General features: G+C 35.0%; 10 protein-coding genes across 10 annotated transcripts; 3 read left to right on the forward strand and 7 right to left on the reverse strand.

Moving 5' to 3' along the window:
• Positions 1 to 9: 9 nt before the first annotated feature.
• Positions 10 to 3,056, reverse strand: LOC132558372 (ATP-binding cassette sub-family C member 10-like; the record flags this gene model as incomplete). The annotated part of the gene is made up of 7 exons (XM_060222919.1): positions 1,959 to 3,056; positions 1,556 to 1,783; positions 1,259 to 1,421; positions 967 to 1,145; positions 598 to 849; positions 375 to 473; positions 10 to 199 (listed from the first exon to the last, which is right to left on the reverse strand). Coding segments are annotated over exons 1-7 (2,209 nt in total), but the record flags the coding sequence as incomplete, so codon positions are not given.
• A 4,393-nt stretch (positions 3,057 to 7,449) lies between these two features.
• LOC132558369 (ATP-binding cassette sub-family C member 10-like) lies at positions 7,450 to 14,317 on the reverse strand. The gene is made up of 17 exons (XM_060222914.1): positions 13,220 to 14,317; positions 12,798 to 13,025; positions 12,501 to 12,663; positions 12,209 to 12,387; positions 11,840 to 12,091; positions 11,617 to 11,715; positions 11,254 to 11,443; positions 10,864 to 11,088; positions 10,582 to 10,702; positions 10,254 to 10,446; positions 9,913 to 10,128; positions 9,586 to 9,713; positions 9,184 to 9,353; positions 8,866 to 9,023; positions 8,471 to 8,724; positions 8,063 to 8,306; positions 7,450 to 7,701 (listed from the first exon to the last, which is right to left on the reverse strand). Exons 1-17 carry the CDS (start codon positions 14,315 to 14,317, stop codon positions 7,450 to 7,452), a joined length of 4,170 nt encoding a protein of 1,389 aa, XP_060078897.1.
• Positions 14,318 to 19,472: 5,155 nt separating this feature from the next.
• Positions 19,473 to 26,357, reverse strand: LOC132558370 (ATP-binding cassette sub-family C member 10-like). Its single transcript, XM_060222916.1, has 17 exons — positions 25,260 to 26,357; positions 24,838 to 25,065; positions 24,541 to 24,703; positions 24,249 to 24,427; positions 23,875 to 24,126; positions 23,652 to 23,750; positions 23,288 to 23,477; positions 22,897 to 23,121; positions 22,615 to 22,735; positions 22,287 to 22,479; positions 21,946 to 22,161; positions 21,619 to 21,746; positions 21,218 to 21,387; positions 20,899 to 21,056; positions 20,504 to 20,757; positions 20,096 to 20,339; positions 19,473 to 19,724 (listed from the first exon to the last, which is right to left on the reverse strand). The coding sequence occupies exons 1-17, from the start codon at positions 26,355 to 26,357 to the stop codon at positions 19,473 to 19,475; spliced, it is 4,170 nt and encodes a 1,389-aa protein (XP_060078899.1).
• A 3,886-nt stretch (positions 26,358 to 30,243) lies between these two features.
• LOC132558368 (ATP-binding cassette sub-family C member 10-like) lies at positions 30,244 to 37,258 on the reverse strand. The gene is made up of 17 exons (XM_060222913.1): positions 36,179 to 37,258; positions 35,718 to 35,945; positions 35,389 to 35,551; positions 35,088 to 35,266; positions 34,715 to 34,966; positions 34,483 to 34,581; positions 34,127 to 34,316; positions 33,726 to 33,950; positions 33,407 to 33,527; positions 33,096 to 33,288; positions 32,738 to 32,953; positions 32,395 to 32,522; positions 31,868 to 32,037; positions 31,588 to 31,745; positions 31,169 to 31,422; positions 30,612 to 30,855; positions 30,244 to 30,498 (listed from the first exon to the last, which is right to left on the reverse strand). The coding sequence occupies exons 1-17, from the start codon at positions 37,256 to 37,258 to the stop codon at positions 30,244 to 30,246; spliced, it is 4,155 nt and encodes a 1,384-aa protein (XP_060078896.1).
• Positions 37,259 to 45,157: 7,899 nt separating this feature from the next.
• On the forward strand, positions 45,158 to 54,651 carry LOC132558358 (ATP-binding cassette sub-family C member 10-like). The gene is made up of 17 exons (XM_060222903.1): positions 45,158 to 46,219; positions 46,694 to 46,921; positions 47,500 to 47,662; positions 47,990 to 48,156; positions 48,469 to 48,720; positions 48,873 to 48,971; positions 49,478 to 49,667; positions 50,074 to 50,298; positions 51,000 to 51,120; positions 51,566 to 51,758; positions 51,902 to 52,117; positions 52,317 to 52,444; positions 52,636 to 52,805; positions 52,917 to 53,074; positions 53,182 to 53,435; positions 53,947 to 54,190; positions 54,403 to 54,651. The coding sequence occupies exons 1-17, from the start codon at positions 45,158 to 45,160 to the stop codon at positions 54,649 to 54,651; spliced, it is 4,119 nt and encodes a 1,372-aa protein (XP_060078886.1).
• A 7,778-nt stretch (positions 54,652 to 62,429) lies between these two features.
• LOC132558364 (ATP-binding cassette sub-family C member 10-like) lies at positions 62,430 to 77,091 on the reverse strand. Its single transcript, XM_060222910.1, has 17 exons — positions 75,529 to 77,091; positions 74,998 to 75,225; positions 74,530 to 74,692; positions 73,763 to 74,025; positions 72,862 to 73,113; positions 72,425 to 72,523; positions 71,724 to 71,913; positions 71,244 to 71,477; positions 70,262 to 70,400; positions 69,623 to 69,830; positions 68,441 to 68,656; positions 67,594 to 67,721; positions 67,158 to 67,327; positions 66,266 to 66,426; positions 64,945 to 65,198; positions 63,251 to 63,494; positions 62,430 to 62,819 (listed from the first exon to the last, which is right to left on the reverse strand). The coding sequence occupies exons 1-17, from the start codon at positions 77,089 to 77,091 to the stop codon at positions 62,574 to 62,576; spliced, it is 4,758 nt and encodes a 1,585-aa protein (XP_060078893.1). The 3' UTR covers positions 62,430 to 62,573.
• Positions 77,092 to 79,225: 2,134 nt separating this feature from the next.
• LOC132558365 (post-GPI attachment to proteins factor 4-like) lies at positions 79,226 to 82,902 on the forward strand. The gene has a single exon (XM_060222911.1). The coding sequence runs from the start codon at positions 79,258 to 79,260 to the stop codon at positions 80,575 to 80,577; it is 1,320 nt and encodes a 439-aa protein (XP_060078894.1). The 5' UTR covers positions 79,226 to 79,257; the 3' UTR covers positions 80,578 to 82,902.
• An 873-nt stretch (positions 82,903 to 83,775) lies between these two features.
• On the reverse strand, positions 83,776 to 89,916 carry LOC132558359 (protein SpAN-like). The gene is made up of 10 exons (XM_060222904.1): positions 89,842 to 89,916; positions 88,738 to 88,996; positions 88,110 to 88,242; positions 87,461 to 87,533; positions 86,772 to 86,972; positions 86,246 to 86,375; positions 85,628 to 85,747; positions 85,363 to 85,469; positions 84,544 to 84,662; positions 83,776 to 83,899 (listed from the first exon to the last, which is right to left on the reverse strand). The coding sequence occupies exons 1-10, from the start codon at positions 89,914 to 89,916 to the stop codon at positions 83,776 to 83,778; spliced, it is 1,341 nt and encodes a 446-aa protein (XP_060078887.1).
• Positions 89,917 to 94,469: 4,553 nt separating this feature from the next.
• LOC132558374 (leucine-rich repeat-containing protein 74A-like) lies at positions 94,470 to 103,819 on the forward strand. The gene is made up of 12 exons (XM_060222920.1): positions 94,470 to 94,929; positions 97,580 to 97,776; positions 98,296 to 98,403; positions 98,836 to 98,929; positions 99,120 to 99,169; positions 99,345 to 99,426; positions 99,761 to 99,846; positions 100,919 to 101,113; positions 101,464 to 101,559; positions 101,760 to 102,005; positions 102,681 to 102,766; positions 103,636 to 103,819. Exons 1-12 carry the CDS (start codon positions 94,470 to 94,472, stop codon positions 103,817 to 103,819), a joined length of 1,884 nt encoding a protein of 627 aa, XP_060078903.1.
• A 9,883-nt stretch (positions 103,820 to 113,702) lies between these two features.
• Positions 113,703 to 114,595, reverse strand: LOC132558363 (peptidyl-prolyl cis-trans isomerase-like). Its single transcript, XM_060222909.1, has one exon. The coding sequence runs from the start codon at positions 114,543 to 114,545 to the stop codon at positions 114,051 to 114,053; it is 495 nt and encodes a 164-aa protein (XP_060078892.1). The 5' UTR covers positions 114,546 to 114,595; the 3' UTR covers positions 113,703 to 114,050.
• Between the last annotated feature and the right edge of the window lie 6,789 nt (positions 114,596 to 121,384).

Raw genomic sequence — 121,384 nt, forward strand, 5'->3', positions numbered from 1 at the left:
TTGACTTACCCATTTTTGAAATTATTCCGTCATCCATGGCTATGACTAAATCTGCTTCACCAAGGAATTGAGTGTGATGTGTGCAAAGGATTCTGGTCTTGTGCTTTAGTAATCCCATGATGCATTTGTCATACATTTGTTGTGCCACGTGAGCGTCGACGGCTGCTAAAGGGTCATCGAGAAGGTACACATCTTTATCCTGTAAGAGTAAGATATCAAGTTATACATGTACAAATTGACAATGAGTTTGTTTCATCGCCTTAGGATAATAATACATCACCGAAAAAAGTATAACAACGTTACAAATTGGCTTTATCTATTTCTGAATGTTACAATGAGTATTATAACAGTAAATAATAACAAACAGTGTTTACCTGATATAATGCCCTAGCTAGAGCAAGTCGAGCTTTCTGACCTCCGCTTAGTGTTACGCCATTCTCACCAACTTCCGTCTTATCTCCAGCTGGTAACATCTAAAAGAGTAAATCAAGAGCGTGTTGATATTTCTGCAGTTGTTGCATCGTCCATTTCATAGAACAATACAATTGGTTGATAACAAACGCAAAAGTATTATTTATTTACATTGTTCATACAAACCTCGATATCTTTTTTAAGAGATGCGGCGTCAACAACCTCGGCGTATTTTCCCGCGTTATACGGACTGCCAAAGATAATGTTGTCTCGGACAGATGCCTGTTGTATCCAAGGTTCCTGATCCGCCAAAGCAAACCCGTTTTTCAGATTAGACACAGAGATTTCGCCTTCTTTCCGAGCCATTTCGGCAAGTATAGCGTTGAGGAAGGAACTTTTACCAGAGCCAACTTTCCCAATCACTCCTATGAATTGACCCTATTAATGAAATAAATGTTTGTTGAAATTTAATTTTGTGTTGATAAAATTAAAAAAAATGATATAAATTACTCTTTATTTCGGCTAGACTTATATTGATCAATATTTGCTACTCACTTGAGTAATGTCAACGGTTATATCCCGAAGACAAAGTGTTCCTGATTTACTGGTTGTCTCCCCTGACTCGCATTTTGGTTTTATCTCGTTTTCGTTTGAATCAGTGTTATCCACCTTCTCTCCTTCCCAAGTAAATCGTCCAGTATTTACCGAAATCACACTGTCGCATTTCCTCGATTCTGTAATCAAAGAATTACATCAAAATCAGATATATTAATGTTAAATCATAACAACTTTCTAATCGCGTATAGCTACTTAGTACCGTTTCATCTGCATTAACATTAAATTTTACCTTTCATTGTTTCGTAATAAGCATCAAGGTCAATATCTTCCAATGCCACGAATTTCTCTATCCTTCCAAGTGAAATGACGGCTTCCATTATGCCATTGAATACCCAAGGGAGATGATTAAGTGATCCAAGGAGTTTTAGAAACAATGCCAGACTTGCAAACATCTGTAAAAATTCACAAAAGTAGAGAACATTGGTAACGTAACATTCCAAACATCTTCGAGCTTTAGATATAAAGTTGAATATTTCCAAACAATTTCAAATGTAACAGCAGAGAATTTATATTCTATGGTTTTTACCTTTGAAGCGGACAGGGTATTTCCCATCATTGAGTAGGAGCTGAATGTCAGTACGGTCATAAAGATCGGAGTCAGAGTCCACAAGTATCCAGTTATGGCTCCAATTACTTTTCTTCGTTTAATGATCTGCAACTCAGCGTCACGAAGTTCATTAATCATCTTTTGAAAGTGGTCTTCCCAGGTGTAAAGTTTGATGATCTTTATTCCGCCAAGCACCTCGTTCATCAACTATGGAAGCAAAATAAATCATCAATATATCAATGATATTGCTGTCGATCTGAGAATGAAAGGTTATCAAAACCAAAATAAATTTGGATATGAAACACCTATCCGAGTCAAGATTACAATCCAAGGAATCGATTTTTTATCTTTTTAAAAATCTATAGATTGGAATAATACATACCTTCGTTCTCTTGTCTTTCTGTTCCATTAGCACTTTGCCTAGTGCAATTTGTTTCGTTGATATGATCTTGTTTATGGGAACGAGAATCAGGGCAACAACTAGTCCTCCCAACATTGCAATTCCAACCAGTTGATACAGAATATACATACATATAATGGTTTCGAAAGGTAGACTCCATAAAGCATGGAAACAATGACAGAAGCCCATCATTCTATCAGTATCAGTCCCGAGAAAATTGACAATCTCACCAGTACTGAATTTCGATAAAGACACGGTGCTTATACGCAAGGCTTTCTTATAAATAGCTGTCATAATCGAAATTCTCACTTTGAAAAAGACATGCATACGGGTGAAATGAAATTTGCTGTCTAGCAGAGCTTTTCCAAAACTCGACAAGAACAACAGGAAGGCATAGCGATATCCGGTGTGTGATGGCTCGTCACCATTTTCGAAAAATGACAACAATAAACCAAGTGAGATAGGACCTGTGAAATTAATCAGGTGCGCTACCAACTCTAGAAGACCACAAAGAAGAAAGTATTCTAGTCCGTAGGCTTTGTATAATGCACTAAGTAAGGTCGGGTTCTTCTTGTCTGTTTTCATACCAATATTCACTCCTGGTTTCAGTTTTTTGGAAAACTCCTCCTGTACTTTCTTTACGTTAAGACTGTTTGGCATTTTAAACATGTCTTCAGACGACAGACTGGTCGTTTTACTGTCCTTCATCAGAAGGGGTTGTACCCAGTTATAGGTTAACCTGGACAGAATGGAGACATCATCCTCATTGGCCGGGTAACTGACTGCGCAGGAGGTTGGATCCGTCTCTTCATCCTGATTTTCCTTCTGATTGGAAGACCTTTTTTCTTGTGATAATTTCTTAGTGAGGAAATAGATAATGAACGCACTGATGAGAGTTACCAGAACATTGACAACGGTTGACGCTGTAGTTGTAAAATGTTCCTCTGTAACAATGCCATGATGAACTATAGATTGGTTACTTTGCAGCAATTTTATATTAGCTTGATTGTACAAAGTGACGTTGTTGTCATTCACCGTGATTTCTTTCAGACGCAAAGTTCTCCAGAATGTGTGCTCCATCTTTTCTATCTGAAAATAAACAGATCATATAATTATATGTAACTTATAATAAATATCGTATACTTAATTAAATTCATACGTAAATTATAGAACATTTTTGGTTGTAAAATGCCGTTTACATGGTACATCACCGTTCTTGCATGTCTTTCATTCAAGAAATAAGCAAAATCTTATCAATAATATCATAATCAGATTGAGGCTTTGTTAGGTCTATTTCACACGTTAATAAACTAACATCAGTACTATATCAATGTGAATTTTAATTATCAACTATATGTTTTATCCATAGCTACATAGGTCTAATTTACATTAAGTGTTGCATATATTGAAATGTGTTACTTCTTACTGTCAAACAATGGTTTACAATTTGGTTTTATATCTAAAAATATTTCTGATTTGATTTCTCTTTGGTTCACTTTAAATCACAACTTGTGATATAAATAGTTACCTTTAGAGAACGTACCTGCAAGATTTACTGATTGTGGTTTCAGCGATAAATTGAAGGCTACAAGTTCTTTCTTGGTCCGTACCAGCCGAGCTGTATGACCAAGTTAGTGCTACCCGTCATTTATATAACTATCTGGTACAAAAAACCCGAATTCATGACTCTTTCTGATTTCCCTGATTCTATACTAAGGGGATTTTTTTAGACGTAAATAGAACTGGCATTTGTGACGTAGGTGTATGACCTAGTATAGATCGAACACCCATTCAATGAAGTGAGTTTAAATGGCTCGTGTATTGGAGACATGGTTACTATTTACTTGTGTTGTCGTTCAGAGTTCGTCACTCAGATATACATGATCCAGCTTTCATCTGTATTTTCCGGAGAAATTTACAAAGTGGAGATACATGCATATATTGCAAAATATGTGTGATATCAGATATAATCAATAAATGTTTGACCTCGTTAAATAGGGTTTCATATCGAATATTCATTCATGATGTGTATACACATACCATCATGTGCTATACATACATATTGACAATAAGCTTTGTATACCAGAATTGTAATAGTTATATCGCAGCTCTGACGGTTGTACGAAAATCCAACACCCGATTCAACATTAAGCGTTGATCAAATGTTATAAACCAGTTCGAGATATAGACAGTATTTTTCTGTCTAACTCTTCCTCATTGTATACAGATATTCTGTATCTTCATTAGTGAATCATTTTACGATTAGCCAATAATTTACATATACACTATCGATGACCTCCATGCAGGCAGGTAGAGAAGTGGTTAATTTATTTATTCGAAATATTTAAAAGAAAATTGGGAAAAAAATAGTTATTGGTCACTCACCAATTTGTTTGAAAGTAAAAAAAAACAGTAAATATATATATATCTATTTGTTTATTTACTTATCGGAAAAAAGATATTATACTTCACGCAGTGTATTTAATGGAATGTATGGATGATTTAGTTTTCAGATAAAAACAAAACCACACATGTAGTTTTAAATTCGATGTTGAACAAAACCATGATAAGAAAGTTTCGGTAAACAAAAAGCTAATTTGAAACAGCATTATCTTCATCTGATGGAATCTTATATTTACATTCTTTACACTCTGAAGATTTCCTTGTGAAAACAGCTTGGACGTTAGTGTAATCGTTATGATTGAAAGGTACTGAATATGGACAGTTGAGGTTTTCTGTACCCGATACATATAAGAATGTGCTGACGTTTGAATGGTTTGTGATTACCTATCCCCGGGAATTACATGGAAAAACCAGGGTAAAGGTAACTCTCGATTGGAATCCAGTGAACCGTGACTAGACCGACTTAAACCGGGCTATACAATACACTGACCAGTCAACACTCATGTGAAGGTGGTACCTTTCATTACTAGATACCCATGTATGTCAGTGTGACTATCGCTAGAGTGCTGATGATGTGTGAATGGTGTTAGCTATCAGTTCGATCATATGTCATAATTTTCCTAGTTATAAATGGGACAACTATTAAAACTTGTTTCTTTATGTTTTTTAAATAAATGAAATAAATATATATCTACATACCACTATGACAAGAAATTATATTCCCAGACACAAGATAAAATAAAACTTATTAGAGTTTTTATACACATTATCAATACTGTAATCATGATGCGTTCGCTTTGCCTGAGGTTACGACTAACGAATCTACACATGTTCAAATGGTTCCAAGGTTGTTACAGTTTCCTTTTGTAAACAAGATTTCCAACCTGTCGGTAAAACTAATGGATGTATGCCATCATTTTTACATTTAATTTTGTTTACTTTCTAATGAAACGAAAAGAAACGATACCAACAGACATTTTCCTTGTTTCTGAACCATTAGTACTTTAGTCATTGTTTCAGTAATAACGTATAACCTACATTATAGATATCAAAGTTAGACAGCTGATTTCTTTATTGTCATATTAATTCTCTTGCAATTGATGCCTGCTCTGAGTAAAGACGTGTTAGCTAGATATTGGGAAACTCGGGATTTCAGGAGGTGCGGGTTGATGAAGATTATGGAAGTTTATTGTCGTCACAATAATTTCATTGAGAAACATTAATTTCATATTTCTTCTTGCGATATGACGTCGGTGATGAATGATGATCGTGAATGCCTGTTAGTTCCATTATTGTTTACCTTGTTCTCATTTGGAAACGTGACATGACTTACCTGGATTGAATAAATTATTTATTTATATATCTATAGAGGGGTGCAATATGATGATATTACCAGTATTTTGCATAAAACTGGAACCTTATTAATCATAATCACTTATCATTAAACAAGATATTATACATTGTAGGCCGTTTTGTATTGGTGACATTTTACGTTGACGTATTGGTAATTATTTGTTATTGACAGTATGTAAATGATGAAAGACATCTAATACACGCATTAAGTCAATAAAAAGTAGTAGTATATTGTTGTTTTATAGCTATCGTTAATAGGTGACTAGTGGAGGAAAAGTCTGAATAATCTGCATTGATATATTTATTACACACAAGTTTTAAACAGAATAGAAAAACTGAAAACACGTTATTATTTCAATTATTTATTAAATGTGACATGTTTAGGAGATTATCAAAAACGCATTAAGCACCATGAAGAAAATATTAACATTTGAAATACTAACAAACCACCATTTATTCATATCTTTATCACTCTTTCCTTTGTACATATACACCAATCATGTGCCATATTACAGTCCATTTTATAAACAAATAAACATTCCTGTCTCGCTTGCTCACAAACACACAATCTAAACCCTTTCATAACCATACATCCGCACCATGGTAAACACTTTTTTCAATGTTTCCATTACAACATACATATACAAAATAATTACCCTGCTTTATATCGATGTTTAACTGATAACAGAAAACAATAACACTATTTCTGCGCACAAAAATAAACATCACATGTATTACAATAAACAAAATAATAAAAACAACACTGATGACCGATCTATACATAAACTTAACAAACACACAATCTAAACCCTTTCATAACCATACATCCGCACCATGGTAAACACTTTTTTTCAATGTTTCCATTACAACATACATATACAAAATAATTACCCTGCTTTATATCGATGTTTAACTGATAACAGAAAACAATAACACTATTTCTGCGCACAAAAATAAACATCACATGTATTACAATGTTAAAAACAAAATAATAAAAACAACACTGATGACCGATCTATACATAAACTTAACAAACACACAATCTAAACCCTTTCATAACCATACATCCGCACCATGGTAAACACTTTTTTTCAATGTTTCCATTACAACATACATATACAAAATAATTACCCTGCTTTATATCGATGTTTAACTGATAACAGAAAACAATAACACTATTTCTGCGCACAAAAATAAACATCACATGTATTACAATGTTAAAAACAAAATAATAAAAACAACACTGATAACCGATCTATACATAAACTTAACAATAAATAACTTGGGTATATGACAAAAAATATTAACCCATTAAAAATAATATTGAACACCTCATATCAATTCCTGACGAACATTCCCGATTGTTAATAAAAACCACAGTTTCGTCGATGTAGGATTACATTTTACATTTGGTAGATGTATTTGCTGTGACTTTGGAACATGGATTCTTTAAAGTTACATGCTTCATTTCAATAACAACTAATTCATCACACATAAACATAGAGATTGACAAATATCATTAATATTGATATTGTAGTATATTGTCTGTATTTAGAAATAATATTCTTGGAGCGAAACATCTCAGATGGCAAGATTGCAATTGGTCACTTTTTGTGTTTATAGCACGCATCAATGTCGATCTTAATGTATCTGGTATAGAACAGTGATGGTATTGCTAAGCCCAGAGAAAAGATCAGAAGGTAAGAATCAGTTTTTTTTACTCGGATGGTTTTCCGTGAACTAACTGGTAGAACTCAGACTGTGGATTTTTGAGAAGATTTTCTGGAGAGTCCAGTTCAGACACTTGACCCTGGTCCATCACCAACACCCTGTCACTGTCCATTATGGTGTTGATTCTATGGGCAATGGTCAACACTGTACTCTCCACAAACTCCTGGCGGATTGTTTCTTGTATTAATTTGTCTGTCTCCAGGTCTACACTGGCCGTAGCTTCATCTATACACAACACCTGGAAACAGAAAACTTCATTCTGAATACACAATTCACAGATACATCATTATCGTTCTGTTCACACTGAAATGAATTACATTTCGGTTTTTTTTTTTTTTTTTTTTTCATTCTACTAATCATTCAATTATCAATTTTTTTGTTGGCATTCTTTCAATGACTTCATTACCGGAGAACTGCATTATCATTTTCTCCGTCGATTTCAAATTGTTGTCAACTATTTAAAATAAAATCCCTTAATAAGTACTGTTTTATTCAGCAAATTATTGTTTTCTATGGGCAGTGATATAAAAATTATTATTGTGTTTTTATTTGTCACTAATATTCCTATACTTGTCTTTAAGAAGCTGTATATAAATTACCTTGGCCTTCGTTAGTAGAGCCCTTGCCAGACACATAAGTTGTTTCTGTCCTACAGAAAAATGTCGTCCTTTCTCTCCCACCTCTCCCTTGAGACCTCCCAGTCTGTCTACAGGTAGGCGAAGATGACATCTGTCAAGGACACCCCACAGTTCTTCATCACTGTAACAAGACGTGGGGTCGAGATTCTCCCTGACGGTACCACTAAAAAGGAATGGGTCTTGAGGAATCACAGCCAGATGACGCCTGAAAGTATTTTCGTTTATATCAAATACTGACGAAGAATTAACCTTTGCTTCATTATCTATCGATTAATCAAAAACAAAATGTCAGTTACTTCAAGCTGTGTTTATAGAAACGACAAATAAAATGACAACTACATGTATTATGATAATTATATTGGTATTTACCTGACGTCTTTGAGCTCCAGTTGCTGTATATTCACTCCATCAATGGTAATATCACCAGAGTTTATCTCTACAGTACGGAACAGTGTCTGGAAGAGACTTGACTTCCCGGACCCTGTCCGTCCCACAATTCCAATCTTCTCAGCATGACGTGTAGTGAACGTAAGGCCTTTGAGGACATTAGGTAAGCCTTCCCGATATTTCATGAAGACGTCACTATAGCTGAGAACTCCAGCAGCAGGCCAGGAAGGAGAAGGCTGTAAGTACGGTAAATACGGTAATTAAATGGTTTGCATATCAATATTTGATTAATGTGATAATAAGCTATATATATATAATACTTATTTAAGTTCGTCATAATTCCTCAAAACGATTGCTCTTTTTTTATATGTTCTTACCTGTGTTCCGTCCCATTTCTCACTGGGTGTGTCTTCTATGTATTGATAAACTCTCTCCACACTGACCATTTGTTTCTCTGTCTCTGTCACGCAGTTGACCATTCCATTTAAAAGACCAGATAATGATAAAATGTAGGAAATGGCCAGTCCAACTACTCCTGTAACATAGAATTGATTATTGATTATATCAGAGATTTGTAATACAAATTTAAAAAAAAAACTCTTTACTGAAATTGTTTTCAATTTTTAATTCTGATATCTCTTCTCATACTCCGTGAACTAAACATATGGACAAAAGTGAAATATAAGAATTCCTACCTGGATCAATACCATAAAAGTTGTGTTGGATAACAGCCATCGTTGCAATTCCGGTCACCATGACGATTCCAACCAACTGCGTTCGAAGCCATAGCCACATGCCTATGTTATGGGCTGTATAGTGAGTTTTTAACCAGTTGTCTATGTGGTTTATATGTTGGTCTGTAAATCTGTAAGAATATGACTATCATTTTAATACATTCCAAATATTTCACACTGTGTAAATGAAATCAAAGTTACGTTTCGAGATTATATTCTATTGAAATCACAATTCTTAATTAAGTTCAAATATATATGAATACAAATAAATGCCTTTTTCGATTAATGTTTTGTACCTCTGCCAGCCATTAATAAAAAAAAATCAAAATTAAATTCTGATTTCATGTGGATAAGTAGACTGACCTTTCGGATTCCCGAAATGCTCGAATAGTGACCAATCCTGACACCGTCTCCGAGAAGTGGGAGAAGATGGGAGAGCGGTTAAGGCTTGAAATTCGTCTGACTTCGCGAGATGTGTGACGGTATCTCTCCTGTAAACATTTATTGACATTAGTTTGAATGTAAATTGAAACTTGATTATCAAAAGATAAACAAAATTTACAAAATTTGTAGCATGACGTTGCAAGAGTCATTTACGAATTGTCCCCGAAAAACCGTTAAAATTAGACCCAGAAAAAATGCAATGAATAGAGAATATTATTGATCTTTTAAATAATTAATATACTTTACCTGCAGCCGATAGTAGATGGTACCCAGGGGCAACAGCAAAACTATGAACCAAGGCATTCCGTAACACACCATTGCTATTGTTCCAACAACTTCAAAAACTTGACTCAGAACCACCATAACCATGTGACTTATGGAGTCGTCTATTGTTCCCATGTCTGACGAAAATCTGTTGAGAATTCGGCCTACAGGAGTCACATCATAGAAGGACATGGGCGCCTACAAACACAAATCACAAAAATAATTAGATAAACAATTCACGAAACACATTGAAAAAGACATCAAATTTTGATTTACGGATCACTTTTGCTTTATGCTTGATTCTTTAAGCAATGGTCTCTTACCTTCAGAATTGTGTTGAGAAGGTTACTGTGTATGGTCTTAGCAACACTCATTCCACTATAGGCAAAGAGAATTTCTCTGGCCAAAGAGAAAAGAGCATAAACAGCGGAGAGACAGGCGTAAACCACCATGTAGTAAAGAAGACTGGATTGTCTGGATGTTTCTTGAGGCACGGAATCAAAACGTTGATCAAAACTGAAACAAATATTAACCATTGTAGATGAAAAAAGACACAGTTTTAAAAACAATCATATATTTCTGTAAAATGTCAGTTGTTTTGTTTCCTTAGATATTTGTATCTTTAAATGTCAATTGAAAAGCAGTCAATACCTTCTTGGTGAGGACATGTTGTCATGGAAACAGAGATATCCGGAGTCCGAAGTATTGGTATCGTCTAATTTAGAACTAGAAACCCAATGTGTCAGCCACCAGTCCTTCATCAACTCCGACACTGAAATGGAGACCAACACAAAAGTTGTATTTCATTCATTTACTAGCATATTTTCTATCAACACAATTGTATATAGCAGTTTATAGTAAGACACATTCTGTGAATACTCCAAGGAATCTTATTCTCATATATTTCCTACTAATTATGCTGCATCAACTTACCTTGCATGCATACGACAGTCATGATCATTGCCAGGGCAAGCCATTTACCGAGTGCTGTCAAATACGCTTTATACACTCCTAACTTCACTTCCCCAGTTTCCTTTGTCTCATCTCCCAGTTTACCGTCCTTTTCGTTACTGTCGTTGTCTGTCACATCCTCGTTTTCCTCATCAGATGATTTACGCCCAGCAAATTTTACATCGGGGAGTATCTCATTCGGAGGACCTAGAAAAGACATCATCTTCTACTGAGACTTGATCATAACAATTATTCGTAATACTGATTCAAATAAACTTGGGATTGATTGGATGTTAACTTATCGATATGAAATGGGTTTTTTCCAATGCGCTTTTTACTCATTGACAAATCACAATTTGTATTTTGACTTACCCATTTTCGAAATTATTCCGTCATCCATGGCTATGACTAAATCTGCTTCACCAAGGAATTGAGTGTGATGTGTGCAAAGGATTCTGGTCTTGTGCTTTAGTAATCCCATGATGCATTTGTCATACATTTGTTGTGCCACGTGAGCGTCGACGGCTGCTAAAGGGTCATCGAGAAGGTACACATCTTTATCCTGTAAGAGTAAGATATCAAGTTATACATGTACAATGACAATGAGTTTGTTTCATCGCCTTAGGATAATAATACATCACCGAAAAAAGTATAACAACGTTACAAATTGGCTTTATCTATTTCTGAATGTTACAATGAGTATTATAACAGTAAATAATAACAAACAGTGTTTACCTGATATAATGCCCTAGCTAGAGCAAGTCGAGCTTTCTGACCTCCGCTTAGTGTTACGCCATTCTCACCAACTTCCGTCTTATCTCCAGCTGGTAACATCTAAAAGAGTAAATCAAGAGCGTGTTGATATTTCTGCAGTTGTTGCATCGTCCATTTCATAGAACAATACAATTGGTTGATAACAAACGCAAAAGTATTATTTATTTACATTGTTCATACAAACCTCGATATCTTTTTTAAGAGATGCGGCGTCAACAACCTCGGCGTATTTTCCCGCGTTATACGGACTGCCAAAGATAATGTTGTCTCGGACAGATGCCTGTTGTATCCAAGGTTCCTGATCCGCCAAAGCAAACCCGTTTTTCAGATTAGACACAGAGATTTCGCCTTCTTTCCGAGCCATTTCGGCAAGTATAGCGTTGAGGAAGGAACTTTTACCAGAGCCAACCTTGCCAATCACTCCTATGAATTGACCCTATTAATGAAATAAATGTTTGTTGAAATTTAATTTTGTGTTGATAAAATTAAAAAAAATGATATAAATTACTCTTTATTTCGGCTAGACTTATATTGATCAATATTTGCTACTCACTTGAGTAATGTCAACGGTTATATCCCGAAGACAAAGTGTTCCTGATTTACTGGTTGTCTCCCCTGACTCGCATTTTAGTTTTATCTCGTTTTCGTTTGAGTCAGTGTTATCCACCTTCTCTCCTTCCCAAGTAAATCGTCCAGTATTTACCGAAATCACACTGTCGCATTTCCTCGATTCTGTAATCAAAGAATTACATCAAAATCAGATATATTAATGTTAAATCATAACAACTTTCTAATCGCGTATAGCTACTTAGTACTGTTTCATCTGCATTAACATTAAATTTTACCTTTCATTGTTTCGTAATAAGCATCAAGGTCAATATCTTCCAATGCCACGAATTTCTCTATCCTTCCAAGTGAAATGACGGCTTCCATTATGCCATTGAATACCCAAGGGAGATGATTAAGTGATCCAAGGAGTTTTAGAAACAATGCCAGACTTGCAAACATCTGTAAAAATTCACAAAAGTAGAGAACATTGGTAACGTAACATTCCAAACATCTTCGAGCTTTAGATATAAAGTTGAATATTTCCAAACAATTTCAAATGTAACAGCAGAGAATTTATATTCTATGGTTTTTACCTTTGAAGCGGACAGGGTATTTCCCATCATTGAGTAGGAGCTGAATGTCAGTACGGTCATAAAGATCGGAGTCAGAGTCCACAAGTATCCAGTTATGGCTCCAATTACTTTTCTTCGTTTAATGATCTGCAACTCAGCGTCACGAAGTTCATTAATCATCTTTTGAAAGTGGTCTTCCCAGGTGTAAAGTTTGATGATCTTTATTCCGCCAAGCACCTCGTTCATCAACTATGGAAGCCAACAAAAATCATACTAATTATGCATCTCATTTTCATCAATATATCAATGATATTGCTGTCGATCTGAGAATGAAAGGTTATCAAAACCAAAAATAAATTTGGATATGAAACGCTTATCCGAATAAAGATTACATCTCAAGGAATCGATTTGTAAATTGAGCTATATATTAGAATAATACATACCTTCGTTCTCTTGTCTTTCTGTTCCATTAGCACTTTGCCTAGTGCAATTTGTTTCGTTGATATGATCTTGTTTATGGGAACGAGAATCAGGGCAACAACTAGTCCTCCCAACATTGCAATTCCAACCAGTTGATACAGAATATACATACATATAATGGTTTCGAAAGGTAGACTCCATAAAGCATGGAAACAATGACAGAAGCCCATCATTCTATCAGTATCAGTCCCGAGAAAATTGACAATCTCACCAGTACTGAATTTCGATAAAGACACGGTGCTTATACGCAAGGCTTTCTTATAAATAGCTGTCATAATCGAAATTCTCACTTTGAAAAAGACATGCATACGGGTGAAATGAAATTTGCTGTCTAGCAGAGCTTTTCCAAAACTCGACAAGAACAACAGGAAGGCATAGCGATATCCGGTGTGTGATGGCTCGTCACCATTTTCGAAAAATGACAACAATAAACCAAGTGAGATAGGACCTGTGAAATTAATCAGGTGCGCTACCAACTCTAGAAGACCACAAAGAAGAAAGTATTCTAGTCCGTAGGCTTTGTATAATGCACTAAGTAAGGTCGGGTTCTTCTTGTCTGTTTTCATACCAATATTCACTCCTGGTTTCAGTTTTTTGGAAAACTCCTCCTGTACTTTCTTTACGTTAAGACTGTTTGGCATTTTAAACATGTCTTCAGACGACAGACTGGTCGTTTTACTGTCCTTCATCAGAAGGGGTTGTACCCAGTTATAGGTTAACCTGGACAGAATGGAGACATCATCCTCATTGGCCGGGTAACTGACTGCGCAGGAGGTTGGATCCGTCTCTTCATCCTGATTTTCCTTCTGATTGGAAGACCTTTTTTCTTGTGATAATTTCTTAGTGAGGAAATAGATAATGAACGCACTGATGAGAGTTACCAGAACATTGACAACGGTTGACGCTGTAGTTGTAAAATGTTCCTCTGTAACAATGCCATGATGAACTATAGATTGGTTACTTTGCAGCAATTTTATATTAGCTTGATTGTACAAAGTGACGTTGTTGTCATTCACCGTGATTTCTTTCAGACGCAAAGTTCTCCAGAATGTGTGCTCCATCTTTTCTATCTGAAAATAAACAGATCATATAATTATATGTAACTTATAATAAATATCGTATACTTAATTAAATTCATACGTAAATTTTAGAAAATTTTTGGTTGTAAAATGACGTTAACATGGTACATCACCGTTCTTGCATGTCTTTCATTTAAGAAATAAGCAAAATCTTATCAATAATATCATAATCAGATTGAGGCTTTGTTAGGTCTATTTCACACGTTAATAAACTAACATCAATACTATATCAATGTGAATTTTAATTATCAACTATATGTTTTATCCATAGCTACATAGGTCTAATTTACATTAAGTGTTGCATATATTGAAATGTGTTACTTCTTACTGTCAAACAATGGTTTACAATTTGGTTTTATATCTAAAAATATTTCTGATTTGATTTCTCTTTGGTTCACTTTAAATCACAACTTGTGATATAAATAGTTACCTTTAGAGAACGTACCTGCAAGATTTACTGATTGTGGTTTCAGCGATAAATTGAAGGCTACAAGTTCTTTCTTGGTCCGTACCAGCCGAGCTGTATGACCAAGTTAGTGCTACCCGTCATTTATATAACTATCTGGTACAAAAAACCCGAATTCATGACTCTTTCTGATTTCCCTGATTCTATACTAAGGGGATTTTTTTAGACGTAAATAGAACTGGCATTTGTGACGTAGGTGTATGACCTAGTATAGATCGAACACCCATTCAATGAAGTGAGTTTAAATGGCTCGTGTATTGGAGACATGGTTACTATTTACTTGTGTTGTCGTTCAGAGTTCGTCACTCAGATATACATGATCCAGCTTTCATCTGTATTTTCCGGAGAAATTTACAAAGTGGAGATACATGCATATATTGCAAAATATGTGTGATATCAGATATAATCAATAAATGTTTGACCTCGTTAAATAGGGTTTGATATCGAATATTCATTCATGATGTGTATACACATACTGATCACGTGATATACATACATATTGACAATAAGCTTTGTATACCAGAATTGTAATAGTTATATCGCAGCTCTGACGGTTGTACGAAAATCCAACACCCGATTCAACATTAAGCGATGATCAAATGTTATAAACCAGTTCGAGATATAGACAGTATTTTTCTGTCTAACTCTTCCTCATTGTATACAGATATTCTGTATCTTCATTAGTGAATCATTTTACGATTAGCCAATAATTTACATATACACTATCGATGACCTCCATGCAGGCACGTAGAGAAGTGATAATTTTATTTATTCGAAATATTTAAAAGAAAATTGGGAAAAAAATAGTTATTGGTCACTCACCAATTTGTTTGAAAGTATACAAACGGTAATACATATATATATTTCTTTATTCGTTTATTTATTGGAAAAAGATATTACACTTCACACTTTGTATTTAATGGAATGTATGGATGATTTTGTTTTCAGATCAAAACAAAACCCCACACACATATGTAGTTTTTAATTCGATGTTGAACAAAAACATGGTAAGTAAGTTTAGGTAAACAAAAAGCTAATTTGAAACAGCATTATCTTCATCTGATGGAATCTTATATTTACATTTTTTTCACTCTGAAGATTTCCTTGTGCAAATAGCTTGGACGTTCGTGTAATCGTTATGATTGAAAGGTACTGAATGTGGACAGTTGAGGTTTTCTGTACCTGATACATATAAGAATGTGCTGACGTTTGAATGGTTTGTGATTACCTATCCCCGGGAATCACATGGAAAAACCAGGGTAAATGTAACTCTCTAATGGAAAACAGTAAGACGGCATTTACAGCGTTGACAAAAGTATTAGTGAACCGTGACTAGGGTGACCTTAACCTTGCTATACAATACACTGACCAGTCAACACTCATGTGAAGGTGGTACCTTTCATTACTAGATACACACGTATGTCAGTGTGAATAACGCTAGAGTGCTGAGGATGTGTGAATGGTGTTAGCTACCAGTTCGATCATATGTCATAATTTTCCTAGTTATGAATGGGACAACTATTAATAACTTGTCTCTTTATGATTTTATATAAATGAAATAAATATATATCTACATACCACTATGACAAGAAATTACATTCCCAGACACAAGATAATATAAAACTTGTTAGATTGTATCAGTTTTCAGTTATTTGTTTGTTTCATTATATAACTAATGGGTCAAATAAATACATCAGAAAGATCAGAATTATTACAGTTTTTATACACATTCTCAATACTACAATCATGATGCGTTCGCTTTGCCTGAGGTTACGACTAACGAAACTACACATGTTCAAATGGTTCCAAAGTTGTTACAGTTTCCTTTGTAAACAAGATTTCTAATCTGACGGTAAAATTAATGGATGTATGCGACTTCTTTTACATTTATTTATTTTTTACCTTAAAATAAAACGATACCAATAGACATTTTTCCTTGTTTCTGAACCATTGGTACTTTAGTCATTGTTTCTCTAACAACGTATGACCTACGTTATAGATACCAAAGTTAGGCAACTGATTTTTTTATTGTCATATTAATTCTTTTGCAATTAGTAACCATGATTACTTTATATAATTATAGATTATCATATTGTATTATATCAAATTCATAACATTGATCCTTAATTAGTGGCAATATGAACCATATACAAATGTATCATATGATAGATTGTTGCTATATATGCAGTATTTTGTATCAAGAATCAGGAAGTTCAAAGATCAGCAATTAAATGTATATCATTTTTAAAAAAAGTTTTGAGGCTCTGATTTCTGTCAATATTTGATTTTGAATAAAAACATAAAAAATTTAATATTTTTAATTTCCTAACATTCATTTGGGATATATATAACGTTTCGGCTTCATACTTACCTTAATTGTATTAACTAGATTATTTAGTTATAAATCTGTTGATATGATTTCATGTAGTATTCTTTATTGAAACCACTGAATGTTTATATACTTTGAAATACGAGTTATGTTTTTTATATAAAGGTTTTCTAATAGTTATATTAATATTTTTATTTATTATCCATTTTCATTCTGCAATATTCTGACTTTAAGATTATTGTTTAATCTATTATATATATATATATATTTACAACTCCTGCTATTTGTTTTCATATTGTTGCTTATATAAGACGTTGGTAATCTATATATGTTTATTGGTATGACACATTGATAATTAACGCCCCTGATTCAATATCAGACATTTTGAATCAAGCTATTGATCCTGACCTGACTAAGATATTAACTGGTAATAAATGTTGAACACTGATTTGCTGCCTATTATTGTGTAAGGATATACTATTGTAAGGTGTACATTCCGATGACGTTACATTAAGCGTTTGTAAAGCGGCCGTTTTATACTTATTATCTTATAGTTGAGTACTCACGTCTTTGCTAAATAAATTAAGTTAATGCTGTTTTAGTACAAAAAAATCGATAATACGGTATTTCTACCACAAAACTTCAAACACCACGATTGTCGGTACCGATAAAAATTGTTTATTTTTTGGAAATTTCAATTTAATTGGACATATGGGGATAAATATAGGGTATATTTGATGAGAATGTGACAAATACGATTACATTGAAAATGATAGCTAACATAATCCATTCATGTTTATTGCATTTTGCGTGGAGTGTTCTTGAGTAGGTCTATGATATGCAACGTCGCAACAACTCGTGAACTTATTAAGGCTTAGCGCTTTCCCAATCATCAATTTAAACAATAATGTTTCGATGTGATCAGTTTCAGATTATCATATCATTATGTGAGATGATGCAGCAAAGTGATGAGATTTTTATATCATACATTGATGATTAAAGTCTGTTTTCAGTGTTAGACAAAGGTAATTTACGACACACGTGATTAGCATTTGAGGAGAACCAAACAACAAACTAAACTACATTGTACAGCTGATTCGTTCTTCTGCAACTTGCGTCGAGGCATATATAATGAAGCCTATTTGGAATAGCCAAACTGATGGAAAATAATATCTAGATTTAGAGAAGACGGTGAACTTTTTATATTAGTGTTAATTTGAAGTCTTGTTTCTATATCAGACATTGGTAAAATATGTATAGCGTTTACTTTTGCAGTGTAAACAAGATTAAAATGATATATTTCTGTTTCATCATTAGTCGTAGTAGTATTCATGTATAAACAAGATATGAGACATTGTAGGCCGTTTTGTATTGGTGACATTTTACGTTGACGTATTGGTAATTATTGGTAATTGACAGTATGTAAATGATGAAAGACATCTTATACACGCATTAAGTCAATAAAAAGTAGTAGTATATTGTTGTATTATCTAGCTATCGTTAATAGGTGACTAGTGGAGGAAAAGTCTGAATAATCTGCATTGATGTATTTATTACACACAAGTTTTGAACAGAATAGAAAAACTGAAAACACGTTATTATTTCAATTATTTATTAAATGTGACATGTTTACGAGATTATCGAAAACCTTTTAAGCACCATGAAGAAAATATTAACATTTGAAATACTAACAAACAACCATTTATTCATATCTTTATCACTCTTTCCTTTGTACATATACACCAATCATGTATCTTATTACAGTCCATTTTATAAACAAATAAACATTCCTGTCTCGCTTGTTCAGAAACACACAATCTAAACCCTTTCATAACCATATATCCGCACCATGATAAACACTTTTTTCAATATTTCCATTACAACATACATATACAAAATAATTACCCTGCTTTATATCGATGTTTAACTATTTCTGCGCACAAGAATAAACATCACATGTATTACAATGTTAAAAACAAAATAATAAAAACAACACTGATGACCGATTTTACATTTTAACAATAAATAACTTTGTATATGACAAAAAATATTAACCCATTAAAAATAATATTGAAAGTCATATCATGCTTCATTTCAATAACAACTAATTCATCACACATAAACATAGAGATCGACAAATATCATTAATATTGATATTGTAGTGTATTGTCTGTATTTAGAAATAATATTCTTGGAGCGAAACGTCTCAGATGGCAAGATTGCAATTGGTTACTTTTTGTGTTTATAGCACGCATCAATGTCGATCTTAATGTATCTGGTATAGAACAGTGGTGGTATTGCTAAACCCAGAGAAAAGATCAGAAGGTAAGAATCAGTTTTTTTTACTCGGATGGTTTTCCGTGAACTAACTGGTAGAACTGAGACTGTGGATTTTTGAGAAGATTTTCTGGAGAGTCCAGTTCAGCCACTTGACCCTGGTCCATCACCAACACCCTGTCACTGTCCATTATGGTGTTGATTCTATGGGCAATGGTCAACACTGTACTCTCCACAAACTCCTTGCGGATTGTTTCTTGTATTAATTTGTCTGTCTCCAGGTCTACACTGGCCGTAGCTTCATCTATACACAACACCTGGAAATAGAAAACTTCATTCTGAATACACAATTCACAGATACATCATTATCGTTCTGTTCACACTGAAATGAATTACATTTGTTTTTCTTTTCTTTTTTTTTTTTTTTTTTTATTTTCCTCTACTAATCATTCAATTATCAATTTTTTTTCTTGGCATTCTTTCAATGACTTCATTACCGGAGAAGTGCATTATCATTTTCTCCGTCGATTTCAAATTGTCGTCAATTATTTAAAATAAAAATCCCTTAATAAATATTGTTTTATTCAGCAAATTATTGTTTTCTATGGGCAGTGATATAAAAATTATTGTGTTTTTATTTGTCACTAATATTCCTATACTTGTCTTTAAGAAGCTGTATATAAATTACCTTGGCCTTCGTTAGTAGAGCCCTTGCCAGACACATAAGTTGTTTCTGTCCTACAGAAAAATGTCGTCCTTTCTCTCCCACCTCTCCCTTGAGACCTCCCAGTCTGTCTACAGGTAGGCGGAGATGACATCTGTCAAGGACACCCCACAGTTCCTCATCACTGTAACAAGACGTGGGGTCGAGATTCTCCCTGACGGTACCACTAAAGAGGAATGGGTCTTGAGGAATCACAGCCAGATGACGCCTGAAAGTATTTTCGTTTATATCAAATACTGACGAATAATTTAGCTTTGCTTCATTATCTATCGATTAATCAAAAACAAAATGTCAGTTACTTCACGCTGTGTTTATAGAAACGACAAATAAAATGACAACTACATGTATTATGATAATTATATTGGTATTTACCTGACGTCTTTGAGCTCCAGTTGCTGTATATTCACTCCATCAATGGTAATATCACCAGAGTTTATCTCTACAGTACGGAACAGTGTCTGGAAGAGACTTGACTTCCCGGACCCTGTCCGTCCCACAATTCCAATCTTCTCAGCATGACGTGTAGTGAACGTGAGGCCTTTGAGGACACTAGGTAAGCCTTCCCGATATTTCATGAAGACGTCACTATAGCTGAGAACTCCAGCAGCAGGCCAGGAAGGAGAAGGCTGTAAGTACGGTAAATACGGTAATTAAATGGTTTGCATATCAATATTTGATTAATGTGATAATAAGCTATATATATATAATACTTATTTAAGTTCGTCATAATTCCTCAAAACGATTGCTCTTTTTTTATATGTTCTTACCTGTGTTCCGTCCCATTTCTCACTGGGTGTGTCTTCTATGTATTGATAAACTCTCTCCACACTGACCATTTGTTTCTCTGTCTCTGTCACGCAGTTGACCATTCCATTTAAAAGACCAGATAATGATAAAATGTAGGAAATGGCCAGTCCAACTACTCCTGTAATATAGAATTGATTATTGATTATATCAGAGATTTGTAATACAAATTTTCAAAAAACAACTCTTTACTGAAATTGTTTTCAATTTTTAATTCTGATATCTCTTCTCATATTTCGTGAACTAAACATATGGACAAAAGTGAAATATAAGAATTCCTACCTGGATCAATACCATAAAAGTTGTGTTGGATAACAGCCATCGTTGCAATTCCGGTCACCATGACGATTCCAACCAACTGCGTTCGAAGCCATAGCCACATGCCTATGTTATGGGCTGTATAGTGAGTTTTTAACCAGTTGTCTATGTGGTTTATATGTTGGTCTGTAAATCTGTAAGAATATGACTATCATTTTAATACATTCCAAATATTTCACACTGTGTAAATGAAATCAAAGTTACGTTTCGAGATTACATTCTATTGAAATCACAATTCTTAATTAAGTTCAAATATATATGAATACAAATAAATGCCTTTTTCGATGAATATTTTGTACTACTGCCAGCCATTAATAAAAAAAATCTAAATAAAATTCTGATTTCATGTGGATAAGTAGACTGACCTTTCGGATTCCCGAAATGCTCGAATAGTGACCAATCCTGACACCGTCTCCGAGAAGTGGGAGAAGATGGGAGAGCGGTTAAGGCTTGAAATTCGTCTGACTTCGCGAGATGTGTGACGGTATCTCTCCTGTAAACATTTATTGACATTAGTTTGAATGTTAATTGAAAATCCATTATCAAAAGATAAACAAAATTTACAAAATTTGTAGCATGACGTTGCAAGAGTCATTTACGAATTGTCCCCGAAAAACCGTTAAAATTAGACTCAGAAAAAATGCAATGAATAGAGAATATTATTGATCTTTTAAATAATCAATCTACTTTACCTGCAGCCGATAGTAGATGGCACCCAGGGGCAACAGCAAAACTATGAACCAAGGCATTCCGTAACACACCATTGCTATTGTTCCAACAACTTCAAAAACTTGACTCAGAACCACCATAACCATGTGACTTATGGAGTCGTCTATTGTTCCCATGTCTGACGAAAATCTGTTGAGAATTCGGCCTACAGGAGTCACATCATAGAAGGACATGGGCGCCTACAAACACAAATCACAAAAACAATTAGATAAACAATTCACGAAACACGTTGAAAAAGACATCAAATTTTGACTTACGGATCACTTTTGCTTTATGCTTTATTCTTTAATCAATGGTCTCTTACCTTCAGAATTGTGTTGAGAAGGTTACTGTGTATGGTCTTAGCAACACTCATTCCACTATAGGCAAAGAGAATTTCTCTGGCCAAAGAGAAAAGAGCATAAACAGCGGAGAGACAGGCGTAAACCACCATGTAGTAAAGAAGACTGGAATGTCTGGATGTTTCTTGAGGCACGGAATCAAAACGTTGATCAAAACTGAAACAAATATTAACCATTGTAGAAGAAAAAAGACACAGTTTTAAAAACAATCATATATTTCTGTAAAATGTCAGTCGTTTTGTTTCCTTAGATATTTGTATCTTTAGCTGTCAATTGAAAAGCAGTCAATACCTTCTTGGTGAGGACATGTTGTCATGGAAACAGAGATATCCGGAGTCCGAAGTATTGGTATCGTCTAATTTAGAACTAGAAACCCAATGTGTCAGCCACCAGTCCTTCATCAACTCCGACACTGAAATAGAGACCAACACCAAAATTGTATTTCATTCACCTACTAGCATGTTTTCTATCAACACAATTGTTTATAGCAGTTTATAGTAAGACACATTCTGTGAATACTCCAAGGAATCTTATTCTCATATATTTCCTTCAAATTATGCAGCATCAACTTACCTTGCATGCATACGACAGTCATGATCATTGCCAGGGCAAGCCATTTACCGAGTGCTGTCAAATACGCTTTATACACTCCTAACTTCACTTCCCCAGTTTCCTTTGTCTCATCTCCCAGTTTACCGTCCTTTTCGTTACTGTTGTTGTCTGTCACATCCTCGTTTTCCTTATCAGATGATTTACGTCCAGCAAATTTTACATCGGGGAGTATCTCATTCGGAGGACCTAGAAAAGACATCATCTTCTACTGAGACTTGATCATAACAGTTATTCGTAATATTGATTTAACTAAAAATTAGGGATTGATTGGATTTTAACTTATCGATATGAAATGGTCTCTTCTCCAATGCACTTTTCTCATTGACAAATCACAACGTGTATCTTGACTTACCCATTTTTGAAATTATTCCGTCATCCATGGCTATGACTAGATCTGCTTCACCAAGGAATTGAGTGTGATGTGTGCAAAGGATTCTGGTCTTGTGCTTTAGTAATCCCATGATGCATTTGTCATACATTTGTTGTGCCACGTGAGCGTCGACGGCTGCTAAAGGGTCATCGAGAAGGTACACATCTTTATCCTGTAAGAGTAAGATATCAAGTTATACATGTACAAATTGACAATGAGTTTGTTTCATCGCCTTAGGATAATAATACATCACCGAAAAAGTATAACAACGTTACATATTGGCTATATCTATTTCTGAATGTTACAATGAGTATTATAACAGTAAATAATAATAAACAGTGTTTACCTGATATAATGCCCTAGCTAGAGCAAGTCGAGCTTTCTGACCTCCGCTTAGTGTTACGCCATTCTCACCAACTTCCGTCTTATCTCCAGCTGGTAACATCTAAAAGAGTAAATCAAGAGCGTGTTGATATTTCTGCAGTTGTTGCATCGTCCATTTCATAGAACAATACAATTGGTTGATAACAAACGCAAAAGTATTATTTATTTACATTGTTCATACAAACCTCGATATCTTTTTTAAGAGATGCGGCGTCAACAACCTCGGCGTATTTTCCCGCGTTATACGGACTGCCAAAGATAATGTTGTCTCGGACAGATGCCTGTTGTATCCAAGGTTCCTGATCCGCCAAAGCAAACCCGTTTTTCAGATTAGACACAGAGATTTCGCCTTCTTTCCGAGCCATTTCGGCAAGTATAGCGTTGAGGAAGGAACTTTTACCAGAGCCAACCTTGCCAATCACTCCTATGAATTGACCCTATTAATGAAATAAATGTTTGTTGAAATTTAATTTTGTGTTGAAAAATGAAAAAAATGATAATGATAATGAATGACTCGTTCTTTTCGCTAGACTTATATTGATCAATATTTGCTACTCACTTGAGTAATGTCAACGGTTATATCCCGAAGACAAAGTGTTCCGGATTTACTGGTTGTCTCCCCTGACTCGCATTTTGGTTTTCTCTCGTTTTCTTTTGAGTCAGTGTTTTCTACCTTCTCTCCTTCCCAAGTAAATCGTCCAGTATTTACCGAAATCACACTGTCGCATTTCCTCGATTCTGTAATCAAAGAATTACATCAAAATCAGATATATTAATGTTAAATCATAACAACTTTCTAATCGCGTATAGCTACTTAGTACCGTTTCATCTGCATTAACATTAAATTTTACCTTTCATTGTTTCGTAATAAGCATCAAGGTCAATATCTTCCAATGCCACGAATTTCTCTATCCTTCCAAGTGAAATGACGGCTTCCATTATGCCATTGAATACCCAAGGGAGATGATTAAGTGATCCAAGGAGTTTTAGAAACAATGCCAGACTTGCAAACATCTGTAAAATATAACAAAAGTAGAGTACATTGGTAACTTAACATTCAAAACATCTTCGAGCTTTAAATATAAAGTTGAATATTTCCAAACAATTTCAAATGTAACAGCAGAGAATTTATATTCTATGGTTTTTACCTTTGAAGCAGACAGGGTATTTCCCATCATTGAGTAGGAGCTGAATGTCAATACGGTCATAAAGATCGGAGTCAGAGTCCACAAGTATCCAGTTATGGCTCCAATTACTTTTCTTCGTTTAATGATCTGCAACTCAGCGTCACGAAGTTCATTAATCATCTTTTGAAAGTGGTCTTCCCAGGTGTAAAGTTTGATGATCTTTATTCCGCCAAGCACCTCGTTCATCAACTATGGAAGCAAACGAAAATCATACTAATTATGCATCTCATTTTCATCAATATATCAATGATATTGCTGTCGATCTGAGAATGAAAGGTTATCAAAACCAAAAATAAATTTGGATATGAAACGCTTATCCGAATAAAGATTACATCTCAAGGAATCGATTTGTAAATTGAGCTATATATTAGAATAATACATACCTTCGTTCTCTTGTCTTTCTGTTCCATTAGCACTTTGCCTAGTGCAATTTGTTTCGTTGATATGATCTTGTTTATGGGAACGAGAATCAGGGCAACAACTAGTCCTCCCAACATTGCAATTCCAACCAGTTGATACAGAATATACATACATATAATGGTTTCGAAAGGTAGACTCCATAAAGCATGGAAACAATGACAGAAGCCCATCATTCTATCAGTATCAGTCCCGAGAAAATTGACAATCTCACCAGTACTGAATTTCGATAAAGACACGGTGCTTATACGCAAGGCTTTCTTATAAATAGCTGTCATAATCGAAATTCTCACTTTGAAAAAGACATGCATACGGGTGAAATGAAATTTGCTGTCTAGCAGAGCTTTTCCAAAACTCGACAAGAACAACAGGAAGGCATAGCGATATCCGGTGTGTGATGGCTCGTCACCATTTTCGAAAAATGACAACAATAAACCAAGTGAGATAGGACCTGTGAAATTAATCAGGTGCGCTACCAACTCTAGAAGACCACAAAGAAGAAAGTATTCTAGTCCGTAGGCTTTGTATAATGCACTAAGTAAGGTCGGGTTCTTCTTGTCTGTTTTCATACCAATATTCACTCCTGGTTTCAGTTTTTTGGAAAACTCCTCCTGTACTTTCTTTACGTTAAGACTGTTTGGCATTTTAAACATGTCTTCAGACGACAGACTGGTCGTTTTACTGTCCTTCATCAGAAGGGGTTGTACCCAGTTATAGGTTAACCTGGACAGAATGGAGACATCATCCTCATTGGCCGGGTAACTGACTGCGCAGGAGGTTGGATCCGTCTCTTCATCCTGATTTTCCTTCTGATTGGAAGACCTTTTTTCTTGTGATAATTTCTTAGTGAGGAAGTAGATAATGAACGCACTGATGACAGTTACCAGAACATTGACAACGGTTGATGCTGTAGTTGTAAAATGTTCCTCTGTAACAATGCCATGATGAACTATAGATTGGTTACTTTGCAGCAATTTTATATTAGCTTGATTGTACAAAGTGACGTTGTTGTCATTCAATGTGATTTCTTTAAGGGGCAAAGTTCTCCAGAATGTGTGCTCCATCTTTTCTATCTGAAAATAAACAGATCATATAATTATATGTAACTTATAATAAATATCGTATACTTAATTAAATTCATACGTAAATTTTAGAAAACTTTTGGTTGTAAAATGACGTTAACATGGTACATCACCGTTCTTGCATGTCTTTCATTTAAGAAATAAGCAAAATCTTATCAATAATATCATAATCAGATTGAGGCTTTGTTAGGTCTATTTCACACGTTAATAAACTAACATCATTACTATATCAATGTGAATTTTAATTATCAACTATATGTTTTATCCATAGCTACATAGGTCTAATTTACATTAAGTGTTGCATATATTGAAATGTGTTATTTCTTACCGTCAAACAATGGTTTACAATTTGGTTTTATATCTGAAGAAATATTTTTGATTTGATTTCTCTTTGGTTCACTTTAAATCACAACTTGTGATATAAATAGTTACCTTTAGAGAACGTACCTGCAAGATTTACTGATTGTGGTTTCAGCGATAAATTGAAGGCTACAAGTTCTTTCTTGGTCCGTACCAGCCGAGCTGTATGACCAAGTTAGTGATAACCGTCATTTATATAACTATCTGGTACCAAAAAAAACCCGAATTCATGACTCTTTCTGATTTCCCTGATTCTATACTAAGGGGATTTTTTTAGACGTAAATAGAACTGGCATTTGTGACGTAGTCGTATGACCTAGTATAGATCGAACACCCATTCAATGAAGTGAGTTTAAATGGCTCGTGTATTGGAGACATGGTTACTATTTACTTGTGTTGTCGTTCAGAGTTCGTCACTCAGATATACATGATCCAGCTTTCATCTGTATTTTCCGGAGAAATTTACAAAGTGGAGATACATGCATATATTGCAAAATATGTGTGATATCAGATATAATCAATAAATGTTTGACCTCGTTAAATAGGGTTTGATATCGAATATTCATTCATGATGTGTATACACATACCAATCACGTGATATACATACATATTGACCTTAAGCTTTGTATACCAGAATTGTAATAGTTATATCGTAGCTCTGGCGATTGTGCGAAAATCCAACACCGGATTCAACATTAAGAGAAGATAAAATGTTATAAAACAGTTCGAGATAGAGACAATATTTTTCTGCCTAACTCTGCCTTATTGTTTGATGCCTTCACATTTGCATTGCCCGTATATACGGAAGTATACGAATAATAAATACATATATTTATTTAACTATTTGAGAAAAGACATAACACTTCACACTTTGTATTTAATGGAATGTATGGATTATTTTGTTTTCAGCTAAAAACAAAACCACACACACATATATAGTTTTCATGTCGATGTTGAACAAAAACATGGTAAGTAAATTTAGGTAAACAAGAGACTAAGTTGACAAGTACTATCTTCATCTGATTAAATCTTATATTTACATTCTCTTTACTCTGACGATTTCCTTGTGCAAATAGCTTGCACGTTATTGTAATCGTTATGATTGAAAGGTACTGAATATGGACAGTTGAGGTTTTCTGTACCTGATACATATAAGAATGTGCTGACGTTTGAATGGTTTGTGATTACCTATCCCCGGGAATTACATGGAAAAACCAAGGTAAAGGTAACTCTCGATTGGAATCCAGTAATACGTCGTTGATAGGGTCAACGAAACCATTAGTAAGCATTGAATAGGATGGGCTTAATCTTAAATTTAAATACCAGTCAAGAGTCATGTGAAGGTTATACCTTTATTACTGGACCACACGTGATATGCCGGTGTAGATCTCTGCATTCTTACTTGACCATAGTGTCAGTAATTAATTCTATCAACTTATCTCTTTCAGAATTCAATTGTGATATCATAACAGTAAAGTTATGTCATAATTAAAAACGGCACAATAAGATAGCTACATGAGCGTGTTTGTGTCATTATTTTACCTGGATCTTGTTTTCATTTCATTTGGGATGTTATGAAACTCGTCTAATAGTTTTAGTTTTTGCTCGACAAGATTGTAAAACACTATTGAGAATCGTTTTATTATAGATATATATGTATGGTTAATAATATACACATATATATTATATACAGTGAGGGTGTGTGTGTGTGTGTGTGTGTGTGTGTGTGTGTGTGTGTGTGTGTGTGTGTGTGTGTGTGTGTGTGTGTGTGTGTGTGTGTGTGTGTGTGTGTGTGTGTGTGTGTGTGTGTGTGTGTGTGTGTGTGTGTGTGTGCATAAAGAGAGAGAGTCGTTTTATTAAATTCATGAAAAATGATAACCTATTTAAGATCATATCATGCGTTTTTGAGGTCTTGTCTGTATCAAACAATTGTTTTGTGTCAGTATTATACATTAGTTATTGAAGTCTTGTCTCTATATCAGACATTGGCATTCAAGCATTAGTCTCAGAATCAGATCTTGGTATGTGATGTTTCGTCCATATATTAGAAAATGTTATTTAAAGTCTTGTCTCTGCATCAGACATTGTTATTTGAAATCTTGTCTCTGTCTCTGTATTTGAAGTTGCGTCCCTGTATCAGAAATTGGTAATTAAGGTCTTATATCTATATAAGGCTTTACGTATTATCGTTGGTTTCCGTTTTAGGAGTTGGCAAATGATACTGGTTCTGTATTTCAGTGTTAACAAGTTGTTACCTATAGAATTATTGTCCGTGATTTCTTTTAAACACACTAGGTCTTAGTATCATGATGAGCCCTAGAAGGACGAAACAACTGCATTCAGTACCGTTTAAATCAGATACACTAGAACTCAATAATGAATAAAAATAAATTGTTTTCACCCTTCTAGGAATTGTCACTGAAACAAAGCGTATCCCAGATTCTGAACTGCTTGAATATTCTTTGTATTAAGTACTTGATTTTTGTTACATAAAACACACAATACAACAACATGTTAATATTTCAATCATTTATTAAATATAACGTATCTATTCCAGTCATGTGTCGTACAAAATTCCATATCATAATCACAATAACTCATCATTCCTTCTCTACTCATCAGCACACAAAAATACACTTTGATAATGTTTCGTCCACACACTGGTATACATAATTTTAACATTTTTCATGTATTCAAAAGGACATTACTTCATATTGGACTATGTTTTGTTTACAATACACAAATGATCTACCCAGTTATTGTTATTGTTTAATTGAAAACATTTCCTCATACAATAATAAACATAACATGTAATACTCAAAACAAAATAAAAACAAAATGAAAAGCGGCATTGATAACCCCATACATTGTATGTATATATATTGTTTGTTGTATACATGTATATATTTGTATGTATATATATTGTATTGTATGTATATACATTGTATGTATATACATTGTATGTTGTATTGTATGTATATACATTGTATGTATATATATTGTATGTTGTATTGTATGTATAAACATTGTATGTATATACGTACGAAAAAAATGGTCGAACTTTAATACTGAACACTAATTTATTAATCCCTGAATAATTAACCCGGTTGTTGAAAACAAGTTTTTTTCTTCACTTGTTTTTCTGTTTTTTTGTTAATGCGGGATTTAACCTTAACCTTAGATTTGGTAGGCGATTGTACAGAGGCTTTGAAACCTTTATTCTCCAAAGCGACATGTTTAATTTTCATGACAACTAATTTATCAAACAATGACATTATTGAAAAAATAGCCTCAAATTGATATTTTAGCATGTTGTCAAAAGCATATCCCCTGTCTACTGTATTGAAATGTCTGTTATATCAAAGTCGCATTCTTGGAGCAAATGTTTCTGTCGGCATGATTGCAATAGGTTACCCTTTGTGCCAATATCACCCATGTAAATGTAACTGGGATAGAACACTGATGATATTGCGAATCCCACGAAAACTCAACGGATAAAGATCAGTTTCTATTCCTCGGACGGTTTTCCGTGAACTAACTGGTAGAACTGAGATTGTGGATTTTTGAGAAGATTTTCTGGAGAGTCCAATTCAGCCACTTGACCTTGGTCCATCACCAACACCCTGTCACTGTCCATTATGGTGTTGATTCTATGGGCAATGGTCAACACTGTACTCTCCACAAACTCCTGGCGGATTGTTTCTTGTATTAATTTGTCTGTCTCCAGGTCTACACTGGCTGTAGCTTCATCTATACACAACACCTGGAAATAGAAAAAAAAACATAATTTACGCGCAATTTACTTAGGTATCATTATTGTTTTTATTTGTCACTAATATACCTATACTTGTCTTTAAGAATCTGTATATACATTACCTTGGCCTTCGTTAGAAGAGCCCTTGCCAGACACATGAGTTGTTTCTGTCCTACTGAAAACTGTCGCCCCTTCTCTACCACCTCTCCCTCGAGACCTCCCAGTCTGTCTACAGGTAGGCGGAGATGACATCTGTCAAGGACACCCCACAGTTCTTCGTCACTGTAACAAGACGTGGGGTCGAGATTTTTCCTGACATTACCACTAAACAGGAAGGGGTCCTGAGGAATCACAGCCAACTTCCGCCTGAAAATATTTGAATGTATAAAAATATGACAAAGTAAGCACATTTTCCTTTTCAATTCATTTTTCATTGAAAACGAAATCATAGTAATGGCACGCTGTGTTATTATATGATATAGTAAATACTGACAAAGAAATAAACTTTGTTTCTTTATCTATTGATTAATCAAATACAAAACTCAGTCTCTCTGTGTTTTTATATAGCATTATAAATGCATAAATATACAATAGCACGTATCTAGCCTTTATTCTATCTGTATTACCAAATAAATAAAATGACCACTACATGTATTATTATATTCATAGTGGTATTTACCTGACGTCTTTGAGCTCCAGTTGCTGTATATTCACTCCATCAATGGTAATATCACCAGAGTTTATCTCTACAGTACGGAACAATGTCTGGAAGATACTTGACTTCCCGGACCCTGTCCGTCCCACAATTCCAACCTTTTCAGCATGACGTGTAGTGAACGTGAGGCCTTTGAGGACATTAGGTAGGCCTTCCCGATATTTCATAAAGACGTCACTATAGCTGAGAACACCTTCAGCGGGCCATGAAGGGGAAGGCTGTAAGTCGCAAAGACAATACGGTAATTATAAGGTTTGTGAATCAAAATGAGAAAGCACGTCAATGCAATTCATTAATTCGAACTAGAAAGGCTATTTGTTTGATAAGGTGTTTTACATTTCACAATCCTGTAAGTGTACCGATTTCATTTTTGATATAATTACCTGTGTTCCGTCCCATTTCTCACTGGGTGTGTCTTCTATGTATTGACAAACTCTCTCCACACTGACCATTTGTTTCTCTGTCTCTGTCACGCAGCGAACCATTCCATTTAAAAGACCAGATAATGATAAAATGTAGGAAATGGCCAGTCCAACTACTCCTGTAATATATAGAATTAGTGTGTTGTTAATAAGAAATGTTCACCAAAATCTTTAATTAATCTTTTAATTTTGATAGATCGCCTTATATTTCGTGCACAAAAAAATGTGAAACTATTCTTACCTGGATCGATGCCATAAAAGTTGTGTTCGATAACAGCGATTGTAGCTATTCCAGTCACCATGACGATTCCAACAAATAGTATTCGTTGCCATAGCCACATCCCTATGTTATGGGCTGTATAGTGAGTTTTTAACCAGTTGTCTATATGCTGTGTGTGTTCGTCTGTAAATCTGTAAAAAAAAAATGATTATCAATCAAACATTGTACAGATAGCACATTATCAATTTCTATCAAATAAGCGCAATGCTAAATTTGCTAATCCGCCGTTAGGTATATGTGTTAGTAAACACACTACAATTGGTGCATTCATATATAAGTTCAATACTTTGAGCTCAGAAAACCTAAAATATCATTTCTCTCAAAATATGTATGTTTTCAATATATTTGAGCACTTTGTTTAGTGAAAATGACATCATTTATCAATTCATTATTTTTTAAAGTACGCATTCTAATAAACATGATAAGTATTGATAAAGATTGTAATCCGTAGATATATATATACATATATTGACGAAAAGAAAACTAACCTTTCAGACTCCCGAAATGCCCTAATAGTGACCAATCCCGACACCGTCTCTGAGAAGTGGGAGAAGATCGGTGAACGATTCAGGCTTGCAATTCTTCTGACTTCACGAGATGTGTGACGGTATTTCTCCTGTTAATAAATATGGTATCAATGTTGACAACCTCAATGATTCCATCGAAGTTATTCACCACACTCGCAGACACTACTTTTATTATCTTTATAAAAGCAAAGTATTTTGTGATACATATTCATAATTTCAGGGCAGGTAGATTAAAATCTTACTTTCGTCGAAGACCATATAAGAAAGAACATATCAAATCTTCGATGTATAAAATGTTTGTTACCTGTAGCTTAAAGTAGATTCTGCCCAAGGGTAAAAGCAAAACTATGAACCAAGGCATTCCGTAGCACACCATTGCTATTGTTCCAACAACTTCAAAAACTTGACTCAAAACCACCATAACCATGTGAGTTATGGAGTCATCTATTGTTCCCATGTCTGACGAAAATCTGTTGAGAATTCGGCCTACTGGAGTCACATCATAGAAGGACATGGGTGCCTGCAAACATTAAGCACCTATTTTGAAGAAGAAATCAATTACATAAAAATAGCAAAGTGTATAGGTTTCTCAGAGAGCACAAACCAGGTATTGAAAGACGCCAAATTTTGACATTTGCACCATCCAATCAAAATTGACTTACCTTAAGAATAGTTTGGAGTAGGTTCCTGTGAATGGTCTTAGCAACATTTATTCCACTGTAAGCGAAGATAATTTCTCTGATCAGTGAGAAAAGAGAATACACACCAGAGAGACAGGCGTAAACCACCATGTAGTAAAGGAGACTGGATTGTCTGGATGTTTCCTGAGGCACGGAATCAAAAGGTTGATCAAAGCTGCAATAAATATCACAATTGTTTATCTATCGCAACATACACAACATAAAAAGCTCTCAAAAGCAATTATATGTTTTCTATAAAATTGCATTGTTTCCCTAGACACGCGCGTCAGTACCTTACTGGTGAGGACATGTTGTCATGGAAACAGAGATATTCAAAGTCCGAAGTATTGGTATCGTCTAATTTAGAACTGGAAACCCAATGCGTCAGCCACCAGTCCTTCATCATCTCCGACACTGAAATAGAGACAAACACCAAAATTGTATTTTATTCATTTACTAGCATGTTTCCTATCAACATGAATGCATATAGTCCTTCATCGTCCTCGACACTAAGATAGGATAAATATCAAAATTGAATTTTAATTTTAAGCTATTTAAGGTGCCAGTATCAAATTTACATATTTATTTTAAAAATATATATCTTAAACTTACCTTGCATGCATACGACAGACATGACCATCGCCACGGCAAGCCATTTACCGAGCGCTGTCAAATACGCTTTATACACTCCTAACTTCACTTCACCGGTAGCTTTTGTTTCATCTCCCAGCTTCCCGTCATTTTCGTTCCTGTCACTGTCTTGCACATCCTCGTTTTCTTTATTAGTTGCTTTACGTTCAGCAAATTTCATAGCAGGTAGTATATCAGTTGGAGAACCTACAAAACACGTTTATGCATTCAAGAAAGAATTAGTATTTACATTTCTCATTCATTTTAAATGTACCGTTTTGGACTGGGTTGAATTCTAACTGATGTGCACAATATTACGTGCTTTTCGATACGCATTATTTGCAAACAGAAAATCACCTGACCGAAAAGATATCTTGGCTTACCCATTTTTGAGATCACTCCGTCATCCATGACTACGACTAAATCAGCTTCTCCGAGGAACTTGGTGTGATGTGTACAAAGGATTCTGGTCTTGTGCTTTAGTAATCCCATGATGCATTTATCATACATTTGTTGTGCCACGTGAGCGTCTACGGCTGCTAAAGGATCATCGAGAAGGTACACATCTTTATCCTGTTACAGGAAGATATCAAATTATGCATGAACAAATTTTCAATGAGTCTGTTTCTTTGCGTAACAATGCATCACTCGAAAGTATCACACATTACAAATTGGCAATGTATATTTCTGAATATTACAATGAGCATTATAAAAGTAAATAATAATAAACAGTGTTTACCTGATATAATGCCCTAGCTAGAGCAAGTCGAGCTTTCTGACCTCCGCTCAGTGTTACGCCATTCTCACCAACTTCCGTCTTATCTCCAGCTGGTAATATCTGTAAAATTATATCAAGAATAGTTCTATTTTACCTTTGTTGCTTAAAAGATCAGCAGGAATAATTGACAACTTAAAAGTTTATCTCTCCAAAACTATGTGCCATCGTTTATCTTAACGAAACACATACGAACCTCGATGTCTTTTGTCAGGGACGCTGCATCAAGAACATCGGCGTATTTTCTGGCGTTAAATGAACTGCCAAATGTAATATTGTCTCGCACGGATGCCTGTTGTATCCAAGGTTCCTGATCCGCCAAAGCAAACCCGTTTTTCAGATTAGACACAGAGATTTCGCCTTCTTTTCGAGCCATTTCGGCTAGTATAGCGTTAAGGAAGGAACTTTTGCCGGAACCAACCTTGCCAATCACCCCTATAAATTGACCCTATTAAGGAAATAAATGTTTGTTAAAATCAAATTTTGTTAATTTGTATTGAAAAATAAATAATGACATAGATGACTTTTTATTTCAGTTAGACTTGTGTAGATCAAAATTGGTTACTCACTTGTGCAATATCAACAGTAATATCCCGAAGACTAAGTGTTCCTGATCCACTGGCTGTCTCCCCTGACACGCTTTTTGGCTTATTTCCTTTTTCTTTTGCGTCATTTTCATCCGCCTTCTTTCTTTCCCAAGTAAATCTTCCAGTATTTATCGAAATCACACTGTCGCATTTCTTCGATTCTGTAATCAAATGATTGTTTTCAATGAGTGTCATTGATTTCTTTTTTAAAAAGCTCAAAACTACTTTTTATCAGCACATGTTTACTTTGTGTCTTTTCATTTTCATTAATATTTGAACTTACCTTTCATTGTTTCGTAATAAGCATCAAGGTCAATATCTTCCAATGCCACGAATTTCTCTATCCTTTCAAGTGAAATGAAGGCTTCCATTACGCCATTGAATACCCAAGGGAGATGATTCAGTGATCCAAGGAGTTTTAGAAATAACGCCAGACTTGCAAACATCTGGAAAATCACAAATTTGGATGGTTAGCAAACTAATTCTACAGATTACATGGTGAATAAAGCACTCCAAACACACCTTTATTCGTATTTGTGCTTGGAATTTAAAGTTGTTGAATGTATCCAAAATTTAAAATTACTACAGAGAACTTATGGCCTCTGGTTTTACCTTTGAAGCGGACAGGGTATTTCCCATCATTGAGTAGGAGCTGAATGTCAGTACGGTCATAAAGATCGGAGTCAGAGTCCACAAGTATCCAGTTATGGCTCCAATTACTTTTCTTCGTTTAATGATCTGCAACTCAGCGTCACGAAGTTCATTAATCATCTTTTGAAAGTGGTCTTCCCAGGTGTAAAGTTTGATGATCTTTATTCCGCCAAGCACCTCGTTCATCAACTGTGATAATGAAATTATCAATTATCATAATTAAGCATGTTACCTGCATAACTTTCCTCAATGAACATCAGTCTTTCTTTATTTGGCTTGCTCTTTTACTATTTTTTTTTTTTTTAGGTTGGTGACAGATTCACGAAAACTTAAATACATCTGGGTATAACGTTTATATTAGAGCAAAATTAAGAATATCAAATTAAATCTAATTATGATTTTTAAACAGGATTAAAACATACCTTTGTTCTCTTGTCTTTCTGTTCCATTAGCACTTTGCCTAGTGCAATTTGTTTCGTTGATATGATCTTGTTTATGGGAACGAGAATCAGGGCAACAACTAGTCCTCCCAACATTGCAATTCCAACCAGTTGATACAGAATATACATACATATAATGGTTTCGAAAGGTAGACTCCATAAAGCATGGAAACAATGACAGAAGCCCATCATTCTATCAGTATCAGTCCCGAGAAAATTGACAATCTCACCAGTACTGAATTTCGATAAAGACACAGTATTTATTCGCAAGGCTTTCTTATAAATAGTTGTCATAATCGAAATTCTTACTCTGAAAAAGACATGCATACGAGTAGAATGAAATGTGCTCTCTATAAGAGCTTTTCCAAAACTCGACAAGAACAACAAAAAGGCATAGCGATATCCAGTGTGTGATGGTTCGTCGTCATTTTCGAAAAATGACAACAACAAACCAAGTGAGATTGGACCTGTGAAGCTAATCAGCTGTGCAATTATTTCTAGAACTCCACAAAGAATAAAAAAGTCCCGTCCATAGGCTTTATATAATGCTTTAAGTAGGGTAGGATTCTTCTTGTCTGCTTCTTGTTTGAGTTTTTGGGAGAACGCCTCCTGTACTCTCTTTACATTAAGAATGTCTGGCATTTTAAACATGTCTTCAGTTGACAGACTGGTCGTTTTACTGTCCTTCATCAGAAGGGGTTGAACCCAGCTAAAGGTTAACCTTGACAGCACTGATGCCTCATCCGCATTAACCGGGTGATTGGCTTCAAAAGAAGTTTGATTCGTCTCTTGGTTTTGATTTTCCTTTTGATCAACAAATATTTTCCTTTGTGTTAATTTCTTCGTAAGGAAATAGATGGTGAACGCACTTATAAGAGTTAGCAGAACATTAACAATGTTTGACGCTATCTCTGTAAACTCAGCATCCATAGCAATATCCTCATGAAGTTTGGAATCATAGCTCTGAAGTGTTGTTATATTTGCATCTTCATACAAAATAGTGTTTTCATCCACCATCGTGTTCCCTTTAATGCACACTGTTCTTAAGAACGGGTAACCCATATTAGGTTTCTGAAAGTAAGATTCAATGATTAATTAATACAAACACCTTTGGTAAAAGCGAATGATGTTATTATTTTTATGATTCCAGGCTTTATTTACGAAGAATGTGCGAATAATTAGTTGTCATAGATTTATTTACATACATATGTATGTTTTCACCATTCTTGAAATATGAAAATATCTTGAGACATCGGTTTGATGTGGTGTATGGGTAAAGTGTGTTTGTTCATTGTAAATCAATAAGAAGATCGTTTTGTTCTCATCCAGTCTTGCCTGAATAAATTTTAATATACATTAAATATGTAAAATTTATTTCGGAGTTCCTTCTATTGCTGAGAATTATATCTTCACAGAAGTGATCTTATATCTTACTAATATTCAGTTTGAAGAATTGTTTTAGAAATAATACGTCGACAGAGTATTAATTTTTATTATCAATATCGTCTTCTTTTGAACCATGATCGATCGTTTAATAATATATGATAATATGACTCACCAGTAGGTCCTGCTGACAATTCTCCAGCAGGATATTCTAAATTGCTTAATCTAAGTTGTTTTAAGTGTAATCCAGCCCAACTGAATGACCCGGCGTATGCGATATCTCAATTTATATGTGAAGCTGGTTAAATACCAGTATTCAACATGCTGCTGATTACCCGGGGAATCGAGTAAGGGGATTTTTTTTCGGACGAAAATAGACATTACATATTTATTGTAGCCACTATAACGACATCGAGTCTGTGTGACGTAGCCTATACGTTCTTAAAATAGAACGAATCTCCTATCACTCAAGTTTGTTTAAATACCACGTGGACTGGAGGTATGATTACTGTTTACTTGTGTTGTTTATTGTTCGTCAGCTTCCCTCTGTATTTTCCAGAGAAAGCACATTATGCGTAAGACATATGATGAACTTGATGTTAGAGTATACCTTATTTTGTCGGTCATATTATCATTATCAATTCATGGCAATAACACACATGCCGAGAATGCGGCATTTAAAGCGACGGACACTTGTTCTAGACAGAAAATGAGCTCAGTATAACATAAGATAACGTTTGCTTTTTCATATCTGTTTATCAATAGACCATGTAATGGAGGACAACATAAAGGTCAAATATACGTTAGTCGTCTACCACTAGCCCTATTAGGATTTATAAAGGACTTTGAGGAAAATACTGGAATTAATTACGACAGAAAAAGACAACATATGAATCTTCAATTTATATTTGTGTGGTGTTAGGGTATTTAATGTTAACAATTTAAAAATAAAAAACCGGACACATCATTTTCCGTTTCTTGTTTTGTTTTGAAATATATTATCATCAAAATATCATTCTTTTGAAATCCTTTGATTATTAAATAAGTATTTGGACATTATTACAACTAACTTAACAAATCATTACTCAAAATGGTTACGTCCAATACAGCACATTTTGTTAGATCTATTTGATGTCACACAGTGGTAAAAGGAATTCACTTTATGATAATCGTATGTTATCGTTTTTGTCTTTAAGCCAGTGTTAACACTGAGAAGTCTCAGTTTGTATTAACATGTAATAGATTGGCGAATACATCAATTATGGCGTAGATTTGATACTTACCACTTGTAAAAATGGGGGTTTGATCAATAACGCCACTTTTCGTTAATGTATAGATAATAATTTTGTAATATAGTTCTGTCGAACAAACTACTACCACAAAGAGTACCTATTATTTATTTTATTCATATCAATATCGAGTTAAATGCCGTGATCAAATTTAATGCAATCATCAGTTAAAACATGACACTCCTGTTTTCTATAAACAAGTTTAAGTAAATGTTGAATGGTGAAATTACATACAGGTAACCTTACCAGTATCAGGTACTGTTTGGTCCCTATATCATACGTTCACACCGCTGGTGTAATGATGAATAAGTGATGAGTGAATGAAATAGGACTTATATGTATATAGCTAGTGAGAAAACGTCTCCGGGGAATTCCATATTTATGTAACACGTGACTGGTGCGTGGGACCCAGTGTATTACAACTGATTGTGAAATCGACATAACAGCCTCATTCTGTTGAACGGAGATTGTGATAGATGGGGTCATCATCAAATTGAGAATTTCTGTCCTTTTCGGAGGTGTGTCACCTGTGGTAGCTTACGTTTTCAAGATAAAGTCATATATATCGATTGCATTTAAAATATAATCAGTATGACTTTCCTGTGAAGACCAGTTTTCAGCATTTAAATCTTATATTAGTTTTACTATAGATTCTTGTTTATTTTCAAATAACATTGTTATAGTATTAACTTATTTGCAAGTTTTCTTACATATTAATATGTAGGCATAAAACATCTCTCAATAACTTATATGTTCCTTTTACTTCACGTAAAATATCGATGACCTCTTGGTGATAATTTGCAAAATCATAAAGGAACATATAAAACTTTATTATTCAACAGGTCCAATTATTTATAGCATGTTAATGTGCGTTTTCGTAATGAAAGATCATAGAGAAAAGCTCTTGCATACTGACGAGGTTTTTATCTGGTAATCAACATGAACAAGAATGCACACATGAGCATTACTGCTGTGTTGATTTCATTATTTGAAGCCATGGTGATATTGATCTCACAATTACTATTACATTTTAGGTATACTAAAAGATTTGCTGTGTTGATAGTACCCCACGTGAGGGTGTATCCAATACAAATAGCATTTTATCCATAAGATTCGTTCCTGGCCAGGGGGAATCACATGGAAAACCCAGAGAAAAACACTCTCGATTCCGATATCGTTAACCGTCACTGGGGTAGTTGGCAATAACAGAACTAAATAGTGACTATTAAACCTGACTCATGCTGGCATTATACTACAATGAAAGAGCCGTATGACAATAGTGGTAGTAGTAGTAGTAGTACACATTACAAGGGACGTGTCATTAAGTTGGCGTATTGATATTGCTGCCATAAACAGTATGCACATGCTTCAGTTCGACCAGACATATCACTTGATTGAGGGTTCAAATATCAGGACTGCTTATTGATTAGTCTTTTAGATATATAAAAGGGTTTTTTCTCGATTAACAATACTTGAGCGCTCGTATCGCTGTTCCGAAGCGTTCGCTGATTATTTTGGTATTTATATTAAATATGTATATATTATAGTGTTTGTTGTCAGTAATTTGCATTTGTAATAGCGTCGTACCAATACTGGTAATGATCTTATTTCTAATTAAATTTTCTGGTGAGAAAAAAGACATATTAATATTAAATACGTATTGAAATCGCTTTCCGGAAGAAATCGTGAAATCGGATCCAATATTACGTTTTGTATTAATTTTCTATTTCTATAAATGATATTGTGTTAAATGTGAAAATTAGCATTCCGTTGAGCTATTTCAATAAAGGATAAAATAAACCTATGTAAAACATGTAACATATATATTATAAAAAAATTACAGTTCTTCAGCTAACCGTCTAGCATGTGGCTAAATCAAAGTGTAAAGTATGGACACATTGATTCGAAATACTTTGAAGTCTGAGCCAGTTGTGAGAAAAACAAATCCTATTTCATAGGCCGTGGGCGCTAGGAGTGTTACTAAATATGACATATAAACACATGATAAGCTCTCAAACAATCTATAATACGATTATTTTTTCCTGTAGAACCCAAACTAATATACCTCAAATATTGTCTTTACATAGAATTGATTTAATCTTTACAACGAACGAAAATGATTGCAATACAATTCCTCCGTAATCGTGTTTACGGAAATTTCGGCAGATATTGTAGCTAACAAAAATACAAATTTCTACATCTGACAATCAAAAACTATAAAAAGTAATATAGAAGTATTTCAACTGAAATATTTATTTCATTAATACGATTCGATGAAGGGAGATAACTCCTCCGGTCAGTCTAGGAAATCAACACACGATTCTTTTTTTATCATCAGAGGCAGTATCACAATTCAAATTATGCAATGCTTATACACTTAGGGGGAAACAATATACTGTATACCGGGAAGTTTCCGACCCCGTTTAATTTTCATATTTTTCGTCCATGAACAGGGAGAATGAATTTAAGATAGCGGCGAACATTTGTTACACTTATATAAGCTTTTTACATAATAATCAGAGGGCGAATTCGTATATTATGTAACAAGGGAGAAAATAACCTCTGGCGAAAAAATATCCCAATATACAGTATGTGCTCATTTTCGATTAATCCCCAAAATTCCTGACAAAATGAGAAATTTAGTAAAATATTACATTCGTAGCAGTGGTCCAAAACAAATCTAAATAATCACACGACTTAACATTACATTTCCGGAGTTTAAACGTCCAATACTTGCTCGGACTTCCGCTTCCTCTTCAATATACATGAATAAGTATTAATCGATTCCTATTATATTCTTACTGTGGATGAATAATCGTATCTCAATTACATATGACAATCAAGGAATGCCACATTTATGATTACAAATAGTGCGGGATATTCCAGCACGCATATAATTTGCATAGAACGTAACTTGTACATTATGTGTGCATGTATTAACATGTAGTATAAATATGATTGATAATAAAGAGTGTGGCACATATTCAAACATTTTCCATTAATGACTCTATATTTCGTTATTTCATCAGACAGCGACTGAGCAAATTGAACATGAATCAATAGTAAATGAAACACGGTATTGATATTTACTGATATATAGCTATATAAGTTATTTATTGAAAAAGTCAATGATTTTCGGTTATATCATATTAGTTAATCTCTAACAAACTCGAGAGAGAACAGGAAAGACGTGGTCGATTAACATTCTCAATCATTTATCAATCAAAAAATCTAATCTGTAGGCCATATATTAAATGTCAATTGTTACTTACTTTGTCAATGGTGGGACGTATGTTAAGCCTGTATGATTCCCATTAATTTCCGGTGTTGTTTTGTTTGCTTAACGGTTTTCTTAAATTTGTATTGAAATTTACATTTTCAGTACTTGCACTCCATTCCCATAAAACACAATTTCCAAATCGATGTCATTCTTGTTATTGCATTTGTCATACCTTTATATTCAGTGATGTGTAATCCTGATATACAGAGATATACTGCATTGCTATGTACATAAAGAGATTCCGATGTTTGTACAATCTAGTCTTCTTACATTTCCGTATATTGCACATTTTCTGCATTCTAGAAGGACTTTGCAATAAAATGATCTTTTGAGATAAAAATATTTACTTCTAATATTTTTTTAAGTATTTCATTTCGAACGTGATAAGCATTCTATGACCAGGAATAAAACAAAAACATTTTAACTCTTTAAAATGACTTCGGAAGAATATAATTAGACGATTATTATTTGTAATCCATGTCATAATGTTCTTGAGTGCGATAATATTAACTGCAAATTTCATTGCTCATGCCAAGCGTTTTCGAGATCTTCATCCAGGTATTGACGTATTAATTAAGCATAAACCTTGTGTACATATACATATAAAACACTTATGACTTAAGGAATTAAAAGTCTACAGCTCCACAAAAGTTATTATTAAATGTTTGACACAGTTTAACTTCTGGAGGAAATGTTTTCTAATAAATTATATTCATTTTTTGTTTACATTACGTTAACTATTCTTTAAACAATAAGTATCTATCTATTTTGATAAAAAATCTTGATTACGATCATTTCAATTGTTCGTAACTTTTGGAAATAACCTTGTCAAGCAGCAAGCCCTGTTCACCTAAACATACAAATCATGAATGGTTACACAATGCTCCCGTTCAATTACCTTTTAGTGGGATCCATCGTTGACATCAGGGGTGTATGCAATTATATCAGCTGTTATTACCATATAAATACCAAAATGTTTTAATAAATTGATCTTGTTATATTTGTGATAAGATGACCTCCGATGTTTCCAATGGTTCTCAGTATTAATATATTAATATACAGATACATTAAATATTGCTAGGACATGAATTTGTATTGTATACCAATCGTCATCCACTGAAAACTGTGTCATATCCTTGTCCACAGATTGTGTATCAGACAACTCAATCTACTGGCATAGTAAACCTGAGCCAGCCGTGTATTTCACCATCAGTTGTAATATGTTACACATACACTCACCGGTCACGTGATATAAGTTTATATATACTGCTACAGTTACAGTGATCGAATCACATTCACAAACCGGTTAAGTTTAACTACACCGGCGGTGTGAACGTGTGGTGTAAGGAGGGAACAGTAACCGATCCTTGGTAAGGTTACGTTACATCACCCTTCATATGTGCACTGATTCCTCTACAGATGTTTTCAACCCGATTAAAACGTAATAGAGTTGCAGTGTTTAAATGAAAGAAGCTGCTGTTGAATGTCCAATGATTGTGGAATTTTAATGAATCGACACATCTGGAATATTGGGTTCACATAGGTAAATACAATAAACTACATATTAAATGCATTGATTAAGATCATATCATGTGTCCCTTATCATTAAGAGATAAAAACAAATCCGAAATTTGTTTTAGTGGCTTTTGAGTGTTTTTTTTTCATAAATAGTAAGTTTAAATATTCACAAAATATGTTATCATCTTTTTGAAACTAAACGTGTGGTCGATCGGGTTTCCATTGTCAAATTACCGTCGCCTTTCACTTCGGTGACCTGAGGTTGATTCCCGATCGGAAGTAAAAACACGTTGCGCATTCACACGGGTTTCTCCCGAGTACACCTATTCCCTCCTACAAGAAGTCCCCTCGCGAACTTTCACTTGCGCCATGAAGGGTAATCTATGTAAGCTAATATCTTCTTTCAAAATTGTTGTAAAATAACAAAACGTATGAAAAAAACAAATCATAATGTTATCTACATTAATCACTTTAATGAATAGATCATTTAATTACCGACATCATTACTAATATAAAGAATAAAATATCTACACTATCTAGTATATGGCTCGACATTTGACTATATTTTCATTTTCAAACTTTTAATGGTATGTACAATATCCACTCCAATCATTTTGATAGAATTAAGAAAATACATGTTCTAAGCTCTGGTAAATACTTTCTCTAAAATACTCATTTTTATATTTTTGTGTTGAAGATTAAAACATAAAGGTGAAAAACTATAAAAAATATTTGGTAAGGTTATAAACGTTCAGTCCAGAAAAGACCCTTTAAACCTTCTACGAATAACTTTTGTTTCAAACAATACTAACACTATAGATATGAAAACAAAAAGAGAGGAAAGGACACTCTGGTGTGCTTAAGATATAGTGATACTGTACTGAAGAAATTGATTTTAATATTAGTAACAAGATACGTAGATATTATATAGCACACTGATTAATCAGCAATCGATTGTAAGTCATGGTTGTACTTTTATTCATATATTTGTGTAATTGATACCATTTTGAGGGAGAATACTTGATTAATAATGCAAACATCTTTAAATCATGTAAATATAGAACATTTTTCACGTTTATGTTTATAAAAAATCATTACTATATAGAATGTGGGAACAAATATATCAACATTAATATTTACGTTCAATTTGTAATCTGATATTTATTTTGGCAATGGATAAAACAATATATCAAATTGTTGTCAGCATTTACATCTCCAAACTAAATAAAATCTTATCATCAACTTGGGCTATCTTGATACATTATCATTATATTACGATGTCGTAAGAGATATTTTTAAACTAACTACAGTGACCTTTGATCTTCAGTTTTACCTTCAACCTACATATGATCTGATTATACCCTATCTGTAAAGTAATGGTAACATTACATCTAACACTGTATTAAATTTTCGGCGTATGTGTTTACCTTGGTCATTCATCATCAGATAAATCCTGTCTGTATATTTTTTTCAGATATGGAAAGCATCACGATGGAAAATCACCGATCAATTGTCCAAGAAAATGCAACACTTTGTTTAAAAAACAGCGAATACATGATTTTTCAAGGCATTTTCACAAAGGTGACAATTGGCGGTTTAACATTATCAGTACTGAATGTCACGTTAGCAGTCATTAGTATGTTCGTCGTGTATTTCCTCACATGTAAAACTTTCAGGGGAAAACAAGGCGTCAGTGACAACGGAAAGAAATCTCAAATCTCAAATAAACGTCAACGGGATAACGATGGTGTAGACGATTACCCCTTAAATGAAGACGAGGTATCTCTGTTATCAATGTTAACATATAGCTGGGTAGAACATCTTCTGGAGAGAGGAAGCAGCACGGTCAGTTTATCAACAAAGGACTTGTTCACCCTGCCGAACAGTCTCAACATTAGGAAAGTTCATCAACAATTCTGTAAAACTCTCAAAGGTGCTGAGGAAAGCAATGCGCACGGGGAAGTAAAAAAGCCTACTTTACTTCAGGGCCTATACAAAGCATATGGGCTACACTTTTTCCTTCTTTGTGGTTCGCTAGAGTTGCTTGCTCACCTTATCGACTTTACTGGTCCAATAACACTAAATTCCTTGATATCCTTTTTCGAAAATGACGATGAACCGGCCTATGTCGGATATCGTTATTCATTTCTATTATTCTTGTCGTGTTTTGGAAAAACTCTTGTGGACTGTAGATTTCACTTTGTTCGGGTGCATGTCATATTAAAAGTTAGAATTTCTATAATGACAACTATCTTTAAGAAAGCCTTACAGATCAATACCGTGTCTCTATCGAAATTCAGCACAGGTGAGATCGTCAATTTTCTCGGAACTGATACGAATCGAATATTACAAATGCTTTCGTGTTTCCATGCTCTGTGGAGTCTTCCGATTGAAACAATTTTAAGTATGTATATCCTGTATCAACTGGTAGGGCTTGCTTTTTTGGGAGGACTGGTTGTTGCTTTGATACTTATCCCAATTAACAAGGTCATGTCAACGAAACAGATTGCACTAGGCAAAGAGTTAATGACACAAAAAGACAAGAGAACAAAGGTAGGTATCATGACGTTACAATTCGTATTCTACCATAATAAAAATTTAACTATTCTGAAATTGAATTTACCTGTTCTATATGTGCATTTTTTACCCCATTTGTTGGGCGTGATGATATGACCTTTTAAGAAAATGCCGCCAATTAATATAGAAAATTGACGAATTCATAAGATATTATAACTAGAAATAAATTGGTTTGTTATCTTCAAAAGCAAAACAGGATAGAAATACAAATTTTTAAATAAAAATCTACAAAATGAATCGTAAACTTCTTATTACGCGATCTAATTATCGTGAGTGGATGAAGCGCTCTTTCATTAAAAGTTCTATCATGAATTCAAGACACGTTAGAATGTTATATTATAATAATTATTATTATAGTGGTATAACATGTATGTTGGAATGAAAAATTGCTACCTTGGGAGTAAGCGCAAGAGAGAAAAGGGTTTAGTCATATTCCATTGCCTTCCTCAGATAATGAGCGAGTTGATAGGAGGAATAAAGACAATCAAACTTTACACTTGGGAAGACCACTTCAAGGTAGTGATTGACAAGCTTCGTGATGCGGAGTTACGTACTATCAGGAAGAGGAAGATGATTTCCGCCGTCGGATCTTTCCTATTGTTATCATCACCTATCTTGATGACCGCTCTGACCTTCAGCATATATTCTCTAATGGGAAATGTGCTGACAGCAGCTAAGGTAATGATAAAGTCATAATTATGAAAGTGTAGACACAATTGCGGATATTGATAACAAGAAAATCAACATGCCTTTTTTAAAATCTAAAACAAAATATTTCTTCTGATAAAAGGGCACTATATAAACCATGTTTTCCATTGGACTTAAAACTTTCCATTTAGTGAAGCATACTTAAAAACAAATTGATCCAGAAATGATTACAGTGTGCCCTGTACTGCAACTTAAAATCAGGTAAGATATTAATAGGCACCTGCTATAATCTTCACAGACAAAATACATCGTTCTTATTATCGTTTGGATAGTTTTCATATCAATCATGAATATAAAAAAAGAATATAATGAATTGAATTCAATTAATTAGGACACAGTGTTTCAATGTGTAGTAAATATGGAAAACGAATATTTCGCATGAGCACGAGATTCATGTCGATGTGCATAATGGCTGCACATAAGTAAGAGATTATCATCTTTAAACTGAAAAAAAAAGAAAATATTCTGTTGATCTCCGCATCTATTTCATATTGCTACTATACACGTCGGCTATCCATTTTTAAAGTATACATGTAATTATATTACAGTTGTTTACCAGTCTGTCGCTATTTTTAAAACTATTTGGATCCCTGAATGACCTCCCTTGGCATTTTAATACAGTAATGCAGGCAGTGATTTCCCTTGAAAGGCTCGAGAGATTTGTAGCGTTAGAAGATATTGATTTCTCCGAATATTACCAGCATAAACATGGTAAATATGATTTTCTTTTACGTACTTTTTCTGTACTTTTAAAAGAAAAGTGTATTTGTATTTAAAGAAGATGAAATCACAACTTTTGACAATCACTTTTGCTCTCTGCATCCCTGGAACATGTCATGGCAAAATTGTAGGTTCCATATACGACACCTCTTGGACAAGTCGAAAAGACTAGTTTGATCCTTTGATGTACGTCTCGTGGTCGCATAACGGATGAACCTTTGACAAATAAAGTGACTGAATATTGAAGTATTGCAATATCAAGAACATCAGCCAGAAAACATGTACGGATCTTATTTGTTTTCAATTATTCTAATGTAGCATCCAGGAATAACAAAAGTGTGATATCGGCAAATGCCGGACAATTCACATGGGAAGACGAAACGAAACCGAAAGCAAATGAGAGTGAACATTCAGGCAAACGCTTTGAGGCAACCAGTGAATCTGGTACACTCACTCTGCGAGACATTAATTTCCGGATATCAAAGGTGAGCAATGTATCCCGACATTTTTTCTGTTCATTGTAATCTTTGTTCTTATTTTGATATTTTTGATGACTGATTATAAGGACAACAAGCTCTGTATTTTAAATGTTTTTGACTTCCTTATGTATTGCATGTGTATATTGTAAAAGTGTTACGAGTTACTACTGTATATTTGCTTGTAAAATGTCTTGAGAATTACGAAAAGAATCACCAACAAGTTGAGTGTCTTTTTTGCTGTACGTTTTACGTCATGGGAATTCTTTATTGTCCTAACAAAGACTGTACATAATTTGATTGGCATTGTTCATTGGATAGGGACAGTTCATAGGAGTGATTGGCAAGGTTGGTTCTGGTAAAAGTTCCTTACTGAACGCTATACTTGCCGAGATGGCTCGGAAAGAAGGCGAAATCTCTGTGTCTAACCTTGAAAATGGCTTTGCTCTTGTGGGTCAAGAACCTTGGATACAACAGGCTACCGTTCGAGATAATATAACATTTGGCAATCCATTTAACCAAAGGAAATACACAGAGGTTATGCATGCAGCTTCTCTCAAGAAAGATATCTCGGTAAGTATGGATTATGTTTAAAAAAGTCAAATCATTTGTAGATCCAATTGTTTTTTAATTATGCTAAGATAATTGTATAACTCACTTGACAGTTCGAACAAACCTCATTTTCAATTTCTGAAGCGCTGATACATTTTTATATATACATTTAGATTTTACCAGCTGGAGACCAGACAGAAGTTGGTGAGAATGGCGTTACACTGAGCGGAGGTCAGAAAGCTCGACTAGCACTTGCTAGAGCTTTGTATCAGGTAAATTACAATTGAAATCATACGACTGGTGGTTTTGTATGTTACCATTTGACCAGTTAATATCTGGCAAGGCTGCGTAAAAGCAAGGACAACTCTGAAGGATGATCACCAACAGAAAGACGTAAAACACAAGGAACACACGGAAGGAATAAGGAATCTAGATATATGTATAATTGTACATTTGAAGAAATGAGAAAAAATGTCGAGTGTTCTCCAAATTATCCAGTGTGTAGGATACATGCACTTCTACTAGGCCCGTCTAATTATGTTTTTACAGTTTTGTTTCTGAGTAATCATCCGAAGTTTTCAATGCCGTATTTTGTTTAACATTGGTAACGTGTAGTATTGGCGCCATATAATAACACGTGATATTTGTTCAATAATTGTGATAAAATCTTGATGTGTATTGATATCTGAATAATGATATAAATCTTACCGATATGTTTTTACTTCATACTAATTTTTATGAGATGCAAACTCAGCATTTTAAATCACTCTGTCATTAGGATAAGGACGTGTATCTTCTTGACGACCCATTAGCTGCTGTAGACGCTCACGTGGCACAACATGTATATGACAAATGCATCATGGGGTTACTCAAGACAAAAACCAGAATCCTATGCACTCATCACACAAAATTTCTTGGCAAGGCAGATTTGGTTATACTAATGGATGACGGAGTTATTTTAAAAATGGGTGAGATTTTTTTTAGATATTGGGTGTCTAGGTTTGTAAGCTTTCGTAATCATAGACGCTTTAAAAAAAAGTTTGTAAAAATATTTTAAACGTGTTAAGGAATAATCAGTTCATTCAAAGTAATCAATTAATTAGCACATGCATTTTTTCAGAATACCAAATTCACTTTAATATCTACAAGCAAAACATACCTTACACACTCTACAGGTCAACTACAACATTTCTGCATCTCAAATATTATACGAACTGCAAACCCAAACTTTCTCGTACATGAGATACTACAGACAAAGATAATATGCACATCTATCTCATACATTCACGTGTATTTCTATACTGAATGATTTAAATGTCCGACTCTACCAACCGCTTTGCAACGTAATCTTTTTTTCGAAATACATCTTAACAGGTCCTCCCTCTGATATTCTTCCTGATATAAAATTTGCTGAACACAAACCATCCAACAAAAACAAGTTGGATCTCGGTGAAATTGGCAATACCGACAATGACGGAACGCTTGGAGAAGAAACCAAGGCCACTGGCAAAGTAAAACTTTTGGTGTACAAGACCTATTTGGCGGCGCTCGATAAATGGTTAGCTCCAGCCATTTTGGTGTCTTTCGTCTTAATGCAAGGTAATGTTATGCATTCCTTTCCGATATAGGTCTCTCTAATATACTGTCAACACAAAGTGTAATTTGGTACGTCCGACCGTTTGATTCTTTACATCGATTGCTGTAATTGTATAAGTTCAAAAGCATAAATATTGCTTCAAGATATAAAATGTTGAAGACTGAATCTTGCATAGTTTGAATTGCATTAGATTTGGTGGTTAACAGTGGTTTCAATCAAGCAAAAGCGCAAATTTCTGTTTGTGAAAACATTTCATCGACCACTTTTTTTCTTAATACCTTAATTACTGTATAATTATTACTAATATGGTAACGTAAAAGGATGTCCCGGAGATTTGCCGTAACCTGCATGTCCCGTTTTAATTCATACACATGTACTCGACGTTTTTATATATTATCTGACATATGTAAATTACGAAATTTATCTAATTATGGGCTGCTACACCTCCCAGTCTAGATTTTGACTTTCCTTTCGAAAACTTTGGATTTTCCTCAGTTGCCTCTTAGGCTTCAAAATCTATACCCTTAACATCCTTGATTAGTCCCAGAAGGACAAAACAGCTGTATGGTATAATTTAAATCATTGTTTGTCTCTACTGTATCTAACTCCAAACTATTAAAATCTGCCATTCACTTTCGTGTCTTTTGTAAATCTTCGTAAAGCAAGTTGAAATCAAAATCATGAAAATTTGAACATTATTCAGCTTTTGAGAAATTGAAGAGCTGGTGGTTAACGAAGTGGGTTTCCAGCATGACTTTTGAAAACAACAACACTTTTATTTCCGTACATCGCTGTTTCCATGACAATATGTCTACACCGAAAAGGTACGACGCTTTATGAACAATTTAATAACGATATCTTTTTCTGAACGTAAATTGCCCTCTCCATAGGGTCCTATTTGAAGTTTCATTTTTCATTCGTATGAGGCTGATAAAGAGAGTCTTGTAATTTACGCCATTCTAGCCAATATCGTGAAAGCAAAATTGTTGCCAGTTTCTTGTATCACTTGGAAACTGAAAGATCATTTTATTACACAGTCAAGATTTTTTTCCCGGAGGGTTTAAAGAATTACACTTTTGTGTGTGTTTTATGTTTCACAACATGCTAACATTATGAGGTCAAGCAAGAAAAACTAACATTATCTGCCAGCATGTCAAGTAGTTAATTCGTAGAAATACGATATATAAGTACTTCATGAATAGCAGGCAATCATTTGATCAATGTTATACTTCACCTAGGTTACAGTACATATGATCATTTCCACTTCAGCTTCTATCAGGAATATGACGCGACAGGCCATATAACGCTCAACCAAACTAGTCTGGGATTCTACATGATGGTGTACCTATGTCTAGCCTGTGTTTATGCTATTTCATCGCTAGCAAGAGAAATCCTCATTGTCTATGCTGGGATGAGTGTTGCTAAGACCATACATAGTGACTTGCTCAATACTATACTGAAGGTGAGTGCTTCGCAGTATATGCAAAAAGAATACATTTCATATGATACTTATGCTATGTAATTACATAGAAGGATCAATTTGATCATTCCCTTTGACGATACCATCACATTTTTTTCGTTGACAGGGTTATTGGTTGTTTGCAGGCTCCGATGTCGTTTTACGATGTGACTCCTGTTGGCCGAATTTTAAACAGATTTTCATCTGATATGGACACCATTGACGAACCAATCAGCAACATGGTCAAGGTTGTCCTATCTCAACTGTCCGGTGTGGTAGCAGGTATCGCTGTCGCTTGTTATGGCATGCCCTGGTTCATCCTTCTGATACTGCCCGTGTCAATGATCTACTACCAGATACAGGTATGGCACAGTCAGAATAGCTATGTACATATTTTATATCGTTATAAGTACATATAACATTAAGTGTCCCAATAACAACACGAAAAACTTGAACAACGACACTGGATTTTCCCTATGTATAGTTTTGGTGAAAACAACATTCTTTAACTCACTAGTTCCTATTCCATAAATGGTCACTCGTTCTGCTATTTGTTTACAGGAGAGATATCGACACACATCTCGGGAGGTTAGGCGATTAACAAGCCTAAATCGCTCGCCAATCTTTTCCCATTTCTCAGAGACAGTTTCGGGAGCGGTCACCATCAGGGCATTTCGAGAAACAGAAAGGTTCGGGGTGTTCTGTGTTTTTGATAATGCATTCAATAAGAGATAATATACTCTTGCATTATATCTATACTAGCAATAGTTTTGAATCACCGTTGTATTTCAACGAGTATTCAACAAAATGGTACTTGAAATCAGTCAGATTGGTCAGTTTTATCTGTCAGTGACTAAATTCATTATAATGAACCTTGCAGATTTAAAACCCAACATATGGATCGTGTGGAGAAGTGGCTGAGAGCACATTATACAGCCCATAATATGAATATTTGGCTCCTACTACGGACGCAAGTCGTTGGCATTTTCATGGTGACTGGAATTTCTATTTTGGCTTTATTGGAACACAGCATATTTCGCATTGATCCAGGTATCATCTCCTTTCTCTCTTTCAATGGCTATGTTTTCAGAATGAATTCTAATGAAATTATTTATGCTAAGATACATCAGAATATTAAATGTCACTGTCAATATATCACAGGGTTGGCGGGACTTGCCATTTCTTACACCCTGACACTGTCTGGTCGACTTAACCGAGTGGTTACCTGTGTCACGGAAGTGGAAAAGCAAATGGTCAGTGTTGAGAGAGTACACCAATATATAGAAAGCACTTCCAGTGAGAAATGGAAAGGTTTACAGGTGAGTCAGAAATTTTCTTTTTTCTTTCTGAAACATCGAAATATTAACATATGACAACCTACTTGAATGTTATTCAATATGGTATATGGGTATATGTTTTGCTATAGCCATCACCGTCCTGGCCGGCAGCAGGAGTTATCACTTATAACGATGTCTATATGAAGTACCGGGATGGGCTACCTCTTGTACTGAAAGGTCTCACGTTCAGCACTCACCATGCGGAAAAAGTGGGAATTGTGGGACGGACAGGGTCCGGGAAGTCAAGTCTCTTCCAGACATTGTTCCGTACTGTAGAGATAAGCTCTGGTGTTATTACCATTGATGGAGAGAACGTACAGAAATTGGATCTCAAAGACGTCAGGTAAATGTTATCATGATATAAGTGTACCCGACGTTCGTTTACCTCCCCATCTAGATTTTGATATTTCCTTCAATGTTTGCTTTTCTTCAGTCGCCTCAAAGATTTTTTTTTAAAAAAAACCGGACTATTGGCATCATTGAGTAGTCCTAGAAGGACGAAACAGATATATGTATGTATGTGTGTATGTATGTATGTATGTATGTATGTGTGTGTGTGTGTGTGTGTGTGTGTGTGTGTGTGTGTATTTTGTATCTGATTCACTGGTATTCACATGTGTGTCTTCCGTACAATTCTCATAAAAAATCACTCTCCTTTTCTAATTTTTTTATTTCATTTCAAGAACAATAGTAACAGTGGTATATTCTCGTTTTATTCGTTTTATTCTATTCTATGAAATTAGAAGACTAAAATAGCGACAGCTTCTGCTGGACAAAAAGAAACTTTTAATGACATGGTCACTATACTTTGGAATTCATCCACAATTTGAAGGTTATTCTGTATACAATTTCAGGCGTCATCTGGCTGTGATTCCTCAGGACCCATTCCTCTTTAGTGGTACCGTCAGGGAGAATCTCGACCCCACGTCTTGTTACAGTGACGAGGAACTGTGGGGTGTCCTTGACAGATGCCATCTCCGCCTACCTGTAGACAGACTGGGAGGACTCGAGGGAGAGGTGGGAGAAAAAGGACGACATTTTTCTGTAGGACAGAAACAACTCATGTGTCTTGCAAGGGCGCTCCTTGAGAAATCTAAAGTAAGTATGGCATTGTCTCGACCTACTACTTGCTGTGCATAACGATAATGAGGACGTTTCTGCTTTGCATATTGTTTTAATGTTAGGGAACAAAAATAGCGATTTTTGATAACCAATATAACTTAATATTTTCGTGTCCGTTTGCTCGATTTTGACAATAAAAATGATCATTTCAATTCAAATTTTCTATTCGTTGTTCCTTTTCACTCCAGGTGTTGTGTATTGATGAAGCTACGGCCAGTGTAGACCTGGAGACAGACAAATTAATACAAGAAACAATCCGCCAGGAGTTTGTGGAGAGTACAGTGTTGACCATTGCCCATAGAATCAACACCATAATGGACAGTGACAGGGTGTTGGTGATGGACCAGGGTCAAGTGGCTGAACTGGACTCTCCAGAAAAACTTCTAAAAAACCCGGAGTCTGCATTCTACAAGCTAGTTCACGGAGAGAACATTTGAGTCATGCGGGCACAATTTCATCATCATAATCATTCTCCAATGTTTGTTCTTCTTACAAACACTCGGTACATATTTTTGCAGTAACATTGTCGGGGTAAAAAGTATCGTATGACCTTTTTAAGTGGATAACTTGGCTCCAACTTATTAGTTCAACTTTGCTTCTGGTGGATGCGGTGTTAGTCATTCCAACTTCTGCATTGGCCAAATGATCAATAGGAACAACCTTCACGAATCTGCTTTCTTTAGTCCATAACGTTGGAATATCGGATTTCGGAAAACGATACGGTGATTGTTAATCTCCTGATTCAGAAGTGATTCTCGAATATGTTGAATTTTGACAGCTAACAGTATACTGACTGATGTGTCGACCATTTTCCTTGTATGTGTATTTGTTATATTGATATATCAGGTATTGAAGGCTTGTTACATTGATATATGGTACGGTTGGAAGGTCTTTAATCAAACAGCAGGAAAAAAAGGTGTACCTGATAACACACCAAACTTTGCTCCCGAAATATTGTCGACAACGCCTACAGGACCTCTCTTTTCAGGTTTAACGTCGGATTTTACATTTCCATTATCCGTCTCTGAAAGCTCGTTGGGAAGAGGATACACAAACGGATATACTGTAATTTCTATTTTGATAACGACATCCTCTATACTCCATTAGTTACGCTCACTGTCGCTCTCTGCATACCTGGAGTATTTCATGGCAAAACTGACTTCAGGTCCATGTGCGGCCATTCTGGACAAGACTAGTTTGATCCTTTGATGTACATCAAGCGCATATCGGGGTCGGATAACGGTATGTAGTACAGGCTTTAGAGTTGAAAGTCGCCCCTTTGTAATATTCAGTCTGTAATTGGTCCTTTCTCCTGAAACACGCTATAGACCAATCAAATCACTTCGCCTATCCTTCAATTTGGCCAGGAAATGTATAGGTGCCGAGAGCGAAAGTAATCATAACTCTTTAAGTATCGAGGATATAATAACGGATTTGATCTGATGAATTATTTGAGCTATAATTGAATATATCACTGAGTGACTGTCATTATGTAAATGTAAAAGTTCTATCCAAGCAAGTCGAGCGAAACTTTCAGCACACCTCTTCTTCTCTATCCCATCCTTGAAAGCAAGGTAAATAGTGTATGGTAATTTACGAAAGACAATTATTAGAACTATCTTGTAAACGACAGTATTCGTATGGGACCAGACCTAAGGCCCCAACCTTTGCAGTTCTCACTTTGTCTGGGGTATTAGAAATTCTTATACTTAAGTATATGACACTTATATCGTATACTAACACAGAATACGGAAAGTTTAAATGTATTATTATCATTTAGAGTATATAACGATTAACACCTACACATACCCCACAGAAAAATGGCTTAACTAAATAGCTATGCAAACTCTGACGTGTTGAGAGAGTCTTCATTCATTCAAACTCGAGCTACACGAGGACAAATATGTACCGCAATAGTATAAGCTTTTTAGTAACATCTATGACATCCCCATATAGATCTGGTCTAATGCAGAGATGCAATGACACGTTTCAAACTGTGAATCAGGTTTATATAACAAAACCTCCGACCCTATCAATTGAGCATGAATATATACATCAACGTTGACCCAGGTCGTTGTCGTCAAACCGGTGTTATCTCTTGACAGAGAAACGCCACTTTTAACATGCCTTGAACCAGGATGTGCCTAGATAGTTATCATAAAGACAGATAATGCTATATCATAGTGGTTATTCCTGTATTATGTTATCAAACTGAGATATCGTTATCTATCAAACAACAGGTATTAGTTGTGGACCGATATGATGAACGATATAGAAAAGGTCATGGTCCTAATGATATGATTTAATACCAATCAGAATGAAGCAAATGGGATACAATTTTGTCATCGGTCAAATTGTCACGAATTTGCAGAGTGCAATCGGTTAATTAATGTACAAATGACACGTGCTTAAAACCATTACAGTATCGTTACACCACTTAGTAAGAAACTGATTTATACATTAAGCACTGTATGCAGATTATTTCATGGTAAACCCCTTTTTTATTTGCCTCTGTGATAAAAAAGACAATTCTTCCATTTCATCGTTGAAATTACACATAAATGTTGATAAATTAAAGCTTCCCTCGTACTTTAATGTTGATAGACATACGGGACAAATCGATCATGATCGTTTAAAATGAAATTCTTCTTAAGAACGTCTTTCCAAAAAAAACATTCTTATTGAAAATCCAAGTGTGTTCCTGTAGTTTAATTGAATCAGTTCAGATTTATCTTCTTGAGTTCTAATATAGCGTCCCATGTCGTCAGTATAATCTTCCTACCATAAGTTTATACTTTAATCGTTTTATGTGGTGATGATTCAGCGAGTATCGTAGCAGATAATCCCGATATGTCTAAGGCTGTTCAGACAATTCATTAGGAAAGTAAACGCCTCGTTCCTCTCTAATCAATTATATACACCCACCACCATTGTATTAAAGCGTATCCAGTATTTAATACAATGTGAAAATTTACAACCTTGACAAATTTTGGCACCGAACTGATTTGATTCGGAGGTGTATGTTTGTCCTACTGGTTCCTAAAGGACACGATTGAGCATGGAGAAGGATTCAGACGAAATATAATGAACTAGATATGTAGTCTGATTTAAAAGCGATATTTTTACTTCCCAGATCTAGTCTGGGTTGTGCCATGTAGACCTGTCATACTATTTAATAGATAGTATGTAATAGATATATACACATTTATCACAAAGATACCACTGTATGGCTGTCTCCGCCGTATGAAATTGATATATAATATTCGTGCCAAATCGTTTGGTTTTATAATGCATATACTTAAATGCCTACAGACCAGTTGTTGTGTTGGGCTCGTTTTCATACAACGTAATGTATTTCCGCGGGTTACCATGGCAGCTGTACTTTGTGAAAGTTTATTGGATGAGAAGACAAATTAGTATATGTCTGTAAGTTTTTCTTTTTTAATTCACTGTGTTGAATTGTCCGTTATTGTATATACTGAATTAAATCAATAAATTTTGTTCAAACAAAACCTTTGTTTAGTATGAAATCGATTTTCATTAATATCCATATTGGTAAGTTACACAGAATATGTAAAAACACTCCATTTAAATCGTGCATGTTCAACACTGCTTTAAATTGCCACGTCACAAAAGTGTGACATCATACGATTTGGTTCTGTTGACAGTGTTAAACCTTATGACGACTAAAGTCGACCCTATGTTTGTTACAGGTCATGTACGTACCTTTAATGTTCTATAAATACAAAACCACTTGATTTTTAAGATTTAGCATAAAAAAGTCTACAGACAAAACATTTGACACACTCAAGAAACCATTAAACAGGGTACTTGACGGTAACTATGCAAACACACCGCGCGTGTTGATTTCACCCGATCACCTGGGGACACAAAATCTTTGTAGATTTAATACGAAGTTCTGACATACTTATTAACCCCAGAGACGTATATCGCCGAATCATCGTCAACAGTGCAACATGTTTTTAAAAGATTTTGCAAACGACATACAGGTCCATTTAGTACTTCTCAAGAAATACCAATAACAAACTGTACTGGGCGAAATCCAAGATGGCCGCCTGTCGGCCATTTTGTTTTTCTGATCAAACCCAAAATCAAACGACACAACTAGAGACCAAGAGAATCTTAGATGTGAAATAAACAATATTTCTTGAACAGTGATAGTAAGATATGTTTTCAAGAAGCTAGATGGTTTCTGTTTCATAGATGAAACCACTCTTTTTTCTGTCACCATCTGCAATATTAACGATGACTTTTCTTAATCATCGCAAGCTTGTAGCTTTATAAGGCTAAGAAAATCATCTACAACCATTCATTTTCTCAATGAACAAACAGAAGCTGCGGAACCTAGCTTTAACATTTAAAAGAAAATTAAAGTATTGGTTTAAAGCATCAAATAATTTATTTTCAAAATACATGTACCTACAAAATGGAATCTATTGCTATCACTTAAAATTGGAGATAAATTGGCATGAAAATGACAAAAAAAACACTGAATTAAAAACTACTAACATATTGCACAAACTGAAATTCATTGTAACTTTATGTCGAGCTTGAAATTTAAAAAGAAGACCTAGAATCAGAAGAATATATGAAATAAAACTACTTATTATCATTAAATATATGTATAATATTTGATCACCTGGAAATCTGATATTTAGTGCAGGGAATACTGTAATAGATGTTGATTCCATTTGTTCCAGTTTTTGTAATTTTACCAAAAGCTTTATGCCAATGGTACATATTTTCACCTAAGTATTGAAAAAAAACACTATAAGTATATTTAAAGTATCCTCTTTCACCCTCAAAAACCGCAAGAAAAAGAGGACCCATATAAGATGACAATTTTCTTAATAAGAGAAAATATTGTACATATAAATATCTATATATATTAGAACAGAGACACTGTTTTCTCTTTTTTTTTTCTTTCATTTTATACACTAGATAAAAAATTCCAACTGTGGTTCTCATAATACTAGTGTTATGGTATTGAGTGATTAATACATAATACTAGTGTTATTGTATTGAGTGATTAAAACATAATACTAGTGTTATTGTATTGAGTGATTAAAACATAATACAAGTGATATGTGAAACATAATGAGAACATTATATATAGTGTATAAAGTAAATTCTCTTTTCAATTATTCAAGAGGACAAACAACAACAAATACAAAAATGTATTTCACTGCGACTGAGACATTGCGACTGATTTATTAAATAAATCAATTCATTTTCAAACAAGAATATGCTTCATAGACAAAAAAGGCATATATGTATATGCACCTGCAAGAAAAAATGCATAACCATAGCTTAACAGATCAAATACTGAATATTATTTCCAAATTACTTGTTGTATAACTATTTTAAGAGGATATCAACAACAAATCTACACAGTTAAGAAAACAAAAGTAATATAAAGAGTGTCTGTCTGTCACTACCTGTGTTGCCTGAATGACACCTACAGGTAACACGAGGTATGAATTTGCACATGTAAATCTCAGACCATCACGCCACCTATTGGCGATGCACAACATAAAGAAAATAGTTTCAACCTAATTCAAACTGGTCAAATGGTTGAAATTAGATATTTTCACAGTACTTTGTTGAAGATAGCACTATAAAATGGTAAAAAAAAAAAACACAAAAACTTCACATTTCTTAAGTATAATTTATCCTTTTTGTTCTTATGAATGCACATGAGTATTACAAGTAAAACGTTTACATAATTCAAGTATTCTATTCCAACATATATCTATTGTCATGCTCACTTTTTACAAAAAGTCTATCTAACCCTAATCTCCAAAGGACTCTCAAAATTGAACCAAGTTCATTATTTCAAAAATCCAATGAGTCCCCCAAACAAGTAGTTAAACTACCTTGTCTAAAGGTATTGATTTTTGAAAAAAAAATATAAAATACAAAATAAATAAATAAATAAAGCACATATCTCAGTTTGGACATTTTGAACGTACACAATCTACCTTTATGACCTGATGCGCAGACAAAATTGAAAGTAGACGTTTCTTTTGATATTTTCCACCAATTACGTTCACAATTTGAACTCTTCCAAAACTAATGCTACAAATACTTTTTTTTATACCTTTTCTACATATATAAAACATTGATTCATTTGTTTGGTTGCACTTCAAATTCACTGGAAGCTAATATTTTTAAAAAATGAAACCAGACATGACAGATATAATTTGAAGCAGTTTCATGTTACTAAAGGTATGATTTGGAGTAATTATGTAAAAATAAAAAAAAAATATTGATGCATTATCACCTGGTCGTTCTGATAAGCACTTTCCTGGTCACAGTTTTCCAAACCATTCCTAAAGTAAGGAAACTCACCATAAAACCAGACATTTACATATGTATCTCCCATAAATACTATTAATTAGAAGATATGGACTAATTAAATCACAGTGACCAGAATGTACAAGTTGCTGAATTATCTATGACAATGACAGTTTGAAAATTCTAAAACCAAGTCAGGCTTCATTCATGTATAAGTAACTTTACTCTCATCCCATTCATTGCACTTCTTTTGTTAAAGTTGTCTGACATACAAAATGTACATTATGTACTATAAATTCGGTTAACATGCTGAAAGTGATTTCACCAGCAGATCACAACACATTTGAGAGGTAGAAAATAAGCGTATTTGAGTGAATATTTATCTAGATACCTCTTTGAATGAACAAGAACATATTTCAGAGAAAACTTCCGTACGTAAAAACCACCTTTTTAAAGGGGCAAGTGCAGTGCAGTCATGGATACTCCTAGCAACAACATCGATTTTACAATCATAGGTATCATGCTGATTCAGGTGCTAAGCACCCATGTATTTTCCTTAACATTTTTAAATACACCAATAGATACAGTTACATCACAGGTGATTATTGTACTTATAATACAATACGCAAAGCAATCAATGTTAAGTTTCAATCACAACACACACTGAGTGCCACTAGTGAGTGGGATATCTATATTTACTGATCGACTAGTTTCAGCTCTGATGCGAGGCTTCATCAGGGCACTCATACAGTACTTCAGTACTTCAAAGACAAAATCTTATGTATTCGTGCCCTGATGGAGCCTCACATCTAAGGCAAAATTAGTGAGCAAATGAATAACCCATAGACTGACGATAACACATGGGGTGTGTTGTGACTGATACTAACTTGGATTAATTTTTATATATTGTTTCATCGCCCTGAATACCTTTGGGTATCCACACCCAACACTGGTCCCTCTTAACTGTTGAAGAAATATTCTAAAATGTCAAACCACACACTATGTGTAACTTTCTATCAATATCAGTTTAGAAACACCCAGTAGCATACCTTTACACTAAGTTATGTGAAATTATCAAACGATTTTAAAGATAAATATGTATCACAGACAAAGAACATTACATATATATAACATAAATATACCTGCAGTAAGTGATGATAATACGGAGCCCGTTAACTGACATGCTCCATACTTATATTATTTCGATAAAACGAATTATTATTTCAAAAAAACGAAATAATATTTCGAAAAAACGAATTAATATTTCGAAAAAACGAAATAATATTTCGTTTAAATGAATTGTTATTTCGAAAAAACGAAACAATATTTCTAATAAACGAATTAATATTTCGTTTAAACGAAATAATATTTCGAAAAAACGAAATAAAATAAGTATGGAGCATGTCAGTTAACGGGCTCCGTATGATAATTACATGTAGCAACATAATTTTTTATTTATATAAAATCCCTTTTGTAAAATCTTTATCACTGGTTTCAATGCATGTCCACCTGTAAAAACATTACACACGTGTATGTATTTGTAGGTGTGTTTTTCATTGATATGAGACACTTTTCAGGTAAACCTGTATATATGTATATATGTAGGTAGACAGCTACAATATTTCAGTATGTCAATTTTAATGTAAGAAGATAAAGTTTCCTATAACACTTTGAAAGTATACACCACATCTGGTCATCACTTTACAATAGAAGGGGCCAGAATTTAATCATTTCTATGTCTAACCTTCTTGTAAGCTATCATATCAATTTGGATTTCTGCTGTAAATTTAGAGTAGATAAAATGCACTGAATGTCATGATTCATAAACAAAATTAGAAAGCTTAAGAAGTAAGCAAATGTTTTGATTAAAACCTAAAAGATTTCTCATACCCTTAAAATAATTGATAATCTGTACATCTTCTCATATGCATAATGCCTTTTTCCTATATATGTGTCATTTAAAATCTTTTCTATAATCAGGTTCAAATCTTAATTTTCTGATGGCTATGAGATCTGTTGAAACAGCTACTTTAAATTGGTGTTAACTTTCACCATGTACCAGTTTGTAAAACAAAGAGTGCGAGTTTTGTAGCAGGACCCTCGGAGAGTCCAGTTCAGCCACTTGACCCTGGTCCATCACCAACACCCTGTCACTGTCCATTATGGTGTTGATTCTATGGGCAATGGTCAACACTGTACTCTCCACAAACTCCTGGCGGATTGTTTCTTGTATCAGCATGTCCGTCTCCAGATCTACACTGGCTGTAGCTTCATCTATACAAAGTACCTTAAACGGATGAAAGCAACGATTACATATCCATATCACTATCAACATGATAAACCACATGTCCACAGCAAGGTTCAGATACAAAATACAAACAAACTGGTTTTGTTTTATTTTCTGATCAAGCCAAAATTATCATCTATTGATAGTTTATGCTTAACCATTATCAGAAAACGTTTGCTATAAACTTTGTGTTCATGTATGACACAAACTCTGAGCAGTCCTTCAGAGCAGAAAATACAATAAAATTCTACATGATATGGATGCCAATGACAGAGAAGAAAACAAATCTTCATAAGCAGCTGCTTTTTATTTGTCTTATCATTCTTTCTAAGGGTTCTACAAGCACACCTTTCTTTTGTTCAAACTTTGCTCTTTTCTCAACAACTCTAAAACAGATTTGTTAGTACTTCAGAACTTCAGAATTTCCCCACCTTTGCTTTGGTAAGAAGTGCCCTTGCCAGACACATAAGTTGCCTCTGACCAACAGAAAAGTGCCGTCCCTTTTCTGCCACCTCCCCCTCGAGTCCTCCAAGTCTGTCTACAGGTAGGCGAAGGTGGCATCTGTCCAGGACACCCCACAGTTCCTCGTCACTGTAACAAGACGTGGGGTCGAGATTCTCCCTGACGGTACCACTAAAGAGGAATGGGTCCTGAGGAATCACAGCCAGATGTCGTCTAATAAAAATTAAAATGTTTCACAAATCAAAATCATCGCCACATCAAACATATTTTCATGGTCATTTATTTTTTAGCTCGGCAAATGTTTTAAAACATCTGTCTCCTCTATAAAGCCTACTGATAAATCTTAAAGCAAATATTTCAGCAATTGTCAACTGAACATACATCAATACAGGACAAATCCATCAACACAGTTATAGAAATCTTGTATCAGTCATTATTGTCACCGTAATCCAATGTCAGTATTCTACGACCTCACAACCAACCAGTGGTTTTAATCATTTCAACACACACTTGAATGTTATGATGAAGAAGAAACTAACTGCAGCTTACGTGTAGATGGGTGTTTAATCTGTCTACTAGTTTCACCTCTATCACAGAGGCTTCATCAGGACAAATTTTGCTGACGGAAACCCTCTGAAGTATTCTTCAGGAAGAAAACTTTTAATTGTTAACTGCGATATAATGTACAATAGACAATTCTCAAGGGCAGGTGAGAGCCTTAATGTTCACACAGGTCATGTTTCTTTTAAAGTTTGAAGCAGTTATCAATTAAAACTATGGTAATGAAATATCATAACCAGTGTTATCTTTTAGCTCTCCTGCTTTTACTGTCCAAGGTTTTGCTCAAGAACCTAGAGTTAAGGGCCTATAAGAAGGAGGTTAATTCCTCTTGGGTGTCGGGCCATATGAAAAATATTTTGTCTATACATCTCCACCAAGCAATAGGTTCTTACAGGGCAGCTAGAAAACTTTGTTCTAAAAAGTAAATAGGAATTCAATGTGATGTTTACATCTTTTCAACAGGACTGATAAATTCCTATACACTCTAAAGTGTGGTTCTATGTTGGCCAGGATGTTAATTCTTTCTGAGTCTTTCTCTACTCTAGGTCTCTTCTTCTCTGGATAGTTTGGTGGGTTGTCAGAGTTGTAAGTTGTAATGTATGTCATGAATCAATCACATATCTAACTCACAATCATGAGCAGTTTTGTGTATCTTTAACATTACCCAGAACCAGTGTCACCTACCTCACATCCGTACATTACCCAGAACCAGTGTGACCTACCTCACATCTGTACATTACCCAGAACCAGTGTGACCTACCTCACATCCGTACATTACCCACAACCAGTGTGACCTACCTCACATCCCTACATTACCCACACCCAGTGTGACCTACCTCACATCCCTACATTACCCACAACCAGTGTGACCTACCTCACATCCGTACATTACCCACAACCAGTCTGACCTACCTCACATCCGAACATTACCCACAACCAATGTGACCTACCTCACATCCGTACATTACCCACAACCAGTCTGACCTACCTAACATCCTAACATTACCCACAACCAGTGTGACCTACCTCACATCCGTACATTACCCACAACCAGTGTGACCTACCTCACATCCATACATTACCCACAACCAGTGTGACCTACCTCACATCCGTAAGATCCAAATGTTGAATATTCATCCCATCAATCTGAATTTCTCCATGACTTATTTCTACAATGCGAAACAGTGCCAGAAAGAGGCTAGATTTCCCTGACCCAGTACGCCCAACAATGCCAAGTTTCTCCGCTGAGTATGTACTGAAGGAGATTCCATTCAAAGCATCAGGTAAGCCAAGTCGGTACTTGAGGTGTACATCCTTAAACTTGATCAACCCAGACTCTGGCCATGTCTGTGATACCTAAAGAAATCATGTAACGAATCGTTATAATCATTATAACTCTATAGTAGTATACTCAATACTCCAAGGGTCCTGATCTCTTTCACTCTCTGCACTCCTGGATCAGGTCATGGCAAAATTGAAAGAACAAGTAATTTGATAGATCAACGCCATTACCTTGAGATTTGTTTGATGTACATCAAATGGTCAGACTAGTGTTTTTTGTCTTGTTGTCCATGGAACCTTCAATTTTGCCATAACATGTTCCAGAGTGCAGACAGAGAAAGTGATTGTAACCCCTGGAGTATTGTCAAGATGGGGAAGATTTTACTATGACATGTTCCAGAGTGCAGACAGAGAAAGTGATTGTAACCCCTGGAGTATTGTCAAGATGGGGAAGAACCCAATAATTGTTAAGTACAGACAATGATCTGTTTACAATGTAATATTAATTATTAGCTCTCCTAACTCTCCCATACAAAAACCTAGGAGAGGATTAAACAGACACCTTAAATCAAGGGGAATCATGTCAGGAGGTAGTGTTCCTATCTCACAACCCTACGGATTTACAACTTACTTTTTCATGTGCTAGACTGCGGCTGCATCAAAGTCAAAATATCTCATCAAAAGGAAAGCTTTAATGTTAAAATCATGACACATGTCATTACATACTGTTCCTGTGATCCTGATATTGGTCACTTTCCTCACTGCCTAGTTCATACATATCTATGGTTTTCTCTAGATATCTGAAATAGCATCAAATCTTTGATAATACAAACTCAGAAAGTGGAAACTCTCCTCCTCCCATTCCTGCAATGAACAAAGGACAGAGCAACCCCACCCTCCATACAGAAATGGCTTATAACAAGAAAACCCTTATCCCTAAAAATCAAGGATAAAACAAAAAAAAAAGTCCTTTCTATCTTTATAAGCCTTACAAAGCGCGAGTATTCTCACATCTCAGTCCTAGAGAAAGTATGAAACAGAAAGCCCCCCTCTCCCCAACCTTATAGCACCCCTAGGATGAGAGCCTTCCACCTAAAAACAGAAGACAAACAAAACAAGTGCATTTCACCAAGATGACTTACAAATAGGGAGCCATCCCATCTCTCCTGTGGAATGTTATCAAGATACTGTTGAACTCTCTCCACACTGACCATCTGTTTCTCTGTCTCAGTAAAGGAATTGACAACACCACTCAAAAGATTTGTCACGGACAAGGCATAGGAAATGGCCAGACCCACAAGACCTATACAAAATCAAAATGCATAGATACAAATACAAAAATAAACGAAAATTTTTTGTACAAAGTAACAATTTTAATTCTTTATCATTTTATTGCCATTTCAACAAGTTCTGTATATCTAAACATTTAATTCAATAATATTACCAATAGATTAGAAAACACTGATAGAAGTATAATCATTGTAATTTAACTGAGACCTACAGGATTTTAAAAGAACTCAAACTTTTGCCAGTTATCTCCCTTCAATAGCCAGCTCATGAAGATAGAGTAACGTAGAGAAGGAAAACTTTGGCCATATTTATCCTTCAGTAAACCCCGGGAAAGAAACGTTTAAACTTCGACTCAGATTCAAGGGCTGGACATTTACAGAACAATGGATCTGCATGTAACTATTATGAACCATAAAAAATATCAGGGGGTTTGTTATCAGGCATAAGCTTATTGTATGATAAATATGTGTATCAATCTACATACTGACAAACAGTTTCTAGTCAGTTTGTGCAGAATTTGAATATAATTTAACAAACAGGATTGCATTTCACTTTCGAACATGAACTTCACAAGCAATTTTGATCATATTTTCTTAAAAAACCAACCAGTTTATGACATTGAGCCTTAGAGACCAAATACAACCTACTTGGAAATTACAGCACCAACAACAGTCAGCGATAATACGAAATACACAGCTTCTAGTGTACAGCTTGAAGCTGAAGTCTTTGTATTGAGTGGTGTACCTGGGTTTACTGATTGGAAGTGATGTTGTAAGACAGCGATGAACGCTATCCCAGCCACCATGATAACACCCATCATCTGTAGACGAAACCCCAACCAGCTTCCAACAGCCCCTGCTACAAACTGAGCCCTCTGGTTCAGGTCAAGGCGACGCAGATTCTCTGTCTGGAATCTACAAATAGACATCACAAAAATCAGAGCAGGCATCCTTTCAACAATCATCTTTATAATAGTCAATACTTCAACCAACCAAAAACCTGAATATGCATATACATGTGTTTCAGAGCATCAACTTCAAATTACAAAAAATTGAAAACAACAGAGCCTCACTCTCAACATCAGACATTATTTTGAATTATAATTTGTTTCCCTGTAAGCATGAGCACATTCTGTAACCTGAATGATGAACGACAAAAAAAAAAAAGATCGAACGCTGACCTTGGTGTCTGCCTGAAGGCACGGATGGTGACAAGTCCAGACACTGTCTCAGAGAAGTGGGCATACATAGGAGAAAGTGTAATGCTGGATATTCTCTTTAATTCTCGAGAAGTATGGCGGTAATATTGCTGCAAATAATCAACACAGTTATGAATTCAAGTAAAACAGTATATCAGTAAATTATATATATCATTATTACAGTGTTCTAAACTATCTAGGATAAGTCACTATGAGTTGCTCTCCAATACATTATACATTCAATACAATAAACTCTTATCACACAAACATTGAAGATTTTACATGCACTTCCTTATCAATCCTACTTACTATAAACATGAAAATATTTTAGAAATTCTTAATTCAGCACTTTTCGTGCCTGAAAGTATAGCATTAAAAAATGACTGTGGTAATTGTAGTTTCTGTTAGTTGTTTATATAGTAATCATCATGTATGTGCTAATTAATCACTATGCTTATTCATCACTATGCTAATGTATCACTGTGCTAATTCATTAATATGCTAATTCTTCATTGTGCTTATTTGCCAAAAATTGATGATGTGCTAAAATTGTGCCAAAGTATGAAAATCATTATATACCAGTAAACACTGTTTAAGCAAACTACAGAAATATAAGGCCTACATATAGACTCAATAATTACATACTAAATCTGTCATAACTAATTGCACAGAGATGTACAGATGACTAACAAGCTGCTTCCAGCATAAATCTACCTTCCTAAAAAACAATCAAAATTGTGTATCTTGTTCAGAAAACTAATGCTTGAAATGACAGTTTATCATCATAATACATTAGCTTTACAAAGCAGAGAAAGAGATTGCCTTATACCTGTATTTTGTAGTAAATAGCTCCAAGTGGAACGAGAAGTAGGGCGAACCATGGCAACCCATAGCATGTGATGGCTATGGTACCAAGGATTCCATAGAGCTGGGCCAGGAAGATGTTCATGATGAAGGGCAAAGAATCGTCAATGGCATAGAGATCAGATGAAAATCGGTTCAGGATCCGACCTATGGGAGTGATGTCAAAAAACGACATAGGTGCCTGAAACATAGATACATACGTAAACATTTTAATCAAACCTTTTTCTTCACAGTGAGAGTGGGTGGTTGGGTTGATTGTTGTTTTATATCCTACAAGCATACAGGGTCATTTATGGATGTGCCAGGTTTGTGTGGTGTAGGAAAGCCACCAACCAGTGGCCAATATCTTGCAAATACCCAACAATGGCCTCAAACCTGCGATCCAGAGGAGGAGAGAAAATGACAAAGACAGTCAAATGCCCTAACCACTTGGCCACAGCAGCCCCTGAGAGTGGGCGTAGCTGCAATCAATTCAATAAGACCAGCCTTCTGTCAAAACCTAAATATTCTCAATAACATATATGTATACAATACACAGTTTATTATACCCTTCACAGTAAAAGTGAAGGCTATATGTCTACTGTACATGTTACTGCAATGATTCTCCTGTATCAATCAGTGACTTTGTATTATGTTTACATACATTTGAAACTAGTAGGTCAAGGTCATTTCTATACAAATAAGTAAGAATCTACAAGTTAAACACATCTATTACATGAAGCTATAATGGTATAATCTCCTTGATCAAGCTTTTTCTAGAGCTTCACAAAAATTTAACTACATACTAGAAGGTTCCTGAAAATGCTGAAAAAAAATGAAAATTTGAAGACATTTACCTATGTGATATTTCGTTTAAATAACCAGTGCTAAAACAAAAATAAAGACATCAAAAACGTTTAAAAAATAATATCCTGGCCTCGAGTGCCTGTGTGTGAGACATCAAAAATAAGTCCATGTATTTCATTTGAATATTAAATACCATCCTCAACCAAAATATGCTATATATTGTACATTATGTCAATGCAGTCATTGTACACTCCTAGTTCTGTAAATAAAATCACATTTTCTTTAGCTTTTATCAAGATGAATGCTATACATGCTATAATGTAAGATTGGATGGATGTACTGATGTGTAATGTAGATTTACCCGCAAGATTTTTTCAAGCAACTTGTGATGAAGGATTTTTGCAGCACATATCCCTCCATATGCAAATAGAAATGCGCGGGCCAGGGTGAAGAGTGAGTTGGCTCCTGCCAAACAACCATAAACTGTTAGGTAAAACCTGATGTCATCTTCACTGCTTGTAGCATTGTTACTACTCACTCCTAAATCAGAATCCACAGGTAGGGTCAGTCTGAAATCATTAACCAATTCTCAAATTTATAAATCACTGTTATCTAGGGTAACAAATCTGTTTGATATCAAAAGACTGCATGATAATGTAAATCATTTATAATCACAAGGGATTATATTTCACATTTATTTGCAAGCAGTATCATTTGCAAATTCAAACCCCTTGGGAACATACTTTTGCTGATTTTGTACTTAAATAAATGATTTTTGAAGTATAGTTCCTGCAAAATCATGTATTCACGAATCAGACAGTCACTTCTCTTCCGCAAAATTAAATACTCACTGAAATAAAGTAATTTACAGTAACTGAATTAGGTTTCATTATAACAACAGGTAGATTACACATAAGTATATTTTTACAATAGATACTGTTTATACTCTCACATGAAAGATAATTACAATTATATGAGAGCTATTATTTTATCAACATACCCACTGAAGGTGACTTCTGATCCAGAACTGGCCCCACTAGACAAAGAGGACCAGGACGAGTTGCCAGAGTTTCCATTGGTGGTACTGTTGCTGTTTGACACCCAGTAAGACAACCACCAATCATTGATGTTTCTCGAGGCTAAAAAAGGGTACATTACCATATGTGGTGTCATATTTGACAAAAGAATGCATTTGTTACAAAAGACGGAGATGAGATAATCGCATCAATCACAGAACAGAACAAACCATACTATGAGGAACACATCATTTTGATCAAAACTGAGGATGCTTTAGGATGCATTAAAAGTTTACTTAATTTTTTGTGTTCATGAGAGAAATGCACATATAAAGCTGCATGAATTCATCAATCTGTAAGCATTTCATCTGTATTTTGAGAAAAAACATAAAAAACAAAGATCACTGACCATTTTGAGAATATTTAACAAAAAAAAAACATACATTTTGATATCTATTTTGTTCCTTTGTTTATCTAGAACTGTACTATTCGAACAGAGATATCAACTTCTTTGAAATATAAAAGCATTACGAAGTATTATGCTAGAATATGAAAAGCATACTATGTATGTTCTATTTCAGTGTTGATTTCGTGAAATGGAATCCAAAACATAGTCAATAAGAAATTATTGAATCAAGATGAATGTCAAAGCTGAATTTTCAGTTTGTGAAAGTCTGATACTTGCAATTGTTTGTTCTTACCCTGAGATTTAAATTTATACAAAATGAAATTTAGAGTAACACTGCTATTTGGCATTAAAATAACGTTCAGCACATAATCATATATGTGTTGTTCTTCCGAAAAGGAGTTTCAGATATAGAAAACTGTCAATTTCTTAAAATGTTCTAATTTTCATGCCTTTTCCTGACAGTTCAACACAAAAATTTCAAAATTTCAAAATTTCACAGGTTAAAAGGGTAGCCGATATCATGAAATATAAAGTTTTACCTATGCTTTGAAACAAACCTTGCATGAAGAGAAGAGCCAGGAGTACAGATGGTGCTAAACAGTTGCCTACAGCTCTCCAGTATGACTTGTACACAGATAGTTTGACCACACCAGTCTCCTTCTCCTCATCACCAACAAGTGCCCCATCTTGACCACTATCTAACTGGTCAGTCTCATCCTTTCCATCGTTGTCCTTACCGGACATCTGATTTTCTGCAAACTTGATGTCAACAAGCACTTCTGAGGGAGGACCTTAAACAGGATAATGATACATGTCTATTAGGATTCCTGTATCACAAATGACCATCAGCAGGAAGGTTAGAAAGTGTTAGTCTGCTTCTGTATCACAATGAGCAGGTGACCTTTAAGTTTACCTTTATCATGAAAACCTAATCAAGCAGGTGTTTCACTGTATTAATCGATATTGTACATGATATTGTGATACAAGTATGTACAAACAAATGCCGACATAACTCTATAAAGCTGATGAAGACTCACCAATGTTAGTGATAACACCATCATCCATGACAACAACAAGGTCAGCTTTTCCCAGAAATTTGGTGTGATGTGTGCATAGGATTCTAGTCTTGTTCTTGAGCAGTCCCATAATGCATCTTTCATATAAATGTTGCGCTACATGGGCGTCGACTGCTGCTAACGGATCATCTAATAGGTAAATTTCTTTATCCTATCAAAAATAAACAAACATCCAGTAGGTAAACTAGGAGTATATACATTGTTTTTTATTGTTGTTGTTTTTTGGGAGGCTTGTGGTATACCAAACAAGCCTCCAGAAACATTGTTACATACCCCTGTGTAACACACATTCTGTACAATAAAATGAAAACAGCTTTATCAGGGTGTCATTTGTATTACTTGGTAATTACCTTTTGGTTTGATGGTTTCACTTGTTTCTGTAGCATGGCTGTTTTTAGCCGTTATTTTTGTACAGAAACATACCAAAGCAACAAGACTTTTTTTCCTGCCTCCATATATACTTTTGTAACAACAATGGTACACGAAGAGGTGAATTTTCACATATTTTTGCATCACACAGAAGGGTAACATGGTACAAAAATATATGAACACTCCTATCATTTTGTCAGGCTATTGTCGGCCACCATTGGTAGGGGACACCTACATCTGAACCCCAATATATGATATATAAAGATATAGAGATCTCCAATTCTTACAAATACCTGATACAAGGCCCTTGCCAGTGACACTCTAGCCTTCTGACCCCCACTCAATGTCACACCATTTTCACCAACTTCTGTCTTGTCTCCAGCTGGTAGCATCTACAAGAAAATTTTATTCTGACGTTTTCAAATTGATGTAACACTATTGTTCATATATGGCATCACAATTGATTTCTGACAATTACAGCTGATGAAAATCACTCTCGGGTTTATCATACCACACGATATATACTGTATACAAACAATTATAAAATGTGCTAATTCATTGGATAACAAGCGATATCTGAAAATTAATTCACATTTTTTTGTAGCTAGTAATATGCAAAATTCTTTGACAGGTTTAGGAAAACCACACTCATCATTAGAAAAAAATGACAAAAATCAGAAAACAGAAACCTTATTGCTAACCTTATTGTGACTGAATCACTCATATTTACCCTGAGGTCCATATTGAGAGCTGCTGCCTCCAGCACAGACTCATACTTCTTGGTGTTGAAGGTTTGACCAAACAGGATGTTGTCACGTATTGTGGCATGCTGTATCCATGCCTCCTGAGCCACTAGAGCAAACCCGCTATGAAGATCTCTTAATGAGATCTGACCCTCCTCGCGACACATCTCAGCCAGAACAGCATGAAGCAGAGAGCTCTTTCCAGACCCAACCTTTCCAATCACTCCTATCAACTGACCCTAGTACATAAGAAAGTTTAATTGTGTTCAGGAACAAACTGAACATCACACTGGTCTCTGGTTTCACAAATAAAAAACTTATATATTTAGCTGGTAATTTTCAAGGGTGAAATTATTTGCTATTTTTTTTTAAACAATCAAATTATTTTTTAACAAATAAGAAATTTGTGATGTTGATGTAGAAGGACATCTATACACACAAACATGTCTCATTTCATGGATCATATTTTGGCAATCACATCAATGTATAACGAAACAGCAAAAACTTCCCCGCGAAAATATCCAACTAAATCGGATATAAATCCAATATGATTTTTCAAAGAGCTAACTCAATCATCAATAATATATGTCTTTAGGAATAGAATTTTTAAAAATTTTAATATATCTCTTGAAAGAGCCATATATACTGTACATTGCGACTATGTGCTTAATTCTGAAATATGATACTGATGTTTTTAAAATAAAAGTATACTGTATTGAGCTAATTTTTAACACACACAAAAATTCAGATATAGCTGTTGTACCTTGTACATGGAGAATAAGACCATATGTTTCAGAAGAGTAAGTGTTATCTGTTTCATTGATGACACCCGCCTGATACAACTGACATTTCACACAAGTTTTTAAATATAATTACGGTTGTACTCACTTGTTCTATATCAATATTAATATTTCTAAGTTTAAGTGTCCCTGATAGGCTAGTCACAGGGTCATGTTCTGTTTGGCTGGACTCAGTGCCAGGCGCTGATTGGCTGGACTCAGTGCCAGGTGCTGATTGGCTGGAACCAGTGCCATTTTCTGGTTGGTTTCTCAGTTCTTTAGTTCCAAGGGCAACAGAGGATAAAGTCTGCTCATTTTGCCAAGAAAATCTGCCTGACTTGATGGATATCATTCTTTCAGCGCTATATAAATCTGAAAGCAAATGTAAACATTTAAATAACTGTACTAATCAAGCAGAGAAGAATAAACCTACAGTAGGCTTATTTCTTCAATGATTTGTGATGGAATAAAATATGACTTAATTTGTCAATTATCGGAATGCATATTTTCATATTTCATCAAACACTGTTTTAAGCATTCCTTGTGTAGAAGTTGAAAGTACACATCACCTAACTAGCCTGAACTAGTGGGAATTTCCCACAAGTTGAAGTTGCTAGTTCCATTACTCCTTGTTATTACACATCTGGTGCCATAACAATAGGAGATTGAGTTGCTTCCTTGGAGATATCAATACTGGGTTGTTGTTTTCTTGGGGGTCAAAGACTTTGTGACGGAGGGAGTAGTGTAGTAAATTTAACTAAATTTCTCATTGATCAATTTGAAAACTGAACATTAGTTAGACCAGCTTATAAACATAAAGCCAGTATACCAATGGTATACAGTAGTGTGTCTGGATTTGTAAAATATGCACAATACCCTCAGATGTTTTGTAATAACTTCTCATGTCCAAGTCAGTGAGGGCTACATATTCCTGAACACGTCGCAAGGAGACCCAGGCTTCCATCAGACCATTTATCACCCAGGGGAAGGCATTCAGGGGGCTTATCAGCATCATAAACAGAGACAAACTTGTAAACACCTGTCAAAGAAAAGAAACACAATTTTTTTTTAAACTGCCTGACAGATACAGGTCCATGTATTTGTCACATTTTTTTATATATATTCAAAACTTCTATTGGTCAGAAAAGTGCATTTTGACAATGCAATTGCTTTCAATATATCATAAACTGTTCTTTCTAGTGAACTTATGGGTTTTTGAAAATATGAACAACTTATAAGCTTTATTGATAGTTCTGTCTAAAATTGGGGCCAGAAATTAAAGGTCTCCTCCTACATAACATGTATATTTGTAAATAAATATAGGTTAGAATATGAAGTACACACCTTGGCTGCTGTCAGGGGATTCCCCATCAGTGAGTAGGTAGTGAAGGTAAGTATAGATATGAGGACAGGTGTAGTCGCCCAAAAATACACACACATTGCATCAAGATACTTCCGTCCCTTTAAGCTCTTCAGCTCAGCATTTCTCAGCCTCTGGATCTCGGAACGGAAATGGTTTTCCCAGGTGTAGAACTTCACAATTCTCATCCCAAACAAGACTTCATTCATCATCTGTACACAGAGGAGTTCACCAGATCATAAACTGACTTCTTATCATGTTAAAAAATTTCTTTTCAAATGGTAAAATGCAATATATTCTTTCTACAGGAATGACATCTCATATAAAACATATCCTTTCAAGATGATTGCTCTTCACTAAACAACACATAGCAGGTTTTCATGTAAGGAAACTGTATTTTTTTTCACTCTGCTAGATAATTTTTCAACGACAAGTTAGCAGAATACTCTTCAGCTTTTGAATATGGAAGTTTATAACATATTTTTTACGTAAATTTTCCTCAATGATTTCATTACCTTAACCCTGGCGTCTTTCTGTTCCATCATATCCTTACTCAGCTCTCCTATCTTGTTGGCAAGCCACCTGTTGATCGGGATAAGGAGGAGAGCAAACCCTAGCCCAGCAAGGAAAGCTAGCCCCACTTGTAGATAAAGGAGATACAGAGATACTCCTATCTGGAAAGGTAAACTCCACATGGCATGGAAACTTGGACAAAAATTCACCATTCTGTCTGTATCAGTGCTCATAAAGTTTACAATTTCACCTGTACTAAACTTTGCGATGGATACACTGCCCACAGACAATGCTTTCCGGTAGATGGTAGTGATGACTGCACATCTCATTTTGAACCCTACATTTCGACAATGATAATCAAACTGACTAGAGCACAAAGCGCCAATGAGAGTCGACATCAACAGTCCACTAGCATACAAGTATCCATGCTGTTCCGGCTCATCTTTGTTCTCTATATATGTCACTAGCAGATTTAGCAGCATCGGTCCAGCAAAACCTACACAATCAGCTATCAGTTTTAAAATACCAAGGAGATAATACTCCCACCCAAATGCTCTATGTAAAGCCTTTAATAATGTTGGGGTTTCCTGTTGTCTGGTTCTTTGTTGTCCAGGCCTGATGTAGACATTTGGTGTCAAAAGGGTATCCTCACTGCTTTCATCATAATCATACAATGATGTCCCTCGTCTAGATGATGTCAGGATTTTTATAAACTTTTCCTCTAAATACATTGTGTTAAGTTTATTGGGCAGCAGGTATACATCAGATGCAGACGTTATTAACTTTTTGTAGCCTTTTACCATGAGAGGTTGTACCCAGTGGAATGTAAGTTTTGACAGAAATGATGACCCGTCCTCAGCAACAGTTACCATTCCTTGTGAACTTGTAATGGATCCATAATCAGTCGTCCCAGGAAACATCAGGCGCTCAGTTTCAGAGGGAGATATATTTAAACTATGACGAAGATAACTGTCACTCACAAGTCGATCACCAGTTGATTTGAGAGTGAGAATGTAAACAAGATGACAGAAAACAGTTATGTAAACACAATATTCCTCAGCTAAGTTATGAAGTGGAGAATTATAAATATGTATTCTGATGACACTGTAGCAGTGGAGACCATCAGACACAAAAGTCAGGAGATAAAGGAGTATCACACACAGAGGGCCTCGATATGTCTCCCAATACATGTGCTTGAGGTGGTAGGTGTATATACCATGTAACAACCAACTGGCACTTACCACACCTACATACACACTGTCTGCTATACTCGGCTGAATCTCCAGGACCATGGACATCCCTATCAATTGAGCTAGTGGTAGTAATAGCAACAATACAATAGTAATCAGTCGTAGTGTAACAAACCAAGGCATCCTTAATGATGAAGTAGTACTGGAGAATCTACGATGCACCTGCGCTCCTTGGTATGTACTCACTATAGCTAGAAGTACATGAGCTGGTATTATTAATGCTATTTTCTCAAAGCATGGACCGAAGTCATTTTTTCTCCAAGCTGTGAAGTTTTCATTGTGGCCACACATGGAGTGCCAAAATGTGGATGCCATTTTGATGAATATCGCTTGACTTCAGGATGTATTTAAATCTGGGTGTAGATCGAATTCATCAAAAATATAGCAGCCTTGTCACACATTTTTGACACATCTTTACATTCAGACCAGCTTCATCTTACAGTCACTCCAGAAATCACCTGTCAAAATGTATTAAAAACATTTCAGTTATACTATAAACCAAAAATGTTTATCAAAATGGTAATACATAGCGGAAAAAGAAAATATGTAATTTAACATGTACACTAAAAATACCATGATTCATCTGACATAAATGATAACATTTATCACAATACATGGGGAAGTGATATCTCAGTTGGGTATATTATTAGCCTACATAAAGCTCAGGTAAATATCCTAGATGTGCTTTGTTGCTACCAACAGAAATCAGACCTGATGTGACAATCCAAGGATTCACCAACTGAGCCAAGGAAGCAAGCTCCATCAGCTGACGACAGAGAGTGGTTTTAACACAGCCGCTTTATGTACGAACCACATTATACATATACACTGTCACAGTAACACACGTACATTATGTACGTGCATAAAACATCATATTTTACACCATTATACAACAGTAAAGATATTTACCATTTGTATGCGGCATACAAAATGTACATTTATATGTGAAAACATGATTGGCCAATTGGAATATTAAATAATACATGCATGGCTATACTAATGAAATGTGCATGGAAATAGTGTGCAGTGCACAGATAATTCGAGTTTGCAAGAGGAAACGGATGGCAACAACAAAGATTGTAGTAAACTTTTCTTTTTTTCTCCAAAACTGTTCATCTGAAAATTGCAAAGTTGCATCCGATCAGAGCAAGGTCATCTGGAAATATCAAACTTACTCATACCTGACTCATATGTCGCCCTTTCTCAGGGAGCGTCCGTTACGTTGTTTGACCCGGAGCTTAGAAGATCGTCATCATAGTCACATGAAAGCTTGTAAAAGATGTATTGAAAAGAATAATTAAGCGTCAGTAGAACGTTGATTTAATCTAGTTTCATTTTCGACTTGTACGGTAAGTTCTTTCTACTCCTAATTCTTCCAAGTAATTACCTATAGCTACTTCAACTTAGTGAAGGTTATGTCATGTATGAGAGAGACAACATGTACGATTTGAATAGGAGGGAACATAATTAATATTGATGAATGATGGGCAGAAATCGCATGTTTGAAGGATTCCGAGAAGACAATTTCAGAAGGGAGGTTGTTCCGATCTTGGATTGTTCGAGGGAAGAAGAATTCCCTCCTGACAGATGTTTTACAAGAAATAGAGAGAAAATTGATGCATTTATTTCTATGCCAGTTAAATAGTTGGATACTACATAGATTATTCCTTTACACAATATTATTTTAAGATTGAAATTAAAATACAAATATGATTTTAAAAATGCATGTCACTTTTTGAAATGCATATTTGCATATTTGCCTTTAGTTCAAAGGCAAACCTTGATTAAAATCTTGATTAAAGTAAGTACTATGCAGAGATCAATCCCATGACGTCAGCAATAAATTCCTGGTATACGGTTTTATGAAGTTTAAGGAAGATTCCATCTACTGTTAAGCTATTGATCATGAGTGACTATATTTGAATATGTAGGACTGAAGAAAAACTTATCATGAATTCGGTATCTTAAAAGTATCTATCTTGCTATGGTGTTGAGGCCCATTATAATTACTCTTGCTCTAATTAGAGGATTGGCTTAATACAGGTTATATAATATGAAGAACACTGAGACTACATATATCTAGCTAATAAGATCTTCCATTTGGTACCTTAGTAATTTTGACCAGTTTTGCAAAGACACCACTGTAATAAGGAGACAAGTTAGGCACTGTCTCCTTGAAGGTTTCCTCCTACACTTATTATCCTGTTTTGTGATTAAAACAGGGATTCCATTACAATTCTTTCCAGCTTCAGTACAATAGTATCAGACTTACTGTCAGTATTCTAGTTACAGGTGTTTGTACATATTTTTTTCAAATTTTGTTTGTCTGCGTTTTTTTCAAATTATATAATTCAGTATTTAAGTACAGTTTCTATCTGTAGTTCAATTATGAAAAATATGTACATGTATTTGTTGTTTCAGGTGCATAATGGAAATAGGATATTGGCAAAATGATGTTACAAGTACCAAAATGCTGTTTAAATGCTATTCTTGAAAATTACTGTGTTGATTGGTACAGAGGATTGGTACAGTCTGCAGACACTCAATGCATCTGGAGTCATAGCTGAAATAATGGCAAACTTAATTTTTCATCACTGTTTGCGATTACTCATACTCTATCTGATAACTTTTACTTTCATCATTCCTATTCTTTGCTATTACTTACCTTATTCTAAACTGTTCAAGGTCTTCCATTCAGAAAAGAAAATGTTAAGTGATGCCAAGGAATTGAACAACCAACGACTTGCAAATGCCATGGCTTACTTTAACAGCATTGATAAAACAGAGTCAATGCAATATTACAACCAGTATGACCACGAAAGACTTGATTTGCTTGTCGTTATTGTGACTGTCCAGAGAAAGTCATCAGATGTACAAAAGTTAGGCTACTTCCTACAAGCAACAGCAGCAATGGACAAAGTGCTGAAACACAACCTCAGTTTTAAGAAAAAGAAACTTGTGATATGTAATGTTGATGCCAATCCATTAAACTATACTGATGTAACATGGTTATCAAACTATGTTCCAACGATACAAAGATTCGGTACAAAGGGAAGGGACATGACGGAGAGAATCTCTCCACTGAGAGCAACACTGTACCACAAACGTTCGTATAGTAACAGATATGAGAAAGAGACTGTGGATTACATGTTCTGTTTGGAGAGTGCTCACCTCATGAACGCCAGCTATATTTTGATGGTGGAAGATGACGCCATTCCACACAAAGAAGTTTTGAATAACGTTAAACACGTAATGGACACTAAACTCCAACATTACAAACGAGAGTTTGGGCATATCAAACTGTACTACCCCATGAAGTGGCAAGGATTCGCTTTTGAGGAGACAAGGATAATGGAATTGCTGAGTGTAGGATTCATCGGAGCTGGTATTTTTGTGCTTGTTTTTAATTGGAATGTTAGTAGTAAAATGTATTCGTTACAGATGTTATATTTTTTAGCAGGTTCTGTTTACTTCATACTGGTGGCGGAACTTTTAGATAGACAAAATATAATGGAACTTAGACGATTCTCAGCTTCGTTGTATTCTTTTAGGAAGTCTCCAGGATGCTGTACACAGGCTATGTTGTATAGTGAACACATCATACCTGCCTTACTGAACTATCTACAAGACACTGCCAGGCCAGGCATGGATCATACGGATATAGCTATCTATAAGTTCACTTTAGAGAACAACATTTCATCTTACCAGATTGAACCCAATCTGTTCTACCATGTTGGTCTGTACACATCACTTGTAGAGGGCAGATACAAGGATCCAGAAGGGTTCCTATTCCATGTTTAGAATGCACTGGATACCTAGCAGTGTTATCTTTATACTTAAACCACACAGAATTTAACACACAGAACCACCTCTAAATGTTAGTATGTTGTCTCCATTTATTGATGGCTTATCAAATGGTTGTACATTGTACACCATGTATTCCTTGTATATGTAATATCATTGTTATTGCAGGTGCTCTCTTTATTTAACAGTATTAAATTGTTATAGTTTTTTCTGGCGAAGTATTGGATGGATCTTTCTCAAATTCCATACATAGGTTCGTCTTGCTCGCTAGTTGAACATTATTTGATTTTGACACTGATGTAAGAAAATGATATGGCCAACAGGCAGCCATCTTCGATACTGACCGGAATTGTTTGTTATCCCTACTTTTTTGAGAAATGTCCTTTAGACCAAATCTCATTGACAGGTTCACCTTAGTCCCTAGTTGTGCATAGTTCATTTTAGAACTAATCAGAAAAACAAGATGGCTGACAGTCCGGGATTTGGGATTTTGTCAATGAAAGATTTTTACCATGTTTTCTCGAGAGATACTAGATTTATCTTCTTTTTTTTCAAGTTTCATGTGGAAGTTTCCATTGGTCCATATTTGTGCCCCCTTGATTTTTGGACCATCAAAAAGAAATGTCTGACAGACAGCTATCTTAGATATTTTTACAAAGACAGGTTGGTTATTGTATTTTCTTGTGATGTAATGAATGCCCCATTTTCTAATTTTATATAAATGTTCCCATTGGCCTCTTTGTGCCTTTTCTTTTGGTAATTATCAGAAAAAACAATTTGGCCAACAGGTGACTATCTTTGATTAAGATTAAGATCAAGAACAGAGGAAACTATAGAAGAGGAAGTGAAACATCCAGCTTTTATTTAACGAATAAAGACCAAACAATGATGAATGGAAATATCCAGTTGGGATTTTTTAAGCACATGTGCTGCTTTTCTTTCATACTTCAAGTGTTATGATCATTTCTGTAAATCAGTCTAAAGGTGTATATTTCAGTTTTTTGACAGATAATCTTACAATCTTGATCAAATATGAAATGATTTACAAGTGCCATAAAATAAGATACTAGTCTTTTTAGATATATATATGTATTGCTTTTTGATACCCCACTGTCTTAAATTGGTCATGTTTTTACCTTTGTTTACACCAAACATTGAATCCTGATATCATTTGGTACTGATTTATGGCCAAAACAAATGATAATATTAGTTAAGGAAATGTCTATCTTTCTTCATGCAGGAACAGGATATTTGAATGTGTTTCAACTATTAGTTCTCACGAAGTAGTTCAGAAATCATCAAGAAACTAACGCTTTCAGTCGGCCCTTTTTCAATCCAACTAAGATAGTCAGTTATTAATTCCAGGGCTCTCGATCTGCCAGATTTGGGGCCAATATTTGGCCCCATTCCCAATGCAAAATAGTATCTTTTTTTCCCAATTTAGACCCCAAGATTTCCCAATTCTAAGGAAAGCACCATTATTTTTCCCAATTCTAAGGGCCCCGGGCCCCAGTCCCAAAATGGGGTGTGAGAGCCCTGAATTCTCTCGAAAACATTAAAGAATAACAAGAACTTTTTAGAAACATGACTGTATTGGCTATATACATGTAATGTAGTTGTAGTTGGGTACAGACTGGTAAAGAAACAGGGTAAAACAATTATGAAAGCGCATTTATTTATCCATAAAAGTTGTCTCGGGAGACATTCTAAAATATTTTGTGTAGAACATTTTTCTAGCTTAATTACAATGTTAAATGATAAATGAAGTATTTTCAAATGGGTAATATTTCAACTTGAAAAGAAAGATATTATGAATAGACATGTTGTAAAAACGTAATGGATCCATCAGGCATTGTTGTATTGAGTCAGTTTGTTGCCAGTATTTATACATTGACCGAATTGTGTTGTTAATAATAAGTTTTACATATTGCTATGTTTTATATGGGTTGATTTTTATGAAACCAAAACTTAATGACTGACTTGGAAATTGCTTTCAACCCTGACATGGCTCTTAAGTTTTTCACTTGTAGTGGTCACAATTCGCTTATTTTCAAGTCGGTCATTAAATTTTGCTTTCATTAATGTTTTCCATTTCAAGCCAATATATATCTTTTTTTCTACATATACCTATATATAGATTGTATATATACTTATATATCGCAAATGAAAGCATTAAGATTGCTATTCTGTTGTACAGGTGGCATTTTAATCTATTTTACACCTTTTAGTAATCATAAAGAAATCGTTACGGCTTTTTTGTTTATATTGCCTGTAACCATGGATATCAATTATATTCTTTATTAGCCAGATTCTTGTGGTTGTGGTAACGGTTATTATATGCTTAATAAATATTCTTTTTTACAATATCTGGTTTTATTGTACCCATCATGATTCACCTTATAGCAGGATAGATCATTGATTTGTATTTTTATTGAAATGTTGAGACATGCTCTGTTCTAAAGTAATATATGATAGACTATAAGCAACACACGTGTTCACATTGATGTAAGGAGATATCTGTCTCAGAATCAAAGAAATCGTGATTTATTTCCCAATTGTGAATATTCAACCGGAGGGTCCACAATCACTGATTTATTTTACTCTTTCCGCTGTATAGATCAATTAAGCAACATTTACAGTACTTTAAGTACAATATAATTCATAATAATATTGAACTGAACAATGTGCTTCTAGTTCTTGTAGGTGTAACCGACATTGCTGTTAAAAGTAAGAAGAAATGTGACATCACATTTCGTATACCGAGCATAAAAAAACGTCATTTATCATTTTCTTCATCGTTTTAGCTAGATTCGAAGCGTGCAATCATTGCAAAAAACTAAAAACTATCAAGTTGTTAATCTGTTTAATATTTGAATAATTCGCATTGAAATTTGAAATTTGATATGAAATGAATTATGCAATACAAACTTTGAGTGAAATTTAACGAGGACAAAACCTGTATTTGATCACAAATAATAAGAAAAAATTGAAACTATAGTTTGATTCTGAATTTATTGAATATCGTATGATTAAGACGTGCTCCTTTCATATTTATATCTCACGTGTTCGGTGCAGCTTATTGAAGACTGCAAAAATACTACTTAATCATTCAGTCATCAAAACCTTTGTATGAAAAAAAATCATATACAAGATAACACTATGTAGCTCTATGGTTCAATCAAGCATTCATTTAAACTATTGTATGTGGTAATTGATACTAAAACCAGAAGCAGTGTAGCTTTCGTCAGATTTAAACCGGATTACAAGACTCTGTCCATGATATGTCATCTGTTCTGACTTCTTGAATTCACCACACAATCTACAATTTTAGAAAAAAAAGTAATAAAAATTAATTTACCAGGAAATCTATATTTTCTGATAATAGGTGCTTCGAAGAAAGAAAAAAAATATAAAAATCTTGGACTTTGGAGGGGAAATACCACGTCAATATACATGGACGTTTAAACTGGAGTTATACATATACAAGTAAATATGTCAAAGCACTTTATCAGGCGTGGACGTATTGAATGGTATAAATTATACTGAAATAAAGCAATCCATAATGTTGGAAGGAGTCTATAGTGTTTTCACCAAGGGAACAACGTAACCAAAATACTGTATAAACAGTCATTTGTTTACCGTAAGGTCTAAACACAAGGACGAAGAGTTTCTCCTTCAATAACAAGATCTCAATAAACCACAAGACCAACAAAATTGCGTCTGTTCCAAAATATAAAATTCTAGAAGTAAATGATAAAATAAATTGAAGCCATCATTACACTTCACATTTCACCACGTCTTACAAAAAATATTGCATAGAAAATGACTCCGGTACCATATAATAATCGTTTGAATTCAATGGTCCACACTGTGCCTATGACACGCGTTGGATACCGAAATGTACACTTGTATGCAAAACAAAACGGAAATACTAGTACGCAAGTGCAAGTATTGAATACATACTTTGGCCCAGCGAGACCGGGTCCGTAGATTCTAACCTCCAGACTGTCAAATTGGCATGCGTTACCATTCTCCAATGAAAACGTCTGAATGTCCAATATAATGGTTCTTCCTTGGTCGGCCTAAGGGAAAAGACACGAGACTTGATACGTGAATCTGAATGCGTTGACAACGCTGACAATCCAATGTATGCAGCGAACGTATTTTGATTTCATGTATGCTGTACATTTGGTCATTGATGGTGTGCGTTTCATACAGGACATTAAACACTATATTTTACTGAGTGACGATGACATTGCGACTTTCCTATATGGTATTTAGCAAATTTTAAAAAATAGCAGCGTGATTCATTTGATGTACGTCTTCACTATCCTTGAAGAAATATGTTTCCGCTAAACTATCGGCAATATTGAGTTGAGTCTAGACATTATAATTAATTATTAATAATTTTCGACATTCTTGATACTCCAGAGGTTACGGCCACTTTCGCTCTCTGCATCCCTGGATCATATCACAACAAAATTGAAGGTTCCATTTGCGAAACTTTGTGTACAAAACGAAAAGACAAGTTTGATCCTTTGATGTACGTCAAACGAATCTTGAGGTCGCATATCGGTATATTGTAATAACTTTGAAGTTGGGTGTCACGCCATTGTAATCTTCAAAGGAGCGTATCAGCCTGTGATTGGTCACTTTCTTCCTCGGGAACCAATCAGATTACTTCGCACGTGTCTTTTTTTTGCCACTACATGTTCCAGGAGTGCAGAGAGCGAAATTGATTGTAACCCCTGAAATATCGAGGATGAATGTTGGAACACTTACTTTGATCATCCAGTTACATATTGTATCGTTGCTGTACTTGTTTGGATAGCCAGGTGAGGTAATCGTACCGGTGTGCTGGGTAAAAATTCCCCCGCAATCTAATCCGTCTGGTCAACATAGCATTAGTATATCGTAGAGAAAGGCCAACATTAAACAAATACAATCATATCTAATTAACAAAAATAAAGACACATTTATATCCGATATGTCTAGTTAATTTATTATGTATTTATGTTAAAGGCTGATTTAAATATTTCTGACTTACCTGTGTTTTCGCGAACCACCTGAGAACAGGTCCGACCGGTCAGTTGATTTGGGCACACGCATGTGCAACGTGGGCCCACGTAACCCCCGTTCTCACACATAAGATCAGCGGGACATTTACCTGCAAACGTGCCATAGTATAAATAATATATATCTTGCCTCCTTTGTTAGAAATAGGTATGTAATGCCATTCAGAAAATAGGCTACACCCATAGGGTAACTTAGCCAATGAAAAAAGTATAAAACATCTTTTTTGGTGTTTGCTGTGTCAAGAATGACGTTCATAACAGTGCATCGTATATTTGTGCATGTATAGATAAATGGGTGGCTGGCAAAAATTCAACCGGATACCTGTTATTTTTCATCAAATTTGGAAAGCGCTTGCATTATTACCAATGCCATTTCTGAAAGTAATGTGCGCTCATGTATGAAAGACATTCATCGAAATGTCGAATACATGCCTTAAATCCAATGGTTATCGCGATTATCATTTGGAGCTAGCCGGAAGATTGCTCACAGAAAATTCGTCCATGTGACCATATGTAAAAACTTCTTTATTTTTCAATATACATGAAAATTAAACAAAACGGACCTTTTTTTAGTAATAACGAACGCTTACTGTTACAGTTGTAAAGGCTGTTGGCTGTTTTAACGTCTATATAGCTGAGTCCCTCTCTCTGTCCCATCAACGGCGTCATTCTCTTGTCCAATGGGTCGATGGTGTGAGATTCCCTATCTTTGCTGAACCACTGAAGCAATATAATGATAGTAAAATGAAATGTGACATAAGAACCTGATTATCCTAAGATACTGATAGCTTTATGCATGGCACGACAACCTAAAAATAGCAAAGAATATCACACCTCTACGAGCTGCTCGTGTCTTGTTACGTCAACTTTGATTTATAAACATCATACACAATACCCACAAATGCTTGTGTGTATCAATCTTTCAGTTCACCTATTTCTAAGTTTTCGATCACTGCGTGATTCTCTTCGAGGAGTTTCAGTGACGATAAACTAATTCTGCTTGTGTAGTAGGACAGAGTACAACATTGGGTTGATGCACGAGATTGTAATAGATTTGTTGTTTAATCGCCCGTGTTGGTTGTTGAAGTCTAACCGCACTAAGATTTCTGCACTCACCTTAGGCCCGTAATGCATTACAGATCCGATATCGTAAGGTTCGTTGGTTCGAATACGATTTGTATCATACTTCCGAAACTGAAACAATTCTCCAGACTTGACATTGTCTTCATGGATTTGCACATATTCATCTCGATCAGGACGTGATTGCTCGTGGTAGAACCCTATCACATGTCCGATTTCATGTACTACAGAACCAACCTGTAATTAGTCAGATCCAATGTTCAGACAAAGTACTTCAGATTTTGTAAGTCATTTACGTTATTTTGTCATCAATTACTTACCGACTTTCTGTAGCAGTCCGAACACTGTTGTTGGGAGTATTACATAGGTCGTATAAATTAAAGACTTGTTTCATCACCTGTTGGCCTGTTGGCCTGTTCTCATATAAGAATGTGACACAAATTACTTGGATTGACCAAGGTTTACATGGCGGGTGTCATCGACGAAGACGCTTACTCTTCCGGAACAAATTGTCTCTTATTCTCATTGTGATTTTTCAGGATTCTCCGTGTTCATATTTTGCCATAATTTTATGGAATTTTAATTTGAATTATGATCATATTGCCAGATGGCATTCTCTTGATTATTTTGTTTTTACTAGACAGGAAAAAAATAAATTCTTTATTGTATGCTTGTTATTTCTTGTGTAACATCGATGTAGACATACAATAAAGTTAACCGCTTACCGAATGACAAGATTCACTTAGAAATGTCTCCTGTGCTCCTCCGTCACTACTTCTGCCGATATGTGACGAACACCTGTACATATAAGGTATGAAATATTGTCACAGGTTTATATTACATGTTGCATAAACAGTTTAACGTTATTTTCAGAAGATAAGTTAGACATCGATGTTAAAAGATGACAGTAGGTATGACTCTGTGAAACGTCACAAATCTGGGGTTTTGTTTACAAAATAATCTGTCGTTAGAATTTAAAAAATATGTATTTTTAATGCAAAGTACCAAATTACGAATCATATGCGTCATTATACAAATATATGTATACCATAATTTACTACTGATTTCATGGGTTCATTTAAACAACTGGCGTAGAGAGAAATTTACGTGAACTGCTGAGCAGTTCATTGAAAATTGAAAATTCTTTTCCTTTTATGAAATCAATAAGAATTCCATTTAATACTGACATCAGTAAATGTTGCAGCGTTTTAAACATTTTTTTTCTTTTAATCGCTCAAGTTATAAAATAATTCACTTATCAGTTTTACTTGTAATTAACAAAGGCATAATTGATTAATTGAAGTACATATGTTGTATACCAAAGTAACAGATGGGTCGTAAAATAAGTTCATATTACAGGCATGCTTTGCTTACCCTTCACCGATCGAAAATTGTAGTAGACTTGTATGGCCAAGATCGGGCTTGACATTGGCCGAAACATCTCTGAAAGTGATGCATGTTTCATTCTCCCAGTGTTTGATGGCCTTAAGAACCTCACCACGCCAAGCTGTTGGCGAAATTGACATGCGAAGAATGTTTATATTTATTTATTTGTTTACTTAAAACTGTGAGCTAAAAAAAACGCATGATCTGTAATTTCTATCTTTCCTAAACCTATCGGTACCTAAGTCCACTTCTGAAATAGCTCATCATTTACGAACCTAGATTCAATTGTAGAGCAGATTTCGCGAAATCATGTATTCGCGGATATATCTGAAGAGGTAAGTTCGCAAAATAAAGTATTCGCGAAATCAAAGAGATGTACATTAATTCAGTCTCATTATTCCAACAGTATGTCTTCTTTTATCTATCATTTGTTTAATACTAAGACAGTTTCACGATTCTAGCGCTAATACACAGAAGTAACCTAAATATCAAGCCTTTGACTTGTGGTTAAACAGCTCTCGTTACAACATGTTATCAAGACGGTAAAAAATTGAAAATTGACACAGCTCTCGAAGTCAGGACCATTTCTCACAAACAAGATAACAATGTCACTTACGGAAATCCGCTTCGAACTGGTACGGAATGACTCCAGAGGGCCAGAGGGACTCGATGTTTGTCAATGCTTTTCGTTTATTGCGAAACTGACCAGACTCAGAAGACAAGATGCCTGCCTTTATAGTTCTAGCTTGTTCGGAGGTCAACAGTATATCCGATTCGAAAGCACCCTTCACACTCCACTCCTCTGCGGGTCGGCTTTGCTCAGACGAATCTTTTCGAGAGTGTTTGAAAAGTTGTGTTGATGCATTAGAAAATTGCTATGAAAGACAAAGCACATGAACGACAAAAAAGTATTGCTGCAAATTTTTCATATACTTTGGCTCTCAATACAATATCAGCTCCTCCGAGACAAATTTGTGTTTCATTGATAACGTTCTAGATTATACGATAGATTTTTGAATTTTACATAAAAATTGAAAGATCAAACTATTCAAGAAATATTTGAACAAGTAATAAGATAAAGGAAATATTTAAACATTTCTTTAGGTTGTGATGGTAAAAAAAAGTTGTAACAGTTCGTATAAGAAGTGTCTAGGTAATGTATAATTTAAGTATTGACAAGATAATATTCAAGTGTCGTGCTTGTGTGACTGGGCTGGGGTATAACTATCTCAGAATAGTGTATATAGTTGGCAACGTCATTAATAGATCTGTTAAGGTAATGTTTACCTATAATTTACACTGGCACAGTAGTTCCGTTATATATACTGTTATTACGTACATATTTATAAAGTACGATAAATGACATCTGATGCATGGAAGTTTTGACATCAGTATTTTCGGCATAAACATGACGATACACTAGCATGCAATTAATGTTTGCCTACAAACATCTTTATATTCTACAACAGTAAAAAACAAAACAAAATTGTGCAAATGATTTTGACTTCTGTGTAGATCCTGTCTATGAATCGGCATCTTTTCAATATATTTTCGTAAACTTTACTTGCAAATTGTAACTCGATAAAAAATATGCAAAGATATCGTCAAGAATCGTAATGAATTATGTAGAAGAAAGTACTGTGTATTGCGCAAAGGTTTGGTGATTTTCGCTTTTTTTCTGGAAAAAAAAAACACCATTCTGTGTTTTTATGTACTTTACCTTCAAAGGTTTGGAGAAAACAAAAGCTTGCTGCACAAGCATTAAAAGAATCAGCAAGCACATATTTTCGTTCATCGTGACGCTGGTTTTGATGGCGTCCGATTTCGAGCGCCTTTATATAGGATAAGTTCTCTCATAAATAACCTTAGAAAACTTCCGCGTCCTTCCATGGTAACGCTTCAACCATTGATGGATGTTTATCTGGTGTAAATTAATAGGACACAGTTTGAGGCAAGGCTATTGTTCGACAATGATGTATGACATATAAAATAAGGACATGGCCATTCGAACACCACATTTTACCAGGAAGGGACCTTTTTATCAGTTTGATAGTATTGATGTATTAACGGCGAAATCACCAATAAATTGTGAACTTGTTAAGTCTTAGTATGGACCACTCTGATATCAATCGACATAATTTATGTCTTCCCTAACTTCCTGGGACATACCCTACGTAATTAACATACGACATCAGGTCGCCAGGTTTTTCTACAGAAAACACCGTACGCCAGGGTAACATGTATGACATCCAATCGAGAAGAGGGGAAAGTTAATAGATCACAAATATCCGCTTCATATCGATCTGATTGATTGATAGATAATTAAGAACAAACACTGACCGCCTACATACACTTCTCGGTAAGAACAAAATGGGACATCTCGTTTTGTAACGTCATGATTAGTGGAAAATACAACTTTTAATGACTGGCACCTTACTTCTTTATACACAAGTTTTAAATGGAAAAATATCCATTTCCTAATTAACTATATTATTTGGATTATTTATATATCAATACGGTGTTTTTAGGGTCTGGATAATTTATAGAAGAGGTAGAACAAAAACTAGGAATGCATTAATTTCCATACATATCTACTCAGTAAAAAGGAAAGGTGAACACAACTTCGTGTGACAGTTGATCTATTTTCACTTGAACAGTGTCACGGTTGAGAATATACACATGTACTTGACGTTCTTTAAGATTTTCTGATATTTAAGTTGAATTTTGGTGCTAGTAGATTAATGAAGTAATAATAACGATACAAGCAAGTGAATTGTCAAATTTTCGAGATAATCCGCCACTTTATCAAGATACAAAATATGACATAAATAAAATATAAGTTACATCACATACATAGAAAATAAAACAGAAGCAAAGTTATAAACGAAAATCGGGAACGATAGTGTAAATTTAGGTGTCTCGATAATCCTTTCGGTCGATGGACGCCGAAGGCCCTTTAAAAGGGCAAGAAACCCATCTGAAGTTGTTGTATGAAAGATGGTGATTCAAGTATCAAAATGTCTTCTAGAAATCTCGGTACATTGTGTACGATAAAGAATGAGCGACTTCTTTAAATAAAAGTTTGATAAAATATAACATCCACATCAATCACGTATGACAAATTACCATAGCTGGCCAACATATTCCATGCGCCCAATTAAACCCAGATAAATAAATATCCAGATGCGTCAGTTCGATGTCTGTTTAAACAATTAACATCAACTATGTTAAATATAATCCGCGGCATGACATAAATGGTGTACGTGTCAATAGTAAACATTGATCGTCTCTCCTAGCGCCCCAAATCACCATTAACCAGGTCACGAAGTAATCGATAACATAGTCATTGTTCAATAACTACAAATGGTTCGGGGTTGTCTGTCCAGTTTCCAAAGATGAGTTTTAATTTCGGGCACAGGTGTCTTAAAGAAACACATTCAGCACGCATTTTAATTCAAACATTTGATTGGTATTTCTAGTTTCATTGTATTTAAAGATACTATTCACTTGTGTCTTTTTACTTGGATAAGAACAAAACAACCACAATGTAATATGTTAGTTTGCTATAGTGTGTCTAACTACACTGTACTGGAAGTGCTATTTATTTTTTCTTTCGTTTGATTCCAAATTCTTTTCAACAAAATATGTAACTGAACTACAGAATACTACTTTAAAAAAAAAATCTATTTTCTCCTGTTTAAAGATTAAGACATGTTTTTCTTTGTGTGAAGGTTTGTACTTGTTTCTTATATGTTGTTTCGTTATATAACTACTGCCATTACAAATATCTAACAATCTGTGATGCAAAACGGAGGTCAGATATTACCTAGCGAAGATGTGATTGGCTGCATATTCTGATTTTTATACCCTTGTCCCAAATTAGTAATGATACTAAAAGTAGTGATTTGAGAAGAAAGTAACTGTCGCACCATGAACCTCATGAAATGGAATGTTATTGAATTCTTGATCAATAATTTCCAAACAGGAAGTCGTTTTTGATATACCTGGGAAGATACGATAAACATTTCCAAAGATTTCCAAAGTTTCTTTTTAATTTCGTATCTTACAAAGAAATCTCTTATCAGATTACGAAACAAATGTTGACAACAAAGCGAATGTTATGTTTGATATCATTTTGGTGTGTTTGACCAGTGATGTTTTAAACTGTCTGTTTTTCATGTTATGTTTGGATGATAATAGGTTGGCCTTATGTACATATATCAACGTCGGTTAAATTGAGACTTGGTGTAGAACTAGTGTATTGTTTAAAGTTACGATGAATATTTCATGCCGTGGTGTATTGTACAGAATAAGTAACGACGAAGTATGATTTTTCGATGAATATTTCATGCCGTGGTGTATTGTACAGAATAAGTAACGACGTGGTTTGTTAAAACCATGAATATTTGACGTCGTGGTGTATTGTACAAAATTCATTAAATACGTGGTTTGTTATAACCACGAATATTTGACGTCGTGGTGTATTGTACAGAATAAGTAACGACGTGGTTTGTTAAAACCATGAATATTTGACGTCGTGGTGTATTGTACAAAATTCATTAACGACGTGGTTTGTTATAACCACGAATATTTGACGTCGTGGTATATTGTACAAAATTCATTAACGACGTGGTTTGTTATAACCACGAATATTTGATTCTGAGGCATAATTGTTGTCTTAAAATGTATATCCAAGTGGTAAAATAGAATGCACTTCTCTCTACTATAATTCTTATCGTACAATTCTGAATAAATTAACTGAACACGGAGACTACGTGCCTTTAAGGTAATACCTATTACTTTGATGAGATTAATACCTATGTCCTTTGTGTGTACAGATTAAAGCTCTCTATGTCAGCTTACCCACCGCTTTAGCGATACACCGTTTTGGTGTTTATTTTCCATAGGGTTCGTGATTAGGCGCGGATTATCATTTACAATAAACACTGGCGATACGGGTCTATGGGCTCTCCAGACACACGGTATTAGAACGATAGCCGAATGTTTAAGTTCGTGACTCCAAAACCCATTTCGGTCGAGAGCACTATACAGCTGACCAATAGTGAACACTACTACCAGGTCCAGTTCTGGGAGATGATGGATCATGGTGGATCACCATTAAGCAATAATAAGTCAGGGATTTTTATGTCGTGAGCATCGTATACAGAAATTTCCGCAGGGTAAGTTTTCATATCGTTGAATTGTATTATTTCTCTAATGTGGTAGCCAAAACATAATTATATATATATATCGTTTCCCTTGATTGTAACGTTGATCGGATTAATATATTTATTTTGTTTTGACTTCTTAGACTAATATATACACCACGCAATGATTTAATAAAACATAATGAAAATGTAAGTCACATAATATATTTAAATAAATATTGTTTCACGTTTTGCTTTACAATTCATTTTAACGGCTCACTTTCTCAACAACCTTTAAAGAAGAACATCATATGTATTAAAACGTTAACAGATACCGTACATGGACAATAATGACATCTTATTGTGAGCAACTGATATTAGCGGAATTGATATTTCAGAAACGACATGTTCATGACATTTTGTGCCTTTGGTGAGATGTATGGCTTACTTATAAAGTTAGTTAAATAACAAGTCCGTGAAAATGACGTTTTCACAATAGAGCAACGCACATAATCACAACAAATACCATTGTACCAATACGTTTCAAAAGGATTTAAAGAAATATCTTAAAGGTACTGAACTGCTACTGTTTACATAGGGTATGAGATAACAGAACTTTTTCAGCTTCAAATTTTGACATTGATAGTATAATAGTAATGGTTGTATCACTCCCATCAGTCCCTGATAAACATATATCTAATATATAACACTATATCATTATATCCATAATGTACAAGTACATTTTCCACTTTCAACAGATAATTCCAATCTATTCGCGTCATTACTGCGAAGTTTAACCTATAATATATTTTTCCGACATGCTGTTGGAAACTAAAATATCTCAATGCATATGCACCATAATAAAATATCTGTTAACCATGAGTAAGATTATTGGTTCACTACATACATGTAAGTGCAAGCTTAAAGTTGTCAGCTGGTTATCTGATCAAGTCTATGATAATATTCATCTATTTAGAATTTCTTCACTAATCTGCAATAAAGCTCTTGGGTTATCTTATCCGTTTCCAATGAAGTTTTTTGTTTCTATAATATTTGGAGAAGTCGCTGATGAATATTAAACGTTTCGAGAGTATCTTGTTCATTTTCCACTTTCGGAATAAATAATCTAGTCACTAATGAAATCTGTTTATGTTCAAACAAATATGTTAAACATTTCTGTGTTGTTGTTTTTTTTTTACAGATGGACGGGGCCTTTCAGTGTCGGTCACCAATACTAAGCACAACTCCCTCGCTCCCTAGCATACCACGACCTGCGTCAATTAACCTTAAGTCAGAACGAAGCTTTGGAAGCGGTAGATACTCAAACAGCAGTGGCATGAAACTTCCAAACAGTGCAAAAATGCGGAAAAAAATATCAAAAGAACAACATTCTCGTAGTAATTCCAAAAACAGCGATAGGAACAGCCCTTGTTCTGCGTTGTCAAAGACATCAGCAGAAATTCGTAGGACGGCGTGGATGACAGGAAAGGTTTTAGGCGATGACGTGTACGAGGAAAAGAAGGAACGACTTTTAAGAACGTCTAAATTAAAGAAGGATCTGGAAGTATATTTTAATGTTGAAACTCCAAGTCGATTAGCAAAAAGGACTTGGGTAGAGAGTGATGATGACGAATACGATACAGACCTCGATACTGATTTAGGTAAGTGTTTCATTAAGGGTAAAGAAATTCTTTGAAGAAAATAAAAATACAACTGAAATGTCTCAATTAAACACAATAAGATTTATTTGTATAGTCTGATTAAATATGTACGACGTAACTGAACAAAGAGTTATTTCATCTCTTATTTACATTGTAAACAAAGAGGCCTACATCGCTCACCTGGTTTAGCAGAAATTGTTCCATCTAAACTTAATGACAAGCAAACATTTGAAAGATCTATATCTATTTCCCCATGTGAGCCTGCCTTTTCCAGCCCTGGTGGCCGCGCCCAACCAGAGAATTTTGATCTACCAGCCCTTTTCGGTCCCGTCCCTCAATTCTTAAGGGGCAAAAAAAAATGTTTTCCTTTCTTATGAATGCTTCTGAACAAATCTGGTCAAAATCCACTATGACTTTAAAATCATCGGTCCTTCGAACTAAGTGAGTTAAAGAGATTCACATCCTCAAACAGACAAGGTAATATCAAGACGGACTGATAATGGCACGTTTATAGTGTAATCACCCTGAAATATTCAAAACACGGAAACGGTAGCACGACAGCCCCATCCGATCTAATCAGAGAAGTCAGGCTAATTAGTCCCTGAATTCCATAAGTAATGCTGTGCGACAAATATTGAGCATGAAGTACCATATAATGATTTTGGTAGCTTTGTAACAGAACATCCAGTCTCCCTTACTTTGTAATAATTGACACTCATGGAACGAATTAAGTAACGAACTATCTGCTAGGCCGTGCCATTTAATAAAGAGAGTAACGATGAATGGTAAGAAAATGGCTGAACGATGACACGTTATCAGAATACTCATTAGATACTGGCAAGTAGCTAGAAATATAAAGTGAATTTAATGAGCGCTAAGTAGTGAATTGATAACTCATACTTCAAAGAGATTTCATATATAATAGTATGGATTTATTTTTTTAATATAATTTGATTACTCTGCTTTGTACATGTAAATACCGGATTAGTTGCTATTTCATATATGTATATTACATGATTATACACAGGTAATCAATTTACTGATATTGGCAGACAAACAATCTTGTGTTGACGATACAGTAATGTAAACTTACAGTATAGAATAGTTATATTGGGATAGTCATTTTATTGATTCCTCAAAAGTGTGTTAACTTATTCATTTAATTCCCCTGGGTATAACATCTACCATAACGATGGTTGTAAAGAATTAATTGATGAAAACATTTACTTAGCCTCCAAGGTAAATACAAATAATGAAACGTAAATATTGATAGATATCTCTCAGGTACAATTGCTGCAATACTGTCGCGTAGATCATAAAATTTCGTTCACTCTGACTAAGGATATATCTTGTACATAATACAATAGGGGTGTCATCACCGATACTCATGTAATTATGATCTCTTCACTCTCTACACCCCTGAAACATGTCATGGCGAAGCTGAAGGCAGAAGCGAAGTAATTTGATGGTTTCAGAAGAAATAATATGACGATTACAAAAGAGCAACATCAAACTTCAAAGCCATAACAATATACCGTTATACGACCTCGAGATTCGTTTGATGTACATTAAAGGATCAAACTAGTCTTTTCGTTTTGTCCATAAGTTGTCGCGTGGAACCATCATGTTCCAAGGTTGCAGAGAGCGAAAGTGCTGTAGGAGTGTGTTATATGTATGCATATGATTATGTTGTACACGATCAGGGTTAGTAATTGAGATATTGTTGATGTTGATACCTTCACAGTGAGGAGCTAATAAACATAATGTTCGACATCAAATATTGACATATTATTAACTTGAGCTTGAAGCATATCAGACACGGTATAACAGGTTTTTTATCCTGAACCTTCGGATAAATATTATGCATTGTATCAGGAGTTGTTGCAAATAAACACCAATCATACTGGGAAATATTTTACTCGTATCTGGTGCGGGCGTCAACATCACGAATTATGTCGTCGTGTTAATGATACAAATTAATTCTGCGACCCTAACCTCCATAAACCAATGTAAACTGTTACTTCTAACAATTTGCTGCTGTTATTAGTAATATTTTTGTGCATTTTATAGAAAGGAAAATAATGTCTTGTGACAATAACTTGTAATGATGATCATTTTACACAACAGCTTATAAGACCTTTAACTCTGACATGTTACGTAATCTCTCAGGTAAATGGGTGAAATTACCCTGGCTATGCTGCCACAAATGACATTTATATCACTCCATGGTTACTATTACTTATTATTAAATTCAGCCGTGTGTGTCTACACAGTTATACCAACATTTTTCACCATGTTACCTTGGCCATGAACTTTTACCATATTTGAAACGTTGTGCATTCGATTATCACATGCCTTACACAGTATAGTTTTAATGTCCCACTTCATAATTTTATTGCAACATGGTTCCATAAACACATCTTGTTATGAATAATGTTTTTGTGCCGACACGATCTTCCTTTTTAATGACTTCATACGTAGTGTGAAAGGCAAAACAATTCTGATTACTGACAGATATCATAAACTAATACATATTGATATGATAAGCATGACATTTTACAAACAAATAAAAACATGACTATGGCAAAAATATGACATACAAACATATAATAGTTACCTCATGATTAATTTACATACTACAATTATGTAGGTATGGAGCTGATAATTGATGAGAGGACGAAGCAGATTAAGGATGACGGTGACTTCCCTGAATATAAAAACCTGTGCCGAAAGCTTAAAACAGTACCGAACAACTACTTTATACGGCACTCTGTGGACGACGAGCTGACTATGCGACACCGCTACCTCAGTGCGAAGGACTGTCAGGCCATTGGCTGGGAGGTGGAGGTTAGTGCTAATTAAGTTTAAGTAAAATCAGTTTACAACGTCACTGTCTCTACATTGTGTTACATTCAGATAGTGATTTGATAAAAGGCAGGTGTTCACAGACATGTCCAGTTTCATGTACAACTGCATTCTCGATACTCCAGGGGTTATAATCACTTTCGTTCTCTGCACCCTTGAACATGCCATGGTAAAACTGAAGGCACAAATGATGTATCTTTATTGGTCATATAAGAAAAAATTGACCAATTACAGGTTAATACGCTCCTTTTGAAGATAACAAAACAGTGACACACAGCTTCAAATCGATTACAATATATCATTAAGTGTCTTCGAGATTCGTATGATGTACATCAAAAGATCAGAAAAGTCCTTTCGTATTGTTCACAAGGTGTCACCCATGTAACCTTCAATTTTGTCATGACATATTCCAGGGATGTAAAGAGCGAAGTGTATAAGATAAGTGAAGACATCTATCCCGAAAGTGCCTCCCTAAAACTTTCAATAATTTATGATTCACAGAACCACTTGACATTTAAGAAAGTAGACCTCGAAGACAATGGATTGGGTCCCAAACAGATGATTGCTCTGGCTGAGATGCTGCTGAAGAATAAATATGTCACGGAAGTGGTAAGAATATAATCAGAGTAACACTAGCAATATACACGTATTTACCAAAATGTATTTAAGCTTTTAAAGCAGAATATATACCCTATATAGCCATTTTTTAAAATTCTGATCATGCCGAGTGTAAGATTTCTGAAGAAATGCGACGTAGTAACATCTTTCTTTCTTGAGAACTTGATGTTACTTATTTAAATTGTCCAATATCTACATGCAAGATTTCGTCGATCAAGAAGAAGACGCTTACTCTTCGGGAACATCTGGCCTTATTATTTATACATTTTTTCGTTGCTCTCCGTGCGAATCTTTTTTTTTTTATCAAATTTTGTATTGATTTAAGATTCATGTTGGTTATTTCTTATTTGTTTTCGTAGAATTTCACTAATATTGTGATAAGTCACTATCAAGCTGTTGAAATGTTTCCTTTGTACTTTGTAGAATCTTTCTAACAACCCTATGGGTAGTTTTGGATCACATATCTCAAAGATCATTTTACTCAATAACTCACATATCGTCAAGGTCGACTTAACAGGTAAGTCATCAACACTTGCAATTTATAGGGGCAGCTAACTACATGCACCCTAGTTTTACTACAGATGTTCTCACAGTTCACTTTTAATCCCGTTTTTGAAATAAACATCATATGCGACATCGTATCGCTCCTGTCTATATATAGCTATACTTTCATTTTAGAGTACCTATCTCCGACTTCTCTGTTTTAGGTAATGATTTCGGCATACAAGGAGGTGAAAACTTTGCTGAAGTTATAGAGGTTTGTTTGCTTTTATTTATTTATCTAATTACTTATTTAAAACTGCAACAGAAAGTAAAGATATCGGTATTATACTATAAAGTAGTTGTCATGTCTTCTTCACAAAAATAAGTAGCATGTTATGTGTTTAACACTTCATTATTTACGTGGTTGACGATGTGCATTTGCCTTGCAGACAAATGTCTACCTGAAGGAGATACGACTAGGAAAAAACAAGATCGAAGATGCTGGGGCTATAGCAATAGGACGTGCTCTAGGTAAGAAGACCGCGTGATCTCCCTGTTGTTATCGAATAGTATTCCATACGATACTCAGATTTCCTTCATTCTCAACAATTATTCGTACTTTAGATTTCCTTTTGGCTCTTGCATCTTTATTTGATAAGAAGTCCAAATAGTTAAGGGTGGCGCGGAGAAACATAATCTTTCATTTTACTTATTTTCAAATAATCTCTTCAAATATTTCGCTCTCATCTTTTTTTAAATGTATAAATATTGTATAAGCATTCTTGCGATATTTCGTAAATTTTTAATATTTTTACACATGTAACGCAATGAGGCCTACATAGAAACTGATATGTTATTGTTTTAGAGGCTAACGTCACACTAGAATACTTGGACCTCAGCTGGAATAAGATTGGGAAACAAGGGGCTGCCAAGATAGCAACGGGTATCAAGGTATACAAATATATAACAGAGATACAGTAGAAACCCGTTATCTCGAATCCGATGAAATGCTTCGAATTAAACGGGGTTTTCGAGTGATACGAGTTCAAGATAACGAGATTCGACTGTAAATCATAGTATTCCGACTAAACAATGTCCGCTAACGAAAATATCATTGTTAATCAGTATTTCACCAGCTAAAACCTCCGTAATTTAGAATTATCCAAACTCTAAAAATGTTAAGACCCTGAAATTTCAAGATATGAACATTTATTGGCAGGTTCTGAAGGTACAGCGACATATGAACAAATTCTAACAAATAAAACAGTAGTATAATCATTAGGTGGCAAACATTGGGCAGCATTCGATTGTGCAGATCACCTCAGCCCTTGGAAAGCTTAATTGCACCACGCGATGGAACCAGGGGGAGCTTCTATATCAAATATCTTATCACATATTTTGTGTTCCAAACGTCATGGAACATCTGTTGTCAAAAATCATGTCGAACCTTGTTATCTCGAATTCCTTTACCCTGAAGACCCCGTTTAATTTCGTCTGACTTTTCACAAAACATTTGATCTCACATAAATCGAATCCTCTGATAACTTGAAGTTTTCCAACTTCGAAATAATGAAGTTTGACTGTAGCTTGTTTATATGACATGAAGCCCTGAGATAAGCATTACTGTAGTGCATTGCTTTGTATAAAGACAAATAATGGATAACCCGTAGCGCTCAGAACGTCTATTGTCATTCATAATTTCAAATCAATGATAAATATACATGGATACCTGAAGACTTGGATTTTTTTTCTATTAATTCGTTGTTTAAATGCTTTGTCATGATGCAAAAAGTCAGTATCCTTAAAGTGAAGCAGTTCTGTGAAGTATTTCGGATTGTCTGTTCCGATGTCATGTCAATGTTTATTAGAACAAAACTCGCTTAAGTGGTCCCACGTGATTTCTCGCAATATAGCCATATACAATTGTACAATCATTCGACTCATAAGATTTTCTGTTTTTACGATTTATCAATTTGCAGTTGTATAACATCAATCATTAGCTTCACATTTGTTATTTTGGCAGGTTAACTCCACACTAAAGACATTGATTCTTTCAATGAATGGCCTTGGAAATTCTGGGTGCCAGGTCATGATGGAGGGTCTACGTGGAAACGAGGCTCTAACTACCCTTGACCTTAGTGCAAATCGAATCACCGATGCCGCTGTGGATTACATCATTAGAGTGCTTCCTTACCACAAATCTCTCACGTCACTCAAGGTACATTACAGGATTTTAATTGATGTCACAAAACTTAATCTTTCTTTTAAAATATATAATTTTTTTCTTATTTTATGTCATTTGGTTGGTAGAAACGTTACTGAACTGTCAGTATACATTCAATGCATTTAGCAATCAGCATTAATGACTTAATTGTAGCTATGTACCAACTAATGACATTTTTTTTAGTTCTCAAAATTTATCATTTTTATACCGTTGTTATGGTATTTATCTTAACAATACAAAAACGAGTATCGGAGTATTAGATAAACGACATTTTGTTTTTATAAGAATATATTTCTGCTAATCTTTGTGATCTTTGGATATGAAACCAATTGCTATCTTTTTAGTTATCTCACAATCAACTGTCTGCTGAGGGAGCATTTAAGATACTCAAACCGTTGACCTCCAAGTTCAGGAAAAAACTCAGCTACCTTGAGTTGGATGTAAGTATATCTAAACATTCTTCTGGTCGTATGGAATATTTAATGTTAATCGTTACATCTTCGGTTTAAGTAATAGTATCCCGCACACTCTACAACTCCAAATCCAAGTGTTTATTTAAATATTACTATAAATGTGAATTTCCATTTCTAGATACGATTTTTTTAATTCTAATGAATATTCGTATTATATACTTCTAAAGGGAACGGATGTGAACTCTGACCTAATGGAAGTCATAGAAAATTTGAACGCGAGGCGAGGATTGGTTATTTCTATCAAGCGGCCTCCATCTCGTCGATCTAAAACCCTGGATCAGTTGACTCGAGTATTGTCAGCAATATGTAGATTTTTGATAAAGGAAGGTCTTGATATCAAAACAGTGTTTCCAGATCTGGAGAAGGAAAGGGAGGAGAGTTATACCACTTACGATATTATAGAGATAATACGGGTAAGCTTACACACAGACTCTTTCAAAACACAAAACCAACGAGTTTAAGTTAATGTTTCATAGAAGGGCAGCAGTGAGTATTGGTAGAATTTTTTTGTGTTGACAAAGAAAAACTAGCATTACGATATCCCATGCTGTGTTCTTATGACAAAGAAATATTACATGGATTTGTCATATATTCCCGACCGACAGTCCATATCTATGTATCATAGTAACAATAATAAATACAAATGGACTGTGGATCGGGAATTTGAACAAATCCCTTTGAGAAATATTGACCGGGGGTGATATTGCAGCGTGATGACGCTAGTTTTTTTTACCCGGCCACTGCTCACGAAATTCTCCTTAACTTAAAATTGCCAATAAAAAGCATTACAAAATTTATTAACTTTGAGTTTTTCTTTAATTTAAGTAATGTTTTTACAGTAGTTAAGCTTTCCCTAAATTAAGGAAGATTCGTGAAACGGGCCTGTGTGTTGAATCTGCGTTATATTTGACCTCTTTACATTCACGCACAGGCATCTTCATCACCATGTCTTAGAGTCATAAAATGTTTTACAAGTTGTGTTGTTGTTTTGATAGTCTACATAAAAATTTACTTAAATCTGATTTCATCCACTTTTTTTTATTTCATATTGGATTACATTTTGTACTCCCACTTTTATGCATCAATAGAACTGTGGAGAGGAATTCAATCGGACACAGGTGACAGAGCTGAGAAAAATTTGCAAGGAGTTACGCCATAGAACTTTGCTGTTGAAGTATGTATATATTATCCCGTTTTGCACTGTACGTGTATGAAATTGGTTACATTTATCTACGAATTGTCTTTAGTCATCTGTAAGTTCATCCTCAATACTCCCGAGGTTACACTTACTATGGCTCTCTGCACTCCGGAGCATTTCATGGCCAAATTGCAGACACAGGCGAAGTAATTTGATTGGTCTGTAGCGGGTTTCAGGGAAACAAAGTGACCAATCACAGGCTAAAAGGCTTCTTTGAAGAATACAAAGGAGCGACACCCAATTTAAAAGCCAGTGCGTGACAGATAGCGCAAAAAATCGAAACCCGTGGAGTATCCACGATATTCTAACTTTAAACAAATGGAAATACTTTTAAAATCTATTCGGTGAAAGGGTGTAATATCATTTCCTCCATTATATCGAAAAAGCTGTTGTACATAAATATATGGAATTACAACTCAGAGGTATAGATGTATCATATTTGTAAAACTGAAATGCTTCTAATTGCTATTGTATGTAAGACCGTAATATCATCACCTAGATTTTAAAGTGTTACAATGAAGTATATATCTCGTAGCGTGAAATAAAGCCTGCGAGTGTTTCACTGCGTTCATAGTACCATAAACACATGAAAATCGTAGTTCAATCTTCATATTTACATTGAGTGGAGTGTACATTTATATGAAAACTAAGTATGTACAAGCTTAGATAACGGAAACGTAATACCAATGGCTTATCTTTTACTGGAAATTATCGCAATGTTTTTGGGTGGTGTTTTTTTTCAAATGGATTCGTACAGCGTACAAATTCAAGCAATTATTACAACATTGGGTTAAATGAGTTACTAAATACACATTGTGATTCATGGCGATTTTGTGTATTTACAGAGAGTTTGAACATGTATACGATCTAGTACTGACAGGAAGGGACCCGACGGCAGAAGATCCGTTACGCACCCCGTTTGCTGGAAAGCGCCGTGGAGGACAATTGGTCAGTTTGCCTCGCCGTGACCCAAATGAGCCCGGTCAACTGACTCTGGATAGTGTGATCCCGGGGGTCCGATTTCAGTAAGGAATATTCTTCCTGACGTGACATCTAACCGTTGTCCAAGGCGATAATGTACAATCTATATATGACAAAAGAGTCAGATCTGAATCTAAGTCCACGATGGTAACGAAGAAAACTATTGAAAAGACGAAAGGAATTCAATAAGAATGACTTCTGTTCTCTTGATTTACATACTGTGTATGTTCATATCATATTTATTAAATACTGGAATACCCATATCCTTATGAATTATTTTCATTGATAATGGTGAAAATAAGTGGAGATATCTGTTGTGTTTTGATTCCTGTACGTTTCCGTAGACTGCTAACTATCTAATAGTGGTGCTCTAATGTTGTGAATATTTCCGCCATTTACATCGAACTATTTGAAAATTTTCCGAGGAGTCGAACAGTTCTAAATAAATTGGCGACATTTCCGATTCAATTCCTGTATTATCTACGACACCTGAAGATCTTCAGGTGAACTTAGATAACCTGCTATCGTATTGTACACAGCGGGATCTTTCCAGCTAAACTCGCATGCTAACAAACGGCCGGCGCGGATAAAAATGACTGAACTTAAGTTAGAAATTCTGGACATTCTTTCGACTTACAAGCTTAAATATCTTAGCTACATAGTCATTGCAACTGGATATTATACAAAAGATTTACTTCAAGCAATATCTTTCATTCAGTAATTCAATAACATTACACCACACCTGTATACATTATACTTGTATGTAATATTCTGCATTTCCTTACCTTTTGTAAATGAATGTATCGTTAAATGAAGACAAAGCTGGCAAGCATATATATTTCACCTGAGAATATATCTCATACATGTATAATTCACAATTCCAAATCTAATATTCATAATAATTAAGTAACTGTTCAGAAACTATTTAATAAGATGACACAATGCATTTGAAAAAAAAAATCAAAAGTATTGTTTAATTCTTAAATTATTCTTTAATCGTGAACTTCGTTTCGTAGTTTGAACACATTCATAATACAATGTGTAACATACATTTTATCTTCTACTGTAGACAACATTTTGAAGACAAATAGGAAACAGACCGCCATCGCTAATAAATAGGTAACATACACAATGATATTAAATAACAGAGTCCTTATAACAATATTGGATTGGCTGATATACAATACTTAGAATACACTTGTGCGTGAATAAGCAGCTATATTAGTCTCGTCATTCTTGATTTTTCAGATTTATACTTTTTAAGCAAATAGCAAAATGCACTAGAATTTACTAATGTGTGTGGTTTTCCCCTAAAATACCAAATTTCTCAAGAGGAAGACGACATCTCTCCTGGGATTTTAGAGTTCTTGTTTCAATATAACTCTGTACTAATTTTGAAATTGATTAAAAGGGTCATGGCCATGATCTCGTGATACAAAATATGAACTTTTTATCCCAGAAATGTAATTCATTTGATGGGTTCAGCTGTCCTGTCCATACCACAATTTAACTGTAAGTCTGGGTTGATTGGAACACCAGTTATACTTACATATGTAAAGACTTCGTCAAAACGTAAACTAATCCAGTTTCTCAGCACCCCCAGCTAAAATGCAAAGTCAATGGACCGCAAGATCTGGAGGATAATGTTGTTAGTGATAGGTATGTTGAAGTGATCACTATGTGATCTAGCTATATACCAAGTTTGGTTAAAGGTGAACTTTTGAACACAAAACTTTAAATGAAATGTTGAAGACGACGACGATGCCGGGTATGTGACAACATAGTCTCGCTTAAACGGCATTTTTTTTTTTTCAATTTTAGTAAAAGTAAACCATATTATGTATTTCATAATTTTAGCCATGCCATGAAACTATAAACAATATAACACATACATGTAATGCGTATGGAATGGGAAAGCAGGGTTAAATCTCATATTGATTAATTGTCTAAAGATCTTTTTCTGCATTTGTAAACTAATTGGTTTTTATGTCATTAACCACTAAATTACACATGTAATCATAATTGTGCAAATAATGTTGAATATAAAAAAAATGTTCATTCTTAAATTTCATAGCTAGATTTCCTTTTGTTGCAAAAATGCAAGCTGCGGACAAGTGGCCATCTTGAAATCTGACCAATCAACTCAACTGTTATTTTTTCAATAAAGTACTCGAGAGGTCATTTTTGAATTTCGTATGTCGGTTTTTTTTTCAGTTTTATCTGTCAACACAACAAATAGTGCAGCAAAATACGACGAAGAAATATAATAATATAGATACGTTAGAGCACGACCAACCGAGCTTAATACAAGAATGTCTGTCATAGCGGGCAGTAATGACAAGAGGCCCAAAGGGCCTGTATCGCTCACCTGGTTTAGTTCGCTGAAATTACTTCATCTAAACTAAATGAAAAAAACATTTAAAAGATTTATATTCGTTTCATGTATAAGGTATCCCTATCCTGTCCTTTGAGAATCAGATGCATCAAATATACAGAATAAAGTTCCCTTCAATCATGGGTGCTTCAGACAAAGCTAGGACGAAATTCAATCATTCCTAATGAATGAGAACTGAACAGTTTTATAAAATTGATTTCCTTTCACATACCTAGGATGATTCAGACCAAATAGGGTCAGAATTTAAATATTCCTACATTGAAATTAGATTTTAAAGGTTTTGCTTTATTTCTACTATTTGACCCCACTTCTCTGGTCCGAGGGGGGGGGGGGGCGGTGGGGGTCAGACCCACTGTTTCTGAGCACTGATTTTCCTTCACCCAATGATGTTCAAGACAAAATTATTGAAATCCGCCCAGTTGTTCACGACTTGTAGTAATTTCTAGCAAAAGTTTTCGAACGGACGGACGACGCGATATGCCATATGCTCATTTGGCCCCACGGGGTAGGTAAGCTGATAAAACAGGAGACATAATGGTAATGTGTCATAAAACTCGGCTAACTTTGAGTCACCTCGTCTTCAGCTGCCTGTGGTGAAACGTGCAATGCAATCCTACTCGTAACTCAACCGAAAGACATGTCTAGTTGACCCAGACTCCTCCTGAAAAGACGTCTCGGATGACACATGTAATGTTTACGTAACGTCAGCGGGAGACTTTTCCAACGTTGACCCCGACTCGTCTTCAACTGATGCCTCTAGTGACACTTGTAATACGTCATCGCGAGATTCACCAAAAGTCGATCTCAAATTGCCTTCAGACGTCTATGTTGACACAAGCAATGGGCAGTCTCATCACTTTTAGAAACGTTTATCCTGATGCGTGTGCCTGTGTTGATAAATGTTATGCCACACATATGATTCGATTTAAGACGAGTTTGGTGACACTAGAAAAGAACACTTGTAAGTGTATTACACGAAGCATCGTCGCAAGACACGTCTAAAGTTGACCCTGACCTGTCATCGGAAGTTTCTGTTGACCTTGACTTGATAAGCCCGGTATCGAACCCATTGCCTTGTGTTGTGCTTGGACGTTTCAGCAAAACAGATAAATACAAATCCAAAACGGTAGAAGAATCCGTATTCAAATTAATCAGCTTTTCTAAATGAATACCATGCATCGATGTTGATGGAAGAGGCCTATCGAAAGACAGATTTTGAACTTTCTTTTTCTGGGAGATATCTTGAATCTGCGGTGTGGGATTCTGTGAAGTCTTATCCTGAAAAGTTGGTGTCGTTGTAATATCACTGAAAAAATAGAACATAATCATAGAAGATTGTAACAAAAATTATGTAATAATTTATTGTATTAAGTTAATGGTTAAATCAAAGATATATATATTTTTTTACATCAATTGCGAAACAAGTTGTACCAACTTAACTGAATTGTCCCGCGAATGATAGGGCCTCGCTGTACCAGGAAACCAGAATACCCGGGGGAAACTTTTGCCAGCGGCCTTAACCGCGTAAAAAATAAGCACCGACATAGAGAAAATGTGACGAAAATAATTCTTGTAATATGCAAATATGGGCGTGTTGGATTTGTTAGAACTGTAACACACGAGATACCTCGATAAAGCCAACCTGAGACGTGAATTCAGTAGCTCCTCTTCAATCCTCCAGTAGCTACCTCCTGCATCACCTCTTCTTAACTTCACAGACGTGCCTTCGTTTTTTGTTGTGAATTTCTTATGATGAAATCTTTTAGATACTTTAACTGGAACTTGCGTACATTTTCCGTACCTTTCTAGCTGTTTGAAAATCCATAGTCTGCGATTGTCAAAACTATACCACTGTCCATCCTTTTTACAAACTGTTATCTTCGGAATCTTTTCGATTGTAGCAGTTTCCATTAAAACTTCGTCGAGTGTTATTCCAATTTCTGAATTTTTATGCCTAGTATTTTGACGAAATACATTACTTATAGTTTCCTGCGTGTAACGTATTTCACTTGGTTTCAGATACATGCCCATGATGAAATGTTATGTGGTATCAACTATGATTACGGTGAGTTATATACAATCCTTTTATCTTGTATGGGGTTCCACGTACGCACGATAAAGATTTTTTGCAACTTCACTGAAAATGAAAGTGAAACTAATATTGCGTATTAAGGGAGGTAACTATGCCAACCTAAAGCAAACGGATTGCAAAATTACTTACTCAGTACATTAATTAGTATTGTTTCTTAAACTGGTTTTTTTTTTTTTTTTTTTTTCATTATTCCCTTAAATTCGAAAATGTGTCATTCAATATGGCAGATCAGATTTATTGTTTTTAACATATCGATCATCACAAACCTTGTTTCCTCGAATGAGGTCATTCCAGATAAAATGCTTATGCCCAGCCTCTAGATTTTGAAAATCCTCACACGCTGCTTTCAGTTTCACAAAGTTTACTTATCGAAGATTTGTGTGTATTAAAGGTAAAGTCCATGCAAGGTAAACGTATTTATTTTACATAAAACTACTGTGATGGATTTTCTTGAAAAAGAAACCAGTAATAGGACAAAAGTTGCGGAAAACATGAAGATTTTTGTTGGTTTTATCGTGGATATATGAAACTTTTGATAAAGTTAATTTATGTTTCATAAGATTTTTGAATAATTTGAATGTGTTACCAGGAAAGTTGTGTTTTGTGGTAAGACTTACAGCCTCATAGAACTTTCTAGTTTCCATCTGCCTACTTTTCATACCCGTTACATATAAATCTTCGTTGGAAGCTGTCAATGTATAATGATATGAAATCATATTTAATCAAAGGATAAAACCACAAAATAGATTGGATTACCATACAATGAAAATATATGTACATATAGTAGAAATAATAAGGCAATGTTCATCATGTCCCAAGGGGCCTAAACCCACTGTTCAAGCAAAATCTGTTCCACTTCACCCTAGGATGCTTCAGACCAAATTATGACACAATCCTGCCATTCCTACCGGTAGTTTTAAAGAATTTCCTCTGTTTTACCTATTAACCCCGACCCTCTGGCCCCAGGAGGCCAGGCCAAGACCCACCATTTACACAAAATTGTTTCCCTTCACCCTAGGATGTTTTAGACCAAATAGCCACAGAATCCTGTCATTCATACATGTTTTTAAAGAATTTGCGAAATTTCCCCCTTTTGGCCCTGCCCCTCCTGCCTTAGGACCCTAGACCTCCATGTATTGTTTACACAAGATTGATACCATTTCACAAAAAAATTATTCTGCTTCACCAAAGAATACTTCAGACAAAATTCAGGAAATATCCATTCATTTTTAAAGGAGGAGTATAATTATAAACAAGAGTTCCTCGGAACTGTATGTGTCACCTGCATAACGTGTCACGGTCACCCAGAAATTGAACTGGATGTGCAACGATCAACCATAAAGTTGTAATACCAAATTTCATTTCTATAACTTAAAGCATAAAGGGAAAACTGCGCAAAGCAATATTCCTGAGAAATTTTCCAAGTTCAAAGGGAAATATCACTGCCAAAAAGGGTTACAGACTGCCAAGAAGCAAACTTGGTGCGTAACTTTTGACCAAGAACTCATATACAAAATTGCATTTTCATAACTCGAAGCATTACCAAGAAAATTCCAGGAAACAATATTCCCAAAGAATTGGAGTTCCAATGGGTCAGGAAGAGTCTCAGAGAGCTGAGAATTGAACTTGATCTGTAATCTTCCACCAAGAAGCCATATACAACATTTCATTATGTTAACTCCAAGCATAATTGGGAAATATCTGGAAAACAATATTCCCAGGAAATTTTCTAGGTTGAAAGAGGCATAACTCTGCCAAAAAGGGTAACAGAAAGCCGGGAATCGAACTTAATCTGTACCCTTGCAACAACAAGCCATATGCCAAATTTCATTTCTATAACTCAAAGCATAAGCCAAAAATGTCCAGAAAACAATTTTCCCAGGAAATTTCTAAGTTGAAAGGGGCATAACTCTGCCAAAAAGGGTCACAGACAGCCGAGAATCAAACTTTATCTGTACCCTTGCAACAAAAAGCCATATGCCAACTTTCATTTTGATAACTCAAATCATTACCGAAAAACTAGAAAATGTCTGTAAGACATGAATGCCGCCCCCCCCCCCCCCACCCCCCATGTGAAATAATAGTGAAAGGTCCGAAAGAGATGATTTTGTTAATTTGTATGCAACTATGTACAACTTAAGTTTCATACTTAAATTGACAAGTTGATTTAACATACATGAATTTGGAATTTTGTTCTCTGGAAAAAATGAGGGAGTATATTAGTTCCTTATGCCTTAAAACCCACAAGTACCAAATTATGTAGAAATAAGATGATGTTCCTCTTTTTTGAGTTATCTCCCCCTGGTGGCCATCTTTTTTTAGAATGCCGAGAAATTCAACACTGCATGAGGTCTTTCCATACTTGATATTTGTATGAAGTTTCATGAAAATTGCCTTCCGAATGAAGTTGTTAGGTGGTATATACTGATTTGGGACGTGACGCGACGGGACGGGACGCGACAGGACGGGACGGACGGACATGGGCAACGCTATATGCCCCCGGCCATAAATGGCGGGGGCATAAAAAACCAGAAAACTTTAGTATGGACGACGCCGACGCACGACGATGGACAAAGTGATCCTCAAGTGTCCGCCAGCTCTGCAGGCGACACAATAATTTACTCTATTTCCCCTATTGGGCCCTGCCACTCCCTTCTCAGAAGGCCGAGACCCACTATTTATACAAAACTTCACCCAATAATGCTTCAGACCAAATTTGGAAAATTCAATCATTCCTACTGGAGGAATAGGATTTTAAATAATTTGCTCTATTGCCCCTCCTGCTCCAGTTTGTTTATTATTTACAAATGTCACTTTAAATATCTTCAGCAGGGAATGAGAAAATCTCACTGTGTTCATTTTGAAAAGAAAAACCTTTTACATCAGTGCAATGTACTAAGAGTACAGAATTTTTATCCTCCAACAGAAAATTTAAGTTCCAGTGCAAACACACTAATGAACATGCATACCCTGGTCAACAGAACAGAAAGCTTATGAAATAGATATGGCCTCTGACAAATTAATTGGTCTTTATGTTCTACCAAAGAAAAAAATATCATAATTCTTTGCGAATGATCCAGTTCTTATGTTATAGTGTAGACTTATTCAATACATGTACCTACAGTTGGCTGGAAAGTTCCACATAACCTGCATTTAAGAAAGATATTTTCATTGTACTGTCACTACCCTATGATATTATAGGGATAGACCCAAACTTGAAAAATATCACTTCACACAAGTCTCATCACATAATTTGTTCAAAAATACAAACAAGAAAATGTTGCTAAAATACACTTCCTCCACTAAAACAGATATTGTAAAACAATTCTGAGTGAAAATTTCATATATATCTGTTATACACGTGGTTTAGTCTAGATCTAGAAGAAATATTTACCGACCCGAAATTTCATTTTGCACTACATTCCTAGCAATCAGGAAGTAAAACAGGATTTTAACACTTGCTTAAATCCTATTGAATCTTTAAGACTCCGGTATACCTGTACAACAAAGTTCCACAGCTGAGGGAGTTATAATCCTCTATTTGTAATCCAAAAATATTGTTTCCAGCTATTGAGCAGCCATAATTTTTCAGATTTACGACTCGAGTTGTTGATACAGTTTGTCCCAATCCTGAAAAATCAAATATGGCCCTAAACCTTTTCCATGAATGTCCAATTTTCATGATTTAACAGTTTTCATTCTCCGCCCCTATAAGCTGTCAGCTAATCGCTATACCATCCGACAGATGAAACAAAGGGCAGTAACTCTAGGCAATCAGAATGACATTTTTGTGCATCAATTTAATCAATGAATGATTGTCGGCTTTCAGTCAAATATTCAATTTATTCATCGACGAATTTCTGTCCTGATGGGACCAAAAAGGATGCATGTGCAGAGTAGCGTTGTCAAAGACAAGTTGGACATAATTATATTTTTCAAAGGCACATTCACTTTTTTAAAACTACCAGGTATATTAAAACTGACAATACAGGTATTAGTTTTGCTGGAAAATTTGCTGATGATTAGATTGGATTCAAAAACTATTGACTACTTAATAGGGTTTTGATAGATTTTGACAGCAAGTTTGAAATAGTGAATTGTTAAACGCTTGTAATTTCATCTACATTTTCCTGAATATTCAGGGATTCCAGTACAAAGACAAATGACCACGAAAGAAGTAGCAGTGATTTTTGGGGCTCAGATGTTAAGAGTCATGGACTGCTTTCCCTGTAAGACTTGCTCAAAGTTTGGAATTGCTCGACAGGACTTTCCTAAAACTTTCTACAAAAATTACAGAAACAGATTACTCATCAGTCATTCTGACAATTATAACCCCTTAGCCATTCAATTTCGAAAAGTATTTTTAAATATATCTCATTAGACACAACATCTGTAATGTTTAACGAGTTGTAAAATTTACTATGGTTCTCACACCTTGGATGTACAATCCAGATTCACAGAATTGATAGGAGGCACCAATGCAAAATGTAAAATGTCTTTACTGCACCAGGAATCCAAGTTTAGGGGACTTGTGTACATGCAATGAAATTGGAATCCTGTTACATGTACACAAGTTATACATGTACATGCAAGCTGGAATACGATTGTATTTTATCACAACAAAGATAAATTTCAATATTCCCTTCCAATGTATGTAATAAAACTGCCAAATCACAGTTGTGCAGTTATGTTTTATTATGACAAAATCTATCAATTTGCTAAAATTTTCCAGCTGGTGGGACCCATTTTATCAAATATCAGAAAAACTGAATTGGTTGAAGACAATTCCAGGTTCAGATACATTTATCAATTATGTAAAGGAAAAGATTGCACTCATGAACCAAACTAAACATAAAAATCAGGGTTTTCCATAATTTTGTTAGTAGTAGGCTGTGTAGTGAAAGTAGGAGGCAGGCCTGCCGTGTACGTGTAGTCGTGTACGGAACATTATTACGGAATTGGATTGGTGTAGACGGCCAAATGATCAAAGTAACCGGTCAAATTGGCCGGCTCCCGGCTCTTATGGAAAACCCTGAAAATATAGAAATCTTCCTATTTACAATTACATCCCACCCATTACAAATTTACCACAATTATCCTTTCCGCCAATTCTCATTTTTAATGTGTTAAACAGAACTGAAGTTGTTTGCACATCTAGAGGCCATCAATATTATCAGTAACCCTCAAAGTTTAGTGAAAGTCCAAATTGGAAGCTTTCCAGAAGAAACCTTTATGGCAGAAAGCAGAAGAAAGAATAAGAATCGGTGTAAAAGCGTCAACTACCCAAACTTCATTTGGCAGAACATACGCATCCCTTGGGTTTGAAAAAAATATTCACAGCAGGCATATTTGAATTGTAATCAGCAGACTTCAAAAATTCATTTTAGTAATCATGTTTCTACTTGACGCATGGTTTTGGGGAAAAAGTAAGCTTGAAAATGTCAATGGTTTTCAAATCTTTTTTTTTATTTTCTACATGAAAAAGAAACACTTTTTATGTGGCTACAGCGAGATATAGATCATGTTACTTTAACTACAGACACCTGTGCTTTAACGTTTTCTTGCACCACACGTTACGTTCCTAGGTGAGAAAAAAACGGAAAAAACATGGACAACGATCAATTATGAAAGTCGCGAAATAAACAAAATAAGTCCACAGAGTAAGCACTTTCAGTCAAGAGAAGTCACTCGCTGGTTAATAACAGTTCCAACAAAAGCCTGAGAAATATTTGCCGGTCATTGAAGAAAGTCGATTTCATCGTTTTCCGTGCACATTGCTAATGTCAGAGTTCCTATAACTGACCACAATTACTAATAATAACTTTTTTTGATGTTGCTCCACTTTGTGATCCGACCGCTTCTACTTTCTTCACAACATCCATCCCCTCTGTAACAGATCCAAACACCACGTGCTTTCCATCCAGCCAAGACGTTTTCGCAGTGCACAAAAAGAACTGAGATCCGTTGGTGTTCGGACCGGCATTAGCCATCGACAAAATTCCAGGGCCAGTATGTTTCAGCTGGAAGTTTTCGTCGGCAAACTTTTCTCCGTAGATACTTTTTCCTCCGGTCCCATTCCCACGAGTGAAATCTCCGCCTTGGCACATGAAGTCGGGGATAACACGATGAAACGACGAGCCCTTGAATCCAAAGCCTTTCTCGCCAGTACAAAGCGCTCGAAAGTTTTCAGTTGTTTTGGGAACAACATCTCCTCTTAACTCCATGACAATTCTCCCAGCAGCTGAACCACCAATATCTATGTCGAAAAATACATTCTGCTTTGACATGGTGATTTAACTGTTACCGGTAAAGTTCCGTCTGTGATAATGGCGTCTGTATACTTGTAATGTAAACCGGAACATCACCGAGAAGATGTAATCATGTACGTGACTTCTTTTATCGCTACTTAGGCCTGTTTTTAAGCGATACACTTTGCATCGAAAGGAACAAATATGAATTTCGCTTGAAACATGCCTTAAGATATTTCCAATTATATAACACCACGGACATAGAATAGAAGTCTGTGGTAACAACTTTATCAAGCAACGAGGAATTGAGCGAAATATAGACAGAAAAATAAGCGGAAATGCAGTTTAATGTACTTTAGCAGTGGAACTTCTTAATATTGTTTAGGTGATCGGGGACGATTAACAAAACTGGAGTATTATTAAGATATAAGTTGCTTCGCCATCTTTTTTATCTTCGCCTTATTCTCTCGAAAATAATAAGTACAAGGGGATTTGGAACACATATACATCAAAAATAGACCATACATTTAAAACGGTCACATATTAGGTTATGCTAGTTACACAACATTTACGTGTAAATGGAGGCGTGTACAAAGAGTATACATCAAAAATCAGTATGTAAACTTATAATTGTTTCTGCTTGTCAAGTAGATAATAGGTTACACTTCTTCCGGTCAATATGTGCAATATTTCAAAATCTGCGTGTGGGTGCAAGAAGACACTAATCATATCATTATAGACGAATTCAATATTAATTATACAGCACCACAGGATGCTCCAGCTTAGCTCAGAAGAAGAATTACACTACATGGCACTAAATGTATAATCATAACATCAATTCCATTTAGTCAAACTTTGAATGGTTACAACAATTTCCAAATATTGTGTATTCTCTGTCAAACTTTGTATGGTTACAACTATTCACATATGTTGGGTTATCCCCGACAACTTTAACAAAACAAAAAGAAAATCTTTAAACAACAATTATCAGCATTACACTGGTTGTAGAGTTAATTACGTAAGTAGCTGTAAATATAATTATATAATATATCTATGGCGTGACGTCATTTAATTGTCTGAGTCTACGTCACAATAAGTTATATCACTTGAGGAAATTTTCCTTTCTGCCTATGTAATACTGGTCTGTACGGGGTGGGCTGTTCATGTATTACACCCATACCCATACAATACTAGCATGTGCGCGTAAATATAATATATACAGATGTTTGCAAATGGTTATTTGCAGTGACTGCTCATAGTTTGTTTTAATCGAGGAAAGAAACATTCTTTTTCTATGGCAACTTGTGAATGAATTGTCTAATGAAGATATATGATTTTTGTGTAACATGGCGTCCTTGGTAGAACAATGTCGTTCAATGACGAACTGTGTAACTAATACTAATGTCCGGTTTAGGAGAGACAGATTTACACTTAAAACATAAATTGTATATGACTAATCTCTCTGTGTCTCTCTCCTACCCCCCCTCTCTCTCTCTCTCTCTCTCTCTCTCTCTCTCTCTCTCTCTCTCTCTCTGTCGTTTTGTCTTGTCATTATGTATTTTGTCAAACTTTATGGGGAAAGGGCTTGATAAAAGTTGGAAAACTTGTGCCCAATCCCATTGAAATTGTTCCATAAAATATGTTTAAATCGAACAATGTCGACGTGGTCTAAAGATGATATTTTTTCAATATATTACGATGGGAAACGAGAGAAAAAATACTCTTTAATATGTACAGGTGAGGGATGAGATATTTCACCCTCGAGGTCTCAACATGTGGTAAAACCCTCCCCAAAGTCTTGGGTTTCACGACATTGTGTGATCCCTTGAGTGGAAAATACATGAGACTGGACAGCAGTCGTGTGATAAATATGACCTGGTGCCAACTGACAGAAACAATGTCGAATACATGAAGAAGGCTGGTGTGTTTGTGTTTTTAAACTAAAATCTAGTGTTTCAAAATTTAGAAAAAATCGTCGTGATAGAGCCTTATATCTATCAACGTCTGTGAACAAAATGACATTATCGAGGTCGAAATTCATTTTCTCGTAACATGGCGAACTACATTTCACATCACCAAAGATGTTATCAAGAATTCTAACTTGATATATTTTACGACAGATTTTACATTGGAATAAAACGACACATTTTGAATGATTTGTGTACACGTGTCACGTACTGCTACAACTGTTGGCAATACTAACCAAAGATAATTTGTCGATTAGAATTGAAAAAGTTCGTGAGTACTCATATAAATATGTAATTTCACTCTTTTGACCCATATATCACAATATCAAGACATATGAGGGCACAATACCTACATCATACAATATAAATTTTGTAAAATTGATCTTGCAGTCATTTTTTTCTATTGTCGTTTTCAATGTATTTTTTCAGCCGAAATTTGCAGTGTCGTGCTGCATCATTTATGTTTTACGGGGGAAGACGAATTGCATGTTGTTGTTTAAATAAGTTAAACTCAAAATCAAGGACACATTTGTGCCAGTAACCTCGTAGAGATCATAGGACTGGTGGTAGCGACCCTGGCAACAGGGAAGCCACTTTTGCTGTGCAGATCCGTGTAACGACTCAACATACATCTGAACATTTCACATGTTTTATATCAACGTGTTTGTTTTTTATTCAACCAGAAACTTTTCAGCTCTCAGACCAACATCCCTTTGCTTGTCGCGTGCGGACCGAAAATCATAGGAATCAAAAAGAAATTGAAATGACTGAACCACTGCCATCAGGCCAAACTAACGATAAGTTTGTGATAATTTCTAATGTATTGCGTTTACTGAGCAAAACGCTCTGGTGGTTAAGCGTGGGTCACGTGACCCTCATTTGAATTTTTATAACTTGTTTCTGATTAAGCCACAAGTTGCAGTCTCCTACACGAAAAATATATATTTTTTACACTTTTGTATGATAACGCTGGTGACAAAAGCAACGGTAAATCATTTGAAAGGTGAAGTTACGAATGAACACAGAGACAATAACACTACGCATTACGGAAGCCTGTTCCTAAGGCTCAAGCAAGGGCATTATTTGTATGCAATGTGCAACTAGGCCTAGCGTTAACGTTAGAATATTTTGGAAATAGACTTTACTTGGAGGTCAAATTGCGGTCATAACGTTCAATCTTCAAAAAGCATATGCTTGCCGGAGCTTCATGGCAATCAAGCTACAGTGTGTTATACACATATGTTAGTAAATTACTTCTTTAAATTATTGTTACATATGTATGCCCACGATCTGTGTAAATGGAATTACATATACTTAATGAAAGTAATTTATTTTATTGATTTATTTTCACATACACACACACACACCACACACACCCACACACACACAGACACATGTGTGTATGTATATATATGTGTATATCATAAACCATACATCTATTCCAGTAATAAGCATCCAACGAGCATTTTATTTTTTTGGTTTCAGTACTAATATTGGACCATTCCGTCGATACCACATACCAGATTCTATTTATCACACTGAGTAACTCCCATCATAAACTATGTTGTGATTCAGTAAATCCAAATTATTTTCCGTCTGTTATTTCTCCTACTTTGTCTCTGTCTATGTTTTGCCCGTATTGTCCCTATTATTTTTTCCATAAATTTGTATCTATTTTGTGTTCTATGTACGTGACGTTATTTATGTAATATTTGTGTCTTGATGAAGGGGCAGATTGCCTCGAAAATTTGACCATTCGTTTGTCCGTTATTTCTTCGTTGATCCTATCTATTACGCATCAGACGGACATTGTTTGTAAGGGTTCAGTGCGAATATTGGACTGTACCATCGATAGTACTGTACATGATATACACACACACACATATATATATATATATATATAACCATTTGATTAAGTTTAAACAGATTTTATTGACATGTGACAATATGATCAGTAATTACATAACATATTTACGATTGGGTTAAGGCATTTCAATATCAATCAACAAACAAATTGAAGATACATTACATTGAAATCAGGGATTAGGGAGAGAGAGGGGGGAGGGGGGAGAGAGAGATAGTAAGGGAGAGAGAGAGAGGAGGGGGTTATAGGGACATATTTACCATTTACTTCCCACGTTCTAAGGACACTGTTATATCACTTTTGAGACATTCCATGTCCCCGCTATTACGGTCACTTAAATTGCATTGAATTTGCACGAAATGACAAGAAAAATTGTTTCACTAAATGTCCCTACAAAGTTTTTACTTTCTCAAATGTGTCTTCAAAACCTCGTAACAACACGAGAACATTATATGTGATTTCTGTGACTACATAGCTTTGATGTCATCACACTTGGAGATATATATGTACTTAAACAGATTTTCTATCAAATTAAAAAAAAAAAAAAACTGACCCGGATTTATTTAATATTCAGAAGAGATTGAAGTTCGTAAGATATACACTTTCCACAACCATATCTATGATCGGAAATGAACGTCCTAAGAATGTCTGTAAAATTCATGTGCCCACAGTTACGATAAAACCAAGCAGAGGACAGGCAGAAATCAAAGTTACGATATTGTTGTTTTCAATCTATTTCGGAGTTAGTCCGAGGGGCTCTGCCGATTTTATTCTTGTCTTCGTCGCAGTCGATAGTCTGAATAAACGCCAAATTTTAGCTACCCTGACTGACAAGGGTCGATATTCAAACAATATTTTAATACAGCCTACAAAATTTAGAGGAAAAAGAAAGAAATTATGATTACTGTCTGACGTTTTGATATTTTGTTGCCTCCGCCAGTTGGTGAAACTACTCAAACCCGGTAAGAAAGAGACAGGATTTTAAACTGCCGAATTACAGACTGGTTCTTTTCTTCCATCTACACTTCGATGGTACTTGATGTTACATAAAAATTTCACCATCTTCGTAAGCTTTCAAATCTTATAGAACCCAAAGCCAAAGCCCCAAATCTGCTACGGCCTTGGTGACAGTTAGTTGAATATAATACACATAAAGTTACGACATCAAATTAGTCCTATGAAATAGGATTTCATGCTTTCTTGTAATGTAAAAACATTTGTGAAAATGTTTTATTTTTCTTTGATTGTTCCAATTCTGAAAAACAGAGACGTTTTCTTGAAAATGTAGCTTTGTTTTTCAACTTAGACCTATTTCTCTCTGGAAATGAATATCTAGCGATAGATTTTAAATCAAAGTCAAATTCATTTGTTTTCTAATTTCACAGATCAGTGTAACCATTCTGTATGTATATTCATGTACTCATATATAGATTCATGATCTCTTTGTTTTGTCAAATGCTGCAATTAATATTTAATGTTTTCGTAAAGGACTCATATAATGTAATAACTTATCCCCAACCCTATTGTTAATCATCACAATAAAATATATTTGAAACAATTCGGAACCCCTCTGGTCTTGTCATTGTAAAACATACCAAAAAGTAATATCGAGAGAATGACGGCAAGAGTAGGACTAGAGGGATTCCGCCAATATTGCAACAGCTTTGAAGATAATTTGAATTTGAAGTGCCCAGGTAAACTTAAGCAGGTGAACTTGAATGAAACATAATTAGGCACAAGTGTTTGATACTCTTGGACAAAGAAAACATAAATACGATGAAAACATGAACAAACAACAAACAGTCATGTATATCTCTCGCCCGCGATGATAAGTTGCAGGGCAGCTTCAGTATCAGTGACAACGTCAATATTTCAGGTAAAGATGTTTGAAGACCACGGTTTCAAGCACTTTTCAGCAAGGTTCAGTCGAAAAATCGGCCTACAGTTTGGAGAATTACTACCTCTTTTATTGATTATGTGATATTAGCTAATTTTCAATTATAAGCTAAGCGATGCGCGGAAATAACCTATGACAAAGTGTTAAACAAAGCGTAGCCGAATTGACTACAGTACTTCGTTACCACGTGGTGTAATTTTGGTCTATAATCTGTTTACCATCTCATCACATTATTTTGACTTCGTGTTCATAGCATTATAGTACAGCCGAAAAAGTTGGTCGATTTCTGACCATCTCGGATATATCTGTCTGATGAAGGTGACCGTGTAGTCATCGAAACATCACATTATAATCAACTGGTTGTGTTATAAAAACATATTTTGTCTCAACACCAGGAAGAACAGAGGCACTGTCATCTACTCAGCATTCTCTTCATCTCTATTTCTACTAGAGTAAGTAGATTGATCGAAAAGAATCAGTTGATTTGATTAAACATTTAACATAGGTTGCAGTATGACTTTATAATAGCGGGCAATAGGTTTTGTCTTTCCGAGGTTTGAAGCCATCATAACAGCTGGAGGTCATATGAGGACGGGTGTCAAGAGAGATGCCAACAATGAAAAGCAGAGCACCAAAAGGAAAAACAATAAAGGAACGAAAGAAATTATCAATACCACAATAAGGACAACAGGTCTATTTATATATCATATATATATATATATATATATATATATATATATATATATATATATCAAAGTTCCCTTACAAGAACCCACAATTCTGCGAGGGACCAACATATCGTTGCCTCCAATGGACATGCAGTGGAATGCAGCATATCCTACTTTTTATGTCTTCGGTTCATCTTTAACAGTAAGCATCGGAAAAAATCAACCCCGACCTGCAAGTAGCGTCAAACCATTAGTTACCTCTTCCGAATCTCAGCGAGAGGCAGCAGGCAGTCTTCTCTCGTCACCTGTGTGGGTTTTAAATGTCGAATGCACATTATACCATTGGTATTTTCATTATTGATTATTTGATATGCGTGTTCACGTTTATAACTGTATTAACTGCAATATGAACTTTAAATGTGTTATTATTTGAGAGAAATTTTTTTTACATCGTAGCTTTATGCAACCTTTCCGTCATTCCT

The sequence above is a fragment of the Ylistrum balloti genome, unplaced genomic scaffold, assembly GCF_031769215.1.
Source record: "Ylistrum balloti isolate Yb309-2 unplaced genomic scaffold, AGI_CSIRO_Ybal_v1 Utg370782, whole genome shotgun sequence".
NCBI lineage: Eukaryota > Metazoa > Mollusca > Bivalvia > Pectinida > Pectinidae > Ylistrum > Ylistrum balloti.

What these genes read in the sequence shown, in the direction of transcription:
- LOC132558369 (XM_060222914.1), bottom strand. Translation starts at nt 14,317, where the DNA reads ATGGAGCACACATTCTGGAGAACTTTGCGTCTGAAAGAAATCACGGTG. An exon ending in GACTGTCGTATGCATGCAAG is followed by an intron (nt 10,703 to 10,863) that starts GTAAGTTGATGC and finishes TCTCCATTTCAG; the next exon opens with TGTCGGAGTTGATGAAGGAC. An exon ending in GCATTTCGGGAATCCGAAAG is followed by an intron (nt 9,354 to 9,585) that starts GTCAGTCTACTT and finishes ATATTCTTACAG; the next exon opens with ATTTACAGACCAACATATAA.
- LOC132558370 (XM_060222916.1), bottom strand. Translation starts at nt 26,357, where the DNA reads ATGGAGCACACATTCTGGAGAACTTTGCCCCTTAAAGAAATCACATTG. An exon ending in CTCTTAAAAAAGATATCGAG is followed by an intron (nt 23,751 to 23,874) that starts GTTTGTATGAAC and finishes TTACTCTTTTAG; the next exon opens with ATGTTACCAGCTGGAGATAA. An exon ending in TAGCTAGGGCATTATATCAG is followed by an intron (nt 23,478 to 23,651) that starts GTAAACACTGTT and finishes TTACTCTTACAG; the next exon opens with GATAAAGATGTGTACCTTCT.
- LOC132558368 (XM_060222913.1), bottom strand. Translation starts at nt 37,258, where the DNA reads ATGGGTTACCCGTTCTTAAGAACAGTGTGCATTAAAGGGAACACGATG. An exon ending in AACATGTCCTCACCAGTAAG is followed by an intron (nt 33,289 to 33,406) that starts GTACTGACGCGC and finishes TATTTATTGCAG; the next exon opens with CTTTGATCAACCTTTTGATT. An exon ending in AGAAATGGGACGGAACACAG is followed by an intron (nt 31,423 to 31,587) that starts GTAATTATATCA and finishes TGCGACTTACAG; the next exon opens with CCTTCCCCTTCATGGCCCGC.
- LOC132558358 (XM_060222903.1), top strand. Translation starts at nt 45,158, where the DNA reads ATGGAAAATCACCGATCAATTGTCCAAGAAAATGCAACACTTTGTTTA. An exon ending in ATGTGCTGACAGCAGCTAAG is followed by an intron (nt 46,922 to 47,499) that starts GTAATGATAAAG and finishes ATTATATTACAG; the next exon opens with TTGTTTACCAGTCTGTCGCT. An exon ending in GTCTTTCGTCTTAATGCAAG is followed by an intron (nt 50,299 to 50,999) that starts GTAATGTTATGC and finishes AACATTATTCAG; the next exon opens with CTTTTGAGAAATTGAAGAGC.
- LOC132558364 (XM_060222910.1), bottom strand. Translation starts at nt 77,091, where the DNA reads ATGGCATCCACATTTTGGCACTCCATGTGTGGCCACAATGAAAACTTC. An exon ending in TGCTTGAAAAAATCTTGCGG is followed by an intron (nt 68,657 to 69,622) that starts GTAAATCTACAT and finishes TCTATGTTTCAG; the next exon opens with GCACCTATGTCGTTTTTTGA. An exon ending in GCCTTCAGGCAGACACCAAG is followed by an intron (nt 67,328 to 67,593) that starts GTCAGCGTTCGA and finishes GTCTATTTGTAG; the next exon opens with ATTCCAGACAGAGAATCTGC.
- LOC132558365 (XM_060222911.1), top strand. Translation starts at nt 79,258, where the DNA reads ATGCTATTCTTGAAAATTACTGTGTTGATTGGTACAGAGGATTGGTAC.
- LOC132558359 (XM_060222904.1), bottom strand. Translation starts at nt 89,916, where the DNA reads ATGAACGAAAATATGTGCTTGCTGATTCTTTTAATGCTTGTGCAGCAA. An exon ending in TAATGCATTACGGGCCTAAG is followed by an intron (nt 86,376 to 86,771) that starts GTGAGTGCAGAA and finishes ATATTGCTTCAG; the next exon opens with TGGTTCAGCAAAGATAGGGA. An exon ending in CCCGGTCTCGCTGGGCCAAA is followed by an intron (nt 83,900 to 84,543) that starts GTATGTATTCAA and finishes CTAAAATTGTAG; the next exon opens with ATTGTGTGGTGAATTCAAGA.
- LOC132558374 (XM_060222920.1), top strand. Translation starts at nt 94,470, where the DNA reads ATGGACGGGGCCTTTCAGTGTCGGTCACCAATACTAAGCACAACTCCC. An exon ending in CCATTGGCTGGGAGGTGGAG is followed by an intron (nt 97,777 to 98,295) that starts GTTAGTGCTAAT and finishes TATGATTCACAG; the next exon opens with AACCACTTGACATTTAAGAA. An exon ending in TCAGCTACCTTGAGTTGGAT is followed by an intron (nt 101,560 to 101,759) that starts GTAAGTATATCT and finishes ATACTTCTAAAG; the next exon opens with GGAACGGATGTGAACTCTGA.
- LOC132558363 (XM_060222909.1), bottom strand. Translation starts at nt 114,545, where the DNA reads ATGTCAAAGCAGAATGTATTTTTCGACATAGATATTGGTGGTTCAGCT.